Source organism: Solea senegalensis, unplaced genomic scaffold (genome assembly GCF_019176455.1).
Source record: "Solea senegalensis isolate Sse05_10M unplaced genomic scaffold, IFAPA_SoseM_1 scf7180000017708, whole genome shotgun sequence".
NCBI lineage: Eukaryota > Metazoa > Chordata > Actinopteri > Pleuronectiformes > Soleidae > Solea > Solea senegalensis.
The window spans coordinates 1-107,271 of NW_025322503.1; the positions used below are offsets into that span (position 1 = coordinate 1).

Consider the following 107,271-nt stretch of genomic DNA (forward strand, 5'->3'; position numbering starts at 1 on the left):
ACAGACCTGATGGAAAATGACAAGGGAACCGAGATTTCTTATTTCCAAATGACGGTCATGATGTTCAAATTATAGCTCACCTAATCCATCCTTTCTCCATTCATTTCTTTTTAATTACATCACTTTCATGCCCAGCCTACACTCCTCGCCCTGCTTCCCTTTCCGCCTTTTCCCTCATCCGTTACCGTCCTTATTAATACTGAGGACCTGTGATTCAGTAATCTAAAGCCTTTATATCTGTGGAAACACATCATGGCTCTAAATGACTCATCCTTATGTGTTTTAATGCTTAAAACTCAGTGAACCGATGATCCTCTTGATTGTAGGGACCGCCGGAGACCTGATCACCACCAGTCTGTTTTGGCCTCAGGCTGATATTACATGCTGATTTTACTGTCTGGCCCCAAAAAACATCCAAAAGGCCAGAAGTTGAGGACTTAACGACTGAACGAGGGACATAATCTTCAAAGAGAATGTCAGACAGACGTGCTTGAGAAAGTTTAGTTATTTTCAGGCTATTTCTATTTGAATTTACTGTATTTTAAGAAAAAAAAAAGATGAGCATTTTATTTTTGTACCACAAATAATGTCCATCCATGTACATCTGGAAATGCATATATATGCTAATTCTCCTACACTGGACATGTATGTGAAGTAGCAGGTTCTGTTTTGTTGCAAAAACCTGGGAAAGTTAGCATTATGAACACTTTTATTTTGATGTAACTCTGCGGCGCGGTGGCTTGGTGGTTAGCACTTTTGCCTTTTCTGGACCTTTTCTGGACCTTGGGCCTTTCTGTATGGAGTTTGAATGTTCTGTCTGTGTCTGCTTTGGTTTCCCCGGGGCTCTCTGGTTTCCTCCCACCATCAAAACATGCATGAATGCAGGAATCTTGGACACGTTCGGTCATGGTCGGTCCTTTGTGGCGGCGCGCTTAGTCTCAGCGGCTCTGCTCAACCCTCCATCTTGCAATTTGGTTTTATAATGACAAAGATCCTTTTCTTCCTTCACCACTGATAGACAACTCGTACATGATAAGACCCAATTAGACGTCTTTGGTTTTTTTTTTGTCTCAGACCAAATCAAGAGCTTTGTTGTTTGTCGAATAATCAAGGAAATATTGTTGTTTTTATTTTTATTCACCAGAAGAAAAAACCCTTGCTGTATATTTTCCTAATTCTACTCGGTTGTATTCCTTATTTGTACAATCGGTCGAAAGTTTGCCAGTTGCCTTAACTTTACCTTAAAAATTTGAACACGAAGAACAATGTTTTAACGTTTCTTCTCTCAGTCCTCTGTGGATTAAGTGTCGGCACAGCACCACATTTCAGTGTGATTACACTTTCATAGATAAAGTGCTTCAGGTTTTTTTGAATCCCCCTTCCGATTTTTATTCTTTTTACCTCATAACTTACAGCCAGGAGTTAAATGGATGTTTAAAACTTAGGGAAAATAGTCAGGAAAATGGGTAACTGTAGGTTTAACCTTTTAAAACTTACTGAATTGTGTTTAGTGTTCAAAAATTGTCATAATAATCAGTGTGAAAGAAATAATTTCACATATTGTGGGTATGACAGAGGGGTTTACGAAGGCTAATGAGAAAGAAGCACTTCTTCTGTTCTGTTCCGTTACTGCTCCAGGAAACTGACTTTTCTCTGTTCACTCTTATCTTATTGAGGTTGTAAAAAAACACTGCTAACCACTTTAGTCTCCTCTCACCTCGGCCATTGTGTTTAAATGACGTCTTTACACTCCCAAAGAAAGTGGAGCATGAACGCACAGAGACACAGTTACGTAACGTGACCAGGGGAACAGTGAGAGAGTTTTGGGTGAGGGGGGAAAAAATGAGGAAAGTAAACCGCAGAATACACGGTGACATAAGCTGAGGCATGAACAGGAGAAGAGGGCAGTGATATGTGCACTTCAGCAAATCCAGAAGTCCGATGATATCTGTTGATTCACTCTCACAGCACTTGATTGTGAGGTTTAAATCGAGAACAAAGCGAAACAAGAAATCGACCAAATGCAAGGATGACAGTAACGATTGTATAAGACTACAAATGGATACAAATAATCCATATTCCTATCGCATGTCATTACTTTCTTTCCCCTCATCTCTTTGTCGATAACCTTCTTCTCCCCTTGACTCTTTTTTTTTACCTCGCCCATTCATTCCCTTGTTCACTTATTCATCAGCCTTCCCCCCTCCTCCATGTGCTGTTTATCAGTGTGAAATATATAGAGGCATTTACATTCTATTCACACAGTTGCTCCCCTCCCTACTAAAGTACAAATGAGTGCGATAAATCTTAAGAGGTGGGAGGATCGCTGTCTGTGCTGCATACATATCTTGGTAGAAAGGCAGATTTCGGGCGGACCAGATGTTTACTCTTTTCAAATAATTAATCACAGTGAGCATTAGCGGTTGTGACTGAAATAACCCGGTGCCCCATGATGGTTTGTTAATCTGTCAGTGCATAATAAGCATAGGTAATGGGTGGCGAACAATCCAAGGGAAATGGCTGAGGTGTTTTTTCATCTGTATACAACATTTAAACTCACAAGATGTCAGGAAACATCTGTAGCCGCGGGCGTAGGTGTACGTGTGCGCAGGCGCTGCGACGGGAGAGCGAGCGGATGTTACAGGCGAGACAAACGTGCTGCTCTGCAGTGTCCCCCACCTCTCGTAACCAAACCTATGCCCTTGATGTGCGCAGACGCTCGCCGGCCACTTTTGCAACACCTGTTAAACTACTCGTCAGTGCCAGTCACGCTGCGGACGTTCAAACTGAGCATCTGAATAAGGATGATAATGAGTATTTATTCATTTAGAATAGAGTAGAATAGAACTGTATTGTCCACCAAGGTGGAAATTTGACGTCAGCTCACTAACATAAGAGTTATATCAGCTTATTGTTTTAGTGAATTAATAAGTATTAAGTATTTCTGACAGTATTTCTGACATTTCTGAGGCAGTTTGCTTCTGTGGCCCACAATGCTTTGCAGCTCCGTGGTATACATTCTGTTCCTTGACGAACTCTCATGTGCCCTTATTTCTCATGTAAAAAGTGTGACAACGTCATTGTCACGTGGGACGTAGAGAGACTTCAGGGACGTTTCTGTTCGAAATGGAAACAATAAACGTGTGAATGAGGGTTCACTGTATTCAGGCTCTTGTTGCATTGTCAACACTGCAAACTTTTCTTCCTCCGCTCGTCTCTGTTGCTTTAAAAAAAGAGAAAAAGATTGTTTCAAGAGGCACTTCTGTCCTTTTCACAGCCCCCAACACTTGAAAGAGAATAAAAACTTAAGCCGGAAGCTCCTTTATCACCGTAGAACGGCGTTATTTTTTCAGTAACGGGGTAATCTAACTAATTACTTTTCCCGTCGTTACAGCGCTGTTAACATTACTGGACGTAAAATGTGGTGCGTTACGATGCATTGATTGAATAAACTGTGTAATCCCAACGCACCCCTGGCTCACAGCTAGTGAGGAGGCGGGTTAATAACGAGGTAAGCAATTATGATTGACCAAGGCAGAGTCACGTTTCATGCATTCCACACACACACACACCAGCTAAACAGAGAATCGATGAAGCAGCAGAGATGGCGAGTCAGGACTCCGATGTAAAGTTGGCATTTTCAAAGTGGCGATAAAATCACTTCTTCAAGTTCATTGTGATCAAAGGCAAGAACGTACATGTAATGTGTACATTATGTCCCGGAGCAAAAACTTTGTCGACATCCATTGTAAGCAATTCTAATTTAATGAAGCATCTCACAATGGCACACACGTCTACAAAGTTAGTTGCCAAAAACACCGATTACTGAGAGTTTGATTTATTTAATTAAGAATAAGACTACAGAGCTAAAAGTTTACATTTGTTGTCTCAGGTTGAGAGAGTTTGATTTAATTTGCTAGAGTTAAATGCACTTTATATGGTGTAACTGTTTACTTTTCTTACAAAGATAATACTTGAAGTGCAGGAAAAACATCTTGCTGTCTGTCGACGTGCAATAAATATGTTCTACTCATTTCAACTGACTTGTGAAACTACACCAAAAAAATCCAAATTCTTTGACATATATATGTATATTTATATTTATATGTGTGTATATATATATATATATATATATATATATATATATATATATATATATATATATTTGACATATTTTTTTTAACAGTAACGCAAATAGTTACTTTCCCTGGTAACGAGTTACTTTTATTATAGAGTAATTCAGTTACTTTTTGGAACAAGTAGTGAGTAACTATAACTAATTACTTTTTTAAAGTATCGTTCCCAACACTGATATTAACACAGTGTCTCTGCACACCACGCGCTTTATATTTGAAATTTTGGACCGCTAGTATTTGTTTTCATACATGTATATTACAGGAAAAATGAATTTGAGAAATTGATCTCAACCGATTTCTTATGCAAATTTCCATGTGTTTGACACATAAATGGGAAAACTCCAAGTATCACGCTCATCACCTGCTGCTGTGAGGGGGTGGAGCTGATAGTGACACACTGCAATAGTCCCAAGACACAAGCAGAGCAGGAACAGTCTGGCAAAATAAGTCCGTGAGCCATGGTAGTGTGAGAAGATATCATATGGTGCACAGCAAGCACATGCACTCACATACATGTACACAGTTGGCAGAGCAGGCAGGGATTGACATTACACACTGTGGCAGGCCCCAAACCTTCAAGAGAGTGTAAACATGTGAGGGCCTGGGCCTGGGCCTGGGCCTGGAAGGTTCAAGTCCCTGCCAGGTTCAAGGGCTGGGGTATCCAAAATCCCCTATTGCACACTCTAAACTGTCCACAGTGGGTTGTGTCAGGAAAGGCATCCGACATAAAAATCACGTGTGCGGCGGATCATCCGCTGTAACGAAGCTGAGACGGGGAAACAAAAAAACCCATGTGAGGGCATCTTCATGCATTCATGCATGACAATCTCCATAATGAACTTTGGAAACTCACTACATACAGCGGTGTAGTGTGGCCTGCTGCAGTGAGAGCAACTTTTGTATATGCTCGCTTTTGTATACGAAAGGTTTTTCAACAAGCAGTTGATCGTAGTAACTGTATACTATACAGTTATATACTATATACATATACTACTATATGTATATATGTATATATATATATATATATATATATATATATGTATATGTGTATATGTGTATATATATATATATATATATATATATATATGCATATATATGTATATATATTATAGTATGCCATTCAGGAAATTAATTTAAGAACATATTGATTGAAAGTCTGAACATATTGAACGAAATTTTGAATGTATGGAATGAAACTTATTGTCACTTCCTGTTTCCACTGGCGTTACGCTGTGTGTTTCTCCTGCTCTCTACTGTCGGACTGTCTCTGCGATTATTTATCTACTGTTACAATCAAGTCATATTGATAGTAATACTGTCTCCCTCTCTTGGTGACACTTTTGCTTAACTCTCTATCTTTGCACCCAACTGCGGAGGTCGTTTATTCTCTTGTAGTGAAAGAAACACAATATTTTGCCTACCATTGTTGCAGCAGATATAGATTTTCTTCATTGAGCAGAATAAATAAACCTAAAAACATTATATTTGTAGAGGGTGCCAGCATAGAAGTCAAGGAGGTAGCAGATAATACATTGTAAACCTAATATCTGCTAATACCGATTAGTTTTTACACTATTCACACTATTCACACTATTTCTTTGCAGTAATGCATTGGCTGGATCTCTTGGACTAGGACACTACTCACAGCTTTTAACTTTTAGCCAAAACGACAAGCAAAACATTAATTCTAGTGTCCTGTGTTTTTCCTGTGTAATGCTTATGAGTAACTGGCTCTGTAATGCCCTGTTGAGAAAAAAACGTGTGCTTTGGGAAATGTTCTCTCTGCTTCTCAAAGCTGTGACGTGCAGCAATGAGGCTGTTACACAATTTGTGCTGTGAGCATTTAGGTCCTTATCACCAAACTTTCCCTGTCTCTGTCTCTGTCAGTGCGGAGTTACGAAACCTACTTTTTGGGCACCAAACTCCCGACAACAAGCACTGACATTATCCAACCACATATGTCCTTGTGACTCATCCAGCGTGGCAGGTTTCCAGCTGTAATGATTCTTGACATTTCTCATCGCAGCAAGCGCGTCGCCACGAACTACGCACACAGACTGACGCTCTGTGTTGTCAGTTTCTAAGCCAATCTGCATCTACCTTTCTTTAAAGTCACTGCAGAATCTATTCTATGGTTTCATTTGACTAAACTGTTTAGGGATTTGTACCCCTAAACAGCTTCTCACCTCTGCTAAAAGCAGTTTCCATTGCATCCGTCATTCAAATGCGAGTGACACCAGACAAGCAGCAAATCCATGAATTTCCCCATGAATTTATGCAAAATAATTACGCCTCTGTTTCATGTGTGAGGAGGCCACAGCCTGCCTGTTCACATCTGTGTGTACTATATGTTCATTTGTGTGTGCAAAGGCGTTATCCTGCACAAGCACACAAGCACGGAACATATAATTAACCACTTTCTACTGTTTACATTCTGGCTGTACGCACGTTTGTTGTGATCCTCTATTCATCTCAAAGCGATGAGCATTCCACCAGCTTAGCTCCCGCTAGTACATCCAGTCATTAAATGGATTTATGGCCTTTCTTTTCTCTGAGAGCTATAGGAACCTTTTTATTATAACCGTACATATCTGCGCAATGTGATTCCATTAAAAGGAAGGGCAAGCAACAACAGCATGTACGGGATTGTTCCCTCAGCCTATAAATGCATCATGGCCATTCTGCTATTAACATGATCTTAGGTGAATGTGAATTTAATTTATTCACTTTGTTCACGCGGCTTCATCTTCCATGTGAAGGTCACAGGTCGCTGGAGTCAATCCCATTTGATAGAGATGAGCAAACATTCCCTCTCACATTCACACCTCTGGTCAAGTTGTGTTCAATTAACTGCTGCATGTTTTTATGTATATATATATATGTGTGTATATATATATATGTGTGTGTGTGTGTGTGTATATATATATGTGTATGTATATATGTATATGTATATATGTGTGTATATATGTGTATGTATATGTATATATATATGTATATATATATATATATATATATATATATATATATGTATATATGTGTATGTATATGTATATATATATGTGTATATATATATATATATTACATCCTTTGAGGATGTAATATAAACACTAAGCCAGACAAAGTGGGAAACGGGGTGGAGGGGATTCTGAGAAAATGCTACAAGTGTGTGCGCTTACATATATATTTATTTATATATATATATATATATATATATATATATATATATATATGTGTGTGTGTGTGTGTGTGAGTGAATCAGAGGGCAGTTTGTCATGTTGCTGCACCACAGCCCTGATCTAAGCTGACAGGTGAAGCTAAGCGCAGCTAAACAGCACACGTAACAGAGAGCGAGAGAGAGGGAAAGAGAGGGGGTCAGGAGGCAGAGATAAGGAGAGACCATTAGACAAAGGAGAGTAAGAGAGGTAGAGAAGAGGAAGGAGGGACGGGCATTAAGTAAGTAAAAAAAGAGAGGGGTAGGAAGATAGTTGGAGTCATTACAAAGAGAAAACCTATAAGAAAGGAAAACAGATTGAGCGGCACAATGGAACGGGGGGAAAGAGAGTGTGAATTTGAGCAAAATGGACAGCTTGCTATAGGAAGAATTTTAGATTAACTGGTGAAAGAGACTGAGTAATTGGCATTTGAATAAAAACAGACAACTGAGGGAGTTAATTTTTCATGCCATCACTCCATTAATCTACGTCTCTCTCCCTCGCGTCCCTTCACTGAGCCACTGAGGATATGAGAAGGAACTGACTGAATGTGAAAGAGTGATTTTTATGCTTTTTAAATGAGAAACATCCAGTTTGAACATGAACCATTGTTATTGTCTGGTGTATATTAAGGTTTTGGGGGCGGGGGGGAAAGATAAAAAAAAAAAGCAGTTTGGTGAATGTGCTAAAGAAGAAAGAGGTATTTTGGAGAGGAAAAATTGTTTTAAACGTTTGGAAGCACATGTTATATTTTTCTTTTCAAACCAAGGAAAGTGAACCTGTAGAAGCCGAGCAAATCTAATCTCGGGTAAGTGAATTATTCGAAAATGCTGTCTAATCTTACTGAAAATCGGTTATGAAAGACAAAAAAAAAGACATGAAACCTCCCTCATAGGCCACAAAGGGAGAGCACATTATGTGGATGAATGTAGACAGAGGTCAAAGGTGAAATGACCAAAAGTCAGCACCTCCTGTGTATGTAGAAGATGATGTGGAAGAAGACAGAGGTTCAGCGATTGATTAAAGGTAGAGAGGCCTAATAATGTATTGAAAGGAAGAGAGAGAGGAGGAGGAGGATGGAATTAAAAGTAGTCAAGGCAGACAGGTTGATAGATTAGAGTCAGTGATACGATCCATCCTGTAGGTACACAATCACGAAAACGCCAAGCTCAGGCTCATTGTATGTGTGTACTTGTATCTGTTACCTCTTTAGGACCTTCTCTGGCATAAACACTGACCTTGTCAGGACCACTAGTCCTCATTGAGACCAAAACGTGGCCCTCATGAGGGAGAACCTCATTTCTGACGTCCTCGGATTGGAATTGTGGTTAGGATTTAAATGGTCATGGTTAATGCTTTTTGCATTCTTGACCTAGTTCCTCCCCATCTATCTACGTACACATGCTGATCAATATAGCCCTCGCTCTCATTCTGTTCTACGTATGATGGTCCCAATATGCTGCTCCCTCAACATGGAATCACTTACAGACTGATCTGAATTTGTCAGAGCTGATCTCCATGGGGCAGTTTTGAGTCGATTTTGAGGGATGGAGAGGAAAACCCTTTTGGTGGATGTGACTGCTTCAGATCATTTTAGACAGGCGTATTTGTTGTGTATGATAATTGTATCTGTCTGTTTGTGCTGTTGTAATCTGTGACTGTTGTTGTGCTGCCTTTTTTTTTTATATCTCAGTGGTTAAATAAAGGATGTATATTTGGCTCGGCTCTCCAAATGAATGGAAGTCAATGTGGTTTCATAAGAACCACGAAAAGAACAAAGGACAGGACTTGGCTGAGAGAATTGCTTATACATTATTATACTGCGGTGCCAGAGTGGCCTTGCTCTCTCTCTCTGCCTGTGTGTGTGTGTGTGTAAACCCTGTGACACACTACATGTTACGCACACCTTTGAAGTCTGTGAACAAGGCTGAACTTTTAGCTAAACGCAGTATAAAGGGATTATCCGAGCATGGATGTGGATGTACATGTGAGCGAAACACACTCTTGGCTCCCATTCCTGTTGCGCCGCGTTGCATTGTGTGAAACGTCTGGTGAACTGCGTTTTTGTCACCGTAATCGTTGCAATGTGAACATGTGCAATGAAAGATTGCTAAAATATGAGGTGAATGAGTACAGATGAATTATTCAGTGGGCTTTAAAAATCACCGTACGATTTTAGTCGCAGCACCTGAGCGAAATGAAGCGGAAAACAATCCTTCTCTCTTCTTCCCCTCCTCCAACCAGCAGGGGTGTCCATACTTTATTTTAAGAGGGCCACATTTAATAATGTGAAGATTCCCAGGAGCGATGGTCCATTCAGACATATTTACCAGTAAAATTGACATGCAAATGCACTGTTTTATAACAACTTTTTGTCACAATTATCATTTTTAAATGGCAATGTAACCATATCTAAGTAAATAGATTGAAAAAACAAACAAAAAAACAAAACCATTCCTTTCTTTCCCATCTGGAGTCATATAGTAGTAACATCAAGTAATATTTTCAGGTATGTAATATACACAGGTACATGCGTATAGTACAGCAGTGATTGGCTAGATGTTCTGTCATCATCTCCCTTTTACAAGTTAATCATTTCTGTTCTGATTAAAACACATTATAAGTGTACTAGAAGAGTCAATTAGAAGTCGTGAAAAACAGAAACAAAACATTGATTAAAACAAGCACAAGCCAGAGCAGCCACATGCTGGGTTAAATAATGTCTCATATTAGTATAAAATCTGGTGTGTTCTGTTCACTTTGATGGCGACCTCTAACGACCTCTCCCACAGGATCTGTTTTGACAGTAATAGATATCTAATAAAACCGATCGATACCTTCCCGTCGATCTCAGTTTAATGATGGACGACGGTGCGATCAGAGTATTATGAGTGTCATCAATATTGTTAAAGGCCTCACAGGGTGATGGATATTAAGCAGGTTTGTGCGACTGTGTTGCGTGTAGGTGTTCTCATGCATGGGCTCTGTGTGCGTCACGCTGATGAATGTTTGAGAACAAATCCCTCGAGGAGAATGAATCTCTCTTCTCCCCCTCCCTCTCTCTGTTGTTTCTAAAATAAAGGCAGCCTAAAATAATGAGTGCAGGCAGTGACTCAGAGGTTGACATATGGTATTTTTGTGTGACATCATCTTCGCCAGTGCCACAGCCGTAGCACTGAGACTCTGCCAGTGACCGCTCCATGCTCCTTCCAACATGCTGGCGTCTACTTGCCTGTTCATCGCTCATGCCATGTACAGTATATCAATACCATAAATTAGAGCTTAATAAACAGAAAACAATATCCGTTATCGCAGTAATATTTTCAGTGTGAGCACATTTCTGCCTCTCTGTGTGTTGCTTCTCTCTGTCATCATGGTCAAAGAGCAGATGATTTCAAATCACGAGAAGCCAGTGGAGCGACGGAGCAACACACACGTTTAGCATAAACCAACATTTTACGATGCCATGAACTGAGTGATCACAAAATTGTCACCAAGCGGGCTGTTTTAAAGCTTAGTACATTAAAACCATTCCCACAGTGCACAATAATGATAGCGAATGACAGAATGTTGAATCTCCTGCAAAAACGTGTTGCGTCGGCTTACATGATTTGTCTTCTTGAAGGGGGAGGATTTTAATCACGGCAAACAGCAAGTGGTTAACACAAGAAATTGGATTGGACCAACTCCACTTTGTCTTTATTAGAAACAAAACAAGACACTAACAATAGTCTATTTCTTTTGACCAATAAACCTATTTAAGTGGGTTTATTTGTGTGTGAGAGAGAAGAAAATGTAATTCTATTAGAGTTCAAATTAATCTGCAAATGAAATGCAGAACTTGGTTAAAATCTTGGTGAACTGTAGGACATGATGAGAGAGTCCAGTCATCACATCCCTTTAAACCAGGGGTCTCAAACTCAAATGACCTGGGGGCCACTGAGTCTAGTTTGGTCAGTGGGGTGGGTTCCCCAGTTTCCTCCCATAGTCCAAAAACATTCAAATTTATGGATTAGTCAAATTGGACACTCTAAATTGACGGTAGGTGTGAGAGTGGATTGTTGTTTGTTTCTGTGTGGCCCTGTGATGGACTGGCGAACTGTCCTGGGTGTACCCCAATGTCAGCCGAGATTGGCACCAGCACCCCCCGTGACCCTCATGTGGAGGATAAAGCAGCACAAGGTGGATGGATGGATGGATGATATTTCACATCATTTCAAAATAAAACTGTTTCTTTTAATTTGGATAGATAATGGAATTAAAGCATATATATGATGCAGAGTATGATGCATTAAGTTCTCTTAATAAGTAAAAGAAACATAAATATCCCATAATAACTTTATAAAGTTTGAGACTCTGCTGTAAACTATCATTGTAAAGAGAGTCACTGAAATGTGCAGAGTTAGGTGTTAAACTAACCACAGGTTTTTTTTTGCTGACTGTAAGAGAAAATATTTGACCCATTTTTTGTGTCCAAGTTGGCTGTGTTTTTTTTTTTCCTAATATTATGTATCAAATGGGCCACCCGGTGGTGTAGTGGTTAGCGCTCTCACCTTGCAGCGAGAAGACCCGGGTTCGAGCCCCGGTTGGAACAAGGGCCTTTCTGCATGGAGTTTGCATGTTCTCCCCGTGTGTGCGTGGGTTCTCTCCGGGTTCTCCGGCTTGATGATTATGTATCAAATAAAAGTGACAAAGACATCACAAGTGACATTTATAGAGCTGCTGATATTTGAATAATCCTTAATGCTGGCTGTGATCTCGATGAAGTATTAAATATTAGGACACCATTTTGCTCCAAACTGGATGCATTGATAAACTAAGTGATATTCTTGCAGCCTCATACAATGAAAGACTAAACAAAAACAGACCCTGGCAAGGTCGGCACTCAACAATGCCAACGGACGTTATTTGGCAGCTGTCGGCTCTATTAGGAGTATGGCAGGGACAGACTTAGGCTCTGTACCAAGCCTACGAGGGTGCACTATCTGGCAGCTACCTGCCTGCTGTGTGTGAGCGTGTGTCAGAGTAAAGGATGTTTATGTGTCGGAGTGACTCGTGTAACACACACCCTCTGAGATAATGCAAGCCACCTCTTGTGCCACTACAGTGCCCATTTAGCCTGTGCTATCAGTGTGTGTTGTTGACCAGTATATTGATACATTGTGTTGTGTGTTTGTGTTATTTGCTTGCATATGCGATGGCGAGGCCTCAGTTTTGAAGTCTGTTATTCCGTAGCTTCAAAAGACAAAGAGAAGGAGGAAGCGGGAGAAGACAGATACATCTGAACATCTAATTTCTGTGCTTCTCATCCTACTCACAAAGGCTTTATTTCACATCCTGGTTCAAACATCCCGTTCAGAGGCAACAGTTTTTGGAACAGTAACTACGAACTTCAGCTCAATTTACATAACAATCACACCCTTCAACTATCACACACTTCAAAGAAGCTGCAGAACAGAACTGCTCATTACAACAGATGTTTTGTAAAGAGCAGTGTGTGAAAATTCTTCTTTATCTCATTTGGTTTTTCAAAATTCAGGACAAAGAAATCTTTGGGCATCAGCAGCTGTGTTGTTTTTGTGTCTGTCAAATTCTTTGATCGTTGGCATTTGGAATGATGTGACTGACAGTTGATCTCATATATAATCAACAACATTAGTTAAAGCGAGTCGGGGTCGTATAATGCTGCTTTTCAAATACATGGTAACGCCGCGACTCGACTCACCACGGCACATTTTTTTTGCTTTTCCATTAGTGATAGTACCAGGTAGTGTTGTAGTACTCGAGATCCGACTGGTCTCGAGACCACTTTTTGAAGATGTCGGTCTGCATTTTTCTCGGTCTTGTCTCGGTCTCGGTCAAAGCGGACTCGGGATTTCATTTCAAGACCGGTCAAGACCACAACTGTGGGGATATCAATAAATTGCCTGTGCATTTTTGGATTAACTTGTTAATAGTGATTTTGCGTAAATCGTATTGCTTCGGGTACAACCAATAACTTGTACCGCCCCCTTTTACACGCCCCCCACAAAAGTGCATGTGAGTGACAGGAGAAGAGGCCGTGAGAAGATGTCAGCCAACTCATCTATAATAAAATTTGGTTTCCTGAACCACAAAGTGTGCATTAATACCTCCAAAAGAAAACACAGCACAACGTGTAAATTCTGCAAAGCGACGCTAGCGGTCTTGTCTCGGTCTCGACCGTTAATCTCCAACATTTGGCACAGAAATGTCTAAAATCTCAATATTTAACAGAGGAGTCTGGTGTATTTTAGTTCAGTGACAGTGTTAGACGGAGTCTGTGCTCCGGTCAAGGAGGAAGTACTGAACAAATCCTATTAATTAACTGATTCTAACTGTGTGTGTCGTGTATTAAGCAAAGTTAGTGAGGAGGTACTTTATTGCAATGGAATAGCAACCAAACCGCGTAGAGTCGAGCCGTGCCGTGCCGAGTCGTGCCGAGACCAAGACACTTGACACCTTAACCTGTAGAAGCTGTTTTATTTCCTGATAAATGTTGTGATTTTAAAACTGCATACGTGTTTAGATTGGGTTCGATTGCCATTTAAAAATGATAATAGTGACAATGAAAATAAAATTATATAATAAAACAGTGCGTATTTGTGTGTAACTTTTACTGTTGAAAAAAAGGTCTGAAGGGACCAATGGACACCCCTGACTAAGAAGGTAGATGATGGTCAGATCACCTGGGCATAATATAGTTTTGTAATTTTGTTTTGTTTTGACTTATAATAAAGCAGTGGAATATGTGAAAGATTGAGAGTCATTGCATGGTTATATAACTATCCGCAATCCCCACCCGTTGTAACATCTCAGAATTAAAGGGTGAATTAAAGGGTGAGTCACTCCTGTGTGGCATCATGAACTCCCTCTAGGCCCAACTGTAGGAGCGTTTATACAAACACGCAGCTTCTGTTTGGCGAGTGTGCGAGTGTGTGAGCAGGATCTGTATTTTTGTTTTGTAGGTGGCAAAAAGCGGCATTACACACAATTATACAGCATCACTGTTTAAAAATAGCGCACAGCTCCTCTGGAGTCTTCTGCTGGGAGCCTTGTAATGTAAACTAACCTGCTGTGACAGTGAAGAGTGATTCAGCTACAAAATATTGTGTTAGAGACCCCGGAGAGTATGTGTGTGTGTGTGTGTGTGTGTGTGTGTGTGTGTGTGTGTGTGTGTGTGTGTATACATGTATGGAGAACAACTGAATGTGTTTTTGTTTCTCATTTTATTTTTAGCACACCCAAAAAGTAGAAAAAGTTGTCATTTAGTTATACAAAGGGCTGTGGTACACAAACAACAAGTTTGCTATCACTGTTTATCACATGAACATAAAAATGGACCAAAAATATGTGATGATGCGTCACATGTCTGTTACAGTCAAATGAGTTACACTCTCTGTGTTCCGTAATATAGCATTTTCCAACTCATGCTGACTGTTGCAGACTCTGCCCAAGTGTGAACTGTGGGTAAACCGGGCAAAGAAGCACAAAGCTTCATAGAGCAGCACTGTGGCTAAAACACAAGGAAGCCACAACAAGTTTCAACAAGTGATGAATTCTACTGCTAAAAATACACGGGATGTTCAGTATGATTTCACAGTCATAGAGTGTTTTCATTCTTTTCCTCACAATTTGTGAGTTCAGAAATGCACGCTCAGCCAACAGCACTCACTTAAATAACTGTCTGACTAAGTGCCTGCATGTGCCAATCTGCCTGGGTTTGCATCACACAGCTCCAAGTTTCCTGAATATCGTCAGGACAAGTAAAAAAAAAAAAAAGCAGATAAACAACACATTATTTACTGAAGAACTGTGGAAAAAAAACAATTTGTCTTGCAAAGCAGACAGTGCTGTATCTCCCACTCTCTCTCTCTCTCTCCATATATGTATATATATTTTTTCTCTCTATTAGTATGTTTACTTGACAACTACTAGAAAATGAAGTCATAGAGGCAGCAGCGTTAGTTACTCCGAAGTCCACAATGTTCCGCACTGGAGCTTTAAATGATAAATTCAGTCTTTTAACTTTCAAAGATGAACTTTTTGAAATTCCCCTTTTCGAATGCAGACTTGGCTTCGCCTGAATAAGTGAGTGAGTCGGTGAAGGTCTTCTCTTCTTCTCGGTGTTTCCAGACAGTTCAGTTGTTGACAAAGACCAACAAACTAAAGGATGCGCAGATACTTTTAACCTTGTAATTAAATTATGAAGTATTTTATTAGCATTAATACACATGCAAACACTCACACATGAGCAATCTAAACCAGGGCTGTCAAACTCAAATGACCTGGGGGCCAATGAGGGTCTAGTCTGGTCTAGAGAAGAAAAAGTGGGAAAAACCAAAACTAATAGTGTTTTGATATGGAATGACCTTTACTTCACAATAAAAAAAAATAATGTTGAATGTCTTATTATTAGTTTCATAAAAACATTGCTTGCAAATATATTTAGTGTTATGTTCCATCCCCTCTGACACATACGCTGTGTTTGAAAGGTGGTGAGGTCGTGGACCGTGTTTTCGTTATAACTTGATATTAAGTGGTGGGCCGCAAGTTTGACACCTCTGATCTGAAGTGCTCAATAAAACAGAGCTTATCTTGTCTTATCTTATCTTTGGAGTGCGGCATCACCTCGTGTAAAATCCCAGTTCAAACACTATTTTTAGACCCATTTATTTCATTAGTGACTTTCTCTTCTGTTTTAGTGAGTATTTGAAATGAGAGGAGGACTTAATAAAGACACTGTGGAAATGTCACAGTCTAATCAAGCGCCACATGTTAGGAAGCTTCATGGTGACTGACTATCATTGCCGTTTAAGAGGCTAATTGTTTTTGCTATGGATGTCTGAATGATCTCTAATTGCGCTCGACTGAAAATATTATCCACAGTGGAGATTCCTTTTAAAGCAATTACCGCACATATTAAACAGCTTCAGGGGGAAACGCGCTCATGCTTGGACTCTAAGGTTTTTTTTCATTCGTCACTTTTATTAGTTGGACCAGCAACCACGGCTGCTGGCTTTTTATGTTTTGTCGAGTTACATTCTGAACCTGGAGGACCCTTGTTTTGTGTTTCCTCGCCCGGCTGAAAAGTTAAAACTCCATCTCCACTGTTTCTAACACACTGACAGAAACGACAAAACCCTGACTCCTCCGGTCGCACTCTCCGGCTTTATAAACAACAACACTTGTGAAAAGACAACATGTCATTTATTCCACAAAACCATAGTCATTAAATAATATTTAAAGGTCCAAAACTTCAGACTTTTGTTCAAAGAAATGAGCCAAGTGAACTTTGAACAGTGTCGTACTTCCAAATTTCACAAATTCAATCCAATTTTAAACATTTTGAGTACTTTTTGCCCAGGTGTGGGCATGTCTCCAACACCTCATTGGAGACATGTCACGTGCCAGCCTGCTTCAAGACCTCAACAATAATCCCTGTTCCCAAAAAGCCAAGGACCACAGGACTCAATGACTACAGACCCGTCGCCCTGACCTCTGTGGTTATGAAGTCCTTTGAGCGTCTTGTGCTTTCACACCTGAAAGCCATCACCAACCCCCTCCTGGACCCACTGCAGTTTGCCTACAGAGCCAACAGGTCTGTAGACGATGCAATTAATCTGGCCCTCCACCACATCCTCCAGCACCTGGACTCTGCAGGAACCTACGCCAGGATCCTGTTTGTGGATTTCAGCTCTGCCTTCAACACCATCATCCCGGCTCTGCTCCAGGAGAAGCTCTCCCAGCTGAGCGTGCCTGACTCCATCTGCAGGTGGATCACTGACTTCCTATCTGACAGGAAGCAGCATGTGAAGCTGGGAAAACATGTCTCCGACTCTCAGGTCATCAGCACCGGATCCCCCCAGGGCTGCGTTCTTTCTCCTCTGCTCTTCTCCCTGTACACAAACAGTTGCACCTCCAGTCACCAGTCTGTCAAGCTCCTGAAGTTCGCGGACGACACCACCCTCATCGGACTCATCTCTGATGGTGACGAGTCCGCCTACAGGTGGGAGGTTGACCAGCTGGTCACTTGGTGCAACCGAAACAACCTAGAGCTCAACGCTCTAAAGACAGTGGAGATGGTCGTGGACTTCAGGAAGAACTCAGCCTCACCTGCACCCATCAACCTCTGTGACTCCACAGTTGACACTGTGGATTCCTTTCGCTTCCTGGGAACTATCATCACCCAGGACCTCAAGTGGGAGCTGAACATCAGCTCTCTCATCAAAAAAGCCCAGCAGAGGATGTACTTCCTGCGGCAGCTGAAGAAATTCAGCCTGCCAAAGACAATGATGGTGCACTTCTACTCCTCCATCATTGAGTCCATCCTCACCTCCTCCATCACCATTTGGTACGCTGCTGCCACGGCCAAGGACAAGGGCAGACTGCAGCGTGTCATTCGGTCTGCAGAGAAGGTGATCGGCTGCAATCTTCCATCTCTCCAGGACCTGTTCGCCTCCAGAACTCTGAGGCGTGCAGGAAAGATTATGGCTGATCCCTCCCACCCCGGACAGAAACTCTTTGAGTCACTCCCCTCTGGCAGGAGGCTGCGGTCCATCAGGACCAGAACCTCACGCCACAAGAACAGTTTTTTCCCGTCTGCTACTAGCCTTATCAACAAGGCCCGGCGCCCCCCCCGACACTCTGACTCCTCACACTCCTCCTCTGCCTCTACATGTCACATTATCATTACATCCTTTTTATGCGTTATATTAACGTCATTACTGTGTTCATTACTGTGAACTTTGCACTTTGCACTGTTACTCACTTCTGCCCAGTCATACTGCTCTTTACTGCTCTTTCCGCAGTGCTCTTTTTCATCTTTAAAAACATTTATATACTGTGTATATAAACGTTTACTGTTCACTTTAGAAAATTTTGTATGCTTGTTATGCGCCAATGACACCAGAACAAATTCCTTGTATGTGCAAATCGTACTTGGCAATAAAGCTCTTCTGATTCTGATTCTGATTCTGATAGTTGGTGAAAATGGAAAAAGAAATGTCATCACATTGTCTTGGTTGTGCTAGAAAAAAATGGATATAAGACACTCTATATAGCACATTCTTGTAGCCTCTATATATATACTGTACTGTTTTAACATAGTAATGGAAAAACGCAGCTGTTCTAAGGGTAAAGTCAGGGCTCAGATTTGAAAAAATCCCACAATTCCCCTTTTCACATTTTAGAGCAGCTTAATCTCTCTTCACGTTTGACAGTTTGTTCATTGCAGAGGTTCCATTTTGACGAGTCACCGTAGATCCATTTAGCTTCCTCACATTCAGGGTGCACGCTGGCTCACTGTCCTGACAGATGCAGATACATGAATTGAAATGAGCCTTTGTTAATGTGACGCTGTTATAACCTGCACAGTAGTACTTTCATTTTTAGAGTGGTGTTTATCTGCGCTTTTGAGAGAAAGGAATTACATGAAACCGTATGCTACTATGGCAAGTTAGCAACTGTTTTCTGGAGAGGGGAAAGGAAGGAAGGAAGGAAGGAAGGATGGAGAATACTGTGCAGATAATACAGATAACTTTATTTATTTATCCCATTAGGGCAGTTCAGTTTCCACAGTTTAACACACCATCATTCATCACATAACACAAATCCAGAGTGCACGAGGAAACACTGCATGGCATGTCGGAGCGAACGTAGTAAGCGTTTTATTAAAAAACACAATGCAAGGTGCAGAACTGGGCTAAGAACAAGGGTAAAAAAAATAAATAAATAACAAGAAGTACATGCATAAATACACAATACTACAACTATAAATAAAGCCTTAACCCTTAACCACAGCCCTTTAAGTTGATTTGGCGCTGCAGCGTGACCACAGAAGGAACAAAAGACTTATCAGTTAGTCTTCCTTTGAGTTACAGTGTCACAGTCAGTCATCAGTCATCATCTAACCGCTTTATCCTCCACCAGAGGGTCGCGGGGGGTGCTGTGCCAATCTCAGCTACATCGGGCGATAGGCGGGGTACACCCTGGACAGTTCGCCAGTCCATCGCAGGGCCACACACAGATAGAGACAAACAACCACTCACTCTCACACTCACTCCTATGGTCAATTTAGAGTCTCCAATTTACCTATTCCCCACATTGCATGTTTTTGGACTGTGGGAGGAAGCCGGAGTACCCGGAGAGAACCCACGCACACACGGGGAGAACATGCAAACTCCATGCAGAAAGGCCCTTGTTCCAACCGGGGCTCGAACCCGGGTCTTCTCGCTGCAAGGCGAGAGTGCTAACCACTACAGCACCGTGTGGCCCCAGTGTCACAGTGAATAACTTAATTTAATCGTTAAACATTGTTTTGCCAAGTATACAATGTGTGAGCGAAGAAGAAGAAGAAGTTGTTAAGCTTTGATGACACTAATCTCAGTGTGATACACATTAACCTGAATCACCTGGAGAAATCTAGTGTGTTTGCTTTACATCCAGAGGAGAGACTTTGTTGTTGTTTGTTTATGCATTTGATTCACAAACAGCAGCATCAGGGCCGTTGCTGCAGTGTTCTCTGCCCAAGTTGAGGTGCTACGTCCCGGCAAAGGTGCAGCGAAGAAGCCGCTCCGTTTATCTCAACTTTAATGAATGAATTCTTAATTGGTTACGTTCTTTAAAAAAAAAGCAAGCAAGGGAACCAAAGTGAGAGACTCCCAGTGAGTGGACAGGGGAGAAGAGAGTGATGTAGATAGAGCCTCAGCTCACTTTGTTATCGTTGAAAAATGAGATGGGAGAGTGGAAGATAAATGGAGTAGTGGAGTGGATGTGGACAGATATAAATGGGATGAGAGAGCGAAAATTGATTGGTTAGCAAGCAGAAAATGCAAAGGTCAATTGAGACGCATGTGTGGCTACACTCCAGGCTGTAGAGACATTTTTAGTATATATACTGTTTTTGCAGGTGCTGTTAAAAGTCACCGCTCCACTTTCCCCTGGAAGTAATCTTATTTTAAAACCAGCTGTGTTTTGTTTTTTGCTTTGTGAATAAACAGTTTTTATTTTCTGACAGAAGCGACGACTTGTGGATCCCAGCAGGATTCTAAATTCAAATGAAACTTTTTTTTTCCCCCAAACATTAAATTATCCAGGAGGGAGGTTTTTGCTGAGCTGAAAGCTTTTCAGCAACTCCCCCCTGCTTCATATTGACACCAGGGAACTGAGTACAAGCACAGGCGATGGACTTGTCGCTCCGCAGCTCCACTGGAGCAGCTGAATATTGCTTAATGGCACCTTTGCACTGAGAAACATGTCAGGGGGAAATGAAAGAAGTAACAGTTATATTTCACAATTTTCCTGCCCAATACTTTTTCCTTACCAGATTGTGTCACATTTTAAATTTGTAGCATGGAGGCCCATTTTAAATGTGTTCCATATAATAAATGAATGATATTTTGGCATCGTTATGATGGAGTTGTGATAAGCACATCATAGCAGTTACAGTGTTATATCAGGTTCCATTTAGTTTTAATTTAACCGTGGTAGATAATACTTATACTGTTTTGGCTTTCGTTATATCGTGCTGGTGTTCATGTTTTTTTATGCTTACTGCTCTCATGACCACAGGCGGTTATCTCACAGCGGGCCTATAAAAATACAAGCGCTCCATTGCATTTTAGAAGGTTGTGCCAAGGTTTCAACAGCGAGATTAACAGTCAGGAAATATTCATGGGCCTCTTGATAGCAGCTCTCGGGTCACAGCTGATTTGTCGACAACGCAGCTGTAATTTCCTTGTCAATAATGACATGTTGATGCTGAGCCTTTACTTTTAGTCCGCGCTAATGTGCACGAACGCTGGAAAGTTTACAGAACTAATTAGAGACTGCGGGGGCAAGAGTGGAAACACAATAAAACTTTTCATATGAGCAGCATTAGAACTTATTCCCTCCATCAAGGAGTTTGTTTGTTTGTTTGTTTGTTTTGCTGCACTTCTGTTTATGAGGGTTAGGGTTAGGGTTAGTTAAGGATGGATTTTGGTGATGTTTTATAGGGTCATGCCCCATGAAAGAGAAACTTTAAACCAGAACTCAAATGACCTGGGGGCCAATGAGTATCTGGTCTGGCCAGTAGTGGGCCGGTCAAGTGAAAAAAGAAAATCTAACTTTTTGGAAAATAACAACTGTTCAGGAGCAGTGGGTTCACAGAATTTCAAAATAAGAGCGTCTGCGTTGATATGGACTGATGTAGTTCACAATAAAATGTTTTTGTGATGCAAAATTAATATGCAAAAAAACATACTTAAATAGAGCTGCAACGAACGATTATTGTCATGATTAATTGAGTTGTCAAACCTGGAAATGATGTTCTCAAATGTCTTGTTTTTGTCCACAAACCAAAATGATTGACTGTTAATGATTTCTTTGTTATATGAAGCTAAGAAACGGATAACATATTCATATTTAAGAAGCTAAAACAATCAGAACTCTTGTTTTAATAATGAAAAAATCCTCAAACCAATTAATCGATTATCAAAATAATTGACAATTCATTTAGTTATCGATTAATAATCGATTTAATCGAGTAATTGTTTCAGCTCAAGTGGGGGCCAATGAGTATCTAGTTCGGCCAGTAGGGGACTGGTCAAGTAAAACAAAAAGATCTAACTTTTTGGAAAATAATAACTGTTCAGGAGCAGTGGTTTCACAGAATTTCAAAATAAGAGCATCTGTGTTGCTATGTACTGATTTAGTTCACAATAAACACGTTTTTATGATGTAAAATGAATATACAAAAAGCAAAACATACAGAAATAAGTCATTATAATTTGAAACTAAGTGATGGGCCACATGACATTCAATGGAGGGCCGCATGTGCTACAAGTTTGAAACCCCTGTTTTGAATAATAACCTTGCAAGATGGGGAAATGTGTTGATATTATGGGCAACTGAGCAGCCTGGGTGGATCAGATGTTGGCGCTCACACAGAGCTCTGTCTAGTCTTAGGATCTGAATTATTTTACAGTAATGGGTGGGTGTTTTGAAATCAGTGGAATTTTTGTGAGCCTGTATGCCTTTTGTTTGTCTAAATCTTATTTTGTTTAAGCTTTGCAGCATAGTTTTTGTCGGTTCAGGACCAGTCTGCACTGATTTTTTTCCAAATCTATCAATGTTCACGTAACTAGCCTATAGCTAATAGTTAGTAGCTAATAGTACTAGCACATATACAGTATATTATATAAAATGCACTTGAAATTCATTTTAATTTAGTAACAGGTTGTGTCTACCAATATAAACTCTGTCAAAATGAGCAACTGAATCTCTTATATATGGTGTTTTGGGGAAAAAAATACAGCATGGAGTGCCGAGAATTCTTTAGTTTACCTTGTTAAAAAGAAACAAAGGAGGGAGAATCTGGTGGCTGTTAGTAAAAGAGGTATTAATATCAGCCATTTTCCCACCGGGACATTTATTGTAGCTATTAAACTGTGATTACTCACATGGCATCATCGTACGAGACAAATGAGATCACCGCGGCTGAAACCACCAAGTGAATAAAAAACAACTTTGTGCTCAGTCCTTCACAGAATGTACCAGACCCACTTGTACTGAATGATCTGTTTATGAACACGGGTCAAACCACAGATTTTCCAACAATAAATGATTCCCCCCAGATAAAGTAGTCCCTCAAACCTTTAACGATGGACACACGGACGCCGTTAAACCTGTAGAAACCTGTAACTTCTAGATATAAGCAATGTTACAGTCAAACATTATCAAATGAGTTCACACACTGCAGATTAAGTGTCATCTCCCCATGACTCTCTCTGTGTTTGTCAGTATGGTGTTTTGATCTACACTTCAGTGTTTTCCCTCATGGCTGACTGTGTGATCCATGTTAGCCTTGCCTTCCTTCCTACTTCTTCACTTTCCTCACTTCCTCATCTCTGTTGTATGTTAAATACTTGTCTTTCTTCCTGAGTTAAGGTGTGAGTGAGGGTCATCAGGGTAAGAGAAACACAGTCTGCTGTGTGCAGCTTCTTTATGGGTCATGTTGTTGTTGTTGTTGTTCTCTTGTTTGTGGGTGAGTGAGAGATGGAGCAGTGCCGTTGAGTGTGTGTAAAGCATGGGAAGCCGTTAATTTATACAATGCGTTTCAATTGTTAAAATTTCCTCGGCTCTGTATATGGAGTTTGCATGTTTTCCCCGCATGTCTGTCTGTGTATGTGTGTGTGTGGGTTTTCTCCATATACCCTGGTTTCCTCTCACAGTCTAATAATATGCAGAGGTTAATTGAACATTCTAAATTGAACGTAGGTGTCAAGGCGAGAGCGAATGGTTGTTCATCTCTGTCTTTTGGCCATATCCGGTGTGTACTTTCACTCTGTCAGCTGGGATTGTCTCCAGTCCCCCCGTGACCTTCATGTGGAGGATCAAGCGGTAGCAGCTAAACAGTTGCTTGTTTGCTGGTTTGCAGTGTATAAAAACAATTTATTTCTCTAAATTAGCGGCGCTTCTCCTCGACCTATTTACTGTGGCCTCTTGTTACTCCATGGTACGTATGTGCTGAGATTAGGATGGACTGAGGTTTTTAAACATTTAAGTAGAATACCAGCTTCCGTTTCTCTGAAACAAAGAGCAGCTCCAGTCCTTGTTTCCTGCTGCCGTCTGTGTGCTTCTGAATCAGATCATTTCCTGCCTGAGTTACAGTGTGAGGAGGCATCATCAAACAATAAAAAAAATAAGTGATTGATGCACACAGTTGGCAAACATCTAGATACTCATATGTTTTTTTTTCTACTTTACACAACATGCCACATATAATGTGAACAACATACACTGGAAAACTTACAGAAAAAACAGGACTCCTAAGGTCTTACAGGTCACGATATATGCTGGTCCCCAAAATCCCTCAAATTAGTTCTGTTCGTTGAGTTTGTGCATGCGCAGTCTTTCCATTTGGAAATCAGACCTCTTACTCAGCCAGTGAGCGAAGCTGGGTGAAAAAAGTAGACGTCCAGGTTAGGAGAATGAGTTTCTTAGCCATCTTAGCCTTTCCTAGGTGCAGAGTGAACCTGCGTGTCATGCGATAGATCAGATCAGAAGTTCAGGATGGCCAGGTCATGGTTAGAGTGAACCTTCAGCAGCTTTAGCTTTGTTTTTGTGGAAAGCACCTTATACTGAATTAACCTGTGATGTGAATTAATAAAGCAACAATGGACCCGAGACGGTGTCTCCTCCTAGCGTTTCAGAGAGGAAACTGAATTAGTAAAAGAGCCATCAAATTTTGATATTAACTGTTTGGAAGGTTGTATTTTTGTCTGATTTTTTTTTTTTATGGATGAGGACATTCACTCGGATATTAGGATGAAGGCTAAATGGATATGTTCAATGATTATGAATTGTGGTTAGTTATTATTTGTATAATTTGATGTATTATAGCCACATAACTACATGCATTTCTTTTATCTTTCCCCAACTCTTTCCCACCATGTTCTCTTTGTTTTTAGTTTTTATCATTTGTCATTTGCGAGACATGGCAGTCGTTCCACACACAATGTGGCGATTGTGTGTGTACAAAGTTATGTCCTCTTTTTCAGATTGCTCTAAACGTGTGTGTGTGTGTGTTTCCTTCCTTCCTCCAGGACTCTGACAGAGCTTTTAAAGCAGCCAGGCGAGGCCGGAGCAGTGGACGGAACTGGGGTTCACCATCCTTTGGGGACCAACGGCATTTCTGCCCGGGTGATACGCTCCAACAACGGTCAGTCACAGTAAACTGTATTCAAACAAACTGAGCTGGTGTCAAATGAAAGTGAATTACACCCCAGCCATTCCCTGGATTCAGCTATTTATCCATTAATTAGGGCCTAGGCACGAATGGCAGGCGCCAAAATGGCGAACTCGTCTGAGCGGGTTTATCGTCAATACATATATATTTAACTGTTATTGTTTCAACAGAAACATTAATATCCACTGAGAGACTCCTTCAAGACCCCAAAATATGCATACATTCACCACTAGTGCTCTTCCCATCACCCTGACACAATTACACACACGCATACTGTAGGTCTCACTCTCTCATGCTGTCTCTCAGTCATATCCTGGAACACACACATGTCATCTGTGGACGAAGAGGTGCAGGGACAGACAGGTCATTTTTAATCAAGATGTAATTAGCCGTGCTCCAGCTCCAAAACCACAGAGGCGGCACTGTGTGACCCATCTGTCTCCCTCTTCATCCAGACACACACACACACACACACTTGCTCAACATAACCCAGTGCATATTAAGTGCATTGAGACTCAAATTAGTGGGCATACAGTATTTCCTGGGGGCTCATTTGTGACAAGAGTGATGGCATGTTTTCAAGGACAAAGGTCCCTATTGCCTCACTATTTTATCCTTGTCATTAGGCACAGGAAAAAAAAAGAGTGAGGTAGACGTGTTTCTATGGTGTACGATTACGCTACTCATCAGATATTTCCAGTTGCCAGCAATTATGATAACTCAGAAGCACATACCGGCTGCAGACAAAGATATTTTCTATATCCATATATTCCATGTACACTGCTTAATAAATGTATTAGACCACCACACAAAGCCACAGCTGCCCTAAATTAACAGCATTGGTTTCTCTAATGTAACACACCAGTTTGTAGAAGCTCTTTCACCAAAATGATTTTTTTTGTTGTTGTTGTTATCCGTGAATTTTCAGTTTTATTAAAAAAAAAATAAAGAATAAAATAAAAAAAATAAAAAATAGTAAAGCACATGATTATTTCTTGATTAGGATGTCAAATTATAGTGATTTGTTTACATTCCTGTGGGTAAATGCTGCACCTAGATCAAATATTCATGTGTTTTTAATTTCACACACATGTACTTACACAGTGCAGCATTTATCCACACATACGGAGATTAAAAAAAAAGCACAGTTACATCTTTCATCCTCCCACCATTGCAATTAACAAGTTCTTAGCCTCTTTTTCACCCAATGCTGTGCTTATTATCACTGTTTCTCTGCTCCCTCCAATTCCTCCCCTGTTATTAAATCCCTTATTTTCACCTCCTTTGTTTTTTTCACATCGCTTATGTTACCTCGTCTTGACATCGTTATATAACCAGAACATGTTGGTTCAGTACATACTTAAAACAGTACGATACCATTGTTTTTCGATCTTCATTGTTGTTATTATTGTACGTTTTCTTGATTAAAGCAGTTTTTTACCGAATGAATCGCTGAAAACTAAAGAAAAAACACTCCTGTTGTTGTAAATCAGCGAGAAACGAGTCTTAAGCACAAAGTGGTGGGGATAAATGCAAGAGGTGTTAAATAAGGGTGTGTGTGTGTGCGTGTGTGTGTGTGTGCGCGCGTGCGTGCGTGCGTGCGTGAGTGATAACAGTCGAGATGATGGGATGAAGCCATCCTGATCCTGCTGTGTCAGCCATCACATACACATAATCACCTCTTAATTAAACACATTTAATCCCCCAGGCCAATTATAGAGATAGAGGGGGAGGGGGGAGAGAGAGAGATATGTAGAAGGACAGAGAGGGAGAGAGAAATGGAGATGGTGAGAGAAAGACACACACTCATTTGTGGTGCTCCTTGACCTCAGTGTTGCTTTTGATAGAGTCAATCATGCTATTCTTTTAAACAGACGTCTTCTTTTTAAATGGTTTAAATCTTATCTCACTAATATGAAGTTTTGTCATAAACATAAGTGAATCATTTCATCTAAGCTGTACATTAAACTGTGGCGTACCACAGGGATCTATTTTAGGCCCTGTACACTTTCGATCTCTGACACGCTGACTCTCTGTGATCAGGACACATGACCTTATATTTACATAGCTATAAAGGTTATTGTTGTGTGTATAGTGTATAACCATTCATAATGGCACTATATATGGTCTCCCATATACCATTAAACATGCAGTGGTCGCTGTGTTATTAATCGTCCTGTGAAGTGGATTTTGAAAATAAGGCTGACATTTAGTATATTATTGAATAAAACTGTTATTTACCCTGACCCTTTACAGTGGCCACAGTAACTGATCTAGTTCATTTGTCTATGTCACGGCTCTGTGACATGCAGCGGCAGGCTGTAGAGAGACTTGAACTGATTAGGATGAAAATAGCCTGAACAATTTCTGAGATTTTTCCCCTAATGAAGACGGCAGCCAAATCCTCTTGTTTCCTCTCTGGGAAAAGAATGATTTGACTTCCTCTTCTCTCCTGCACTCATTTTTGTGGCAGATATATTTTTAATACCACATAACAGTATGTATGAACTAAGGCATAAAAGTAGTAATATGTTGAGAGAGAGAATATCACAGAGGGAGGAAATGATTGAGGTCATATGACAGGAACAATGAAAAAAACAGTAGAAAAAGAGGCAAGAGATTGCATGTGATTTAAAAGACGGTTGATATTGATGAGGGAGAATGTTAAGAAAAGAAAAGAAGAAGGGGGAGTCACCAGTTCAAATCCCGCAATGGCTGAGGCTGGGTGCCCCTGAGCAAGGCACCCAATTCCCCATTACTCCCAGGGCTTTGCTTGTGTGTTCACTACTGTTGTGTAATAAGGATGGGTTGAATGCAGAGGTCAAATTCACTATCACTATTTGGTGTGTGTGCAAAAATGACTAGTTCTAATTTCTTGACATACACTGCAATACACGCAGGTTTTTATTGTCTTTGGCTCTGATTGGCATTAGTCAGGATGTATGACCAGGGTGAACATGCTAACTGCTTCATTTTTGGCAGCACAGCAATACTGTACTTTTTACAACTTTGGACACCACTCAGTATTTTTTTATTTATCTAACTTAATTTTGTTCCATTTTAATTTGCTGTAATAGCAGCTTCAAATAATTTGCTTGCTTCTGACTTTGGTCGAGGTACCGAAGCCAAACATGCAAAACAACTGTAATATTTTTACTGCGCTCCATTGTGTGGATGATGTTTTCATTTTGTTTATGGCACAGTCCTTAAAAAAAACACCACAGGGCAGAACAACTGAAGTATTAAACCTTTATTTTACCAGGATTACCAGGACAACCTCAAACCTCGTCAAGATCAGGTAAATTGGACACTCTAAAGTGACTGTAGGTGCAGTGAGATTGGATGTCTCTATGTGTCCCTGTGATGGACTGGCGAACTGTTCAGGGTGTCCCCCACCTTTCACTCTATGTCAAGCTGAGATTGGCGCCAGCGCCCCACACAACCCTCATGTGGAGGATAAAGTGGTAGAAGATGAGTGAGAGTAAGTCAGTAATCCCATCCAGATTGGAAATCTCTTTTTCTGGCCAAGAGGCAGCAGTTGCAACACATCAACCAAGACAACTCATCCAAATTACTAACGACAGAAACCAAAAAGCAGAGACAGACCAGTGATTTAGATTCTCCTTCAGTCCTGTGTTGTGTAGAGTCTGGAGGAGCACAATACTGCAATGCCTTTCTTCCACATTCTGTTCGTACACTGGGGATGGAGAGTGTGTAAAAGTCCTGGGAGTGCAATGAGTAGTGTCCATCAATTCTGCGGTGAAATAAGCTGAACAATAAGTATACAAGTAATAGTGTTAATCACAAAAATCCTGGCTAATTTTAGTGTGATAGAAGCTAAAGAGAGAGCAATGTGTTGGAGAGAGTAACAGCGCAAGGGAAACAAGAATGAAGGAATGAGTGAAAGCGTAGAAAAATCAAAGGAAGACAGGAATACAGAGAATAAACGCGCTGTTAGCTGGAAGAGGGATAACTCGTCAGATGCTGTGTGGTTGTTTTCCTGTGTAGAGAACTCCCCTGAGGACACTTTGGACACACACACACACATGTAGATGTTTGCATTTAATAACACCTACTGGGAAAGTTTGATAAAGTTGTGAAGGAAGTTAATGTTTCTGTCTGTGTGGCACCAGCTGCCGAACACAAATCTCGCTTTATAATTGTAGTCGGGCACTTTCAGCACCATGGACAGCGGCAGGGGAATTTCCTTTTTTTTTCTCTCTCCCTCTCTCTCTTCAGCATGGCTTTGCTTTGAATCACATTAGACTGGCAAACATCAATCCAAGTCAACTTCAAGAATGCTGGATGGATGAAAGACAGACGAGCACACACACTCACACACACTCACACACACTCACTCACACACATGAATAATGCAAGGCGAGTACAGTGTAGGAGCTGCTGAGGACTAAGCGGGCGTTGAAACCGTGTAAACAAGAAGTGAGGCTTAGTGGGACAACACTTTTGAGACTTAATAGGTTCCACTCAGAATGCTGAAGCTAAGCAGGTAAAGCCGTGAGCTCCTGATTTCCACGTGGAATGGAGACATAAGAGTGGAATGTTTGAGGTCAGAAAGAAACTTTTCACACGAGCAAAACTCTGTGTACTTGCTGAAAATCTTAACGACCATAAATTATTAAATACTCTGCTTCACGATACCTTGGACTGTGTCATCAATACACATTAGAATGAGCCACAGGCTTAAGCACTCCTTACAGTTAACCTTCAAACAAATGATGCTCCTCTGTGAGAAAGGGGGGTGTGTGGATTCTACATTCGGGCGGACTCCACTGGAGGTCTCTCCTCTGGTACAGAAAAGGATTTGCATTTGTGGGGCATAATTTGCATGTTGCTGGCCTGCAAGAGAAAGAAGAGAGAGAAAGGAGGAGGCAGAGGGAAATAAAAACATCAGAGTAGAGAGGGAGGAAGGGATGCTGAGATGGAGAGAAGTGGGAGGTGGAGCAGGAGGAAAGGGAGGGAAGGAAGGAAGGAAGGAAGGAGGGGTGTGTGTTTGAAGCAGAGAAAGTGCAGTGGAGGGGAGATAGCATCAGTGTGACATTGAAATCAAAACAAGGAAATGAGTATCATGGGAGCCTGCAGGACGAGTGTTAAGTGAAAATGTGCAAGTGTTAGTGTGTGTGTGTGTGTGTGTGTGTGTGTGTGTGTGTGTGTGTGTGTGTGTGTGTGTGTGTGTGTGTGTGTGTGTGTGTGTGTGTGTGTGTGTGTGTGTGGTGGTGGAGGCGACAGAGTGTTTGTTTACATCTGTGCACCCTTGATTTTTTGAGTGTCACTACAGTGACATGGGGCCAGTGCCAATTATATCTGCACTGACATCATCACCAGAGAGAGAGAGAGAGAGAGAGAGAGAGAGAGAGAGAGAGAGAGAGAGAGAGAGAGAGAGAGAGAGAGAGAGAGAGAGAGAGAGAGAGAGAGAGAGAGAGAGAGAGAGAGAGAGAGAGAGAGAGAGAGAGAGAGCAAACATGTATCAAGGTTGTGTGTGTGTGTGTGTATAACTGTATGTACATGCAAACATTAAAAGCACACACTCAAGCATGAACATACAGTCTGTACACCAGGGGGATAACTTGTCTCGTAAAGGTCCAGTGTGTATGAATTGGTGACATCTGCTGGTGAAGCTCTGCTCACGTCTCTCTCATTAGCGAAGTTTGGTGGCCTTTTCTCCACACTTTCACTTCCACCGTTCTTTCTTCCCTTTCCTCCTTTGCTGTTTTCCTCCTTGTTTGCATCGTTTGCATCGCTTCGCTTTCATGTGCACATTCCAGCTGCTCCTGTAGAAACACGACAGGGCGAGATGGATTAAATAGATGAATGACCTTGCCTGCATATAAAGGGTTCATTCTGTGGCTATGAATATCTAACAGTTTCAAATTTTAAAGCAATTATAAATGTACAAAAACACACAAATGGGTAGTGTGTTCAATTTTTGCCAAAATACCCTCCTACATCTTACACACTGGACCTTTAATGCAGCTGCATGTTTACATTTATGTCTGAATGACTGACATTTCTTCAAATTGCTTTCTGATGGCGCTGCAGCCTCTGATTGACTGTCGGCTGCTGCCGTCATTAACCTGAGTCACACATTTCGTGGGCATCACAGGAGGAGTATCACATGCCAGTGTGCGATACGATGCCAGTGTGCATATGCTTTACTGTCACTGTAAACAAGCAGACGACAGGCAGTTCAGCGTTAAATACGTCGTCGGAAACGACGCGGTGACTCAGAGTGAGGGGGACTTTGCTTTGACTTACACACACTGATGTGGTTTTTGCTGCCAGAGAACAGTAAGCAGCAAGGACACACTGCACTCTTCCTATTAAAGCAGATATTCCAGCGCGTTAACCCCATTCACTCAACACTCAACACCTTTCATCTCCTCCTCCCACATTTCTCCATTTCCTCTTCCTCCCATTTTATCCTTTTATGACCTTTTCTCTCCTGCTTTTTCGGTTTGATTGAGATTTCTTTCCGCTTGATATTTGTTCATCTGAGCTTTGAAATAATGTCTTATTATCTGACAACCACAGGAGGAATGTGACTCTTAATTTCCTTCGCCTGCATCAACTTCAAACTTCTCCCCTTTTCTCTGACTCCGCCCCCTCTCTCTTTCTCTTCAATCATCCACTCAAACCTTTGACTACTGGCTGAATTACTTTAAAATATTCCATATAAACTGCAATTACAAAACATGTTTTTTTGTATTGTTTTTTACATATTTGTGGTGCAATGTGTTTGAATTACACACATGGGTCTCCTTTTCTCTTTGTGATACCCATCTTATGTTCTTCTGTCTTCTGTGACAATGGAGCAGCAGATACAGACACCACACACACACATGAGACCAAATATGCAGACACAGGAAGAACACCATGTATATCTACAGTATATAAACCAGATATTCAGATCCCACACACACTGTAGATAGAACACAGGTGAGTCTTATAACAATCGCGGGAGTCGTCGGGGGAAAAGCAAGACAAAGAGAGGAATTACACCTATTTTAACCTTTATTTAAACAGGTAAAACCACAGTGAGATGAAAAGTCTCTTTTTCCAAGTGTCTCCTGGCCAAGACGGACAGCGGCACAGTTTCAAACAAAGCACAACAAGGTTACAGACAAACAGTCAGCAGTAGTACATGCATAATAATCAAGTATGCATAGATACAAGGAAAGCAACCTCAAAATGAAAGCAGGAAATGCACCTAACAGAAATAACTAAAACACAAGAGAAAGTTCAATTGTCCAAACATAAAATCCTTAACAATGTCCATGAGAGACACACACAGATCCAGGTATACCACCATCAGCTATGCCAAATATACAGACATATCAGATAATAAATACACAGATAAAGCAGATACACTGTCACTCTCAGATATACAGATATAGCATATAGAGCGCATGCATACTGCAGAATTGTTCCACTGATTGTCACAGTGGGTAAATCTGGTGCAAATCTGGCTGATAATTGGACTGTGCATCACAAGCTTTACTGTCCCTTTCCCGTCACAGCCTTCCTCTATCCAGTTCCCGCTCATAAGCCACCAATCTCTTCTTATCTTCTGTCCTCTTTCTACTCGCAGCTCTGCTTCCCTCGAGGTCTCCCTCTGTCACTCTTTTTTTTGCCACATCTCCTGACACTCTCCCCTTTTTATCTCCCCCGCCTCTCCCTTCTTTCGTTCCCTAAATCATAGCGTGAGTGTCAGCAGACGGAGGCGTCTGATCTCTCATCCTCCAACTGAACTTAAGTCACCCCGAGATGATCACACAGCTAAAACAAATAGACCTGATGTTCTTTTTGGTGTTTTTTTGCTCAAGGAGTTGAGTTGTAGTGAGTTGAAAGCAAACTTCTTTTTTTTTTAAGCTACAGGGACAAAACCTTGCGGGGCAGTGTGATGCAAGTATTTATTAACCGTTATTAGTTTGTACAACAGATTGAACTTGAATTCTTCAAACAATACAGCACACATTGCACTAGGAAACCAAACTGGCAAAATATGAACCTCTAATAATAATAATAATAATAAGTTGTGCACAGATCTGTTGCTAATGTGCTTGTTTTTAATTCCTGTCACTGTCTTGTTACCTGTTTTTTATTTTGTACACTAGTGTAACTTACGACAGAGTATTAGGGCCAATTTGATTTAATCCTTGGAGAATAAAGTCATAATATTATGAGAATATAGTTGTCATTTTACGGGAATAAACTCGTAATATTAAAAAAAAGAAGTCATATTACAAAAATAAAGTCATCATTTTACGAGATAAAGGTTATTTTTTTATATCATTATCTAATGTATTCTTATTAAATAGCAGCAGCACAGATGTAACCGGCGTTATCCTTGCAGTCGACCACTAACAGACATTTTCTCCTCCAGTCCTGATTCTTTCTTCCAAACGAACTCAGTTTCTCTCACAATCTTTTCAAAGTCCTGACGTTAAATATGATGCGGTGCTGATGTGACAAACATATTAAGTATTTCTTTTTCTTTATTTCTATTTATTTGTGAAGCCGCAATCAAAATGTAACTTCATGATATGCTCGGCGATTCTTGACACAGGTTGCAGCTGATCATCTGAGAATTTACTTGAATAATTACGTAATAATCACGACTTTATTCTCATAATAGTATGATTTTATTCTCGAAAGATTAAAAAAGAGACTAATCTTAAATTTGGCCCTAATACTTTATCGTAGTAACTCCCAATTTGTCCCCATTTAGATCAATAAAAGATCTTTGTCTTCTTCCTAGAATTCTAACAGTATAATGGAATATATATATTTATATATATAAACTGGGTCAAACAGCCTTTTTTTTTTTTGCAGAGTGATCTGAAATGTTTCCAGGATCTCTGTGGAATGACTGTGCTCGGGTGAAGTTAATTTCTTCTTACAGTCATGGCTTAGAGTACGACCCCAAGCCGTGGATGTACAGGACATTTTTGCTGACAAATGTATACAGCATGCATGGGGCGCAGAGTATCTGCAGGGATCTGTGTGGTTTGTGTACACGTGTGTGCATTCTGTGCGTGTGTGTGTGAGGGGGCATTGATCTGGTGCAGTGTGGGGACTATTTTTTCTCAAAGTCATTTGAAGGACACCAGACCTGCTTCTGCAGCCCCCACGCATCAAGCAGTCATGACAGGGCACACACACACACACATGCAGATTTGCGTCACTATTCTTCTTAGGACACTGCTTTTATTTGAATCAGACGACCACGAACCATTACCAGTTAATGCCTAACCCTAATCTTAACCTCACTACAATTCAAATCTTAAGAAATTTAACCAGTTCCCCAGAAATTAGGACTAGGTTTTGGACTCCATGAGGACTACTGGTCCTGATAAGGTCAGTGTTTTGGCCAGAAAAGGTCCTACAGAGGTATCAAATACACGCACACACACACACAGATGGAGAAAGAGGAGTGACAGCCATTGTGTTGAATGACTACGTATAAATTGCAGCCTGATTGAGACAAATGGCGGTGAGCATTGGCGAGACATTGTCATTGTGCACACTCCGTGTGTGATGCGAAGAGCGAGACTTGTCGTGTGTCACCTCCTCTGCCTGCAGCCGTCCCGAGGGTCAACCGCCGAGGGTCGACACATTTTTAAGCATTTGACCTCAAAAATACGCCGAGTGGAAACGCGTGGTACTTTAGAATTTGCTTGTGTTCAGTAATTTGTGTGTGTATGTGTGTGCGCGCGCGTGCGTGCGTATTCCAAGGATCCAAGATAATACTGTAGATCCTTTCTTTATTATTCTTAGCACTGCTGTACGAGCAAGCCGAGGGTGACCTTTCTGTGTCAGGAGCAATGAGCGGGGAAATAGTTCAAAGGGAGTGTGTGTGTGTGTGTGTATGGGATTATTTGTGTGTGTGTGTACTGATATGAGCTGCTACTAAGCCCCTGAGTGAGGTGCAGTGTGTGTCCATACATTAAATGGCCAGGATTAGCCCGACTGCTGCGGGCTCACTGATACTATTATTGCTGTGGAAGCAACTGGGAGGGATTGGTCTCCATTTTAGCTCTGTTATTGTGTTATAATGAGGTGTAACCCTCGTCTCTGAAGACTTGGTCGTTTCCAGGTCAAAGTATCAGACAGACGAGTGTAGTACTTGTGCTGACTGTGGAGGTAAGAGATGCTCGGTAGCAGGATATTTTCTACAACTGACAAATACAGACTCCTGTCAAATTCCGTATTCATGTTCATTGCACATTTACCACATGCAGCTTATTTAAACCTTAAAGGGCCAGAAAATGTCCTGTGAGTAAGTGCTTTTGCCCATTTTTCCAGAATAACGTTCAATATCTGGCACTTAATCACAATTCACTGCATGTTAAAATAGTTTATTAACAGTTTAAAACATATTTAAAATAACATTTGAGCCGTATACACACAAAATCAATCAATAACACATAGTAACATGTGCGTTTACTATGTGCTTGTGTGCAATAATTTGGGTAAATAACCCAATGGTTATATAGACATAAATAATAAGGGTTTTCTGTTAGTTCTGCCTGTCCTGGTGTTTTAAATGTGTATGACTCATCATGTAAAAAAACTCACTGAACAAAAGTTAAACAGGAAACTGTGCTTGGTGATGAGGAGGATATGACGGGGACGCAGCTCAGTGTGATAATAATGCCTCGTGGTATTTATCATCTAACTGTCCAGTCGCATTATTTACTCTGCTCTCACACCGAGCATCTGAACATGTGTCCTGTCATGTTCCCTCTCAAGCAGAGCAATTTTCTTTAATCAAACCTGTAATCTTGTGTACGCTTGGTCTCGCCGTTACAAGCTTGAAGATCATATCAGACCAAGAGGAGAAACCTTGTATCCCCACAGAGGATGAACACACATTGTTTTCATCCCCACTGTGGTAACTCTGAGGGGGGGTGGGGGGTGGGGGGAGGCGGGACGTACATCACGCAGCATAAGGTTTAGTCCTGCAGCCATTATTGTCACCGACTGGAAAATAAAGAGCTATAGGGAGATTAAAGGTGCCACGTTTCCACAGGATGTGACTGATTCATTATCGCAGCTTCACAAGTGAAACAATGTGAAGCAACAGAAGAGAAGAGAATATGTCTTTGATAACGACGTTTCCCTGTGTCTGCAAAGGTTGCTCCTGCTGTGATTAAAGTGTCTGTGTGTGTGTGTGTGTGTGCGTGCCATTGCTGAGAAAGAAAAGCAATGTGGTAACATATCTAATAATCTCACAAGGGAATATACTGTAGGTCTTATAAAGGAACGTGGAAGTCCTTGGTAAGTGCATATGCATTCTCTCTCTCACACACACACACGTGAGCATGACACAGAAACATGACACATACAGAACGTCTCCCTTCCCAGTCCACAACACACACACACACACACACTGGTTTGCACAGTGCATTGGTTTCCATTCATATGGACAGCCTAACCAAAGTGTTACCAGTAACATTAACCATAACCAAGTAATGCTAACCCTAAACTAACCACACTTCACACCTAACACGTTGCTCAAAAATGAATTTCTGCCTCATTCGGACCAGGTTTTTGTTTCCATGAGGACAAAAACCTGAGAAAAGGTCCTAAACACAAATACACACACACACACACGCTCACTCACTCACATACAATGCCCCATCACGTCATTTCAGAGCTTGTGTTTAAACTAATCACACTCAACCATGCGTGAGCCTCAGTGGGAGCATCAGGTCAGTTATGACCGTCAGTGTGCAGTGTAATGGCCACAGGGGTTTAGAGAGCACCGAGCAGCAGTCTGCTTTTAATACACACACACACACACACACACACACACGATGAAGACCTGTGCAGGATGAGAAGACAGGTGGAAATGTGGACAGACAGACAGGATGTAGAGCAGACCCCAGTGTGACTTCCGTATCACTAACCTGTGCAGAGTTACCTTTGTAAGAATAAGTAGTTTTTTTATTGGAGATGGTTTTCTGTCCATAAAGCCATTACACAGTCTTAACTAAAGCGTGTTGTTCTGCACCTCCTTGACGCTCTACAGTGTGATTAAACCGTGTGTTTGATGGGTTGTATGTAAGGTCTGTGGTAATCATTCATAAGCATGTGTGTGTGTGTGTGTGTGTACGTGGTTTTCTATCCTCATACAAGACATTTTGACCTTGTGTTGGCATTGGATCTGCTCTCCACCACGTGAAATGGCTTTTTCAGGGTTAAGACCTGGCACTAGTGGTTAGGATTAGAATTATATTTAGGTTAGGGTTAGGCAGGTTGTGATGGTTAAGGTTAGAGTAAGGGACTCGGGAATGGAAATAGAAAACAAGTTTGTGTGTGTGAGAGAGAGACAGAGGCAAGGTAAGACTGTCATGAAACCACAGTCATGTACCACTGCCAGTATACTGCTGCATAAGTGAAGGCTACCAGCTGCAGCAGAAGCTCCCACTCTCTCCGTCACTGTCTCTCTCTCTCACACACACACACACTGAAACACGTCACATTGTTGTCACGATCAATCACCAACATCTCTTTACTCGAGCCACTTATCCACAAATATCAAAAATAATCCCATGCTGGACGTCATTTTGACTCAGTGGGGCAGTCGTACTCAGTCCAACACTGTTGCCATATGTTGAGCCACACTGCTACAGTTTCCAGCCTGCCAATTACAGATCCACAACACACGGACAAACCAATGCACCATTTAAACTTCACATTAAACTGATCTCCGAGCATTTGTAATCGGGAAGAACTGCCGATTTGAAAGGGTCCATTTGAGACCGTCCTCGGAAACGGCTCTGTGCTCTCATTTTCACAAACTCATTATTAAATGAAGGGTGTGTTTTTAACAATACACAAAACACCTGCACACGTGCGTAGATCATCAATCCGACCTCTGCGATCGTCACACTAACCTGCTGCAGTCCCGCAACAGGAAACTGTCCACTGTCCCTGCTGGAACAGTGACAGTGTTCTTCTTTTTTTTTATAACGCGACATATTTAGTGTGCATCGAGGCGATCCTGCTTGTGCATGTGTGGCAGGGAACGAGCGGGAAGCTGAGAGAAAAAGACAATGAATAAATCACAGAAAGACAGATGACAAGATAGCGAGAGAAGTCACAGTGTGCGGGGAGGAGAAGGTTGCAGAAGAAGTGACAGAGAGATAACACAGAGGCTGGGGGGAAAAAAAAAAGAAAAGAAAGAGATGGTGAAGAATAGTGAGAGAATGAGATAATCAGGAGAAAGACAAACAAAGAAAACAGTTCCCTGGTGACATGGCGATATTGATCTCAGAGGATTTCTCTGCAAATGGCATGAGCGCTTACACAGCCGTCCCAATGCATTATGGGGGATCAAAGAGGGGCCAACTTTGTGCATGAGCCGATATCTGAGGGGAGGAGGAGGGAAAAGGGGAGCGAAAAGGAGAAGTACACACAATACACACTGATAAACAAGATATTCAATCACAGCCTGTCGTTTGCTGTGGCATCTCAATCGTTCACCGTGGCACAGGAGGGACAGAGAGGGTAAGGAAGGCTGGAGGTGGGGAGGGCAACAACGTGAGAGAGGAACTGGTAAATGAGGAGATATTGCCAATGAGGTAGCACACAATGTGTGTTTCTGCATTTCTGTGTGTACATTATGTGCCGGCATGTGTGTGTGTGTGTGAGTGTGAGTGTGACAGATGGAGGCAACAGGGTGATGATGAGGTGAGAAACTCAGGGAGTGAAATTGAGAGTGAGACAGATGATGAGAGACAGATAAGAGTACACTGAAGAAACAAAACATACATACAAACCTCTCCTTTACTGTGTGTATATATAGGGGTTTGTCTTCCTCTGTCTCTTCCTCCATGCGATGTGTGAAAGGTCACTGGGCAGCTTCACATGTGCCGGCTGCAGAGTGAGAAAAATGTCAAGCATGACGAAAGCGCTGGTGCCTGTGAGGCAAAAGCTGGTAGTGACCGTAACGTGCAATAGGAGCCACTAAGGCAACTGGAATGAGTTGGATTAATATTCATTTTGGTTTGTTTTTAGGCTGACTATTCTAGTTATCCATGTGGATCCAGTGGGCTCACAGGTGTAACTCTCAGGGTTTACTGTCACACTGTCGTGACATACATGAGCTGAACACAGGCATCATTATTTAGTTCAGTCACACCTGTGCTCCTCCTACTAAAACATGTCAAAATGAATGAATGCACATTAAAACACAACTTACCAGCCAACTATTTGTGCTGAATATTTCCTTCCTCTTCCACGTGTCATATAGGCTGTGTATATGAATGTGTAATTGTGTGTGCGCCGCGTGTGTGTGTGTGTGTGTGTGTGTGTCTCTCAGCTCGTCACGTAGCCCATGTGTGTTCTGGAGTCTAGTACAGCCCGAGGTGCTTACACTTCACCCAGTCTGTCTCCATCAATAACAAACTGAATCCCATGTTGCAAATGTCAACACGTTGACCTTGAATATAAATATGACAGATGAAGTCACTGCTCTTCCCGATCGAGGTGTGGAAATCAAAGGTCGCGCTTTAATTGTAATATTTGTATTTGTAAAACGGATTTTCAGAGCAGTGTCAAAAAGAAAAGAAAAAAGAATGACTTAAACCTTCACTTACCTCAGTGTTTGGACTGGTTGGCTCCCAGCAGTGACTGTACCACATCCTATGAATAAAAAAAGAGCAGAAAGCTGAAATAAATGTTTTTTTCTTTCCCTCAGCAAGTATAGATAGTTATTATTATTATTATTATGTTAAAAACAATCTATTTATACAGTGACAGAACAGTTTATACAGATTGTAGTGTCAAATACAAAGGTAATGTTAACAATAGTAAAAGAAGAACAACATTTAAATGCTCACTTTAAAATGTTTCTAGGAGGGGGCAAGATTATACGTGGCTTTGTAGGAGATGAGGAGGATTTTTTCAAATCCAGTGTCACTGAGTCCAGTCTGTGCCCAGAACTGCCGATAGTTGTTCTTTATGTCGTTGGCTCCGATTAATGGCTTATGAGGGCACTGAAGCGGAACACGGCTGCTTGTAAGAAGTCAAAAGGTCACCTGTGAAGGTCCTCCGCCGTCACTTAGTGAAAACATAATCTAAATCAGCTGCAGGAAAGCGGCCCACCATAAAGGCCAGGATTTATTGTCACAAGGAGATAAATGGTGACATCTGGCTGTGCAGTTTTTTTACTGGGGGTCTGAATTGAAGTTTATTCTCAGCTCTTTTATTGTCTCACTTTAAATTATACCTTGTAACCTGAGAACATGAAGTATAAAAGGTTAATTATCTTTGACAAAGCTTCAGCTCTGACCAACGGTACAAAAGAAAATGTTGACATGTCATTGCCATTCCCATTAATTATGGTTACAGTGCGTGTTAGACAGCAGACTGTAGTGTTCTTTCATTCATTCATTCATTCACCATCCACCTCTTTATCCTCCGCATGAGGGTCGTGGGGCCACTGGTGCCAATCCCAGCTGACATGGGGTGAAAGGTGGGGTTACACCCGGACAGGTCACCTGTCCATCACAGGGCCACAAATTTCATATTTTCATTTTCATGTCCTTTTCTTTTTTTTTAAATTGCTTTCCATAATTCAACATTTGACTGGTGCACTTTTAATTATCTCGCCTCGTTACCTTTCCTTCTTCCGTAATTGTTTAATTTAGCTGAAAGGATAATTAGCACCGCAAACTGTATCGCAGTAGTAGTCTGACTGTAACGCGTGTATTGGAACCAACATGATCTTATTTTGGAGGCTTCCTCGTTATACTCCGTGCCAGAGAGACAGCAGCATGGTGATGCGGTGGTTAGCACTGATGGCTCGTAGGAAAAAGGGTTGGCCTTTCTGTGTGACGTTTGCATGTTCTCTATGTGGGCGTGGGTGATGCGGTTTCCTCGCTGACATGCAGATCGTGGTCGGACTCCGGTATCTATCAGCTCCAGCTTCCTCCTAGGATATGGTAAAGAGGATGAATGGATGAATGAATGAACGTGAGCTAAAATCAGCAGTGTTACATCTGTGTGTTCTTTCATTGTCGCAGCCAAATCAATTTGTCAGCATTTACTATAACAACCCAGTGTTCAGCGGAGAGAGTTATTATTAGGTCCTTTTTTTTCCCAATGCTTTCAAAGTAGAATTTGCTCTTTTTTCAGAATGAACAAGTCATTCATAAAAGGGAGAGTAAACCACCTCAGCACATCTGACTTATTTTTAGTATGTTGGCCTACATTTCAGGCTACCTAAAGGATGATAGTGCACCGAGAAGGTGGACGTGTAATTATTCAGAGGTGGCTAGACCGTTATGTGCTCTCTCTCTCTCTCTCTCTCTCTATGGGGATTAGACGGAGGTCCAGCTGTGACAGATTCCACAAATCAGTGGCTTGGGGCAACAAAATGTGTGGTAGCAAAAGACGTGGGGGAGGAAGTGGAGAAGAGGGGGGTGAGGAAGTCATGACAAAAGTGATGCATGCCTGATTCCTAACTTTTCCTAAGCGACGAGAGGATGAGTCGACATAAGGACGATGACACTGAACACATTAGAAAGAGGGCCTTGTTCTTCTCTGTGTGTCACAGCAGCAGCTGTATACAGTGATGTTGATTTCTGTTCCTTTGTCACACTCATGTCATCCATTTCTCTTCCCAGGCCATCTGCTCCCTCCATCTCCCTCTATGTGCTGCGTCTTTTCTTTCTCTTCCTCTCTCTCTCTCTCCTTTTATCTTTCTGTCTCCCTTATGCCATCACACCTCAGCATTTCAGCATAAATCACGTCCTTCTTCCGATCTCTTCCTCAGTCTTGCCCTTGCCGGGCTCGCCATCGTTTCCTCCCACCTATCCTCCATCCTTTCCTCCCTTTGTTCCACCTTCTCCACGGGGTATATAGCAGCTAATTAGCATTCTGTGTCAGTGCAGAACATGCTCACAGTCCTCACCTACTCCCCGCTGACCCACAGCTCCACAACCCGGTCCCAGACCCAGTCCAGCTTGTTAATCAGGTATCGGACAGAGCAGTCAAGATGGAGGCAGGAGTAGAAAGGTGGCTGTTGTGGTGTTAATGTAGGAGGACTGTTTGGGTGGAGGGTGATTTGAAGGTCAAACACAGGAATACACACACTCACACTCTCTGGGAGTGCGTTTGCAGAGCATCAATCACTGTTAGACATGGTGAGTGGACTCAGAGCAAGAGATTCACGCTTTAGGAAACAGAGAAGATGGCTCATGATTTGACAAGACAAAGGGACAGAGAGGAGGCGGGGCTCCGTGTGCGTTTGTGTGTGTGTGAATGACTATATTTGTGTGAATATACACGCTGTGCAGAGCTCTCCTGCAGTCCACGTTGTTATGGAGAGGTTTGATTATCAGGTGAGACGACCAGTGATGGAACCTCTGGAGTCAGTGATGAGTCAAGTTGAAAGATTTTATTGAAGACAGCTCAGATCTGAGGGGAACTGACGATACCTGACGCATCCTCGCAGATTCTGGCGAGCAGCGTGCCAGGTCTGATACATGAAGTTAGTAAGACTTGAGATAGTGTGTCCGGTCCAGATGCCTTGGTATCTGGTTTGGGTCTTATCGTCTTAGACCAGGTCTGGTTATAAGCATATGTGAGTAATTCAACTTAAGGTATGCTGTGTGGTGCTGCTTTTAAACTATAGTTTAAAAACAGAAGCGGTGTCGCCAACTCCTCAGTAAGGGACGCAGCTACTGGCTGTCCTAAAAGTCACTAAATGACGCCATCACCTAATTTGAATAATTGGCCATGTGTATGTAATTGCAATGGAAATGCAGGAGAGAGGAATAGACAAAAAGAAAATACCCTAAATATGTTTAGAACTACAAATGAACTTTCTTCTGTCAATTCTTGTTTTTATTAATGTCACAATTCCTCCTCCTCCTTCTTTATCCGGGCTTGGGACCAGCAAAAGTTTTGTATTATTATTTTTATTTTTTTTCAGTGCAGTCATTTATTTTGCATTTACGGATGAGCCAGTGGCGGATTTGTGCATGTGCGATTCATTTGCAGTGTGGACACGGAGGGGGGCAAACATCTGCTCTGACTGCAGCTGGGAGGGACTGCTGCACGAGGAGAGGACTGGGGCCGCCTGTGAGTGCTTTGGGACAGGGTTTGCTGAGAAGTGAAGCGATACGTCAGAGTCTCCAAAAGTCTCCCATAACGCCAGAAAAACTGGCTAGATTTGTCACTAGTCCCTTTTTTTCCCAAAAAAGAGTCGCTAGAGGGGTCTGAATACGACACTAAATATAGCGACAAAGTCACTAAGTTGGCAACGCTGCACAGAAGTTGTATGAAAACAAGCAAACCCGAAGTGTGTCTCACCACTATGGCTGTTTGTGTTGTGTTTTCTCATCTTTTGCAATATTATTAACTGTAAATAGTAGAATTAAATTGCAGCTTATGCAGTTTGCTCGTTGTATTGTTTCAAATTACGATTATGATATGCGTGTGCATGCACCCTCCGAGAGTGTTACACATTTTTGGACAGGTTTCTTAGCGTGGAGGACACTCATAGACATAAATACCCGAACCCTAAACCTGACCCATTAACCTAATTCTACCTCTAGTGCTTAAACAGCCAGTTTAAGGTGTGGCAGAAACTGAGGATCAGGCCCAAATGTCCTCACTAAGACTAGACAAACAAGTAAACACACACTGGGGTATTACCATAATGAGGTGTGTGCCTTTGTGCTTACAGAGAGAGTTGTCAGGCTCGTATCACCACTACAATCACATTACAGGCCTGGAACAATTAGTCAGGAGGCATCTGCAGTGAAAGGACACACGCACACACGCACGCACACACGCACACACGCACACACGCCACTAAGTAAATCAAGTCTAGAAGTGGCTCCGTGCCACTGCTGAGTTGTCCCTTGAAGTTTTGTGAATGCAAAACATTTTCTTTTTACCTCCTGGCTGTAATTACATCACAGTGAGTGTACCCATTGATCACACACAAAAAAAAACAAAAAAACATTTGCATACAAACAGAACGCCACCCTCTCTCCCCACAGCATCACTGTCCTCCTGACCTTCACTGTGGGAGTCGCCATCATCACGTAATACTCATAAAACTCAAGCTGTACTTTCCTTCATCAGTGCTTTTCTTAAACCAACACAAACACAATTACATGTGAAGACTCTGCATTGTTTACACCTTTTGAGATGGATGCTTCTTCTTTTTTTTATATATATATATTTCCACATTAGCTGTACAGCTAAGACTTTTATGTCTGAATAAAAGTCTTGGGATTCAAGACAAATTGTAACATTAGTTCCTTTGAAGTCATACCTCTGTGTGTGAAGTGTGACCCTGAAACATCTCCTTTTGAAGGGCGAGTTAACCCTTACACTTCACCCTGTCACTCCGCTCCAACTAAATCAGGACACATCACACCTAGATATGAGTGTGTATGTGCATGCGTGCGTGTGTGTGTGGTGGTGCTATGAAGTAGAGGGTAACTTAACTCTAGATAACAACATCCACTCCAGACCAGACACACACGCACACACACACACACACACACTGTCATTTATAATTTGAGTTACACATCAAATTAAATCAGAGGAGATCACAATCACTTCAGCAACCAAGATTATTTAAGTGGCACTGAGCAAACGCAGCTCTTGTGTAATAATGTGGCATCCAACATGGACATCTACACACACACACACACAGAGTAATTCTTCTTAGGACTCTGCATTGATTTCCATTCATTTGGACAGCCTAAACAAAGCGTTATCCCTAACATTAACCATAACCAGTTTATTTCTAACTAACCTAACCACATTTCAAATCTAAGCCTTAAACAACCAGCTCCTCATAATGAGATTCAGACCAGATTTTGGTCTCCATGAGGACTACAGGTCCTGACAAAGTCAGTGTTAATGCTAGAAAAGGCCCTAAAGATATAACAAATACAAGCACACACACACACACACACGATTATATACAGTGCAGTCCTCTCCTCTTCCTTGTGTATCACTTACTCATGACTCCCCGCCCTCCCTTTCTTCCTCTGTATCACTTCCCTCCCCTCTTGTCTCATGCTGTGATCTCTTTTGGCTGCATCAAAGGTCTATTCAGTAATATTTTATAAAGAAGCTAATATGCATACCCTGTGCCCTTTCTTCCTGTCTGGCTGCATACATACATTAATAATTAAATCCATGCTTGATACTTTTCTTCCACACAACCTAGAGGTGTCCATTTGTCAAATTATTTTTGTGTGTGTGTGTGTGTGTTTTCACTGACCTTGACCATTCGTGTCATTTATTTAACACTCATTTACAAGCAACAGCTGCAGGCTGATGTATCTCCTCTGTTTTTGCACACACACACACACACACTCCACTCTACCGCACATCAAACGATAACATTTAATACTTTTTGTCATCGTTCTAACACCTGCTGACATTCAAAAAGCATTCACCCGTTGTGTTATTTACGCCATGATGCGAAATAATCAAAAGAACTTCAATTCAGTCTGCATGAGCTGTAATATATATATATATATAGTATATAGTATATATAGTTATATATATAGTTATATATATATGTGTATATATAAATATATGTGTATATATATATATATATGTATATATATACATATATATACATATACATATATAACTATATATTATATATAGTTTAATAATGTAAGTGTCCTTGGATGGGGCTTAAATCAGTGAAAAGAAATGTTGCCCCAACAGTGACAAAAACATGTCAAAGATTAGATTAAGGGATTAAATGCAATATGTATCAACTCATTTTTCCCCTCACCTCTATTAGGGGTACGACATTAGCCGCGGGCTGCGCCGTAAATGGGCTTCTGGATGAGCAGAAAATAGGCCGTAGATTTTCTTTATCAGACCTGACACTGGCTGTGATTCATACTTGTGAGTACAAAAGATCACGGAAGAATAAAAAGTACGCACGCACACACACACACACACACACACAAAAGAGAGACACAATGGAAGGGTAAAATGAGGTTGAGTGTGGAATCAGACATAAGTAAAAGCTATTAATCCAGTTTAAAAAAAGGGTTACATTTTCATTAGAATTGAATGATGAAAGGTTAGTGCCTGCAGCTCCATTGTGGAGCTGAATAAAACCTCCGGAAACAAGGAAAAGCCGGCTGTTTTAGAGTGTGAAAGTTCAAAGCAGGTTTCTGCGCTGCTCGCTGCGGTTCATTTAGCTGATTACTCCGAGTAAACACGGTGTTAACTGCAGGTGACTCACACTTTTTCTATCACCTCACATCTTCCTACATCTCAATTTACTCAAGTGGACAAACAGAGGTGAGCGTTAACAGAGGATTTTAGCGATGAGGCTCGTGCAGCGTGGCAGAAATGTGGCTGTCAGCATGTTTTGAGCCTCTTGTAGCAGGTCTTTGAGTAAAGCTATACGGAGATACATGAAAGTAAAGTGTTCAACACCCAGAGTAACTCAATAATTCATTGGTACAGGCGGAAGGAGTGTGTGTGTGTGTGTGTGTCATGACACAAACACTCACATGTATCTAGACAAATTGAAATTACAGCTATCCAGAGCCACAGAATATAATATTATTCTATTTTATTCATTTGTTTTATACTGTAGAGGTCTCTACTCTCTACAGGTCTCTACAGAGTTTCAGAGGAAGTCGATGGAATGGTTAAAAAACAAATGAGGCCGTCATAGAAAATCAGTTTCTTTAAAAGAGCGGCATTACCAGGGAATGCTTGAGGATTTTGAGGAGACACAGTATTGTTGTATCTGGTTGGATGTGTGTGAGTAGTGTCTGTAAATGTTGTGATGGTAATCCCAGGGAAAGGATTTGATCTTATTGGGTCTTGATGATGTCAAAGCACGTTCCCTGAAGGTTCCCCCCCCAGGTTCTCCTGTGGATACTATGGAAAGTTTCCTAACATTCCCCTAACTTGTTAAGGTTCCCAGAATGTTCCCGTAACATTACTTTTTCACACCTTCATACAAACCCTTTTGGTTCCCAGAACCAATCTCAAGACCCTCATGTGAAGGATAAAGTGGTAGAAAAAAAATGAATAAATGAAAACTTATCAGAACATTTTAATAATCAGAAGTGCTATATCACTGTGAATTGGGTTACAGTGATTTGTTCGTTTTTAAAAGTGCAACCATATACAACAATGTATGTACCAAATTAAGTAATGTTTGAGTCATTGGTCAACATCAGACCACACTTGGGAAAACTGACGACACTGACCACAGTGGAGGTGTTACTTTAGATCACCCAAAAGCCCAGATATCGGTTTTATAGGTCGATTTGGAGAATCGATAGATTTCTGCAGATGAATGAGCTACTGTATGAGACTCAAATCAGACCAAATGAGTCCAATCGAATCAAATTGTCCCCACAGGATATGTTTGTGTCGCATAAGTGCTACAACAGCTGCGGAGACAACAAACTGCCAACAAAGGACACATACTTCACAGAATATCAATAACAATATAATAAAGATGAATTCTGCTTCTCCTTCTCTAAATATGAGTTGCATCTGCCCTAAAACACATGAAATCTTTGTTTTTCCACAGCTGTTAAAGGGACTGGGGGTCACAACACACTGACGCACACATAGTGCTCATGGGCTGATGTGACACACACAGAGAGATACCATATTGTTCACAGACACAAAAATAAAGAAATAAATACACCAGCGAACGTCTTTTTTGTTAGAGAGTGAGTTTTGGATGACTGTGCAGTCGAATGACCTGTTTTGAATAATTGAATCCTCAGAAGTTTAGAAGTGCTGACTGGTGTTCACTATGTTGTTTCTGGAATACACATTAGACATAAATTAGTGGAGGGAGAGAGAGAATGAGTCATGGTGACTTTAAGGGAGGATTGTAGGACAAAAGATGCCAATCAGAGTTAGAGCTGCTCTTTGTAGGTGTAGAATTCACTCCACTGTTACATAACACACACACACACACACACACAAACGACACACTCGCCCACTCTCTCGTCCTCCTGCACTCATGTGACGACAAGGAAACATCGCTCACATGTTACAACTACAACCGTATGTGTGTGTTTGTGTAAATGATAGAATGAAAATGTTTTAATCAGTTTTTACATAATTCTTAAATGTGTCACATCGTTATAAATCAGACTGGATGTACAGTTTGACATACATGTGGAACTAATGTGCTTTACCTACTGTATTTGAAGTAATAATCTGGTCACAATTTAGCAAGAGTCTTTATGCATGGAGTTTTCATGTTCTCCGTGTGTGTGTGCGTAGGTTTCCTCCAAGTTCCTCCCACAGTCCAAAAACATGCAGATTAGGCAAATTGGACACTCTAAATTAACCATAGGTGTGAGTGTGAAGAAGATAGATGGATTGATGGATGGTCACAACCTTTTTCACATGTTCTGTGTCTCTCTACGTATGTGTCCCCAAGTGTCAGTTAAAAACCCCTAATAGTTGACTGAATGGCAAATGGCGCTGTCCATGGTCCTGAAAATACTCAACTGTTCTGTCCATGGTGCTGGAACCAGTTGATAGATGGAAAAATACAAACCTCGGGACTTTCTCAGCTGTAGAGTGGACTTGTTCATATTTTTCATTTCATTGACTTTTACTCCCTCCATCTTTTCCACCGTCTTTATAAGTTAGTGTTTTTCCTTGGAAGGTAATACATGTAATAAAGGTACACTAAGCATTTTTAACCTTTTCGCCACAACATAGTAAGACACATGCATGTGTGTTCCTTTATTTGTTACCTCTCTAGGACCTTCTCTGGCATGAACACTGACCTTGTCAGAACCAGTAGTCTTCATGGAGATGGAGATTTTTGGTGGAACTTCAGTTCAGGGTTGCGATTTCAATTTTGGTTAGGTTAAGATTAGGATTAGACATTAACTGGTTATGGTTAAGGTTTGTTTAGATTTGTTTGTCCCAATGAAAGGAAGTCAATGCAGTGTCCTTAGAAGAACAGTTGCACAAACCATTAGCATTGGCACACATAGCCCTGAAACAATAAGAACAGTTCACTTTGTCCATTGTCCATATTGTGTTTGGTGACCTGGTTTGAGTTAAGGTCATTTTGAAATAATCCCGTTCTTTACTTTCTTATCTACATCGATTTGTCTGCGTCTCTCCAACCATATTAAATGGAAATGGAGACGTTGCCAGATTATATCATTCTTGCATACTGTATGTGTTTGTGCTCACTGACTTGTGGAAAGTGCTGAGCAGACATGGAGTAAAAGTTCAACGTGTGAGGTAAAGGCTGGAAATAATGGTGTCATCCTGGGAAACGAGAGAGTGAGGAGGGAACATGGGACACTTTGGCGTCACTTCACTGAAATGACACCGTTTAACACAAACAAACAAGAGAGACAGAGAAACATAAAATGATCAGGTAATCCGGTCTTGATTGTCATTTCATCCATCTTTCTTAATGTGTGTGTTAGCAACCACTGAGTGTTTAAAGTGATTTACCAAACATTGTCCCACTAAGGTTTCAAACCCTCCACGTGACACATGATTTACTGAATAACCATTTTTTTAAAAAAAAGGACTTTGTAAGCCATGTCTGATTCTTGTGACACGAAGATCTAGTCAGTCAAAATATTCACTATACACCATATTATGTACTTTATGTCATCGTTATCATTAAAAATGCATGGAAAAAAGGCCCTGAGCACTCCACATCCTCCTCTGTGTATGCATCAACTAAAATTAAATAATATAATAGTAAATAACTTGTGCTTTCAACACTTTGCTTTCATTACTCCGTTACAAGACAACAGATGAACATGAGAACATGAACGTGTTACAGGAAGAAGCGGGTCACTGACGGAGGAGGAAGGGAGATTGGACGTACAGTATAGGAACAGGGAGAGGTATATGACCAAAGAGAGAACACAGGTGATTGGGGGAGGTGAGGGGTGAGGTGAGGGGGAAAGCAAAGAGAGAAACAGACGAGTTCTGCCAGGCAGCATCTGCTCCTACTGTAAATGTGCTGTTTGCGTGATGTGCAGGGTCTGCAGCGTGTTATACTCCACAACACCTCAAACCAATGTTGGCGTGCACTGTACCACACTGAGAGACAGTTATTAATGAAGGAGGCCCATATGTCACACACAGTCCACCCACTGAGAGATTTAACATGCAAAGACATGTAGCATCCCATAATATGCTGCAGTTACCTCACTTATTCCTGGGTGAAGTGATGAGTCAGTGATGAGTTGAGATGAAAGATTTTATTCAAGTGAAGACTTAGCCTTGATAATAAAAAATGAAGTCACTACTTAAGTAATAGTCTTAAAGTATATGACATTTACTGTACTTAAGGATTGAGCCATGGTCGCTCAGTGGTTGGGTGAGTTGTCTTTCAATTGGAAGGCTGTGGGTTAAATTCCTGGCTCTGCTGGTCTATATGTGTCCTTGAGCAAAGACACTTAACCCCATGTTGCAGCATGTGAATGGGTGAATGGCAAAACTATAGACTAGAAAAGCTCTATATAAATACAGACCATTACCATCTCTACTTTAACGAGTAACAAAGATAGTTAGAGGAAATGAAATGGAGTAAAAGTTGCTAGAAATATAAATAACAAAGTTAAGTACAAACACGAGTGTGCGTGCGTGCGTGTGTGTTTTGTAGCTTCTGCTCTAATAGGTTCATCTGCATGCAGACCAGCCTCATAATCAGCTGACACACTACTTTAGAAAAAGATTATTCTTTTGTTGACCAGAGAGTTTTCGGTGGTGCAGTTGTATGAAATGATACGACGTATAGTCTGTCAGGTGCAAGTCCTGTGTCGGCCTGTGAGGTTATGTGGGTCTGTAGTAGTTTAACGCTTAATGGATCGAACAGAGGAGCTAAAAGTAGACACATTAGTTATTAGTAAGTGTTGAGTTGTTGTTTGATGCTTTATACAGATTTCCCTTCTCTTTCTCCCTCTCTACTGTCCACGTCGCTTTGTCCTCCTACATTCTTTTTCTTTCATTCCTCTTTCTCCATCTCTCTCTCTCTCTCTCTCTCTCACTGTGTGTGTGTGTGTGTGTGAGACAGTAGTCATGTCAGAGTAAAGGCTGGCTGAAGCCCTTGAAGCAGTCAGCCTTTGATGTTGAGCCCTGCTGAATTAGGCCATCACCCAGCGGTGTTCTTCTGCCTGCCTGCAAACACACACACACACACACACACAGAAAATGCTTGCAAGCGCATGCATACAATCAAAAAAACAAATGCATGCTGGCAGGAGAGCGCACGCACAAATCTAGGCAAACATGCTTTCCCTCACCCAAGCAGTGATAGACACATACTGTATGACACGCACAAACAGTTTCTGTATCCAAACATACTTTGTGAGTTTATTCATATACCTCCCCCCCCCTCCCTTTCTCCCCACATGAATAAACATGAATTTGAATTCGTATGGAAGTGCCGCTCCTCTCCTCTGAGACGTCTATACTGTGGCACAATGAAGGAACATGCACACTCACACAACATAAACAAAGCGGGAAAAATGTAGGACATTCAGAGTGAATTTATTCAAGAACTCTTTCTCCCTGCTCTCTCTCTCCCAGTGTTCATATGCTTCCTGAATCACACATACAAACAAGCTAATACTGAACCTGATATTTGTCATGTGCTCAAAACGGAAACACAAATAAAAACCAAAGAGGAGCTGCTTTAGCTATGGAACTTTTTAGAGTCTTTCAGTGCATTGTTTTTGTTTGAAGACTGAGTGAGTTGAAGTATTCAACACAGGCGGCCGTGTCATGTAAGTTAGAGGAGATGAAGGGGGGAGAGTAAATCCGTCCATCCATCTTCTACCGCTTTATCCTCTATATGAGGGTCGCGGGGAGAGCTGTGCCAATCTCAGCTGACATAGAGTGATAGTTGGGGTCACACCCTGGACAGTTGGGGGGGAGGTGTAAATATGCAAGTTATTTACATTTGAAGCTTGATTCCAAATGTAAATACGTCTCAGCTTCCTTCACCATATTTACCTTTTTAGTTAATGAAATTGACATCTCAACAATGTTCCAACAAGAAACATTGCCAATACTCTCAAAGCGACTGTCATGTGAATTAGCAAAATGCATTCAAATTCAAATCGAAAGTGTGTCAGTGCGAGATCACTTCCACTTTAGCTGACCATTGTCACGGCGTCTGAAACATGAGTCGGATTATTTTTATGCATGCGTGAAAGATGAAAGAAAGAAAAGAAAAAAGAAAAACGTGCATGTGTAGAAAAGTTCTCACATAATGCCATATCAGGTCAAAATAGTACTACTACTACTAATTATTATTATTATTATTATCATTAGTATTTATATAAAGCATTCTCAAAGTTAAATTCATGAATAAAATAATAATAATGAGCATAAACAACCATAACCACTAATAAAGACTAGAATTGTGTCAAATCTATAAAAGCAGAATGCTAAAAGTATGTTTGAAGGGTTTTCCAGTGTGACACATTTAAAATATAAACATGTAAAATAGTTTTTATTTGGCAGTAATTGAAAATACTATAAATATACTTATATATGTATTTATATTATATTTTTCTTGGACCACCATGATTTTACAATAGCACACAATGGACAACTGATGCTAACTGAACAAACACTTTTACCCCCGCTCTCTCTCTGCCTTGCAGAGTGAGTGAGTGAGTGAGTGAGTGAGTGAGTGAGTGAATGAGTGAATGAGTGAGCAGGTGGTGAGGTTCACATAAGACGATAACAGCCCACATTTTACACACATGCAGCAGCGACATGTATAAAAATGACAACACACACACACAGCGCGCGATCACTGCATATCAATTACACGGGGACGTGAAGATCTATTTCTAATTCAATCAGTCAGAGCTGGTGTCACATCCCTCGCTCTCTGGCTCTCTGGCTCCCTCCCTCACCCGCTTTATGTGCCGCACTCTCCCATTATCCCCTCGCTTGATTCTTACTGATGCGTCTCAGTCTTTATGTGGCTGGTGGAAGCGTTTCTGTGTTTGTGTTTATGCGTGTGTGTGTGTGTGTGTGTGTGCGTGTGTGTGCTCGTACTCTCCTGTGGCAGTGGTTTCAGTTTTATAATTCGAGCGAGATGACATTTTTGAGGAGTGAGGTAATAATCCTGGCCTGACCTTGTTTCTTCAGAGCCTGGAGGGTTTTACAATTTAAGATGCTATTTGAAACTTTTTCGAGCACCGGCTCTGCGTTCTTCAACTGCTTTTATCCCTTGTCTTTGCGAGAACATAAGAGTACTATGTAGTATAGTACACAGAGTATCGTACATATTGTTCAGTATAGTACGTAGACAACTGTGTTTTCAGCTTCTTAAATGTGAATATTGTCTAGTTTCTGTGATTTTTCAGCTTCTTAAATGTGAATATTTTCTAGTTTCTGTGATTTTTCAGCTTCTTAAATGTGAATATTTTCTAGTTGCAATGCTATCCTTTCTCAGACCAAAGCAGATGCTTTTTCTGATTTGATCTACGAAAAGATCATTTGTGAGGACCATTAGGATCAACACTTTGTTCCCATGTCAACCAAATCCCGAGGAAAGCATTTGGCTCTTCAGCTTCCAAATGCTGCAATATGCTGCATCTACCATTTATAATCATCTTTGCTGTCTGCAGTTTTCTGAAAAGAAGTAGAGTTGAGGGAAAGTTTATTGTGGGTTTTTTCCTGCAAAACTTTGTTAATATAACAACATCGATTAGCAAATCTTGAGAAAGAGCTTTCATGAACACCGCTGTTTTTGCGATCACAAAGCCGGAAATTAAAAAACACACCCTGTGGGATCGCTGCATGTCAATACTGGTGTCAGTGGAAATGAAAATCTTGATTAGTTTGAGGTGAAAAGAGTTTAAGTTTTAACAAGTTTTCCATCAAAGTCCCAAGTCACAAACAGGCACACATGATCAATAGCTAAATTACCAGGATTGCCGGTACATAAATAACTTCATACACAAACATTTAACCCTTAGAACATTTTCCATTACTATAAACATGCAGTATATAAAGAGGCTCTAATAATGTGCAATATAAACACACCTGAGCAAAAAGTTCAAAGTTGAATTTGTCAAATTTGAAAATGCGTCCCAGTTCAAAGTTCACTTTGTTCGTTTTTGTTCGTTTTTATTTACAAAAAGAAAAGAAAAACAGTCTATTTTGTGACTTCTGTACTATCATTGCTACTTTATATCACAGGTTACGGAATCTGTGAAGAATGGGTTTAAGACAGAAGTCAGTTAATATAAAAACAATGTCCAACCATGTCTCCGCAGCCGACAGATTTCCCCCCCTAAATCAAACTCTGTGACACACAACGTAAAACCCTGAGCTACAGGTACTCGTCTTTACAGCAGCCGTAACATAGTGTAATCAAACCATCATCTTTAACATCATTTAATGGCGAAGCCTCAAAGCTTAGATCAACAGCAAAATAGATTTCATCTCATGTCAGCGTTCGTGCTAAACAGAAGGGATGTAGCGGAGGAGTTTCTTGTGTGATGTTGTTGCTCCGTCTTTAGACGATTCTAATTGAACTATGGCTTAAAGAAACATCATTGATTTGCATTCTCTTTGAGCTTTCGTGTACGTTTATTTTCGTTTCTCTGTCTCCCTCAGATCACAACCATTTGAACAATGCAGCCTTGTCTCCGCTCGGTCCTGCCATGGCCTTGTCTCACCCTCATAACAACCTGGGAATCGGCTTCAACAAGTACACATCGCTGAAGGCTATGGGTGAGTACACACACACACACACACACACACACATGTTGATATGGACAAGCTTTGTGTACAGAGGTCACTCAGGTCAAATATTGTTAAGTATAAACAAACCTGAATTAAAATGATGAAACATGCATCATACCCGTGTGCACTCTGAGTGGGAAAGTGGTTGATGGGGAGCAAGCACCCATTAAGATAATGGATTTTTTTATGAGTCTGACTCTCATCCCGCCGTGTTAGATCATGATTCATGTTTGAGTGCGGCTACTTATTCCCCATTTCTGCAACCTTGGTATAAGTATACGGCAACAGATATAATGTAAGTACTGTAATCAAATTATACCGCTCACAAGACCAAATCCAGTTTGGACATCCTCCCCTTCCCAGAAATGAGTGGCTGAAACACAAGACTGGAAAATGTGTAGTGTTTTGTAAACGACTTTTTTAACATGCAGTCATTTGTAAATAACTGCCAGATATTGGAAGTTATTCTGGGGAAAATCGTTAATGGTTAAATGAAGCAAAAAAAAAAGTTTTCAGGGTTAGGTGGTAAAGGGTTCAAATTAAATCCAGGATGAGACATTAACATGCAACAAGAAAACATGTAATTTAATCAAATACAGGGTTTCTTTGAGCGACACAAACCAAAAATGCGCCCTCACGTTATCAAAAGAGCTGATCTTTATCAGTCAGATCAGATCACAAGCATAAATATTCATGATGATGTATTTGATCTACTCTCTGATCACTGACAGACGGCGACACGGTGACAGTGATTGTGAGCGACAGCTTGACACATACACATGTACTGTTGTTTGGCACAATGTTAAACCTGATGCAGGGATGCCCATCATCGCTGACCGTCATGGTCTGAAGGACAAAGATGTTCTGCAGTTGGACGGAAATCATTGTTCCAAATTACTACATTTTAAAACACACATAAGAAACATAAATCACTCTGGGTTAGAAGCCAAAGAACATAAACATGTTTTTTAAATAAGAAGTGTGCAGCCTGTTTGAAGTGGGAGCTCATTCCATAATGTAGGAGCTGAAACCCCCAAGCTTCAGCCTTGATTTTGGAACAACTAAGAGGAGCTGATCTGTAGATCTTGCATCTTAGTGACCTTGAGGGAACAAAAGGCTGGAGCACATCTCAAAGATAGCGAGGGGCAAGATTATGAAGGCATTTAAAGGCAAATAAAAGAATTTTAAAATCAATCCACAGGGAGCCAGTGCATGGAAGCATTAATTTTTTAATCATTGCTGGAAAATCGATAGTCTTAGTTAAAGAATGACTGGTGGAAAGGTCAATAAGAAATGTATTTGTACAGACGAGGAAAAATCGGCGGGAGGCGAGATGAGCTAAGAAAACTGAAAACAAAGGGAGAGGAGAGCGAGGCTCCTGTCGTTATTCTGCTCAGTGAGGGAGAAACCAAAGGCCGATTGCATGAGCCAAACACTTCTACTAACAAATGGCTCACACGCTGAGGTGTGACGCTCGTCTCTTCACTCTCGACATCTACATATTCACTTCTGTGTCTGTGTGATGACGCACAGACGACGACCTGCTGCTCTTTGTGCCCGACTGTTTGTTATCTGCTCGGTTTTTGTGACTTTCTGTCTTTGTCTGATAAACACAGAAATATGGACTCAAATAATTTCAATTAGATGTTTGACGTTAACAAATATTTTGAATATTTCATATCAGATTATCGTCATCATCCAATCAGATTCAGATGTAATTTGTCACACACAGTATGTGAGACTTTTGAGCTAAATTGTACACACACACACATGTTTTGTATCTGTTCACTGACCAAATTTAACCAGATTGTAAAATTCTTGTACACATTTTTCATTCTCATGCATTTCGAAGGTTTACAAAGACCCAGTTATATTAAACTACACTCTTGGTGCCTAACATTAAAACATGTCTTCACCTTAAAATGTAGTCATTTAAGTTACGGGGATTTGATTTTTGTCTCCATGAGGAAGACAAGTCCCCATAATTTTAGATACTTTATTAATCCCCTTAGGGAAATTATTCTCTGCATTTTGACCCATCCTTTTTTTTTTTTTCCTTAATGTGACTGTAAACAGATTTAGGTCCCACACACACACACACAACTTTTGTCATAATTGAGTTGTATCACAATAGTTGTTCAATTGGTATTGCAATTCTATCATTACTGTGATTCGATTGTATCCACAATTGCTATTTTCTTTTTCTCCTTGAACCAAAATTGGATGTTACATTTCTTGAGGCAGTCTGCTTATCAGACTGTCTGTCTGACATTTATATATAAACTGAATGGAACATAACATAATAATGTCTTTAGTTAACTGCTACATTTAGCTCCCTTCCTACCTTTAGCTTAATAAAATAAACATAGTCAGGCCAAGTATAGAATAAATTGCTCCTAAAACAGGACACAGTAGAAATATCACGATCCTGGGGGAGATTTTTTAAATTGTCCAAAAGCAGCCCTCCTGCAGGAGGTGATGAAAGTGTGATCAGGACGTTCTCCACCAGACTTTGCAAAAACCTCTTCCCTCAGATTTCTCACCACTGTCACTAACCCGCCTACTTTGCACAGGAGCATTAATGTGCTCACAATCCAATCATCTTTTCACACGTGCTTATCAGTTTTCTTGCTGGGCAATAAACAAACCGCCAGCGTCCGGCTGTGTGGACAATGTCATGGCTAGGACACACACACACACACACAACAGCTTGGACCAGACTGCTGACCGTATTCCGGATGAAACAGCAGGTAACTGGACCGAGCTGCTTCAAAACCATCCACACATCACAGTGATTAACAGCACAAATGGTGATATGAGTAAAGGAAGCTCAAAGAGGTTGGGATACTTGAGCAGCTGTGATTTGTGTTAAATGAACGGCTGAAAGAAGTGCTAAGGATCTAAAGTTTAGAGATTATGAAAGTAAGATGGCAGGGTTTATGAAAAAGCAGAGCCTCAGAGAAGAAAGTAATAAGAAGTCACTATTAATCTAATACTCATGTGAGTGTCATGGAACCAGTGAGTTGATTTTAATGAGTCCAAACAGCAAAGGTAAGACAGAGTAAAACGTACAACAGACGGTGGAAGGATTTTATCAAAAAAAAAAGGTGTGAAATGTTCTGTGCCAGGAAACAGGACACAGAGACAGCATGGAGTCTTTAATTAAAGTCTAATAATCCACCCGTCAGCACTACTGGAGATATTTTTTACATTTGTTTATGAAAATTAAAAGGTCACAGAAGCTACCGTTAAATAAACATCTTACCCACCAGAATAAATACATGTTGACTGTTTTCCACGCATATTTGAATTATTAGCTGTCTTCAGTGTCAGTTGCTGCATCTTTGGCAAGTGCGTCAGGTCAGTGAATAAGTTTAAGAAGCTTTTTAAGGACGACATGAATTGAAGTGGCGGCTTTGAAGATGGAGGCACTCCTCCAATCTTCTCTGGCTTAAAGTCTTATGTTTTGCACTTCAAACTAAAGTTTCTTTACAGACCTGAGAAGCATTGCAGCATGGCAGCTCACTGTGGTTAAATGGAGAACTGTTCATTTGAAGAAACATTTATACGTTCCGAGTTTGTCGATTCTATGTATCATATCTCATACAGACGTTTTGAAAATAGACAATGAGACATACGTGATTGGTCAAAAACAAGCAAAAATAGTGGTCAGCTTATAATTATGGTAACTGTGTGTTGCAGCTTCTAAATGAAATTTAAAAAAAAAGGGTGGAAAAGAAAGGAGCTAGTTAAAGGCTAGAGTAAAAAGATAGGTTTTAAGTCTTCTTTTAAAAATATCTCGTTTTACCCTGATATCTAAGGGTAGTGTGTTCCAAAGTTTAGGGGCATAAGTAACAAAGGCTGCATCCCCAATTTTCTTTCGAATAAATAAACCAGCAGTGGACGATCTCTGTGTTTGCGGTACATAGCTAGCAATGTAGCTTGGTCGTGGCCCATGAAGTGCTTTACATACGAGGAGGAGGAGCTTAATATCTAAATGTTACACAGGCCAGTAAAAAGTACATTACAATAGTCAAGTCAAGTGCTTGAGATAATTCTACTGTAATGTGTGTTAAATGCATTATATTGAGCAGGTTTCCCCAGGAAGACTGATGCATATGACTACAAATGAAATATAGAATCAGTGAAATGAAGAGGAAGGCCCATAATACTGTCCAAACTGTCCAGAGATTTGGACCAAATTGTCAATTACCTTGTGAACTGACCATGAACATTTATGTTTGAATTATATTTTATTATGCTTTCTAAAAAGGAAAAAAAAAAGGGCATTATTTCCAAACATAAAATGTACCCCAGGTAGTTTGCTGTGTTTTTCAGTGCCCAAAAGAGGTGCGTGGAGTGGTCATCTCACTTTAGAAAGGATCTTTGTTTACCTCTCACTCGCTGCTGCTGTGTGTTGTGTGGACAGAAAAGTCAGAAGAAGTCAGACTTGAACTTGATCGAACAGGAAAAAAAATATATATACAGTATGTATATATATATATATATATATATATATATATATATACATATATACATGTGTATATACATGTGTATATATACATATATATTATATATATATATATAATTAAGAAAATGAAGCAGAAATAAAAGCCTGAACACAGACGACTGAGAGGACTGTGACTTGGTGTGGAACTTAAATATGTTCCCACAGAAATACAGAATGTCCCTACGGCCTTCATGCACATTTTTCAGAAAAGCTGACATGTTCTTAAGACCTAGACCTTGTAGCACTGTGTGTATATAGAGCCCATCAATCTGCAGCAATCCTGTCGACAACCAGAGAGTGTCCACATGAAAAACCTTGCTTTTGTCCACATCCAAAACTGTGTGCTGCACTTTACTACTTTACTGGAGTTGCATCCACATGGGCATAAGAAGAAAGACAAATATGTCTCTTGAAATAGATGTTGTGATAGCTCCCCTCTTACTTAATTGCAGGCCTCTTTATATCTTTACACCAGCATTTTACTGAGGGAGTGACTGATTAACAGCATATCGCTGTCCTTCCTCAGCGGATTCACATGTGGTGAGTTCAATAAGCACTTGCCTGACAATGGACAGTGAGAGGGCAATGTGTGTCAGTATGTGACATATAATCAGTCTATCTGGATTTCTTTTAAAAAAAAAAATGCTTTTAATGCATCAAACAATATGTTTATCCCAAAAAATGTCAACAGATATTCAGGCATCTATTCTCTACAAATGATGCATGCTAACACAGCTGTTACATTCAGTAAAATACAAGCACAAAAATGCTGAGGGCAAATAATTATATAGTTGAAATATTAAGGGTTGTTGCAATCAGCTTTTTTTGGCCCCCTGATCCCAATCATATATTTTTAGTGTGTGCTGATACTTGTATTTGCCTGGAAACAGAGCTGCACAGTACATACATATATATAAAAAAAGGTCATTGTTAGTCGAATAATTACTAATCCACACACAGCACAGCACAGCAGTACAGTAAACTAGTAGGGAAAGATGGAGAGAGGACGGGCTGTCACCAGCTCTCTGTTAACTGATAGGTGTCATCCATTGAGATTGCAGGGAACACTCCTCGTGACCTTCTATGATTCTGTGGTGGCAGCAAGAGCTTTCTTTTGTGGAGTTGTCTGCCGGGGCAGTGGCATTTAACAGCAGAGAGAGAGAGGAAGAGGCTGGACAGACTGATTAAAAAAATGTCAGCTTGGTCCTTGGATGGTAACTTGACCCAGTGGAGGTGTTGGAAGAGAGGAGTATGATAGCCAAACGATCATCTATGATGGGCAAGCTCCTTCAGGAGCTGTATCACACCTGAAGGAGCGGTATAACGGGTCGCTCCTCCCTACTGCTGTAAGGCTCAGTAGACCACGTGCTATATCACCACACCTCAAACTCAACTGCAAACTGCAAATTCTATTCCATATTTCTATTATCTCATTCATAAATATTTTTCTATATTGTACATTCATAGATATAAAAAAATGACCTTTACCCTGACTGTCTTTGCTGCCGTAACAATGCAAATTTCTCCATTTTCTGGACAAAAAAAAAATCTTTAAAAAAAAGTATGACCAAAAATTTTAATATTGTTACTGCATCTGTTTGTTGATCAGATGTTTTCATACAGGAGGGTTAATGTTAATATTCTGTGCAAACACCGAGTGACTTTGTTGTTGTAAACTCCAGTTACGGCAGCATGCAACTGCAATGAGTCAGCTCAAATGAATTAAATATGAAATAAAATGTTCAGAGTCAGCCCCAATTAAAACCCTGCAACAGAGTCAGCCCCAATTAAAACCCTGCAACAGTCTACATCTGAGCTACATGAAGGACCTGCTCACTTTTAATAAAGTCGCGGAGAGCCTGCGTTTTTGGAATAACGCAGCACCTGGTGTAAAAGATTAGGGTGATTGCTGATCTGTGACTTGTTAAAAAAAAAAAGTCCGGATCAGCTGATACTTAAGATCGGGATCAGGATATAAAGCCCAAACATGATTTCAATGTCATATCACTTTTTCCTTTAGTGACGTTCATATAAGTCCAGAAATCACACAGACACTCATGCATAAATGCCCACATTCACTGACACATATTACAGATTAAACCTCACTAATCGTCCATCCTCAGACCAGCCGTTGACATTGATAACCCTGTGATGTTCCTGTTTGGAGTGCAATAATGATAAGATCAGATACACAGCCACACATAATCTGTCATACTGTCCTAAAAATACCTGTTCAGGTTATGTTATGAGCAAATGGCTCGAAAGAGGAAGACAAATTACATGGGAGACACGGACAGTGAGGCCGGGATGGAGGGATGAACAGCCAGGGTTTGGTCATGTCTTTAGGGCACAGTGTGTGTGTATGAGGTGTTTGGTAGGGCAGGAGTTTTGACCAAACAACAGTGTCCTGTTCCACTCATGGAGCTCGCACTAATCTGACATGACATGAGCTATTTTTGCTCACTGTAAATCTGCTGTTTTGTCTGACACTTACTCAGACCGCCTCTTCTCTTACTTTGGTGGGATGTTTTCTCCTCGCTGCTGCTGGTAAGTTCACAGGCAGAGCTTTAGAATGTGAGCTCCATGTTAGGGCGATGTGTTGCTGGACAGCAGGCAGGCGAAAGGCGGTACAGGCAGTTTGACGGTTTCTTGAAGAATGGGTTAACAGAAGAGATGAACAATGCAGGAACCAGAGGTGAAGGCGGAGATCAGGTCCAGACGGCGGATAAAAGGTAGACGTCAGTGGGGAGAAAGTTCTGAGCACAGGAGTCAACTGGAAAACGGAGAGGTCTGTAATAATCTCGCAATGAAATGGTGGTCCAGTATTGCACTTTGTTCAAATATGGCTGTAGTTAACCAGTGTCACATTTTTAGCGAGGAAACTGCTATTACTATAACTCTGATAAAGCTCCCACATTTGATTTGTGGTTGAAGGAGTTTGGCAAAGTGCAACACCAGGAGAAGAGAAGATAAGATACACGGTGACAAATGGAGAGGGACTTTTCTAGAAAATCTGACATCCTGTTTGAGCATGACTGAGAAATTGTCAAGTCAATTCATTCTATTGCTTCACTGACTTTTGTGACAACATCTTTTCTTTCTCACAGCTTGTTCTGCTATGACTCGCCACTACTTACATCTCGCTACTACATTTTATCTTCTGTACCAGCGTTTCTCAATCCTGCTGTGTTAGAGCAGGGAAACATCTAGAACATGCAGCCTATGATTCAGTAGTCATCATCAGTACTGCAATAAGAACTGGTAATAATCTGATAGAATAGATGAAATCCCACAGTGTGTAGGAGGCATTGAGACATATTGTTTTATAATTTAACCATGTCTCTGTCCTGCCTTCTCCTCCTCCCCTGTCTTTCTGTCCCACCCATCATCTAGAGACGACAACAAGGGATTACTACAAGAGCTACCCAATGGTAGATTACACCCACCGCCAGTCCCCTCCCACTTTCCAGCCGATCAACTTCCATCCGAAGGACAAACCCTTCCTCCCGCCGCCCGACATCCACGCGCCACTCGCCATCACCATCAACACCTCCCAAATGCCCAAGCCTAAGATTTCCAAGACCAACACCCACCCGCTCACCTCCAGCTCAGCCTTCAAAGTATGGGACCCCAGTAAGAGCCATGTCTCACACCCGGTGGCCACGCACATAGCCCTGCAGGGGCCGGGGCAGCATCACCCCATCCAGCAGCAGCACCACCAGCCGCTGCATCAGCAGAACAGCCGTCGCCAGGCTTACTCCAACAAGAGGCAGTTTAGCATCGAGACGCTGCCCGAGCTCTTCTCACAGCCGCTGGGCTACGGCCACTCGCCGCGCATGCTCCCCAAGCACAAGGGACTGCCCACCAACAGCAAGACCGAAGTCACCGTCTGAACATGTGGCTGTGAACGGCCAAAGAAACCCAAGTGGAGTTGTGAGGGAAGAAGTGTTCAGATATCATTGATATATACATATATATATATATATATATATATATATATATATATATATATATATATATATATGTGTGTGTAGACAAATCCAGGAAATATCATACATGGAAGTTTTTTTCATCATTGTTGACAACACTACTGATAATGTGAGTGATATCTGTGTACGTTTTAAGACCACTGGATTAAAACAGCAGCAGGTAAGCTGTGAAGGCGGTGGATTGGCAGGTGCTGGCTGTGACTCTTTGAACCCGACAGCTCTTCTAAATAATTGAGTGGCCTCTCGGTGTGTTGGCACAGCTCTGTCCTGCTTCTCCTCTCGACCCCCTTTCTCCCCCCACAACGCAATGACACTACACGCAAATGTTGAAATCACACACACACAGGACACAATTTCCTCCACAAACAAACCCACACTGAGGCTGCTGTTGAGGGAGGTAGAACAGTATTTCCCCCAAGACTTTGGGTTTCAATCAACACAGACAATGCCACAGGGGAGCAAAGGAGATGAGAATGATGTGAACCAGCATATGCACACACACACACACACACACACTACTCGCCTGTCAACAATTATAGAGGGTTCCCAGCAGTGTCAGAGACCAACGACGCACAAACAGACACACTAGTCTAATCTCATACTTGTTCAAATGGTTTGTTGAGCAGCTAATTCCAGCCACCATCTTTTTGTGTCACTGCAGATGTTTTACCTCTTAAAAACCCCCCCAGGATGTGTGGTAATGCCTGGGGAAGAAAAAGGGGCAGAAGAATCCATATATCCAGAAAGGTCGTTATAAAGTCATCGCGTTCCCTTTTCTCTTTCCCTGTCTCACTTCTCCACACCGAGCTTCACAGAGGGGACTTTGTTTGTGTCAGAGAAAATGTCAGCAGTGCTGCATGTGGGCACCGAGTCAGTGTAACTCAAGAGTATATATCATGTACATCCTCCAACAACGACTTCACTGTTTCCTGACAACATATATATATTGATTTGCAAAGCAACTGTGTTATAATCAGACACTAATGATCTACACCACGGTCTGTGTGCGTGTGTGCGCGTGTGTGTGTGTGTGTGTGTGTGAAGAGAAAGCAGTGCTGCATTGCAAAAACACAGGTTCCCAATATGGCGAGTCCTAAACACAGCTGTGTGATGTATGTGTTTACTGCCGCGGCGCTAATATAATCTGAGAGGCTGAAACTACTTGTCAGTGCACTGCAATTTACTCCACTCTGTGTTAATGAAGTGCTTTAACACTCACAGTGACTGCCTGCAACTAAACAAAGGGCAGTGTCTGAACTGGATCCATTCAAACACCGCTCTTATCTTTAGAAAAGAAAGGAGATTGGTTTTCATTTTGTTATAGAATAGAACACAAAGAACCTCAATGTCCAACATAAAATCATAAAAGGAGACGTAGAAAGTTGTAAAATCAGCACACAGGAGACAGGAGAAAGAGAAAGGATTATAGGAGTTAAGATTACTTGTTGCACTTGAAATTCTGGATTTTTTTTGTACATTTAAGTCCTCGCTTTTGTCGCCGTTCTTTCTGTAAAAAGTCGAGTCAAAGATATTTGCAGTTTATTTTGGTATGACATGGACACGATAACAATATATATATATTAACATTATTGAACTTAACAGTGCATTTTTGTAATGTTTTTACACTCTTGCTTGGGATTGTGCTCAGCTTTGCCTGCTTTCTTTTCCGATGTTTTTTGATAGATTTGTGCCCACTAGTTTCACTAGAGTTCACCTCACTAACTATATTTAAAGGTGAGCAGTGACAAGGATTGTCTTTCAGAACATTGTAGTTGTCCTGTAGATGTCTCGGTTCTTCAACTTTCTTATCCCATCATATTACCGTCACTGAAGTGGTCATGTTTTTGGGCACATGTGTCCGTCTGTGAGCAGTATAGCTCAGAAAGTAAAGGACAGATCTTTCTAAACTTTTATGGGGATGTTGGCCCAGTCTTGGAGGAAGTTTGCGCTCCTTGGGTTAAGTGGAAGTGAAGTGACTGTGATGGCCGTTCTTGGAAAAGTAGTTACGGTTATTTAAAATGCATTTTTCCGATTTATATAACGCCCTCTACCCCCCAAATTTCACAAGGTGTCAGTTTTAAATGTAATAAATATACAAAGATGAGACATAAATATCTCTTTAAGGCCACTTTTTAGGGAGTTGGGTTGAGTAACACAAGTGCTGTAATGAGTGATGACAAAAAGAACCTTTGTTGACAAGTAATTAATAATTTCACATTGCACTCAGCTGTCAAAATGCCTCCACAACACATTCTCTCATTTCCACTGCTCAGAGCAGTGAGACTTGCTGATTGAATTCACCTTCATTTGTTATCATGAGGGCAGCAGATAAGCTGCGGTGCATATGCCAGGCACATGCTACGGCACATCAGACAGGCGGTGGAACCTAATCAAACAGTGGCGCTTACCAGTCACACACCATTTAGCACTTTCTCTTCTCGCTCTCTTTTTTTGGCTCCCTTTTTTTTTGGCTCTCAAATCTTTGTTTCATTTCCTCTGCTCGCTAACAGACTGTCATCTGGCCCTCACCCTCCCTCTGCGTGTGTCTGAGAACATCCATCCCCACAGAGGGTTGAGTGATAGGTCCTAAGCATTTGTCAGATTTTTTGGAACCCAATGCCCCGTGATATTCTCACCAGAACCTCTTAGCACGTGTGTTTGCATGCATCTGTGTGTGTGTGTGAGATGGGGATGGGGTATAATTAATGACAGAGTCCATCGCGGCGTGTCAGGCTCCAGATTGCCTCCTTGGTGCAGCCCTCACAAGCAGCATTTGCACTCGATAAACACGTAAAGCAGGAACCACACAGCAACACAAACTCAGACTGGGACATAAATGACCAGATGCTTTGCAATACATTATTCACATCTTGAGAGTTTCCAGTGCCAACCTCAAAATGAACCTCGCGGAATTTATGTAACAGATATTTTAATTTGCAAGCAGAAATGTCAATCTCCCCCAAAATGTTCTCAGTTTGCGTCTCGGTCTGATGGAGCAGTGCATGTACACAAGCCAATAAAATGAGCTGCAGAGTTAAACTTTCATGAGCGAGAGAATAAATTAGCAATATAATGCGCATTTCCAATGCCGCAGTGGCTTCTCCACTTTACCTCCAAGATGGGAAAAACCTGTTAAGTAAGCTGTTGGATCGCTGCTCCGTGCTGCTGGCACGCTTTCGTAAATAAGGGCTCAGCAGAGAATGGGGATCATAAATACAAAAGTCACATCAGTGGGATATGCACGGTGTGAAGATGCATTAAATGCATGTGCTGTTTGTGCCCCTTGCCAGTGCTGCACAGTATGTAATGTGCCACGTTGCAGGCTCTACGGCTTCCCTGTCTCTTTGACTTTTATCCCCACGAGGTGCCACACTCTCACTGGGTCACTTCACTTGAAAAGCTTTCTGGTCCCGACCTAAATGTTCACTGGGGTCTGTCCTTAATCACTCCAAATGCATTAGAGCTTGAGAACAAACAAGGGACGACAGTGAGTAGACGAGCAATATGTAAAGCAATAAGTGTCCAACCGTCCTCACAGCAGCCGGTGCGTTTCAGTGGAGAGTGGAGCAGCTCGATTGCTCCGTTTAATTGGACTTCTGTCCTTGTCCCAGCCCAGTATACAAACACTCGGGGCTATTGACAGCCTCCGCGACACAAGGTGGCGATATGCTTCCTTTCAGCTTGTTAGCATTACAAGTTTTGCAGTGAACATTAAACTACAGACCAAAAACAGCTTTGGAGCATTGCAAGTTGAGCGCTCACTGTTCAATATTTTTAATTCCTCGGTCCAAAGTTTGCCATGTTTTTCTTACTGTTGTCTTCTTCTTAAATTTAGTGTCGTCTTGTTTTATTTTCGGGTCAAAGCCGAGGGGACGGCGACTGTGGAGCATGCACGGAGCACCCAGGCCAGCTTGAGTCCGCAGTAGTACTTGAACTCCCACTTGCATTATTATGTGGTGCGACTTTGCAAGGAATCCTTTTCAGTGCGATTTCAGTCGGCGCTGACGTGTTACCATGTACTTTAAAAAGTCCAGCTTTGGTGAGACTAAAATGATTCCGTCATGTAAATGTACTGTCTGTCATTATATCTCTGTCTGTTTGTCTGGAGTCCTTCACAGAGTCGAGCGCGAGGGTGCAGATGAGGGTGGAGGTGTGTTACCAAGGGGAAGGCAGAAGAGTGAGCTCTGCAGACAAAGGAGAGGAGACAGAAAAGAGGAATATGTTTGCATGAGCTCAGGTGATATGGTGACAGTTGTTTTTCATTCAGATGTGTCCGGTTCGTCTAAAAACTATAAATTCTGTCTTTTATCTCTCCGATGTTCCATCTCTTAAAGCATTCTGTGACTTAAGTTTAAAGGGAAAGTTGATCTTTTCTGTGAATTGCACAGCACTTACACCATCACAGTTATTGTTGTTGGGTCTCCATTCACACTCCCTAAACACGGCTGGCCTCTGGGGTTGTAATTCTATCGCTATCTGAGGGCAACGCTGTCGCACTGGATTTACAGTTAATAAGTGAAGTTCTTCACAACAAACAGGAGCTGAGGACAGGCTACCAGCAAAGATAAAGAGTCTCACAAGTCGTTTTTTTTCCTCAACTTTCTTCACTTTGTCTCGTCTAACATGGCTGACGGAGGTAAAGCAGGCACCGCGGACGGTTGATTCTTCTTTGGGACATCTGCATCGGAGGTGCCGTAATCACACAAAGAAATCACGCTGCTGTTCTGGAAAACAGTGACACATTTTCCAGTGTTAATTTCCCCGTGGTCATACATCTTGGATCTAGGATTCTTTTTCCTCCCTCTATGCTGGATGGACTTTTATGACTCCCTTCAGGCAAACAGTGCCTGGAAACAACAGCAGGTGAAACTAAATAAATTAGACAGAAAAAGCCTCTAAAGAACCACAGTTTTGCCTCTATCATGGAAGATGTAAATACTTGAACACCTGCACAAACATGTACACACACACACAGGAAGCAAGGAGCCACAGAGGTGTAATACTAATTATATCTTCCATACAATGTCCACACATTTGTGGTATGAAACAGGACCAAAAGCCTTGAATCAGGAGAAACTGAGTACACCTAACTGATGCTTAAACATCCAAAAGAGTGCGAATGCTGAGACTGTTTTGGATCATCACCTTAGAGTGCATTTACTCAATCTCTCCTGATTTTTAACAGACTATGGCATTGCTTGCTCTTCGCAGAGCTAACTGACTGTTGTTTGTAAAACTTCCTATATAAAAAGAAACAATGCAAGTATTCTACCGCAGGTTACCTGAATGCAACCTGGTAGACATACTTGGGCTCCATGATCCTTAGCAATATATAGATTATTGTGTATGGTTCAGTTGTTTCTTTGTTCCCTGTCATATTGTTTTTGTACTGTTTTTTTTGTTGTTGTTGTTGTTGTTTTCTAAAGACTGCGCTTCTGTCAAAAATCATTTCATTTGACCGATGGAAAGTGCTTCCAGATTTTCGACTCATCGTCCCTCGGCCCCAGTTCCCCCCAACTCCCTTACCATCAGAGTTCCATTTTATGGTATACATGAATACATGTATTTAATGTTAAACGATATTGCATTTTATCCAAGTGATATTGCCAACACACTGGCTGAAAGAAAAAAGGACGATTCAGCGATTTCTTGTACAGCTTTTGCATCTGCAAATATTGAAGAAAAAAAAAAAAACTCATGCTTTGTTTCATGGTAATTTGTAACAGGCAGCGATAGGCTGCCTTGGATTGCTAAGTACTACTTGTGTATATGTATGCTGTGCCACTTGTCTGCTGTGAAATTTGTTGACTACTCAGCTTATATAAGGGCTTTTTATAGATATAAAAGCAGACGAGGCAAACCGACATCACTCTCTGTAACACGAGACATGTTTTTTGAGACAAATTGAATTTTCATGCGTACGAAAAGCTATACGAATAAAGCTTTGACGGACTGAAATGTCTATAGGCACTCATACAACATTGGCCCATGTGTCCCGTTTGAATAAATCTTTCAAGAAATGCAGCTGTCGTTTGTTAATCGTCTGTGTTCTCGCTGTTTCTCTTCAGGACCATGAGACGAAATCTACAACAACAAAAAAAGAGCATATTCATCTTGTTGAAGTCCGGTTAACAATGTTCGCTGCTTAGGTAAATAGCCCTTTTTCACATTTTCTGGTTGAGAAATGCAGAAGACATGTGTTTAGACTGGAAATAGGGTGAGACTGCCCATTTGGATTTGATTTGTGACATCATTTTACAATCCCGCCTCTTCCCTGCCTCCTCTCAGAAGACCAATCCTGTCTCCATGCAGATCTATACATGTGTACACAAACACACTCAGATTTGAGCTTAAAGCTCAATGTCTTTAGACCGAGACAATGCAGGAATCATCATCAATCATTCATCATAGCAAAACCATGATCAAGTCTGACCACTGTGTTGATTTACTGTGGCAAATGGTTAATGTAGGAGCCTCTTATCAGATGGATCAATAGACAAATTCACTTGATGGTGTCTGACTGCTCTAATTTCCAACATGCAGCTTACGCTAAACAGATTCTAGATGAGTTAATTGGTTTGATGCTGATAATATGATTACCCACTTATCCGACAATAAAGAAACAGTGTTCGGTAGAATTGTAATTGCTTATTACCTGGAGCAATGAGACGACGCAGAGCGATAGAGGGAGGAGAAAGGCAGAGAACAGGGGAAAGCAGAGAGTGACTTGGCCTCCAGGTGTGGTGTTGCCGATATATTGACCACGTTGGCGTTCAGTCATTAACAGCAAATGCACACGAAGAAAGAAACCAGGGTGCAAGAGAAGTGACAGATGTTTACACATGCAGTACATATAACAACACATCACCAACAACTGAGCCGGGAGGTAAAACAGGGAGAAGTGTGCGTTACTGGAGGCACATCTAACCTTATAAGATAGAATGAAAAATCACGTCTGGTGTTGATGAACTTTCATCTTCATGCTTCCAGCTGCTCAAACACCAACAGTGTTGCTTTCTTTTCTTTTCTTCTTTATTCCAGGGAGCAAATGAACAAAAAAACAAAGGAATCTAACGCAGTCCAGAGTGTATGTGTGTGTATGCATGTACCCCCCGTGCACAGCCAGGGCAGTGGTGGGCATCATCTCCAGCTGTCACTGATGTCACACTTCATTTGTTTGTCTCAAGGGTTTGGACCAAATCCATCACAAAGTGCAAAAAGCCAAATGCTACGAGCCATGTCCACAATAATTCCCTCTCTTTGTCTCCCTCACCCATGGCAAGCATCCTGGGGCACAGCACCAGTGTATAAATGTTCTTATTCAGGTCAGAGGACACTGGAATATGCATTACCATTGCTTAGATAGCAATGCAGAGATAAAACCTCTAAGGAACCATGTGTTGTATAGAAAGGGAAATGTTTTTACACAAAGCAGTCAGTGTTGTGATGCACACTGTGTGCTAAGCTCAAGTGTCCACATGATGTGTTGAGTGGTGATTGTTGCATGACAGCAAGGGTTTATCACGGATGATGGTCTTATGTGATTTTCATATTCCCGTAGCAGCCTCCCCATTAAAACCACTTGTTTTTATTTTATTTAACCTTAATTGAACCAGGTGGGTCCCACTGAGATCGGAATATCTCTTTTGCAAAGGAGACCTGGCCAAGAGGGCAGCAGCATAATTTCATTAAAAACAACAAACAGCAGGTAAAATTAAAGTTACACATGAAGCTCAGACTCAGAGCTTGACGGTGATTGGACTAATTGAGCAGCAAAATCACTACTTCCAGGGAAGCTCAGCTTCTCTGGGAGTCAATGGAGCAGTGGGCAGACGCTGGGCTTCTGCATCATGATTGGAGGAACTGTCTGAAAGGCAGAACCAGTTTTTGAATTGACAGCGTTGCAGAAACATACAAGATAGCAGAGCCTTTTCTGCCTCAGTCCTTTGTGGATTTTGTGAGGGAAGTTGTTCTCTGTGTTATTTGCTTTAAAAACACTATCATAGCATTTCAGTTTAACATAATTATTGCGTTTTCTTGTTGTAGTTGTTCATTTGCAGAATGTGTGTGTTAGTAAGTGGGCCTGAAATGAGCTTCCCATGTTTCAAAGTCCAGCAACTGGGTTTTTGAACTGTTGGGTTTTTAACATGCGATTTTGCAAGCTGTTGTGGAGCTTGATCAGCCGGAAAAAAACAACCAGGTATGCTCAGCGCCACAAGCTCCACCCAAAAGGTTCATAAAAGGACGTACAAAAAGTCCCTATAGGTCCTGGGTCATGTTCCCGTGTAGGAAACCCACCTATGGAATATACAGTACTCCCAACATAGATTTGTGTTAAAAGAACAAGACAATGCAGCGTAAAAAAACAGGTTGATAAGATGCTGCCTTTTTAATATTAAAAGCACATTAACACAGATACTGTAAACAGACATTCAGATGAAGTGAATAAACTAGGAGATGTGAGAAGAAGTCAAGTGTCCAGCCAAAAATATTCAATTATTCCTTCCATTGCATCCTGGAGGCAGCGCTGGCATTTTAGCAGACCACCTTTATGCATCCCACCAATGAGAGCGTTTTAAACTAGCACCTGACAGAACCAGATAAGGCAGGAGCTGCTACACAAAGGCACTCGGTGGATTTGATAATGACAAACACTCACACACACACACACACACAATAGCACCAAAAAGCCAGAGGGGGGGAGGAGGAGGAGGAGGAGGAGAGGACGTATCTCTGAGGAAATATTGTCAAAGAGAGAATGAGACTGTGCCCATTTTACCGAGACACGAAAGGGAGCACAAAAGAAATCAGAGAAAAGGGGAGTTGACATTTCTAGCTGTGCAGGGAGAAAGTTGGCGAGAGGCGCGCATGTTTGGCGCAGAGCAGAATCGCAGGCTACTGAAATAACTCGTGGCTGAGGCAGCAGCAGCAGCAGAAGCAGAAACAGGGCAAAAAACAAAATGACACGCATTAAGTCTGGTGCTGCAGGAGCGAGACCATCAACCAGAGTGAGCAGCAGGAGTGTGGAGGTTAATCCAGCTAATGCTGTGGTCAACTGGGGAGTTCACAGCTGGAAATGAGGCCATGGAGAGCGGAAGAAGTGCTGAGCTAAGTGGTTCACTTGGCTGAATGACGTGGAGTCCAGAGCGTGTGGATGTTTCATTTCCACTGAGCTCTTCTAAGCTGTCGTACCTTTTGGCCCTTCTTTTTATTTGACATTCATTTTCCGTAACAGACAAGAACATCTCTCTAAAAACACAACATGCCATTAATTCAAAGTATTATTTTCATTTCAGTCTTTTGTTTTGTCTGTATTTTTTATATCTTGGCTGTTTTGTCAAATCAAGAACATTTAATAGTTTTCTTTTTTTTTCATATATATATATGTCAGCAGCCTTAATTTGTTAATTAGCTGCAGAACATAAAAAAGAACTTCAAACACAATACCACTAGAATAAGGTCTTAATGAGACTTAATGAGAAGTATCTGGGTAATAAGATGTGTGAGAATTATAATCACTGGGGTAACAACGTGACACCGAAAATCATCACGGAGAGAAGGAGACTGTCAGCTCGTGTGCACATAGAATAACATAAAGACACATACAAACAGTCTTTTTACCTTCACACTCACTCTGTGCTGCAACATGCAGTCATTAGCAAGTCATTTGTCCTTCTTCACATCACTGTGTATCCCAGAGACAGCTCGCTCCTTCGTCTTCAATCACTAAGTCCTCTCTCTCGTACACACACACACATTCTAAAGACTCACATATGTGTTTTTACAGCTCCATCAATCTGGTCCGTCTGCGACCAGCTGTCAACAACACACACCGTCAGGAGTGTAGCAGGCTGACAAAATACGTTTAAGTGCATAATTGTGTAGAGAACTGTGCATGAGCATGGAGTAAAGTTTTAGAGGACAGCTTGCAAATTACAGTGTCATTTCAATTCATAGTCAGTATGATGCTTTTTTTTTTTTTTTATTAATTGTAAGATAAGGTACATGCAAGTGGCCCTTACCAAAAACAACAGGGAACAATAAACATACAAAAAAGAAGTGTAGGCAATTTTTTTATTTTCTATAAATCAATCTCATAAAATATGGTAATATTTGTGTGAATTGTGGAAGTGTTTTTTTTATTATTATTATTATTATTTCTAATGTTAGTGTGTGGAGTAGCGGAGAGAGAGTGCATACCAGAAAAGTTTAGAGAATAATACAGGAAATCCATCAGGTCCAGATTTTGTTTTAGAGCTTTACTGAGTTCCTCTGGGGTGATTGGTGAGTCTTAAGTGTCTGCTAACTCTGTGGATAGTGTTGCTTTGTGAGTGAAGGAGCACAAATGGCTGTAAAAAAGTTTGAAAAGTTGTATTCATTTCCTGTGGGTCTGGGGTAGTTTCATCTCTGGAGTTGAATACTGATGAAATACTTGATTTATGCTGGAAATGGTTTGCTACATATATTTAAAATGTGTCATATTTGAGTCGTTGAATTAAAATGTGCTATTGTCAAGTTGGATTTTAAAGTGGCTTAAGGTTTATTGCAGTAAAGATTTATATGGTTGTTTTTAATATTTTCTTCTAAACCATTTTCCAGTTGATGTCGTTGGTTTTTTTTCTTATATGATGAATACGCTATGATTTTTTTTCTTTGCCTGTTTCCCAGAGTAATCACGGTGATATTTCTTTTATGATCTGCAGGTGAAATTGGTGGAATTTGAGCAGAAGTAGAGGCAAGCAACAACTCCCTCAGGGGACAAAACTGACACAAATGAACAGATGAAAACCAAGAAAGAGGTCAAGTTGGAAGTGACTGAGACTGAGACTGTGAGCATTTAGAAATGCAGAGAGAGAGAGAGTGGAAAATGTTGAGGTGATGATGAGTTTGTGAGAGAACATAAAGCAAATTAAACTAGATAAAAAAAAGGCGAGAGAGAGTAAAGGAAGACACGAGATAGTAAGTGAGATGAATAGAGGAAGAATAAAGGAGAAGGGGGGATAAAAAGATCAGGTGAAAGATGGGGAGCTAGAAGGAAGACTCTTCCTCAGAGATCACGGTGCCATTAGATGGATGTCCTCCATCAATCTGCTCTATCCACTGCTTCATAAACTCAATTAAACTGCAAGTCTCCTGAGAAAGACATAGTCTTTCTCCATCTATCCATCTAAATCTAACTCTCCATCCCTCCATCCTCGCTAATCTGCTGGGAAATCTACCAGTTTGTGTCACTAATTCTCCAACCTTTCGCCCTGCCTCTGTCGTCGGGAGCAATGTAACGCAGGTAATTAAAAATATCACAACTGGTCGTAGATCACGTGCGCTCAGCACCTTCTGTTGACCTTACCGACTCAGACCTTCCTTTTAATCTGAAAATGCTAAATTCATTTACTCGCTTTCTGTCAAAAACAAACGTCATCTAAGGTCATATTTTGCCGTCTACATCGGGGGACCTACATTTTATTACCACGGTGACAAGTCAAATTCCAGCTGGCTCCAGCACCAGGACAACAAGGACATAAAAGAAAGGGAAGATTGAGACAAGCGCCCTGGACTACTTCATAAAACGCAGACAAGCACCAATCAATACATCGGCTTTAAAGGGGAAATGATAGAAGATGGAGAGGTGGGCAGCAGACAGCACATAAAACTGACGGATTGATGGAGCCAAGACCTACTGCACAAAATTAATTAAACTTAAGGGAATTCATGGTGATTGGACACATCCATAATTGCCTTGGCTTGAGTTGTGTTTGCATGTGTGTGTGTGTGTACAATGATGGAGGTCTTATCACAGATAGAGAGAGTGGGCAAGGTTGTGTGTGGCTGAATTTAGAGAGCGTTTATGTTGTGCTCTTTTACATTAACTCATTGGAAGTAAACTGCCAGCCACTAAAGCAGTCAGTCAGTCAGCGGGGAACAGTCTGTCTGGTACAGTCAGTCACTCTGACTGTCCCACTACCAGTAAATGATCACTGTATCTACTTTGTATGAAGGGACCTCAAAAGGTTCTCTGTCTGACAGGAAAACAGGACGAGACAGTAATTCAGTTTTCTTTAATGTCATTTAATGTAACACGTTAGTCCGAATAAACTCCAGCTCGTCTTAGCCGGACTAACATACCTGGATAATGTGATTCATTGTCCGATTGCACTTGCATGTGTTCGCTTAGTCGGACTGGAGTCAGACTTGGCGTTCTGCGCATGCACCACATTTTTCTCTCCGGTCTTTGACCTGGAAGAAGAAGGAGATGACGTATAAACTGCACATCTCTCTATACTAGCTTATAGAGAGATACCTACGGAGGCGGAGTCAGACGTATGCGGCCAAAAAATCTGCATGTATACTCAGACTCGGAAAGTTGTCCGATTGCCTGTCTTAGTCTGACTATGGCCTTAGCTGGATTAAACTGCGCATGTAAACGTACTGACCGTCCACTAAAACCTTTCGTTTGTCAGCATTTAATTGCAAGTGAAATCCTTAAAACAGTCGGTGAGTTGGAAACTTAAAAAAAAAAAACTCACTCATGTGAACTGATAGTGTTGGACTTCATTCTGCTTCCCAATCTGAAAACACTCTTCAGTTGCCATTTTCACAGTGATGATGGATGAAGTCATCCATGCTGTATCTGGAGGCTCAAGATTGGGACCTTCCTCTGTGACGTCATAGTGAAGCTTGTGAAACATAGGTGGACCTTAAACCTGCTTATTACTCTGATGATAACATTTGCCTCAAATTTTTTTTTATTTTTGTGCTGGATTATCAAAACAATAATAATTGCCTTGAGGAGAATCTTATAAAGTCACTGGGATTAAGCACCATTGCTTAATGACAGGTGATTCAGCTGGCTCACATTCATTGTGATTCATGTGCACACAAACCGAAAACTAGAGGAGGAAACGTTTGCTCAAACTGACTCAAATAAAATTTGATGCTCACATTAAAAGCCATCTGTTAAAGCGGCTTAAGCAAGATACGAGTCTGCGCACACCAGGTTTTTGGTAAACCTTTTTTAAAAGCTCGTTTCATAAAACCTCGTTTTATAAAACCTCGTTTTATACCCACAATGCTCTCATATACCGAGCGACAAATACAAACGACTGCAGGATCTGAATCACTGGGGAGTGATCACTCACTGATTACATCATGTCACTCTCCATCACTACTCTCTTAGTGTCATTTTGAAATAATCCCCCACTGCACCAACGACGTCTCTCACCATCGCCGGAGCTGCGACTTTTCCACTCAATTACCACATTTATCTGCTTGTTTTATCACATTTATCACGTGCGGCACGTGTTCCCGCTCAGAGACTCAGTCGAGCAGCCTGAACAGCAAGGTTTTGTAAATAAATTCTGCTGAAAAAAGGCAGCATTTAGTGTTTTTAGCCCCTTGCGAATTCACCCGATGCAATATTGATAACAGAGATTTGACATTAAAGCTGCTCTAATCATTGCCTCTAAATTAACTATGGATCAAATGATTATGTGTAACGTGGCAAGAGTCACTCAAAGCAATCAATCCCCAGAGAATTGCGACTAAACATAGCAGCAGCGAGCTGTCTTTGATTTCGGATTTGTAACGAGGCCTCGCAGATTATCATTTTCACTCATGGCACTATAGTGACAAAAGCCGCCACGGCTGCTTTCACTCAATAAGCACAAAGCATGTCAAAAGACAACGTGCGAATGAGATTCGGAAATAGAAATACACAAAAGCCTCAACTGTGGAGACAATAACAATAGTTCCACAGTGGAACAGAATCTTGCGGAGAACCTCTTCCTAACACTAGATAATAGTTTAATTGCTGTGGGCAAACGCTCCCATAATAAGCCACGTTCAGCACATTTTCCGTTGTGTGGCGGTACATCAGATAAGATTTGCATTTCGATTTGCAAAGCGTCATTGTTCTGATTGCCCATGCAGGTCACTCCTTTTAATCAGCCACACTTGGCAACGAGATGTGACACCTGTGAGCCGCAGAATTAATCCATTACACTCAGCGCTGCAGTTTGCTGGCCTGACTCTGCCTCTGCCTCTGCCTCTGCGCCGCAATGAGCGATTCCATTGCAGTCACTTCAGGTTAAATCAGTCCAGTCTGTCTTTGTGATCGCTGGATGAAACAGTAATTCCAGGCTTTCCAAACACATCATCAGAATTTTTAAGAGTCCCGTCGCCTCTCATCCAGTGGAGGACTAGATTTAACGGATTGTCACAGAATGTTCTCACTCTATCATCCTCCTAATGGTCAGATAAATATATGCTATTTTATGGCCAGTTTAAAGGGACGTGACAAAGCTGGCGATCCTGCAGCTCAGTGTCTTGTACAGTATACTCCCTGACATCCAATTCTCGCTCTGTTTTTCTGTCTCTCTGAAATAAGATCAATCTTAGATGATTCCAGTTGGGAGTAAAATGCCCGGGAGCAGCAAATTTTGTAAGAATGAAGCAAATTTGGTCAACATAAAATTACACTTAGACAAAAAAATCCTTTTTTCCTTGTATGCATGTATTTTTTAGTCTGCACTCTTCCCTTCAGCTCTGTTTTTTTGCGTGTCTCTTTCTAATTCCTTGTGTGTGTCTTCTCTCATTTGCTTGGCAGCTCTGTGTGTCTTCAGTGTGCCTCCCTGTCTTTGCTCGATGTGCTGTCATTCACTCGCTCGAGGCTACTGGTTTCAGCTCATCAGTAAAGTCAACGGCGCTCGGCTTTCTGCCTCACACCTCAGGAAAAAAATCCACCAAAGTTTCCAACAGCTTTTTTATTTTATTTTACTTTGTTCATCCTGAGAAACTACACTCTAGTTTGCAGAAACTTGCCAAAATGTCAAGCAACTGTCCAATCAAAGATTAATAAGCACAGCGACACATGTCAAAAACATCAAAAACATTTGCAGTGGAGGATTTTGCCACTAGAACGTTGCATATGCTATAAATTCAGAAACTCAAACAGTCTCTGCAACCAGATACTGTATCAACCAACTCTTGGAGCTTAAATTATCTTAAAGGTCCAGTGTGTTCAGAATTAGGGATACCTGAGGGTGAGAATGCAGGTTGTAACTTCTCCGATCACCCCTCCTTTTCCCAAGAACTTTAAGGAAATACGGTGGCCTTCACATCCAGGAAAATGTCCTTCTTGTCTGTTTGTGGAAATATAAGCGTTAACTTCAAAAAATAAATGCACATTTTGGCTATTTCTTTTCTATTCAGGCTACTGCAGAAACATAGTGGCACACGGTGGTAGCCAACCTACAGCAAGACCCTTCCCTAAAGTACATCTAAAACACTTAAAAGCATCAACAATGCTAAAAAAAAAACAATATTTTTTATTTTATTCATATCGGGAGTTAATTTAATGTCTGCCAATAATTCCTCCTCGCTGCCAGATAACCAGAAAGAATGGTAAATCATTATTTATAAAATGTACATCACTTTGAAATAAAGGACAAGCATTTCCAATCATCTTGAACAACACTTAAAGGTATTGTAAAATATCCAAAATGAATGTTTGCGAGCAGAAAGCAGTGCAGCAACTAAGCGAAAGACTTCTCTGACTTACTGGCAAACTGAGACGCATCGCGATTTATTTTTCATCGCGTCAACTGAAAAGTGTCACGGCGAGCAGCGACTGAAGAAAACCGTGTTCACAAAGTTAGGACGAGTGATGCTTTCCGGTCAGCATGGCTGTGAGATTTCACGATTGCTGGAAGTCTGTATAAATGAAAGCACGGGTTGATGTTTTCGCCGTCTTTCGCCTGAAAATATCCCCGAGAACACAGCACTTAGATGCTCGTACACCATCCGAAGAGGACAAATGTTCTCAAAAGCTCTTATTCCCTGTGCTTCCCTTTACCTCTATAACTTTCTCTGCACACCCTGGAAATGATGGAGGGTGAAAATTGCAGTGGATGAGTTATGAGTTATGACCAATCCATCTAACACCACCAACCATGTCACATTCAAAGTCACTTAAAACACAATTTCTTCCCCAATTCTGATGCTCAGTTTGAACTTCAGTGGGTCGTCTTATGTCGACAGTACATGCCTAAAAAAGTTAAAGAGCAAAACATGTAGCTAATTGAGTTGCTAGTGAATGTACAGCATAGTGTTGAGCAGAAAAATGTAAATAAGTCTTGAAGTCTGGTTTGAAGCAGGTCAAGGTTAGAGGTCAGGCCTTCAGAGTTAACTCAGGTTTAAAGCGACTGACGATGTAGAACCTTCAAATTATGTCTCCAAGTTTATGTCGACGGTTTACCTTCGTAACTTCTGCTTTTGGGTGATTCTCCATTTTATGTTATATTGCTTTATACTTCTGCATATAAGGGTGTTCTCTGTTTTCCTTGACAAATGTAAGGATTTTAATTGCTGTATTATTAAGTATTGTTGATGGGTTGTGCAGTTGTCACCCACTTACCGTTAAAGGGATTGAAAAAGAATAATTCAGAATAAAAAACTTTATCCGTTCCATAAAATGGAGAATGGAGATCATTTTTAGGTTGTTTTTTTTTAGCCGTTGATTTTTTTACAGGACAAAAGAAATCTGAGAAATATGGTACCATTGTCCGTTTTCAATGACATTTTCAACCACTGTGAGGGTTTTCTCTGAGGGGATATAACTGTGTTCGATTTAGAGAATTGCCTTTTGCGACGACTGCCAGCTGGCTGAACTTCTCATCCCTCCCAAAATTGTCGCAGAATCTGCCCACACTCTCTTCCTCTGGTAAAGTATCAGCTTCCTGTCAGAGATTTTCGATGTTACCAGCTGCGCTCTTTGCCTCTGTGTGTCAAGCCTCAGCTCAGGAAATACTGTAATAATGCATGGCCTTGTCATTGTGAACATATTTTACCCTTTTTATATATATATGTACCGTATATACATATATATATATATATATATATATATATATATATATATATATATATATATATGTATCATGGTGTCTTGGGTACAAGCTCGAGCTGTTGCACTCAATGATTCCCATAGAGAGTTGGTAAAATTTGGTTGTGTTGACTGTCGAGTGCCTGCTGAGCAATGCATCTATTTTGTTTTGAGAAAACCCGAACACAGCCTATATCAAAGCGTGCGGTTTGATCGGGAATGGTGTGCCATGTCTTTCCCAAGCGTTTCGAGTAACCATGGTGACAAATATCGCAAAAGGAGCCTCACAGTGTCATCATATTTTAATGTAGAGACGAGAAGATTTGAGTCTTTTTTCATCTAAATCAAAGTTTTGATACCTATTACCGTTTTTAAACACTCGCAGTTTAAGTTTTATACTTTTTTTTTTTACCTTTTCTGATTTTACAATGAGTGTGTTTTCCTTGTAGAACCAGCTGCAAGAGTCAGTCTATCTCTCTCTAAGTTTAAAGATAAGTTTGATTCTACAAGTGTCAATCCACCCAAATCGGCAGCAAGAAGCAAGTACGATAAAAATTTCAGTTTAGTTTTTGCATTGATCCTTTATCATGTGTTTATATTCTGTACATTTGCTGTTCAAAAGATTTGCTGTATTGGTTTGATTGTAATTTGTTTCTTGCTAAACTACAGCCTTTTCAATCCTAGTGTTTAAAATGTACAAATCGAGAGGATTTTTCACTCCCCAGCATAAATATTCAGATTAGTGTGTTGGTGTGCTTTATATAGACAGATTTTATAAAGAGAGAGAGACAAATTAAGTCCCTGGGACATATTGATCTTTGTAGACAAATAAGTGAAATTACAGCCATAAAAGCTGCACATTAGATGCGTATATGCCAAAATCTATTTCCAGTGTAGTTAATACCGTTCTGCTGGTGCCATCAAGTGGAAAATGCCAACAATGCAAAATTATTAACTTTTGCTGATAGTGAGCAATTTAAAGCTTCCAGGTTTGGTCTAATTTTAGTCGGCTGTATTACAGTTGGAGTCAAAACTGCCTCTATTGCCAAAATAGCAAAATGTCTTAATAAGATGTCTGGAAGTTTCCTTTTTCTAAAGAAAAAAAAAAAAAATATGCAGGCAATATTCATTTGAGGGCATGTTATTATTATAAAGCCACGGTTTATTGTCGAGCCTCTGTGTCCATCAATACCCACTAAACCTCAGGGTGTCATTAATCCGTTATAGCTTTCTCCTTTCCTCTTCTCTTCACCTCATATTCCTCTGTCTTCATCAGGCACCAGATCAGGTCCCTGTGGACTCGACCGCCTCAGTTTTGCAACTACACGCTTCTAATGATGGAGAAAGCAGGTTTTTGCAGTCCTGATGCTGCTGTGAATACAAACCTAGGTCATGTGTACTCGTGTTTGTTACTTATTTAAGACCTTTTCTGGCATAAAGACTGACCTTGTCAGGACCAGCAGTCCTCACAAAGACCAAAACCTGGTCCGAATGAGGCAGAACTTTATTTCCTTCCTCATTCGGTCCAAGTTGTTTTTAATGTAAAACAGTTGTTGCATCTGCCAGTGCGATTCATTCACTATATTCACGCCGTTATTCACTAAAATACTGTTCATTATCTGGGTTTATTTTCAAAGTAGGTGCTATAGCACCACATAATATCAATACTGTGTGTATCTAGAGGACAGTTTAGTATTCCATAGATGTCAGCTGTTTTGTTGCTCGTGTAATTCCTATTGCACTGTGGATTGTTTTAGTCCATAAATCACTTGCAGGTGTTACTGTCAGACACAAAACTTGGCGAGATAGATTAATAATAGTGGCGCAATAGGTCAAGCATCTAAATCAGGGGTGTCAAACATACGGCCCGGGGGCCAGAACCGGCCCGCCAGAGGGTCCAATCCGGCCCACAGGATGAATTTGTTAAAATTTCACACTAATCTAAACGTAATGTCAAATGCTCCAGATACCCGTGACTAAATGTTTGTGCCTTTATAGATCCAGTGTGCTGTGTAAATAGTAAATTTAGGCATGATATTGTTGAAATTGCACTTACATTTCTCAATAAAGTTCATGTTTTGTAAAATTATCCTTCATTAAATGTAAAACAAAGGAGTTCTTGTTGTTCATAGGTTATTATTCTATTATTTTGCTATTTTTACTGGTCCGGCCCCCTTGAGATCAATTTGTGCTGTATGTGGCCCCTGAACAAAAATGAGTTTGACACCCCTGATCTATATCATCTTTGAATAAGAGGTCATTTTGAGCAGAGGGAGGAAGCGGTTTCACTAAACAGCAGCGACTCCACAGATGCAGGACGTTGAGAAGATTCAAATTCAGACAACTTTACTGACGAGTAGTTAAGTTAAGAGTTAAGTTATCGAGGCAGCAGATCAAAGTACACAACAACAAGCAACAATACTTGTTAATTAATTAAACAATACTAATTAAAACATTACACTCCTTTAAAAAAGATGACCACTCTCTGTCTTTATAGCCAGATAGAAGGAGTCATGGTGTATTCTTGCATGAGGCACAGTTTAACACCACCAGAGGGCATCACAGTCAGGTTGGCTTATGAATGTTTATGCTTTAATGGTATCACTGAATATTTTACTTATAGGTTTTAATAACAACATTAAGTGTCTGCTGGCAAGAAAGCAAAGATGTGTCATCGCCCACATTATTTCTTCAAATGGGTGTGTAAAAAAAAAAAAAATAATATATGGGTTTCTTAAAGTTTTCAAGTTTACAGGAGAAAAGACAGATAAGTCATCATTATCGTCATCACACACACACACACAATGTCCAGATGGGACAACCCAAGGGCACTCCAGCCAGCAGCTGCAAAGGGTGAGTGATGAAGCAGAAGGTCTCGGGGACAGTTCACATGTACTTACACATCTATGTGTTTATGCAAGGACATGGCAGTTATCCTGGCTTTGGCCTGACACAGACAAGGAACACACAGCAGCTGTTGACCCAACTGATTCCAAAAACGGTGACCTGGCCAGCTGGCCGGCTATTCCCCTTCTGGTTGCCCATGGTGGGAGATGACAACTTAGAGTGGCGGGTAAAGCAGGCGCGGCCAGAGGTGACCTGAATGAACAGTGGGACAAACGGAAGTGAGCAGGTGTCTCGTACCCTAATTACCTTGCTTTCAAATGTTTCCTCATCGAAGCCTTAAAGGTCCACAGTGTGAGAATCCTCCAACAAATGGAGAATCGGTCTGACTCCTCCTCTTTTATTGTTGGTTTAAGGACTGAATTATGTGGTTGTTGTGCTAATCTGTTGCACCTGTTGCGGTGGCACAAGATGGCGGCCTCCTTAAACCAAGGTCCACGCCTAATGTACATATGCGAGGCTTATTCTGAGGCTAATAAAATCTAATTTTAGTTCAAAGTCATTTAAACACTTATACAAACATACTTAAGAGCAGCATATTTAATGTCTGCCAATAAATCCTTCTAAATCTTATATACTGAACCTTTAATAATACTACTTTTTTTTCTTTAACACCATTTTTTATGCACTCACTGTTTACTTCATATTGATTATTTATTATTCTCCTCATCCTTACGTTATGTACATACGATTCCATTCTATTTTTTTATTTTTATTTTATGCGTATTGTGTGTCTTGCTCTAATTTCCCAGTTTGGGATTAATAAAGTTAAACTATTCTATTCTATTATATTATATTTTTTTGCATGATGTAAAAAAAAAAGAGAAGGAGTGACTAAAATATATGAATATTCTGGCTGCTTGCTTTTAAGTGTATGACAAAATGGGGGAAAAAATAATCAGGACAAAAACATAGTGTCATTCAGGGACAGTGGTTGTTGATATGCTTTTACTTTGCATGAGTGCTCCTCTAAAGTTATTGTGAAAATGAAAACAACTTTGTAATGGCTGCAAAGTCTAAGCCTGTTACCTCTAGAAAGCAGATATGGATGATGGAAAATGATAGAGGTTAAGAACAAGGTCGCGAGAGTTGGCGGTGGAGGCGAGGAGAGAAATTAGAGGAGGAATGGAAAGCGGAGGAGGAGCAGCCAAGCAAAAAACTCCCTGGGTAATTAAGGATTTTGAGAAGGAGCAAACAGGGACAGAGCCATGAAAAGGAAATAAATAAGAAAGAAATAAAGAAAGAAAGAAAGAATGTAGAAACAAATGCATAAAGATATGTGGATAAGCTGGTTAAAAGTAAAGAAAGTAAGCATTTATAGGTTAAAGCTGGGGAAATGATGACATGAAAGGATGAAGAGAGAGAGACTGCAGTGGCAAGGTTGAAAATCAATATGGAAATTGATGGTAGATATAAATGAAGAAGAGAACGCAATAGAGGGAAGAAGCATATCCTCTTTTGGTTCATGCTAAGAAAAGCTGCAGTGACATCGTGACAGTCATTCAAACTGACATTATAGCAGCGATGACCCCATGTCCGAGCAAGCATGACTGGACAAGAATAATCATCATTCTCACTGATGGATTTAGCCAGACTCCTGTGACTTAATTAAATGTGGAGACGAGTGTCATGGTAATGTCAAACACTCTCCTACAAACTTAGATAGATCGTAGATATTTTGATTTAGCAAAATTGTTTGGCAGGTTTTGTTACTGGGAATCAAGTGTGAAGATTTGTACACGAGATCTTATCTCCCTGCAAAACACGGGAAACATGTCAAACTACTTGATACTCACTCACGGCACGCTGCATACTTTAATTATTCACCGTTCAATGTCGCACCAAGGGCACCTTCAAAAATGGGACATGGAGCGCTTAATTATGCACATCAGGGATAAATGACACACAACTCAAACAACCCCAAAAAAAACTTCCTTTTTAGGTCATGAAAAATGCAGCTTATAAACACTTTGGGGAGCCTGTTCTAAAACACAGCAGGGCGCCTTAGCTGTAGCTGCTATTTGTAATCTCACATTCCGTTAATGTGTCTTAACTTCAGAACCACTCTTTATATTTTCTCTGTCACTCAATTTTTTTATGATTGTTTATAAACTCTTTCCCCAATATTTAAGTCAAAGTCAAAAGCAGCCTTGCTCTGTTCTCAGGCTGAACTTATTTGTCCAGTATTTTAGTTAATGACCATATATAACAGTATAAATGTGAGCATGAATGATTTCACTGACTGTTTTTCTTTTAAAGGCCCAGAGTATTTTGGGGAACTCGTGCTTATGTTACCCATAAGTATGGTGACTCAGGTGAAGCCAGGTATGGAAGCCTTGGGGGACACCTCTGATATGTACTTTAGGCCTAGGGTCTTGCTAAATGGAGATCTTTGCCTGAATGGACAAAGCGGCATTTGTGTGCATTTGAGAAGCAGAAGCTGACAATGCAAACAAGGAGCAGCTCTGCTCACATTCCCCTGCTGCACAAACCAACAGGGAACAAGAAGCAATGCAAAAACAGCCCTATGGCCAATGAGGTAAAAAAAAAAAAAAAGACTAGCTTGTCAATCTGCAGCCACTTTCAGATCGTTATGTTCCTTAAAAAAGGAGAAACAGGCCAAACACAAGAAAGTTGTACTCATCACAAGCAAAGAAATTCTGTTTTATGTGTCGCCTTAAAATGAGTCTCCCTTTGCTTTGAATTTCCTCAAATTGCACACACTAATTCATAGTGAATTTCACACTATTGTGTTTATAACTACTGTGTTTATAATACATACAAACACTTTCTCAGACATGAGGCTTATTTTACTTCTGGTATGTACAGGCCACCATAGTTACATGTAGTTCCCTGATCTCCTATGGCCTGGGTCATGCTTACATGTGTAATTAATCTCATATTGCATTTCAGTAGCAGTGATTCCATGCCTCATTTGTATGTCCTTGTATTCTTTACCTTGTTGTAAAATCAACTCAGCCAAGTGTCCATGGTTACCGTCGTCTTCATTGTCTCTATTGACCAGAGGAAGAGCAGGTCACTAATTGGACTGGAAAATTAAGAACAGGGAGCATGTGCAGTTGGCGGATACGGTGAGTGGCACAGTGGCATAATGTTTTTACCGTATGGACAAATGATACCTCCTTTGACCTGATGCTTAATACCACAGAGTTTAGAACTATGAGATAAAATCACTGTTGTAAACACATGGTATGTTAAATAAATGTGGTTTTAATTCACCGCCTGCATAACACGTATCAGTGATGTTTCTCACTCTTTAAACTCTCTGTTTATCAATATGACTTTACATCTTTCTTTTCAGTACGTTACCTTTTCTCATTGACCTTCACTTTTCCCCCGTGAGCCTCAGTTTTGCTAAGCGTTCACTTTCACTCTAGACAAGTGGGTGCTGTTGTTGAGTCACAGCATCATTTCTGGTTAATGCCTTTGTTATTGTTTCTTGGTAGCAATTTATTAATAGAGGGAGGGGTGAAGTAATAATGATTCACTGTTTGATTAAAAGTTGTGTGTATGGTTCACCCTGGGTTTTTGAAACAACACCCCCCAGAACTAAATCCTTTGGTCTTTAAAATGCATCTGTAAAGACAGGGCAACACTGACTCTTTGTGGATACTCAGGGTACTGCAGTAAGGAAAGATGGACATTAGAGTGTGTGGTGAGTTTATTTCAAACTGACCAGAAGTAAATGAAGTCCACAGTAGGTGAGGGTGAATAGAGTTTTAGTTGGTGTCCTTTTCTCCTCTTCCAGATCTCCCCAGGGCTGCGTCAAAGACATTATGACAAACACCATATTCTTACATTTGCAGATTCTGTTATTGTGTCTCTCAGTGGTGCAATTCTTCCATTTTTAAATATTGATAAAAACAAGAGTTGTGGATTGATTTTATTTTTACTTTATTTTTCCCGTGGTGATGGTCAACCAGCCTGTTGAAGTCGTACAAATACCTTGGTACTGAAATCGACTACAAGCTATGCTTTTATGAAAATGTATTGCTCTTGTTTTATAGAATGTGTTTTGCAGAACAAACAGGTTTAAATTGTCATTTATTCCTGAAGTAATCAGCCTTTTTAATGGATCCTAAATGTGTATTCTATTGTTGTATTTAGTTATTTGTTTCTTGTGATGTGGTACTTAGGTACCTTGAACTAAGTGATACAGTATTTTGGCACTGAAACAAGTGGATAATGAGTAACTTGTTGTGTGTGAATTATGTAAAAAAACAAACGGTAGATGTGCTGTATGAATGCAAATGTGTCGATGAATGTGTGGATGGCAAAACTGAAGTGTAAAGTGCTTTATCATACAAAAAAAAGTCTCTGTATAGAGAAATGAATTTCATCCTGAAAAAGTCTCAAGTTTACATGAGAAATCTGATTTTTTTTTCTGTTGGCAACTCACATTATTGTAGTCCATACATGTCTAATGCCTCTTACTTGTTTTTTTTCTTCCTTTTTACTCCTTATTCCCCTTATATAAACACAAAAACTACATGTACACACAGGGAATACACTTACAACTATACATGCATAATATAAAAAGATTACACTTCTTCTGTTAATATAAACAGTTTTTGATGTTATTGTTGAACTGTTGTTGCTCCCCTATATGTCGAGCTCTTGCCCGGCAGCCATTTTGACATGCTTTAACAGGAAAAGCACCAATGTTACTGAAACTAAAAATGTAAAAAAGACACCAGAGAGTCACACATTTGCAGTCACTGGCTTTATGCATTGGTCAAATTACAAAAACAATCACACAGACAGCACAAACAATATGCATGAACATATCTACCGTCTTTCCTCGAAGAGGGAATAATATCCATAAATATAATGCATTTTTCATTTCACATCACAGGCGCCATCAATAACTCACATTACAGCAACAAAGGGCGACTTGTGCGGTAATACATTTCAGTGGTCTGGTCAGCACGTCAGTTAGTTTGTTTAGCAGGAGGCACAATGAACCTCGTCGAGGGGAATTCAGTCTAATAACTTTCAGCAGTGACTGCTGGGAGTGTAAGTCAGGTGTATTTATTGCTGGAGATGAAGAAAGTTACTGCTGGTTCAATCGCACTTTGAGACATATTGTTTTTCTGTGCTAATTTCATCTTTCACATTTTATTTGAGCTGGAAAAGGCTCGGGGAGGTCCAGTGTGTTTCATGTGTGTAACATAATCAGATAAAAGCTTAAGCATGTGATCTCCTCTGTCGTTTATCCTCCATGTATGCTCTGCGATATGTTCTTTCTCAATGGCAGAGTGAAATGGATTATGCTCCGACTTTAGAGGCTGTACTGTTAACCCTTTTAAATAGATGCAATTTTAACTGATCATGGGATGATCTTTGCATGAGGATTTATTTTAGGTTCAACTTTCACCTAATATGTGCATTTAGAAACCTTTATACATTAAAATAATGAGATATTTAATGCAGGTGGCACAGGAGTGTATATGGTCTGTGATATACTACATCCACGCACACCCCGCAGCAGTGTGACTATGACCAAGCAAAGGGAAATGAAGGCACAGAGGTGTATCGTTTATCAAACACACTCTGGTGAATGTTAAAGGACTTCAGCACATTGTTAATAAGTCGTCAGTGCACGGCAGCAGCCTGCATTAAGTCACCTCAACATTAAGAAATAGCTGTGGATGAGCAATTGTGTAGAATTGCCCACATGGCAACGAGAACATGTGTTTTTAATAGTTAAATAAATATATATAAAGAAAGGACAAGCACATTTAAAATCCACATCTGGAGATGGTAGCACAGGTTAAATAATAAATAATCTGCAGTTCACTTTTCTGAAATCAGATTTAAAACCAAATGATTCTTGGTTATCTGTATAAAAAAAACTCCCACTTAAATTCCAGTGTTTACTTTTCATATACACAGACAAAACTGAATTTGTAGTGAACTGATCCCAGTACTGCCTTCCAAGATGAATATTCCACAAAGTTAATATAATCTCTTACATAATATCTTATCACCTAAACTCAGAGATACAGGCGTCAAAAAACCATGTGACAAATGGAATGACAACGTGAGGTTCAGTTAGCAGGTGAATTGAGCACAGAGACTAGGTACAAACGTTCAGGTACAAAATGACTGCGGACACTGCTGAATGAAAATCAAAGCAACCAAATAACATTAAATAAAAACAACAAAAGTGCAAAATTAAAACGTGATTGATTTCAAAAGATTCAGACATTTGTTTCCCTATTTTACATCAACCTGCATCCATTCAATTTAATATATTAAACCTTTACCTATGCAAAAGTGCGCACCTATAGATTATTTCCATTGTAGTCAGCAGCCAATGACCCACATGTAAAACCTGATATGTCAATGAAACCCTTACAGAATAGCTAAATCTGTATCTGTATTCATGGAAATAATGACGTGTGTAAAGAGTTTTTTAAAATGTTAAATTAGCTTAACGCACTAATGTGCGAGGAGGTATTATTTTGTATTTTAATTGCAGCTTGCAGATATACACTATTGTTTCATGCAGTAAAAGCAAATTTAATGAAGTTGCAGTGCCTCAGAAGTGTTCAGTAAAATACCTGTTGAAGTTCTCTGCCTCTTCATTTTGAACAAATAACAAACTCTTCACAGACATTTTGTCAGTCTCATCAAACTTACAGTGTAGGAGCGTAAATGTTGACATGAGGCTTTGCTGGTCTGGTAAAATGATCAGTACATTGTATTAAATGTCAACTCACAAAGGCACCTGCAAACTAAATGGAGTGGTCAGTATTCAGCATCTGACTAGATTTTAAGGAGAAAAGAAAAACTTGTTTCTTGGACTTCTAAGTGACTGACCACAATGGAAGTGACCTCACGGTAACACTGTGTGACTCTGCTGCACTCACAGCTTTATGAGTTTCTGCCTCCATTGATGACGTTACCTCCTGGAGGTGCGATGTGGATGGAGTCCAGGATGGGCCGCAGTATCTGACCAAACGGCCTGGAGATGAAAGCAACAGAGCTGATTTAAAAAAACATACAAAATACTTCTTTCTGTGACCACAATTACGTTATTTTCTATGGAGCGAGAGAGGTGTGGTTGCAACGCATCGAGATGAAATATCTTAAACTTCTGGGATGCAGTAAGTGCTATCAAGCTGAAACCAGAGAAACTGGCCAACTTGGTCTTTCTTCACTCAAATCATCCAGAAGAAGCTCCTGAATCAGTTGGTGAAGGAGATTCTTGTTGCTGTTGCTTGTTTTTCCTACACATGCAAAGCTGCTGTGAGGAAAATGAAGTGCTGATTATGCATCGTCTTTGTTTTGATTATTTGTCTTAGTTTATTTTGTTGCTTTTATTCAGTGAGGCTGGTCATCTCAGCAGCTCCCAGGTATGTGTTGCTCAGTAATGACCAGGAGTGCGACCCTGAAGTGTTTAAAAACCCAACTGGCCTCTTCCACTCATTCTTCACGCGTGCATTTTTAGGCACAAGCCCCTTAGTCTGCCACTGTAAATGCCTTCTTTACAAAGAAAACGAATGCTGTGTTTTCTCTCTTAATTAGGTTAAGTCAGAGTGAGTCTCCTGTAGAACTGAGCATGTGACAGTTAAAATGAGATCAAAGTGCGGTCTAAAAACTAGCACAAGTAAGAGTCACATTGCACAGTTTTTTTCCGGCAGGAAACTTCCTATGCCACAGGAAATGCCTTGGACAGAAATGATCTATCATTTATACGATTTTATTGATTGTTGATTGTTTGAAGTGTTGTCAGTGAGCCTCTGTTTCACTTTGATTGCATCAGGAAATAGATATGATTTCATGGTGTTTGTTGGTCAATGTGGACAAAGTCTAAAACGGACTGAAACCACTGTGTGAGTGTCAACCATGGGCAGCTGCAGGACTGAGAGTTAGACTCACGTGGAGAGGACTTCAGATGGAAGGTCCGTGATGTAAGAGGGGATGGTCCTGCCCGTCAGAAACTGAGCCACCTCGTTGGTGAACGTGTTGCAGTTGTGCTCAAACAGACGATACCTGTCGCCTCTGAACCAAGAAGAAATGGAAGGGTTCATTAATGACGTAATAGCGTTCCTGCATCATGACAAGTCAGTAACAAGCATGTTGTCCTTATTGTGATTAGACTTCATGTACAGGCTCCTTCTGTGTGAGATAAAGAGGGATGTTGAAGGACAATCACTTCACCTGTATGTGCTTTCTCCCAGGGACGCAAGATAATCCATGAAGATTTCCTCAGACACTTCAGTCTCACCTAGCTCCACAACTGTGTCCGGAGGTCCCAGCATCGTTCCACCCTGAAAAATATACACCATACACAAGGAGAATTGTGTCGTGAAGAAATATTTATCTTTTTACAGCTAAATATCAGCTCATCCTATTATCTCACATTCAAATCACATACTGCTGAAACACAGTATTTGGGTGACAGGATTGAAACCAGTTTCTTCTCGTATATTAATTGCTCTTTCCTTCATACTCCTTGGTTTGCAGGTTCACTTACCAAGTCATTTCCGTTGGGTTTTTGTAACTTGTGAAAGTGGCTGTGTGCTAAAATAGTTTGTCACCTTCCATATGTGTGCAGTAGTTTAAGATTGATGAAATTAGACCACCAGAAATTAGTCCTACTTACCGGGGAACAACTAGAGATACCCTCCCCTCCAAAGAAGAACTCATCGCCGTATGACACAATAGCTGTGTGCCTGGAAGAGTGGTGCAAAATTAACAAGGAACGAGCCAATATGATACTGGTCACATTCACTGAATCACAAAAAGAAAAACACAAAATGAACGAAAACCCCTAAATATCACATAAATAGGCTTTCGAGAGATGTGTGCAACAGCATTTACTCATGTTGAGAGTTATTTGTTTCTTCTTCTTAAATGAGGAGAACATTTGCTTTTCACTGATTGTATTACGCTTTTGAAATAGCTGGTTATGGCTTGGTGTGAGATGTGCCATAACAACTGTCAAAATTCTCAGTGTGACTGAACTAAAAAGCAAGTCACAACCCATTTAGCAAACATGATTAAATGATGACAGACATAATGTGCAGTGTATCCTTTCCATTAAAAACCACTTGTTTTGTTACACTTCATAAAAGTTATTTGAGCAATGTTGACATAGAAAAACACACCAACAGCAGTTGTTTAGCAGTATTTAATCTTAAATGGGTCACTGTCCTGCACAAGATTGGCCACACATTACACTAAGAAACAATGTTTTCATGAGTCAAGACGCAATAATGTCAGAATAGAAAATAAATCATACCATATACCATCCAGTTGTTTTCCTGTAACAAATAAGGAGACCGTTACTAAGAAGGTGAACCTTGAAGCCACAATGAACATCTATCTATCTGCCACGCTTTACAGTTTATTTCGAAATTTTAGTTAATCAAAACAAATTCAAACGAGCTCTTATTAATAACTTGTGAGTGGTTCAGGGCAAATCATAGAGGGCATTTCAACCCGGCATTTATTATCAGCATCACTATTTTCACCGAGGCCGGGCTGTATCGGATTTTTTTTTTTTTTTATCTGTACTTACCTAACATGATAGGACTGAGACTGCGAGCCATTCCTCTCGACAAATCATAAATATACAGTTGTACATTGTAACGCGTAGCATTCTTATCCATTGTGTAAATCCCCGAAATGTATTTGTTAGTGTTGTATTCGTGTATTTGTTAGCTGCCTCCTTTAACTTTAACGGCACCCTTAACTGCACAGCTGACTGGGCGGGTCTCAGCGCAAATGATGTCATTACGTCTTTAAAAAAAATCACTTCCTTTTATATTACTTTCAAAATAAAAGCTTTATTGGTAAAATCTTGACTACAGTACAACGTCTCTCTTCAGAAATTGCTTTATTTTTGAAGGAAAGTTGTATGTATTCCGGGTTTGTCCTAACTATCTATGATGACTTGACTCACGAGGGTTAACCAAAGAGCTGACAGCGATCTTTATTATTGCACCAGCACCAAAGAGGTTGCTCAGAACAAAGGAGTTATGAGGCTTTATCTCCAATTAGATTGGTTAAGTTCATGTTCCAAGCCACGGTCACTGCTCTTTTGTGGAGTAGATACTATTGCTTTAGTGTTTGGTAATACCACGGGAGGGTGCTAAACATTATGCTAGCTGGTGTTGTGCTCTTTGATTTGTTTCTTTATTTGTTCACATAATGTCATTAAGGGTTGGGGTTTGTTTTTTGTTTTTTTGTTTTTTTTTTACAATGAACTATACTCTTCAACAATTTAAAATAGACTGTAACGTGTGAGAAAAATAAAGTTAATATAAAATGTAAAAAAATATAGACATAGCAAATAATATATTATTATAATACACCAATTTGCTGATCCGTACTCCGGAGCAGTAGGTGGCGGTAAAGCATCTGAACAACTTCCAAACCATCCGCCGCAGACACTCTCCTCCGCCTCCCTCCGTCCCTCTGAATCGTACGCAGCCCTCCTGCTTCGACCAAAATAGACAGTTTCGGGCTGAGTAGCAGCTGATATCAACCAGAAATGGCTGCCACTGGAGTTCTTCCCTTCATCAGGGGGGTGGACCTGAGTGGAAACGACTTCAAAGTGAGTCTTTTAAACATTATTTTATACTGGGTGTAGCGTAGTTGTTTAGATTAGCTGTGTTGCTGAGGCTATATATAGAGAAACCAACGACTAAAGAAGGCTGGATTCGCTAAAACATTAGCCTAGCTACACTACCCAGCACTGGGCGTTAGCCAGTTGTCAAATGTTTGGCATGGACATAGTTGAGTCCGACTGGTTTCCTGTCCTGGTGACTAACACGTTTATTTTTATGGTTAAATTGCACTTTATCATCATGTTAGTTGACTATAGTTAGAGATAACGCAGCTCTTATTGACGACGTCACGTCCCGTTGCTATTTAGCTTGAGTTTTTGGCTAACTTTGAGTCAAAAGCACAAACGCTGTGTTGGAACATGTCAGCATTATCAGCGTTTACCTTAGATTATACTGTGGCCAAACAGAGCGTAAACTGATATTATACAGATTACTGAGTTGCTGTGGCGGCACACTTGTGACCCATTTTTGAGCTCATATGGACAGATAAGGGAAGCAGCCCGTGAGACAACAGGGACGGCTCGAATAATCTCTGACGCGAATGTACAACAATATACGTACTATTACAAGGTAGTAGGTGTATAATAATATAATTGGTAACAATTTATGTTTGTGTTAATCACTGGCTGACAATGAAAGTCTATTTTCAGCCTGTCTGGGATGACATCATTTCCTCTGCCAAAATGTACCCTGCATTCACATTCAGCTCACTTGTACTGTACATGACTGAAGTTATCTAGATATGAATTGTTACACTCACCCATACAGTAATAGCAGTGAAACCTTCATGGTTGAAATAATCTTTTATTTTTGTTTGTGTATGTCATCTGAAAGATTTACTATACCCAATTATATCATTTACTCAGCATTTTACTGTATTTGCTGGTCTTGTTATTTAATTTCCCCCTGAAAGTTGCTATTTAACAGGTCTCCAGTAATATAATAACATTTAAACCTGTCTCAGGTAAAATACATTTTATAAACATGTGTGTAACTGGCACAATCACGTCCCTACATCACACTGAACTACTGGTAAAATCATCGCTTTGACAACAGAAGAGGGAAAGATTACACTTATCGTTCCATCAGTACTGTTTCCATCTACAAAGCAGTACAGAATGGGGTGAACAACTTTTCTTTTAGATTTTCAAATCCAATTTTGCAATTTGACAATAGAATTAGCAAATTGCTAAACACATGACATCGTCACAACATTAACTTCTGAATCCTAATCAGAGTTGCTCCAACTCATTTAAAAACTACACAGTGAGTATTCAACTGAATCTTAAGGTTAAAAAGTAATGTTGCAATAAAATTAGTGTTTATTATTTTGGTAGCCTTTTTCATGTATTTAATATTATACTTTATTGTAAATGCTGAATATACATAAAATATAGAAGTACTGTTCAATAATGGATTACTGAAGCTAAGACAATTTGTGTATTATTTATTATCATAAAACGTTATAGTTTATCGGATAGAGGGAATAAGTAACATATGGTCCAAAAAAAACATGAAGTCTTAATCTCTCTTTTTCATTAGCATTGCTGTTGTTAAAGTCATGTCTTCCTATGGTCTGTCCTTACAGGGTGGGTACTTCCCAGAGCATGTCAAGTGTATGAGCAGTCTGCGATGGCTGAAACTGAACAGGACAGGACTTTGTTACCTGCCAGAGGAGCTGGCCTCTCTGCAGAAGCTGGTGAGATTGTTATTTGTATCTTTTATACATTGAGGCATTACTTCAAAATATTTGCATATGCCACCTTTGTCGATTGTCTTATTGTCTGTTGACTGTAATGTACAGTTACTATGAACCTGTCAAGAGATCCAATATTGTAGTGATAATGTATTAATTATCCAACAAATCAATACTGTTGTTGTTACTCTTTAAAATATCATCCAAGATTGCCTAATATATTCTCTATTTATCAGTGATAAAGACTGAGACTGATGCATCTCAGCAAAAACACACACTGCCCTGCTATAATCCCCGGCAAATTATCTGTCCTGACACGCTTGATTTTACCTGGTGTACGTAAACAGGAATGGTGTGTTGTTATGGCTCACAGTCATTGTGACTGGGGTGTGTTTAATTAAACTTCTACTTTGATGTTATGCTTTTTGTAATTCGGCTTTTAGGCTGATGAGTTTTAGTACAAGCGTCACATTGCACAGCAGACCACCTTTTATGATAACATTTTTGGACATTTTAGATTATTATGTCATATGTGCACTGGCTTATGTATCTGATACAAAAAACTGTTTTCCTTCTTCAGGAGCATCTTTCAGTGAGTCACAACAGCCTGACCACCTTACATGGAGAACTGTCCAATTTGCCCAACCTACGGGTAATTTACAGTTATATAAAAAAAAAGAAATAACGCTCTTTTTTTGTATGCTTGATTTCTCTGCAATTCTTGTTTTTTTGGGGGGGAGCTCACCATAATTGTATCTTATGTAAATGTATTCCTGTTATAACTCTGTACTAAAAGTGTTTCATTTTGTGTGCAGGCGGTGGTAGCCAGAGCCAACAACCTGAAAAACTCAGGAGTCCCAGATGACATCTTTCAACTCGATGATCTTTCTGTGCTGGTATGATGATGACACTCCATCTTTTCTTTTATCATCCACCCACACTCTATATTTTCCCTTTACACAAACACGTATAACTTTACTGTTAATTTGTTCTATAACATTCCTGTCCTCAAATAAGTCTGGCTTGCAGAGTTGCTTGTCATGTTTTGTTTATTTTGTCCCACACCACAACTTTAACATTCTTTTTTTCTCCTTTAGGACCTGAGTTACAATCAGCTGACAGAGATTCCCAGGGACCTGGAGAACAGCAGAAACATGCTAGTGCTGAATCTGAGCCACAACAGTATTGACTCCATTCCCAACCAGCTGTTCATCAACTTAACAGACCTGCTGTACCTGGACCTGAGCGACAACAAGCTGGACAGTCTCCCACCTCAGATGAGACGCCTAGTGCATCTTCAGACTCTCACACTGAACAACAACCCACTGATGCATGCTCAGTTGCGGTAAATCACTTACTTTTGCCATTATTCTTTGCCATATATTCCTCCCATTATTTATTTTCCAAAACACCCCCAAACGTTCAGGGTCCCATGTTAAGTTTACTTTTTTATTTGTTTTTGTTTTTTTGTTTAACATTAGCATGTATCTGGGTGCTAATTTGATCTTTGTATTTGTGTTCATGTGTCTATGTTTTTGAGCAGACAGTTACCAGCCATGGTGGCATTACAGACTCTCCACTTGAGGAACACTCAGAGGACGCAGAGCAACATGCCCACCAGCCTGGAGGGACTGACACAGTTAGCAGGTAATACACATACACACAAACTCACATCACTGATGTTTACATGCACCTACATTCTTCTTCACTGCATCACTGTGTATATATATCCCCTTTTCAGATGTTGACCTTTCATGTAACGACCTGTCTCGAGTGCCAGAGTGCCTCTATTCACTGGGCAGTCTGAAGAGACTTAACCTGAGCAGCAATCAGATCTCTGAGCTCTCCCTCTGCATTGACCAGTGGACTCAGCTGGAGACACTTAATCTGAGCCGTAATCAGCTCACCTCATTGCCTGTAAGGAAGACGATCATTAAACCTCTGTTTTCATGTGATTTACCTAAAATTAAGTTATCATAATATTAAAATTTCAACCTCATTTTCTATGATTTTCATTATGAAACATGAATAACACAAAACTTGAAACCTCTTAAGATATATAATATTTAAACTGCAATTTTTTTGCCTCCATCCAGTCTGCTATTTGTAAGCTCTCCAAGCTGAAGAAGCTGTATGTGAACTCCAACAAACTGGACTTTGATGGCGTTCCACCTGGCGTGGGTAAACTCTCAAGCCTCACTGAGTTTATGGCTGCAAACAACAACCTGGAGCTTATCCCTGAGGGTCTCTGCAGGTGTGATTTTGTTTCATTTGCCAGACTGATAGATCCGTAATTGGCTGAAAATTCAAGCTCATTTTATTTTGTAGATATAAGCCACATTTTCTGCAACACTCAAAAATATGATTTTTGTTTTATCTGTAGGTGTGGCAAGTTGAAGAAGCTGGTGCTGAATAAAAATCGCCTCGTGACTCTGCCTGAAGCTATCCACTTCTTGACTGATTTAGAGGTAAAATGCTAACTTACTAGTCAACATTTCAAATATAAGTGGACATAATCGTCCTTGTATAATGGCGGATTGGAGGCTAAATGTTGTTTTGATTCCTCTCTTAACAAAATGTTAAGCCAGCAGGAAGAAAAGTGTTCTCCCTCATGATTAGAAATAAACTGATAAAAATGTTCTAATTGTGTATCCTGACATAGAAAGTTAATATAGGCATAATAAAGAAAAGTAATAAGATAGAGTGGTATAGAGCTAATGCAATATGAAATAAGACAATGGGAGAGGATGTCATATGGAATAGTTTATCATAAATTTTAGAAAGAAAAGACATTTTGTTTAATAATTTAAATAAACTAGGGTCTTTTAGCCAACAGATGCTCTCATTTATTATCCTCTCTATAGATTCTGGACGTGCGTGAGAACCCCAACCTGGTGATGCCTCCTAAACCTGTGGACAGAGGATCAGAGTGGTACAACATTGACTTCTCCCTACAGAACCAGCTCCGACTGGCCGGAGCCTCGCCTGCTACAGTGGCTGCTGCTGGTGGAGGTGTGTGTGTCTATGTCTATGTGTACAGCTAGTATATGACATTTAGACTATATCATTGCAGTTGTGTGTGTTAGTGGCTTGTGTCTGTAATGTGTTATGTGTGTCCAGGGGCCAGCCCCCGAGATCACCTGGCAAGGAAGATGAGGCTGAGGAGGAGAAAGGACTGCTCTCAGGACGATCAGGCAAAGCAGGTGTTGAAGGGCATGAGTGACGTCGCACAGGAGAAGAAGAACATGGAGGTAAATTGAACAGTTTTTCTTTTCTTTTTTTAAAGAAAGAAAAGCATGAACAAGGATGGATAAGTATACTCTGTCCTCTTTTTGTGGATCTGCCAAAACATTTAAATATGTTTTTAGTTATAACTTTGGCTGTTGTTATCCTCAATGAAGGTTCAGTTTCTTTATCGTTTGTATTTGAGATTTGTCCATTAGCTTCCTAGGCAGTTTACCAATGAGTAAATGAAAATTATTAAACCAAACTGGATTGATTCTATTTCATTTACGAAGCAGGATAACGGAGACTTGAAATATGGCGATTTAAAGATTCGACGTTGGGACAAGAGTCTAGAGAAGCCTCATCTGGACTATTCTGAGTTCTTTATGGAGGACGTGGGACAGGTAGTGTGTTCATTTGTGTCTTTTAGTCTGTCGGGTTGTCAGGTTTGATTACGATCAGTAATAATGTCTTTTTTTTATCCTTTGCCTACAGGTTCCAGGTGTAACAGTGTGGCAGATAGAGAACTTCATTCCTCTTCAAATGGATGAAACCTTCCATGGAAAATTCTATGAGGCAGACTGTTATATTATCCTCAAGGTAACCTGCCAATATTTATAATTAATATTTGTTGCCAGAAAACAGAGAATGTCATTATGTTTGCAGGCAAATGTGAAAATAAATGACAGGCCCCCTGCTCTGTGAATCCCTCAATTTCTTTCTAATAAATGCAGACTTTCTTGGATGATAACGGAGCACTGAACTGGGAGATCTACTACTGGATTGGTCAGGAATCTACTCTGGACAAGAAAGCCAGTTCTGCAATCCATGCCGTCAACCTCCGAAATTTCCTTGGAGCAGAGTGCAGGTCGATAAGGGAAGAGATGGGAGATGAGAGTGATGAGTTCAGCGCGGTATGTATAGACTTAATTTACATATAAGCAAATGTACACTAAATAAGTAATATATACGTCTTACACCACTTACTATCAAACTTTGCATAAGTAAAATAGCTAAATCCTTTACATGGTTTCTATCTTGTGTACAGGTGTTTAACAATGAGATCTCCTACATTGAGGGAGGAACAGCCAGTGGATTCTACACTGTGGAGGACACAAACTATTCTCTCAGGTAGATTGAAAGCAGTGTTTTTGTTGTCGTTTAAGTGTGTCTTGCTGTCTGAATATCAATGTGAACTGTGAGTGTCTGTCTGGTCTAAAAAAAAATCGTTTAACACCGTTGTGTTTTTATTAGGTTGTACAGAGTTTATGGCAAGAAAAACATCAGACTTGAATCTGTGCCTGTGAAGAACTCCTCCCTCGACCCACGGTGACTCTCACACTTTCTATTTCATATGACACACACTGGCATGTTTTGCTTCACCCTTCAGTATATCAGTTTGACAAACTGCTCATTTACTGTAGACATGCCATTGATTAGTTGCTCGTTTCTCCCTCTCCGTGTCATTCAATGTGGATATTTGTGACCATAACATATTCTTCCTCTCTTCTTTTGGCAGCTACGTCTTCCTGTTGGACACCGGACTAGAAATCTCTATCTGGAGAGGAGCCAATGCTACTCTCAGCAGTACCACAAAGGCAAGGTAAGGCAAATTTAAAAAGGCTAACAATCTCTCTGCCACTTGGTTTCCACATTTTCAGCGAGTTTCCATATTAGTGACACAAACAAACTCTCTGCAAACTCAGAGATCTAAAGCTGTGTCTTGTGTTTTGTTGTCATCCTCCAGGTTATTTGCAGAAAAGATAAATAAGAATGAGCGCAAGGGTAAGGCAGAGATTGTAACACTCAGGCAGAACCAGGAACCTCCAACGTTCTGGGAGACGCTGGGAGGACAACCAGAGGAGATCAAGAAACACGTACCAGATGACTTCTCTCCCGTCAGACCTAAACTATATAAGGTAAGTCTGTAAATAACTTTGTTAGGTGTTTTTCTGGATTGCAATACAAGTGTGACTGCAGTTGTGAAGTTGTGCGGCTGCGATGCAAATTGGTCAGGATTGTTGGTGTGTTGGAGGTTTATTGATAAGCTCTCTGCTTGAATGTACATAACTTTACTTTTGTAAAAGGTTCATGGTGATGTAGAATATGTTTTAAAAAAAATAAAAGGTTGGACGTTAGACATTAAACTAACTCTTTGAGCTTTTAGTCTTAATTTTCAACAGGAATCTTTTTAAAGGCATAGTTAAAGTGAACAAATATAACAGTTGACTCATGTTAATCCCTGTCCTATAGGTGGGCTTGGGTCTGGGCTATCTGGAGTTGCCACAGGTTAACTACAAGCTGTCAGTGGAGCACAAAGACCACAAGATCAAACTGGACACTCTGCCAGAACTAAGACTGGTATGTACAGCTGCTGTATCATCATTTAAAGGGAGTAAAAACCCTTTCTGTTCTTGCTTCACTCCTTATTCACACTTATTCACACCTTCTTCTTCCTTCCTACACCTCAGGTGCAGTCTCTTCTGGACACAAAGTGCGTGTACATCCTGGACTGCTGGTCTGATGTGTTTATCTGGATCGGGAGGAAGTCACCCCGTCTCGTCCGAGCAGCTGCTTTGAAACTGGGCCAGGAGATTTGCTCCATGCTGCATCGGCCCAAACATGCCTGTGTCACCCGCAACCTGGAGGGAACTGAGTGTCAGGTAACAAATAAATAAAGCAGCAACTGTAAAACAGCCACTTAAACCTTAAAATACATGAAATATGTATATATTTACTCTTAATCTGACAAAATTTGTCTCTTCGTCATCTTCACCAGGTGTTTAAATCCAAGTTCAAGAACTGGGATGATGTGTTGAAGGTGGATTACACCAGAGCAGCAGAAACTGTACAGCAGAAAGACAACCTGCAGGGCAAGGTCAGTGATGCAGGGGTCAGCCTGTTCAAAAATATAATTGTGAATAGTTACCTGACAACTAAGGCAGGGTTCACGATGGATCTCGTTTTTTTTGTTTGTTTTTTTATTTAGGCACATTGCAGTGTCAAAAAAGACGGTGACAATGAACTTTCTTCACAGTTTCCACATCTATTCCTCTCTCATATGTCACAAACATAACATTTCTTGTTCCTGTTTCAAAGTAAAAGCACTCCCTGATTCTAAAACAAAGTTTTATTGTGAAATGTGTGCACACAACTGACAGATGTGTGGCTTCATACTCAAGAATCGGGTATTTACTTGGTACAGCAAAAAGAAAAGTATTTTGTACGTCAAACATGGCAGCAGGTGTCATGCAATGCACACACATCCACTGAGAACCTGAACCTAAGGAACAGAAACAGTTTCTTTGTCTTACTCACATTCTTTGAAATACACTCACCTGTTTTTTTTTTTTTAAGGTTTATTTACCAAACCACAAATGTGTGTGGATGTTATGTCTAGTTACTGCATGAGGTGTTTGTGTGTGTTTGTCTCACAGGTGAAGAAAGATGCAGAGAAGAAAGACCAGATGAAAGCTGACCTCACAGCTCTCTTCCTCCCCAGGCAGCCAGCCATGCCTCTCACTGAGGTAAGAGCAATTGTACCACTTGATCTCTTCCTCCTAGGATAATTCCAGGAAAGGAGATGACACAAAGCAAGTTTGTCACTGTGTTTGTTTTCCGCTCAGGCTGAGCAGCTGACAGAGGAGTGGAACGAGGACCTGGACGGCATGGAAGGATTTGTGTTGGAGGGAAAGAAGTTTGCTCGTCTGCCAGAAGAAGAGTTTGGGCATTTCTTCACACAGGACTGTTACGTCTTCCTCTGCAGGTTGTTGTGTGTCTCTGTGTGAAAATCACCAAATGTGAAAAAGCAAAGAACGATTGAAGCAACAATATGCCACACCAAGCTGCTTTGACCATGAACACATGGAACATTTGATCAATCATAATTATTATTATTATTATAGGAATTCAAATACAGTTACAGAGGAGATACACTACTACTACACTACTTAGTCTTTAAAAGTCTTTACTTGGTCTTGGTTATTGTGGTCTTGACTACAGAAGAGCAAGACTATGTTGGTGATTGAGGCTTATATGTCATGTGTTGCAAAAATAAATGCAAAAATTGACAAACACTGAAATGTCTTTCTCAGATACTGGGTGCCTGTGGAGTACGAGGATGATGAGAAAGAGAAAAAGGCAGGTGAAGGTGGTGGAGGTGAAGGAGGACGAGAGGAGGAGGAGGACAAACAGCCAGAGGAGGACTTCCAGTGTGTGGTGTACTTCTGGCAGGGCAGACAGGCGTCCAACATGGGCTGGCTCACCTTCACCTTCTCCCTACAGAAGAAGTTTGAGAGTCTTTTCCCTGGAAAATTGAAGGTATGGGGAAAGTTGTGTGTGCTGCTGCTGCACCATTCCTCATTTTTTCCTAATTTTAACAAGCAATATATCGTCATTTACACTTTCATCATGGGTGTACATATGATGTTTTGTAGTATTATTGACAACTGCAGCCTGTTTATCTCTTCAGGTGGTGAGAATGACACAGCAGCAGGAGAACCTCAAGTTCCTGTCCCATTTTAAGAGGAAGTTCATCATCCACAAAGGGAAGAGGAAACAGAAGACGGACTCTGCTCAGCCCTCACTCTACCACATACGCACCAATGGCAGCGCACTTTGCACCAGGTTAATATGTCGCCTGGACTTTGATTCATCCGTATTAGCAACATCACAAGGACCTGTGTCCTCCAGGGACAAGTCACAGTTTTCTGAAGTTACCTGAAGCTTTGTTTTTACTTTTGAATCTCTCTGTTGTAGGACCATCCAGATTGGAACAGATTCAAGCAATCTCAACTCGGAGTTCTGCTTCATACTCAAGGTTGGGTTTTTCTTTCTGTCTTTAAAGGCTGAGTATGTAGATTTTATGCAGCAGCTAGCAGTATCCAGAGTGGTGGCTTGTATGATTCAAAACTTAACTCAGCACTACAGAACCCACATTTTCCTATTTGTTTTATATTTAACAAAATGTTTTTTTTACAAAACCACCTAAAGTGCAATTGCAGCAATATTAGGCCTAATTTTACACACTAGTCAAAGGTATCTGGATCTGATAAATATAGTATTTGGCATGATTAGATTGTGTGATGTGAAAAAGACACCACCTCACACGTTAAGTTTTCTTACATAAGCGTTGTCGTTCGCTCAGATCCTTGAACCACCTTGTTAACTTGGTTTCTTCCTCTGCATCCTCTCCTTCACTGCTCCCCAGTGCATGAAGACAACACCTGATTCAGTCTGGTTTTTGTGCACTCTGCACTAAGGCTGTTTCTCAGTCATTACTGCAGCTCCTGATACCTGCCAAACTGTAACCCGTTTGTTCTGCCCCCTCGTTGTTTTTGGCAAGAGGATATAAACACACTGGCCAAACAATCATTAAATACCAGCAGAGGGCAGCGTCTCTGCAGATAAAACCACCGCCACACACCTCTAGTGGCTCCTTAATGATTGAGGGGGATTGTTTATGGATAAATGTATATTTTTTATGCATACTTGGCCTTTAGATCTTACAGTCCACTCACTTGTTAAATGTCTGTATCCGCTGTGTTCTCTCAGTAACATGTAACGTGTTTCCTGCAGGTACCATTTGAGAGCACAGACAATCAGGGCATAGTTTACACCTGGGTGGGCAGAGCTGCTGATCCAGACGAAGCAAAACTGGCCGAGGACATCATGAACAGCATGTTTGACGACACATACAGCAAACAGGTTTGTTTATGTACACGAGTACCTTAGCAGTGGACATTGGAATTTTCTCTGTTCTTGTTCCTGATCATAGTGAATAATACATGAACTTCCATACTCCCTTTACACCACTGTGTTTGCTAGGTAATTAACGAGGGAGAGGAGCCGGAGAACTTCTTTTGGGTCGGTATTGGTTCTCAGAAAGAGTATGATGAAGATGCAGTTTACATGAAATATGCTCGTCTCTTCAGGTGAGTCCCAGTGTTTAATAATTATACATGGATGTGTACGGGGCTGTTGACTAATGTAGACGCGATTACAAACGTGAGCGACGTGGTCTCGTTGAACATGAAAATAGAAGTTATCTCTTTCTTCCCACACGTATTGATCAGCAAAGCTGGTAGTCTAATTTCTTTGTTTTATTTGTTAATTATTCAGTGACTTCTTTGTGCACGTTTTTAGATGATGCACGTCAACAGCCTTGATACAGCCTGTTTTTTCCTGTTTCATCTTCCTTCCACGTTGTCCTCTGTTAAACATCCATATTCATCCCTCCTTCGTTGCCTCAGGTGTTCAAATGAGAAGGGCTACTTCTCCGTGTCAGAGAAATGCTCGGACTTCTGTCAGGACGACTTGGCTGACGATGACATCATGTTGCTGGACAATGGCAACGAGGTAACGTTAACCGAGTCATGCATTTGTTTCTTCTGTAGCTCACTAGCAGCAGTGGAATCCGTTCCATTCATCCTTTTGATTTCCTGCTGTACCATTAATGTTCTGTGCTCTTCTTCAGGTCTACATGTGGGTTGGCACTCAGACCAGCCAGGTGGAGATCAAACTCAGTCTCAAAGCGTGTCAGGTGAGTAACAACCTGCATTTTGTGTTAACGTGTTTGTTTGTTTGTTCTACGTCTACATCTTCTCTCACTCTCTCTCTTTGTCCGCGTCCAGGTTTACATCCAGCACATGCGCTCCAAAGACGCCGAACACCCGAGGAAGCTGCGATTGGTGCGGAAGGGAAACGAGCCTCACTGCTTCACACGCTGCTTTCACGCCTGGGGAGCTTTCAAAACTCCACCCGCATAGACAAGCACATGCACACATGCTATAAAACAGCTCACACCTTCAAACTCATTCATTGCCATGAACTTTTCTACCAGGTAGATGCTATGATAATAATGATGTCTCTATGCTTATATACGTCCAGTTATACCTGCTGCTGTTCTTCAGATGTTTGAGCTCCACATCCCAAACACACAAAGTTCTTCTGATTGAGACGCTCTTTTCTCAGCTTCTTGTCCTTGAGGAAAATATATTTTCTTTTTTTTTGTACAAGCTTTTTAGCAGGGAGTCTGATGTTGAAAAATAATTAAGAGAATTATGTTTTTAGATGAAATATCGAAGATGTTTAAAGACTTTAATAAAATAAAAAAAACCAAAGGGAGGTGAATCCATGAACATATTGCACTCTTTTGCTGCTTTCACACAGCTTGTGCTGCATGGTTGAGTGTTTTCAGTTCCCTCTGAGCTCAGTGCCATTTTGTGCATCTTAGTTTTAAGCAGTGTCGAGGGATTGAATGGAAAACTATATTTGTTTTCATGGGAATGTTGGTTTATATACATATATTTTTTGTTTCCTATTGTGTGGACTATACATGGAATGTGTGTGTTTACCCCATGCGCCTTTGACTGAAAAGGGATTCGTCCCTTTACCATAGTCTGATTGAACTGGTCTCTTATCTTCTGTAACCTGCACACTGATCTGAAACAGGTGTTCTTATGTAAAATGTTTCAGATTAAAGTTAAAACTAAAAGAAAAATTGGATTGTGACACAGAGCCTTGTTTCAAAAATGTGCAATCAGTGAAGCCTGGGAGATGTTAAAACGAACTAATACTGTGGACTGCAATTATCTCGTCACAAATGTGTAGGTTCTTGCTTTTCTTGGGTGGAGATAATAAAAACTGCCAAAATGTTCAGTGGAAAATGTAAATGCGTGATTCTACAGGTAAAATATTTAACATGTCACTCAGATATCGATCAAATGCTCTTGCTTTGTCTTTCAAATGTTTCTTTTTTGGATTTGATGTCGCATCATATCAGACTTATCTTGACAAATAGAGACTTTCAGCTCGGCTGCTCACGGTTAGTGGCCTCGAGCATTAAATTAGGGAGTACAAAACTGCTGCAGTGCATCATGTGTAAGTGTGATATGTATTTATCTTTGGCTGCATCTTTGATCACTTTTTGTTTGTTCTATATTTTTGGGGGGGTGAATTGTTTGCCTGTTAGTACACCGAGTACTACACAAGTTTATATGTGGGAGTACATGCTCCTGATGCCACCTGCAGATGCTTTATTTATGTATTTTATATAAAAATAAATTCTCACATCACATACCAAGTCATCATCTTGTCATCATACCCTTTTGGCACTGCTGTCTAAAAAAAACTCGCAAAGATGAATTAATTCATGTTGGCTGAGTTCCATTTAGCTTCTGCTGTCACACTGTCCCGAGTGAGATTAACTGAACAGAACCATAATTAATGTCATCAGTAACACCTGTGCTTTTTCCTTCAAACATTTAACTACAGGTTCACTGCACTGATTTTGATTTTAGCTCATTTGGACTGATGTGTCTGTCGATGCTGTGTAGTTTTCTAAAGCCATCAAAACCCACGATACTACAAATAATAACACATAAATTCTCACTTCTCAAACTCTCAGCAAGAATTTGTATGTCGTATAGTATGTCGTCCAAAATCGGTCAAAAATGTCATAGTATAGTATGTGGTCCAAAATCGGTCAAAAAAGTCATAGTATAGTATGTTGTCAAAAATCGGTCAAAATGCCAGTATAGCACGTCCAAAATCAACACAAAATGTCATAGTATAGCATGTCGTCCAAAAATCACC

General features: G+C 40.6%; 3 protein-coding genes across 4 annotated transcripts; 2 read left to right on the forward strand and 1 right to left on the reverse strand.

Moving 5' to 3' along the window:
* Positions 1-24,946: 24,946 nt before the first annotated feature.
* On the forward strand, positions 24,947-63,376 carry LOC122764852 (protein shisa-8; the record flags this gene model as incomplete). Its single annotated transcript, XM_044018813.1, has 3 exons — positions 24,947-25,070; positions 54,744-54,860; positions 62,776-63,376. Coding segments are annotated over 3 exons (741 nt in total), but the record flags the coding sequence as incomplete, so codon positions are not given.
* A 24,504-nt stretch (positions 63,377-87,880) lies between these two features.
* On the reverse strand, positions 87,881-92,893 carry LOC122764851 (desumoylating isopeptidase 1-like). The gene is made up of 6 exons (XM_044018812.1): positions 92,705-92,893; positions 92,426-92,447; positions 91,787-91,856; positions 91,342-91,451; positions 91,060-91,182; positions 87,881-90,142 (listed from the first exon to the last, which is right to left on the reverse strand). The coding sequence occupies exons 1-6, from the start codon at positions 92,793-92,795 to the stop codon at positions 90,052-90,054; spliced, it is 507 nt and encodes a 168-aa protein (XP_043874747.1). The 5' UTR covers positions 92,796-92,893; the 3' UTR covers positions 87,881-90,051.
* A 692-nt stretch (positions 92,894-93,585) lies between these two features.
* Positions 93,586-106,753, forward strand: flii (FLII actin remodeling protein). 2 transcript variants are annotated; one of them, XM_044018814.1, is made up of 31 exons: positions 93,586-93,742; positions 95,344-95,454; positions 96,032-96,103; positions 96,267-96,347; positions 96,549-96,796; positions 96,995-97,098; positions 97,193-97,368; positions 97,548-97,705; positions 97,835-97,919; positions 98,316-98,463; positions 98,572-98,702; positions 98,970-99,080; positions 99,172-99,276; positions 99,411-99,590; positions 99,725-99,807; positions 99,931-100,005; positions 100,196-100,279; positions 100,424-100,595; positions 100,930-101,037; positions 101,148-101,339; positions 101,456-101,554; positions 102,114-102,203; positions 102,303-102,442; positions 102,771-102,996; positions 103,148-103,302; positions 103,435-103,495; positions 104,254-104,382; positions 104,503-104,609; positions 104,928-105,033; positions 105,152-105,217; positions 105,309-106,753. In XM_044018814.1, the coding sequence occupies exons 1-31, from the start codon at positions 93,680-93,682 to the stop codon at positions 105,441-105,443; spliced, it is 3,801 nt and encodes a 1,266-aa protein (XP_043874749.1). In that variant the 5' UTR covers positions 93,586-93,679; the 3' UTR covers positions 105,444-106,753. The 2 variants fall into 2 exon arrangements, with proteins under 2 accessions (XP_043874749.1, XP_043874750.1); XM_044018815.1 differs by having other exon boundaries at positions 98,973-99,080.
* Positions 106,754-107,271: the final 518 nt, after the last annotated feature.

Bases quoted from the DNA above. Each gene is read 5' to 3' on its own strand.
- LOC122764851 (XM_044018812.1), bottom strand. From the start codon at position 92,795: ATGGATAAGAATGCTACGCGTTACAATGTACAACTGTATATTTATGAT. The intron at 92,448-92,704 runs GTAAGTACAGAT...TATTTGTTACAG, and splicing joins TCTCAGTCCTATCATGTTAG to GAAAACAACTGGATGGTATA. The intron at 90,143-91,059 runs GTGAGTCTAACT...TTTCATCTCCAG, and splicing joins CCATCTGAAGTCCTCTCCAC to GCCGTTTGGTCAGATACTGC.
- flii (XM_044018814.1), top strand. From the start codon at position 93,680: ATGGCTGCCACTGGAGTTCTTCCCTTCATCAGGGGGGTGGACCTGAGT. The intron at 93,743-95,343 runs GTGAGTCTTTTA...CTGTCCTTACAG, and splicing joins TGAGTGGAAACGACTTCAAA to GGTGGGTACTTCCCAGAGCA. The intron at 102,997-103,147 runs GTATGGGGAAAG...TTATCTCTTCAG, and splicing joins TTTTCCCTGGAAAATTGAAG to GTGGTGAGAATGACACAGCA.